The sequence below is a fragment of the Mytilus trossulus genome, chromosome 2 (genome assembly GCF_036588685.1).
Source record: "Mytilus trossulus isolate FHL-02 chromosome 2, PNRI_Mtr1.1.1.hap1, whole genome shotgun sequence".
In the NCBI taxonomy this organism is placed as follows: Eukaryota; Metazoa; Mollusca; class Bivalvia; order Mytilida; family Mytilidae; genus Mytilus; species Mytilus trossulus.
In genome coordinates, this window is record NC_086374.1 from 37,677,424 (window position 1) to 37,821,602 (window position 144,179).

Below are 144,179 nucleotides of genomic sequence, written 5' to 3' on the forward strand. Positions count from 1 at the left end.
GATTTATTACAAATTATTGTAATTGTCGATATGGAAGTGTTTGAGTTTTTTTACTATACGACCTATTATTGTATCCTCCTGAATCAGAATTTCTTGAGCATTTGATTTTATATTTAGGTTCTCTCTGTTAATGATTTATTCATTAATTTGTTTGTCCGAGAGAATTTAGGACAACATTATCTATATCTGAGATATTTTTAGAAATAGATATACGTATATATAAGTGTGGTTTGATATCCAATGAAATTAATCTTCAACATGTCAGCAACAATTTACTATGCATCTGAAAATGTATATGAAGTATACATAAGCCTTTTCGTTTTGTTTTCTCATAGGCAATTATACCACATATCTTTATTACTATAAACGTTACACTTGATTCGATAATATAAGTCTTATAACTCTCGCACATTCAGATATGACACAAAATACAAAATTACAAATGGTTGACAAGAGAACGTGACATCCTTTTCCTTTTGTTTTGATGCTTCTGCAATTTCATTGTCTCATCAAACAATCTGAACTAAAAAAATATGATGATGACAGGAAGGACTCCGCTACCACATATGTTTTAGCGCATTAACTTAAAAATAATTCTTATACAAACAATACTATTTAACATCAATTTGATCTTTCACCATGTCAAGTAAAGGTTGTGTCCTAAGTGAATATCAAGTTTCATAAAATGGGAGCCATTACTTTTTTGTATAATGGCAGCTATTTTTAAAATGATTGTCAAAGGATATAGTGTATGACACAAGGTATCAGTTTAGAAAAAGATATATTTTATTTTATATCAATTTTCATCGACATTTCAGAACAAAAAAATATTTCTAACTTATATTTTTTAAACACAAAGTATGCATAACAAATACAACAATATATTTAACCCCGCGCATTTTTGCGCCTGTCCCAAGTCCGGAGTTTAGTATGACTTCCATTTTCACTGAACTAGTATACATATTTGTTTATGGGCCAGCTGCAGGACGCCTCCTAGTGCGGGAGTTTCTCGCTGCATTGAAGACTCATTGGTTGCCTTCGGTTGTTGACTTTTCTATGGTCGGGTTGTTGGCTTTGCGACAAATTCACCATTTTCATTCTCAATTTTATTGTATTTGTAATGTGACCTGAGAAGGAGTCCTTAAGATTTATGTGACGAGCATTTATAATCTTGTGTGTTCAATAGTAGAAAGACATTTGCACGTTAAGTGGTAGTGATAGAATATGGATGAGATAAAAGTTGCGCAGTTTTGTTACCCATCAGAGGTACATGTTACACAACCAAGTTAAACTCATTTGTGTATGTTGCACAATAGTTTGTTATGTAATGTTGTTCTATCTCAGAGTAGAATAAAACAAACAAATCTGAATATGTATGATGAAAAAAAAATCAATTCGCTGCAATTGTAAGTAGGTCACTCTTTATAACATTTGTTTCTGACTACCCAGTATGTAAACTAGAGGCTCTAAAGAGCCTGTGTCGCTCACCTTGGTCTATGTTAATATTAAACAAAAGACGCAGATGGATTCATGACAAATTGTTAAAAATTGACTATAAAGGACAATAACTCCTGAGGGGTCAGTTGACCATTTTTGTCATGTTGACTTATTTTTAGGTCTTATTTTGATGAACATTATTGCTGTTTACAGTTTACCGCTATCTATAATAATATTCAAGATACTAACCAAAAACAGCAAAATTTCCTTAAAATTACCAATTCAGGGGCAGCAACCCAACAACAGGTTGTTGGATTCACCTGAAAATTTCAGGACAGATAGATCTTGACCTGATAAACAATTCAACTCCGTGACAGATTGCTCTAAATGCTTTGGTTTTTGAGTTATAAGCCAAAAACTGCATTTTACCCCTATGTTCTATTTAAAGCCATGGCGGCCATCTGGATTGGTTGGCCGGGTCACGCCACACATTTTTTAAACGAGATACCCCAGAGATAATTGTGGACAAATTTGGATTAATTTGGCCTAGTGGTTTCAGAGGAGAAGATTTTTGTAAAAGATTATTAAGATTTACGAAAAATGGTTAAAAATTTACTATAAAAGGCAATAACCCCTCAAGAGGTCAACTGACCATTTTGGTCATGCAAACTTATTTGTAAATCTTACTTTGCTGAACATTAAGGCAGCGTACAGTTTATCTCTATCTATAATAATATTCAAGATAATAACCAAAAACAGCAAAATTTTCCTAAAATTACCAATTCAGGGGGAGGAATCCAACAACAGGTTGTCGGATTCATCTGAAAATTTCAGGGCAGATAGATCTTGACCTGATAAACAATTTTACCCCCATGTCAGACGGACGACCGACGACCGACGACGAACGCCGAGTGATGAGAAAAACAAGTTTACACCCTGTCAGATTTGCTCTAAATGCTTTGGTTTTTGAGTTATAAGCCAAAAACTGCATTTTACCCCTTTGTTCTATTTTTAGCCATGGCGGCCATCTTGGTTGGATGGCCGGGTCACACCACACATTTTTATTAAGATACCCCAATGATGATTGTAGCCAAGTCTGGTTTAATTTGGCCCAGTAGTTTCAGAGGAGAAGATTTTTGTAAAAAAAACTAAGATTTACGAAAAATGGTTAAAAATTGACTATAAAGGGCAATAACTCATGAGGGGGGTCAACTGATCATTTTGGTCGTGTTGACTTATTTGTAAATCTTACTTTGCTGAACATTATTGCTGCTTACAGTTTATCTCTATCTATAATAATATTCAAGATAATAACCAAAAACAGCAAAATTTCCCTAAAATCACCAATTCAGGGGCAGCAACCCAACAACAGGTTGTCGGATTCATCTGAAAATTTCAGAGCAGATAGATCTTGACCTGATAAACAATTTAACCCCCATGTCAGACGGACGACCGACGACCGACGACGAAAGCCGAGTGATCAGAAAAGCTCATTTGACCTTGTAGGTCAGGTGAGCCAAAAAGAAGTCACATATTATAGCAATTAAAAAATACAGTCAAGTCAATCAGAACATTGAAATATGGAGTCAGGAATATGGCAGCTGTTATCAAACTGTCCGTTTCTTTTATGTTGGTGATTGATTTTTTAAGCAGTTTAGTTTTTCTGTTGTTCCAGTTTTATTTTTTCTTATAGTTGACGTGTTTCCCTTAGTTTTGTTTTTTTAACCGGATTCATTTCAGTTAAATCGATTTTTGACTATTGAACAGCAGGATACTTCTTTTGCCTTTATCCATCCAATGTTATATATTTAGAAAACAAAGTGTCCAAAGGGAGATCACTTAATCTAAATTTAAAAACTGATCTATGATAAACTATTATATAGAAAAGATCATATAACAACATTTACCCTGATCTATGATAAACTATTGTATAGGATAGATCATATAACAACATTTACCCTGATCATTTAATTTTCTTTAATATGACAATTACAAATATTACAATCAACATAAAGATTAAACATTTTGATTTAAAAAAAAATTGTTAATGCAACTTAATTTGATCACCATAAATATAATTTGAGTTACAGTGTTCACTTTATACTTCTATGTATGAAATGGAAATAGATATATATTGACATATTGTTAAGCAATTCTTAAAAATATATAGGAAAAGTAAACCAGCGATTAGAAATATACACTTGTATGAGACGAAAACACCGAAAAAGTCTTTTTTCTGAACATTCTAAAAACGAAATGGAGGTTGTTTTGGTCTTGACAGAAATGTATTAAGTCAGGAATATGACAACTGTTAAATATTCGTTTGATGTTTTTGAATTTTTAATTTTGCGATTTGATTTTGGACTTTATTCCTTGGAGTTCCGTAATTTGTTATTTTATATTATATGCACGTGCACAGAGTTTAAAATATTTATAAAACCGGGTTTACCACATCTTCTGCTTAGGAAAATGCCTGTACCTAGTCAATTGTAAAGTGGTCGACAGGGATCGGACAAACTCCAGCATTTTGCTTTTCAACAAGCTAACCACGGACTGCTCAAAGTCTTTGTTATAAGTATTCTTTATATTGGTGCGACTGTCCCAATCTCCCTTAACTAGAAATCTTATTTAACGTCCCCATTCCCAAACATACATGAAGATTATATTAGACAAAGATAACTTTCGTAGACAATGATGATCAACAAGTCCAGATCTGCCAACAGACAAACATGAAATATGAGTGTTCATCTATACTATTTTCATATTTTCTTTTTCTGTTACCTAATATCTTGAAATAAAATTATACAAAAAAAAGTAGACTACATTATATGACTAGCAAGTTTAAGGTTAAAAATGACAAACAATCATTGAAAATTTAACGTTGGCCATTGTTTTCTTGTTTGGATGTTATATTATAAACAACATAGTTTTAGTTTCAATTTTCCACCAACGTCCCAGGTGATCCATTTGGGTTTCTTGGACCTTCTTGTTAAAAGTTTCCTGATTCCTCTTTAAACCTGGAAAGAAACTAGCATATGTGTCACATAAATGAGATATGTTAACAAAATAAAGTTACACAAACGCTACTACACTACCAATAATTTACCTATACTTTTTTGGTACATTTCTACCCTCGTGCATATCAGTACTGTTAGGAAAGACTGAAAACTTATAATGTTATACTTTCAATGAAATCAGTACTGATTTTGTCAGTACTATTTCAGTACTGATTTTGACAGTACTGTTTTAGTACTGATTTTGACAGTACTGTTTTAGTACTGATTTTGTCAGTACTGTTTCAGTACTGATTTTGACAGTACTGTTTCAGTACTGATTTTGTCAGTACTGTTTCAGTACTGATTTTGACAGTACTGTTTTAGTACTGATTTTGACAGTACTGTTTCAGTAATGATTTTGTCAGTACTGTTTCAGTACTGATGTTGACAGTACTGTTTCAGTACTGATTTCGTAAGTAGTGTTTCGTTACTAATTTCTTCAGTACTGTTTCATTATAACACTTTTTAAATCAGACTGTATCTGTATAGTGATGCCTAGTTGTTTTGTATATTTGGGGTGGGTTAATTGTTCTCTTTGACACTTACCCCATTTCCATTTATTTTCTTTATCGTGACATGTTAATGTTTTCGTTATGTTTTTTTTTTATTTCTCTGATTTTTGTTGTCCTGAAGTGGTTCAGCTTTAGATCCAGCTCTTCGACAGTTACTTTAGCTTTTTTTTTTAAATATTCTGGCTTTATGTCATATTTATTGTCAGAATTGCATCTTGTGTGGTCTACAAGGTTTATGTTTTTAATACTTATTAATACTTCTATTTGACAATACCATATTACATGTATTTATATCTTGCTTCAGTCAAATCAGAACATATTGAACATTGGAACTCGATATATTACTTTTGAGAAGATGGGTGGATGGATTGATGTTATGTGATCCAGTGGCAAGTTAAGTGCAGGAAGAGGACATGCTACTCAGATATAAATACAATGTAATTAACATATTTTGTACAGAACTAGACCAATAATGCACTGAGCTCCTTTTTAACATGCTAGTTCACCACAAGGAGAGAATCTGCTATAAGACATGTCCCCCTACATGAACAGGTACCTTCAGACTGAACAGTGTATGTTTTTCTCCTTTTACTGTGAGCTGAGCGAATATTCAGAATACGACCACTTTTTTTAGTCTAACTTCTCATAAATAAATTTCCAATCATATGCTCAATGTAAGATTTTTAATGGTTAAACACATTTATTGACAGATTTCTTTTTTTTGTTGTATACATTAATCATGCTGCAATTCCATTCACTTGTAATGAGTGTATTGTGAATAGTAACTTAAATACATGTATGCATAACTCTTGTACTCTTTCCTATAAAACTGCAGAGCGTATTTTACGAAAAGAATATATGAAATTTAGTGCTTCAATATTTAGGCATCCCGTTAACGGGGAGTTGAAAGGGTGAGAACTACATTACTCAGTATAGCATGTTCACATGAGGACTGATGACTTTCAGAAACTCTTGGTTTGTAGTTCCTCAGAAATCTCTGATTGATTTGAATCTTACAGACATACAAACAAAAGTACATTTTGTAAAATAAGCATAAAAATTTAAAGAAAGATTTCCAACAGACTGATAAATGTCTGACGGAGGTCATTTGGTACATAATTAACCTTTTTGATTTTTGAACATATATGGTTTGCTTTTCAAAATTAATTTTTATTGACTGAATAAAACAAGCTGAAGAACTCAAATTTTTGTTCAATCTTCTTATCAACTGCAATAACTTCCATCGAAATACAATAAACAGTAATCTTAAGAATGAACAGCATTAAAAAGTAAAAAAATGTGTTTTTCTCTCTCTCAATTTAATGGGTTTTTTTAATAACTGTTTCATAATTCTGCGTCAATGTTATTTTCCATTGCTCTTCCTATGCATGTGATATATATCTTTGCCAACTTGTTTCTGGAAAGGAAAAAGTGGATTATAACATTTATCATTTTGTTAAAGTCCAATAACAAGATTAAACATAGGTCAACCATGACATAATGTGAATCAGTGTACATGCATTGCTAAAGATGGTATAACGTTAATTATACAAGGTTTATATTATACAGGGAGAAAAATGAAAGAAAAAAAATGGAACAATGTTTTATTTACCTACTTGAAAACTGGCCTTGAAGTCATTAAACTTTCGAGTCAGTTATTTACGCAAACTCCAAAATCAACAAATCAACCAATCAAAATGCTGGATTTCAATTTTCGACCACGATTTTTTTCTCTCTGGGCACTGAGAAAATTTTGTATGACTTCAGGGCCTGATCTTATACGATTTGGAGAAGAATTTTAGCGTCCCAAGTCTGGGTTCATGGCAAATATCCATGTTTTCAATACGGGCTGCACTTTTAACATTTTTAATTTGTTTTGTTATAAATTAGGTCGTTAATTTTTCTGAATTAAATTGTTTCATTTATTGTTTATGTCATGGTCTTTTGTAGCCGACAATACGGTATGGGTTTTCTCATTGTTGAAGTCTGCACAGTTGTATATTATTGTTCACATTCACATCGTCTCAAATTTGGTTGATAGTTGTCTTAGTGACAATCCTACAACTTTTTATCATTTTATACATATGCAATAGTTTAAAAATTAAATAAAAGTATTCTTTTTGTGATTTTTTTCATTATTAGTACCAGTGGAAATTCTCATTATAATAAAATACTATCTTTTAAATCTGTTATTCGGTTACAGAGAAGGAGATCTTTGTTTATATTTCCTTTAGGTTCCTAAGTTCAACTATGTCCTGCTGTAACACTCTGACATCTTTGGATCGGCAACAAAGCACATATGCATTAATATAATCTGATTATTCGAGCACAATATCAATGCAATCTGTGAAACAGTTAAATGAGAAGTTGTGTGTACGGATATGTACTTCCCGTAGACTTCTTTGTTAACTTTAATGATATATTTCAATTGTTGAAGAATTGTATTTCTACTCTTTATTTTTTTGAACTTGCTCGTTGTTGGTTTGTTGTCATATGAACACACTACAACATTTCATGATATTGAAATAAAATTATAGGAATAACTGCAAATACTTACTTTAAAAAAATCATAATTGAGTGTAAAACTATATATATACCTACCTTTCAAATTATTTCAATGTTCTTTTGTCACCTTTCATACCAGTTCTGTCTCTATCTCATATTTTATCTGTTCATGACAATTTTTAGTCGTTGATCTAAAACTTTATTTTCCTCATAGACTTAGTCTTTGTGTTCTGGTGGGATCCATTTTTAGATACCTATAACAATAGATCATACTGCATCAAATACTTTGCATGCATTTATGTTTTTCCCAACATGCATGTAATGGTATTAATTATGGACGTAACACTTTGTAAATTGTCCTTTGAAAAAATACATCATGAGATAAAGTTTGTATCGATGATTTACAAAATTCTGTAAAGTGGTTCAGGAGTTATTGATGACACTTACGTGGGACATAAGGACAAGATATGTTCCATATGTGAACACATTCTCACTAAGAAAATGTCACCAGAAGTGCAAGTCAGTCATCACAACGGATAATGTTTATGTGATACAGTAAAAACAGTAAAACCATTGGTAGTAAAATTGTGCGGGATGTTTAATTTTCAACAAATGTAAGATTGATCACCTTTAATCGGATGCCTCATATAGCATGTATAGAAAGAGAGTGCCATGATCTCTGCAGGTTAATAACTATTGCAACAACTCTTTGAGAGGCCGTCGGTGGCCTTTTGTCTGAATATGCAGCAGGGCAAATTCCTGTCCACCTTCAATATGCTTTCGTTGTCCAGTGGCAGTCCAAGTTTCATTGACCTTCTTTCACCCCAGATGACATCTTTTACAGGACTTGCCTATTGAACTTATTTAACAATTGTTTTGAACATGCATGTAATATTTGCCACTGGACATTAAGCAAATTTTTAATACATATACTCTAATATGTTATTATTTTGAGGAATCTCAGTAGGATCATTTTAAACTATGGGGATTATCCTCTTAAAATATAAATATTATTCAAAGTATTGCTCAATAATTATGTGTCGGATTACTAGTATTCGTGTGTTGGTCCAATGGGTCGTCGGACTAATAGGGCGTCAGGCTATTGGGGTGTCGGACCAATATGGTGTCCAATCAGAAAGATTTAAAAGGCAAAAAAAAATAAAAAAAATGTGCAACTTATAAAAGGGTCTGGTCTGGAAGTGGTTTCTTAATTTCTGTATTCTGTAATATTCTATATCATTTTTCACTTTTTATTATTAATTTTGCCTGTTATTCTCTTTTCTTCATATTCAAGCACCACACTATTATCGATTATTCATTGCTTCTTTCTACTTTATAACAACAATGGGAATAATATGAAAGCTAGCCAAATAGGACATTGGAAAATTGTCTGTTTTCTGTTTCTTGGTTTATTCTTGCTTGTCGTTGGAAACAAACTTTGTCTTTCTGTCTCTTTAGTTTGTGTGTATTATTATAAATTAAACGAATGTAACACAAATTTGCCATCTTTAAACAAATTTGTTGAACATTGCGTCTGTTATTTAATCTCTTTTTAACAGAAGGAAAAACTAAGATTAAATAATCAACAGAAGTATAAAAAAAACTATGAACTAAGTCTTTGAAGTTAGATGCATGATTTTTGTTATTAGTTGTTAGTGGCTTAGAACTAGCTGTCAGTAACTGCAAGTACTCTCAGATCTGTATTTAGTGACCTTTTTTGTTAAGTAACGGTAACGTCCATTATGTTTTTGTTACTGAGATGTATTTCTATTTGCATTCATCTGTTATTTAAAGTTAAATAAGCCTTTTTCAACTGAATTTTATAGTTTGTTGTTATGTAGTACTGTAACAACTCTGTTCCAGGTTTAGGGGGAAGACCCTAGCATGTTTAACCTCATCACATTCTGTATATAGATAAGATAAGATAAGATAAATTTTATTTTCCAAATTAGGTCCCCAGGGGGGCATATACACATAACATATATGATTGATACAACATACAGTATTTTACATAACATTGTAAAATAAACTATTGAAATAGTCATACAGGCATTATTTGTTAAATAAAAAAGTATTTGAGAGTTGCTACTCCAGAGATGTGGCAAACCCCACTTTTTTTTTTTTTTTTTTTCTCACTTGATTTTATAATATTTTGCTGAAAATGTATAAATATAAAATATAAAATAAATGATTGTTTAGCTGCAACAGACACCAAGGGACGATGCTCTAGGATTGTGATCTTAAAAGCTCTAACAATCCTCCTCGTATCTGATGCAGAAAAACAAACACAAATGAAAAAAGTTTATGTATATTCACAGCAAATAACATATACTGCAGTAAACAGGTATTGAGAATAGTGTAGGTTTCCCTACTGCAACAGACACCAAGGGGCGGTACTCAAGGAGCTGTGGTATTTACACAGTCCTCCTCGTGTCTGAAGCAGACAAGAAGGCCACATAATTAACAATTTTTCGAAATTTTACATGCAGCAGTGAGAATAGACTTATCTTCTGTGTTCATAAGCCATATCAGTTTATCTCTTGCGTTAAGAGTTAAAAAGTTGGGGCAACTTTTAGTTATCTCTTGAAATAGATGATTGCGGTCATCATTAAATTTAACACATTGGAATAAAAAATGATATTCATCCTCCACATCTCCGGAGTTACAACGAGTACAAGTTCTGTCATTTAGGAGAGTACCCTGATACCTTCCAGACTCAATTCTTAAGTATATATATGTTCCTGTCCGAAGTCAGGAGCCTGTAATTCAGTGGTTGTTGTTTGTTGGTGTGTTACATATTCATTGTTCGTTCATTTTTGTACATGAATAAGAACGTTAGTTTTCTTGTTTGAATTCGTTGACATTTGTCATTTTGTTGCCTTTTTTAGCTGACTATGCGATATGGCTTTGCTCATTATTGATGGCCGTATGGTGACCTATATTTGTTAATTTCTGGTCATCTGATCTGTTGTGGAGAGTTGTGATTATTCCGCTCATTTTGGGTGCCATGATTGGCAAATAAAATATATGTTGTTGCTGTTGTTGTGTCGTTGGCAATAATACGGCATCTTTTTTTATAAACATATGTAAATCGAATGTTCTGTTCCCTTATGAACCACATATATTTGAACTAAATTCTTGAAGGGAAAGACATTGTTTTTGTATAAATGTCAACAGAATATAGAATGTTGTGTCAACAGAATACAGAATCAACATTCTGTATTCTGTTGACACAGTATACAGAATGTTGATTCCGGCAAAATATATGATCTGACAGGATGCTCACGGAATAAAACTTGTGATGGAAGAAGACATAGCCTACATTTGACTTTTAAAACATACATGAACAATAGCAATCCGTAGATGATTCGAAAAGGATCCGCCATCTCTGACTTGTCGTAACAATCGTCTCTTTCTGTAACTTTAAGAATTTCTGCAAGTGGCTGGTAAACCGATATTTTCTCTGCTGTATTTCTGTATCCTATCCTTCCCGGCTGATCTACTGTTGTCTCAAATTTTGCCGTTGATGTTATTATCGTCATCACAAAAGCGCGTCAATATGGAACATACAATTGCCTATTGTAAAACGTTTATGTGATTGGATTTACACATGACGTCATTCATTGTTTACAAACGTTATTTTTGCACTCGCACTGACATTTCAACAGTTCAACAGTTCAAACTTCTTCTGGATTGAATACCACAATGGTCAAGGTATAGTAGTACATTGAATATTTTAAAACTGAGAAAAGTGTAGCATATAGCTAATTCAAAACATATTACGTTTAGTTAAAAAGCAGAATACGCGTTACACAGTGGCGGACCCCTGGGGTTCCGGGGGTGGGAACACCAAATTATTTTGGACGTTCAATGCATTATTTATTCTATATAATACTACTTAAAATATTTTATTTCCCCCATTCTTTCGCTATAATTATGAAATCTTTAGGGGGACTGAGTTGGAACCCCCTTTTTTCCTTTTATCCAGAGTGTTTGGAACCACAGGCACTTGTTTCTATCCTAGTCCTATGACCTCGGGGGCATTATTTACTATTTCTATTTGCTGTTCTGATATTTTCTTTTTACTATCAATGTGCCAAAAAATGGAAATATCAGTATAAAAACGTTAAAAATTGAATAAGAATGCGAAGTCATATGTTATAGGACTAGTTTCTATCCATACGAATAGTCGACCTTCGTATGGATAGAAACAAGTGCCTGTGTAGGTCGACTATGGATAGTCGACCTTCGTATGGATAGAAACAAGTGCCTGTGTTTGGAACCCTCTTTTAAAACAATGGGTGGATCCGCCTCTGGTTACAGAACTTTCTGTAAATGTCAAAATAGGTATAAAATCGCGGGTTGTTTTGGATACATATTATTACTTCTTTGCCAAAACTTATTAAATAGATTATAGTATTAATATTTGTCATATTGATATTTGTGATTAGCCTGACTTTCTAAACATATGATTGGATAAAGGGAGGTGCGGTACACCCCTCGGCGTAAGAAGGGGGAGGGGTCCGAAGGTTGGACCCCTTTTTAACGATAAATGCATAAATTTGAAAAGGGAAATCTATTTGGAAACCCTATCTCCAGATTTGGAACCCCCTTTTAAAAATGTGTTTCCTATTTTGACAGGATTTTTTTTTATAGGGCACATTGCTTCATTTAATTTGGGAAACATTTTAATATATAAGTCCTACATGTAGGTGCCTACAAAATTATTTCATCTCGCCACATTGACTGCTGTGTTTGTTGCTGTTCAGTTGTTGCTGCATATATGTATATTTTTATATATAAGTGATCTCGTTTGAAATGATTTAACAACAACATTTCTGTTACTTCTGGGTTTTTTTAAATATTTTTTTAGCATACTATGCGATCTGGGCAATGCGATATATGGGTTTGCTCATTGTGCATTTGATGTGGTAAAAATCAGGGGCGGATCCCGGATTTTTGAAAGGGGGGGCGAAGATATTAAATTTTGCCGAGCGGAGCGAGTCGGAATATTTTTGGGACCTTTTTTGGACTAAAAAAAAACATAAAATAAGTGTTATATGCACTATTTAAACGGTTTCTGGCTTGGGGCATGCATATTTTATAGTTGCTGTAAAGTGTAAGGGTTGGACTTTTTTTATGCTGTATTCTCCCTATTAATTGTCTATCATAAAATGATAGTATTGATCCAAAGCTATGTACTGATATATTTGATGTAGGACTTGTCAGTAAAGAATAGACATGGAAATTAGATGAAATTTACAATACGACCGACACGAGTTAAAAAAGACAAACAAGCAGTTTTTATCAAAATGTTTGATTGATATGTTTCAGCCAACATAACTTAGGGAACCTAAGTGAGGGGTTCCAAATCCAACAAAGACTACGAACGTGTCTGAAATGACAACGAAGTTATGAATGACGGTCAACAAATGGAGACATAAAAGTCACACCTAGTAGGCAGGTTGCATGCAGTCTGGTCTTGAAAAAAGTATTCAATATATATAAGTTCGGCAAAACAGACATTCCAGTCAGACATGCAAACCCCGGCCACAAAAAAATACGCCCGTTTTTATTCATCATGTTCATTTCATGCTAAATATTTTTGTTGGAAATTTGAGTTTTTAATAGCAAAAAAGTGGACAAGACTATTGTTTTCAATCCAGATATGGCCAAAATTTTTGTTTAAGGCAAGAATCAGAGAGTCATTTTTTTTCTCTCTCAAATACCTCAGACTGCCTCCTCAAATCAAATGGTTCGTACCTGAGACTTGAAATCTTTCTAGAGCTTATACTGACTGGGGATCATTATTCAATTTGTTAAACATGTTTTCGTAGGTAAATAATATTGTGGAACTTTTTTTTCATGAGAGTGTAATAGTCTATAGAGTATTTACCATTACTTTCTGTTTAGTGGAATAATGAAATAGAAGTCAATACGTTCTTGTTTAATCCTGTGTCGCTTTGAAGGTTTCCTGATTGTCATGACAACCTCAGCCTAAGCAATGTGTATTACTGTAATTTGAATTTCAAAATGACCGAGTGCCGTTTTTTCAACGCACTGGTCAACTCCACCATAGCAAATCACATGACTTTGACAATCAGTAAATACCGGCCAGTGAAAAATGTCTTTATAAGTAAAGAATTGTCGTATAAAAATTAAATACTCGGGAAATGGCAAAGTTCACGAAGTCTAGTCTGATTAATCATTTTACAAAAAAAAAAAAAAAGTCCGAGCAAAGGGAGGGCGGGGCGTACGCCCTCTACGCCCCCCTCTGAATCCGCCACTGAAAATCATTCAACAGTCTTCCTATTTTTATATTGCAAATAAAGATGTCTGAAATATTTGAATTTCTATTTTATTTTGGTACTGGCTATGGTTACATTGAAATGTAAAAGTCGTAAAAAAGTTATTGTTACAATGAAGTTTAGGCTATATCGCCGGAATGCAGACCTAGGGTTGACTAAGGAACTACATAGAATACTTACGAGTGTAACAATGATATTTATGTCTACGGTTACATTGTGTTATTGTTACGTAAATGCACTCAAATGAAAAATTATTTTTTACAATATTTTATACATTATTTTAATTTTAATTTGATTGTCAGTGTACACACAACCAGTATGTTGTTTCAGTCAGATGCATTTTTGGCCCGGTGTAACCACTCTCAGTGGCGGATCCAGAAATTTACATAAGTGGGGGGCCACTGACTGACCTAATAGGGGGCCGGCTCCAGTCACGCTTCAATGATTCCCCTATATAAGCAACCAATTTTTTTCCAAAAAGGGGGGGGCGGGTCTCCAGCCCCCCCTAAATCCACCTCTGACTCTAGGCAGCCCTCACAAACGAGTAATTGGGGTGGATGGGTTGGGTGGCTCAGTGTTGTATTAATATATAAGAAGATGTGGTATAACTGCCAATGAGAAAAGTCTCCTGTTCATATAAGTCGTAATTTGTAGAAGTAAACCATTATAGGTCAAAGTACGGTCTTCAACACCGTGCCGGCATGAGCTCTCACCGAACATCAAGGTGTAAAGGGCCCCAAAAGTGACTAGTGTAAAACCATTCAAACTTGAAAACCAGTTACAGAATACCAAACTCCTGACCTAAGACAATAACCTCTTTTGTATTGTTACAATCTAAAAGACGTGTCCGATAATTTAAGAATGTGTCCGTTTAAAAACGCCAGAATATTTCAAAACTCATATACCCCCAATGATACTCTGTAAAGTAAAAACGCAATTCAATATTATTTTTTTTTTTTTTTTTTAACTTTATTTGAAAAGCACTTTACGCCCATATGGACCAATGGCTTAAAACATTATACATAATATACAGTTTACATAAAACAATGAAAATAAACAATGGACACACTTTGAACTATAATTTGTCTTTTTTTTTTAAATCAATATATATATATATATATAAGAGATTCAAATTATATCAAGGACTCCCTGCCCTCAGTCTTAGTGACTTTTTTAAAAAGGAGCCTAATTTGCAAGTGTCCTGTTTTGTTTCAGGATTGAGAATATGTTTTAATTTATCTATATCATTTAAGTTATTATATTTATTTTCATTTAAAAATTCTTTTCTTAATTGTTCATTTATTTTACATTTAAAAAAGAAATGAAACTCATCATCTAGTACATCACAATGTGTACATAGTCTTAAATCTCTGGGAATTTTCCTGTATCTTCCAGTTTCTATTAATAAGCAGTGGTCACTTATTCGAAATTTAGAAATTAGTTGTCTATATTCAAAGTTTTGAGAAAGTAGGTATGGTTCAAAGTTATAGCTTTTCTTTATTTTTTTAAAAAGTTGGAGTTTGCTATTCTCTTGTAAATTTAATATTTTATCATTATATACATTTTCATAGGAGTTTTCTAGATTTTGTTTGTATATTAGCCTATGGTGTGGGATACGATAGAACCCGTATTGTTCGGTTGGATTATAAATGATTAGAAAAAAAAGTCGAAGCAGGTGCCAAAAAAAAATCTGGAGGAAAGGTTTAGTAATCCGTACAGACAAATGTCCAAGGTATGCTACACTGTGCACGCTTTCTTCTGCTTGCAGACACAGACTATAGGTCTGGTTTAAAAAAAAATTGCACAATAAAAAGTTATTTTTATTTGAAGCGCTTTAATTTATGATTTTCTTTATCAATATGATTATTATTGTTATAAAGTTCAGACAGAGGTACTTCACAATTTAGAAAACTAATACATCATGTACATTTTATATTGTATTTTATTCCCGGTGCTTGACCACGTTTACTGTATGTCATTGATAAACATTAGTTTGTTCAGCATAGGTAATTCATAACAAGCATAACTGCAGGCTAAGTTTACAACACATAATTAACTATTGATTACTTAATGTCCAGTGGCAAATATGTCATGCGTATTTAGAAAAAAAAACCATTAACATTGCATTTAATAAGTTTTGTAAAGTTTAAATCATCGTTTATAAATAGTAAGTAAATTCTATTGTTTTAATATTATCCGGTGATGCCTATAAATGTCTTTTTACAAAATGTATGTCTATGAGGGTACTGCTCGACCGGCGTCCCGCAGAAGTGGTTTCGCCAGTGCAATTTGACATGTTTATCAAATCATTGACGTCACATTGACGCGTTTTTGAGGAATCGGACACGTTTCTGTGTGCTACCATAGATAGATGTATAACATATCTGTACATATATGACTATGTACGATAAATTTTCAATTAAATTAAATTTCCACTTCAATCTATTAAACATTAATGTACTTTTGTATATATAGTAGTTAGTATATATTTTAATGTCTTTCGTCGTTGTTTCACGGATCTTATTATAAAGAACACATAAATAGACCGATGGTTAAAGCTACACGTGTATGAAATACTTGCCACTGGCAAACACCAATACTTTGATGATGATGAATTAAATTATCATATTTTCCTTCTTTTTTTTTTAATTTAGAAACAAATTTCAACTTTGATTGATTATAATATTATATATACATGTAGTATCAGAAGTCCAGTCCATTAGTGATTACTGGACTTATGGTAGTATATAAAGTAATAAGTAAATTTTGATGTCATACCATTCCCATCCATAATTGTGCATTCTTTTTATTTTTACATAACACAGAAATGAGGAAAGTTTTAACATAAGATAATTTATTGTAGCCTAGACCTGTTGGTGACCTTCTGCTGTTGTTTTTTTATTTGTTCGGGTTGTTGTCTCTTTGACACATTCCCCATATCCATTCTCAATTTTATTATTTATAAATTCATTACATTTTTATTCCTCAGAATGATTAACAGCAATGGAGACAGGAGCAGACATGGGAATGTTCGATGTGAAAATTGAAGACCTATAAACAAAATGATGTATCTAGACAATATGGCACTCATCAGAAAAAAAAACCCAACATTTAAGAATTGAATGCGTCTTTTTGTAAATTTATTGGGGTGTAAGAGCGTTGACCGAAGTACATTTTGTATGAAGCGCGGAAGCGCTTCATTCTAAAAATTCACGCCCGGTCAACGCTTTTACAACCCTATAAAGTTACAAAAAGAAGCATTCAATACTTATAATTAATTTTTTTAGCTAGGATTATAAAAACACGATTTTCATGAAGTTAAATGTTTAAATTCACCTGTGCACTTTATTGTGGGACCTCGTGCCATCATGAATGAAATGTTATTGTCTCATGCAACTGCTTAAGGAATAACATGTGATGTGCAATTAGCCAATCAGAATAACGTATTATAATGAAACATACATCTAATGTAATTATTTGATCATGAACCATTGAATCCTGAGTTTCGTACAAGTACCAAAACATTAAAGGTGGATGCTTATAATGAGCTCATATTAGAACTAAAGTGTCCTCTTGGATTACCACTGTACATGTAAAAAGACACATCATATCCGGGACTGAATTGAGGAAAAGAGCCAGGAAACTAACATTGAACAAAGCATTCCAAAGAAAAGATGGCATAGGGGGAGAGCAATGAAACATGATACATGCAAAATTAATTGTTTCTTTGATTGTTTTATTTATGAGCTTTAAAGGGTCATAAAATAACCAAGGGGCGTAAAAATGACAGATTTTTGCCACAAACTTCACTTGTTGGTATGACATTGAATGTTTTATTATATATTAAAAAATGGTTATGATAAATAAAAGAAATTCCAGTTATGATTAAAAATAAGGTAATCGAGAGATTGTTTTGTGTTGATTCTAATGCATTGCCTAACATAGTAACATATAACTGCATTAATTACAACATATTTTAAGCAATAGCAAAATACCAAAAAATGAACAGTATGGAAGATTCTAATCTTGTTTGATATATATATAAATTATGCGCTATTATACAATTGATACTGTAAAATATCAGCCTCGAACCACAGTGTGAATCTTCCTGATGTCGAGTGCGTATTTTTTTTATAAACACTGAAAGACAGTCACAATCAAAATCAAGAAGTAAGCAAAGAATCACAAAACGAAAGGGCATTTACAACAACACATTGAAAATTACATATATAAAAACAACACGAACTCCATTAAAAACCGGGAGTGAATTCAGGTGCTCCTAATGCGTATTATTTTTATAAACACTGAAAGACAGTCACAACCAAAATCAAGAAGTAAGCAAAGAATCACAAAACAAAAGGGCATTTACAACAACACTTTGAAAAATACATAAAAGACAACACGAACTCCATTAAAAACCGGGAGTGAATTCAGGTGCTCCTAATGGGTAAAATCCGATAAACTGCTTATCTTGCTTCATTTCTGTTGTTTTCTCCTTCGCTTCAATAGTATTTCGATAGACGAGAGTAAGCTTGATAATTTTCCTTGGTCATGTTCGCTAAAAAAAACCTGCGCAGCAGGGTGATATAGTCTAAGAGAAAAGCGTAACCAGCTAAAAAAGGATAATAATAATATTGTCACAGAATTATCTAACCTATATTTGGATACCAATTGTACTGAGATGCACATTGTAAAAATTCTCTAATGATAAACACTTAATCAGAGATATCTACAAAAGATACAAAATATGCCACAAATTATTATATAGCATACTATACTTATCAGTACAAAATCAGTACTGAAACAGTACTGTCAAAATCAGTACTGAAACAGTACTGTCAAAATCAGTACTGAAACAGTACTGTCAAAATCAGTACTAAAACAGTACTGTCAAAATCAGTACTAAAACAGTACTGTCAAAATCAGTACTGAAACAGTACTGTCAAAATCAGTACTGAAACAGTACTGTCAAAATCAGTACTGAAACAGTACTGACAAAATCAGTACTGATTTCATTGAAAGTATAACATTATAAGTTTTCAGTCTTTCCTAACAGTACTGATATGCACGAGGGTAGAAATGTACCAAAAAAGTATAGGTAAATTATTGGTAGTGTAGTAGCTTAACAGAGCATGGATCATTTCATTACAAGCCTGGTATTTCCTATGTGTGTTGGTTCATAAAAATTACACAAGTAGGTTAAACATGCATATAGTTGGGTTTTTTTTCATTGAAACTGTTTAGGTTAAATTATAATTAAGCAATGATCCTGTTCACAAGAGTCCAAATTGAGTCTACAAAGAAACCTATAAAACTACCACAAAATCGCATTAGCGTCCATAGAATTGCTACTCCTGGATTGGTATATGAATTTGGATGTATGTTGTCAACGAGAGAAAAACAAACTCCGCCAGGATTTCTATTGTTGTAAACTTTAACAGTGACTCCGCCATTCACTGAACTAAACTTTGTTTCATTCTGCACATCTACCCAATCCCACAGTTCTACTGCCACTCGCAGAAAGAAGTAGGGATGTTTGTTTTGGTATAGTTTCTGGTAATATCTATACACCCATAATCTTCTATTATCCAAAGAAAAGTACCTGTTTCCTCTACGTATTACTCTCATTTTTCTTATGTATTCTATTTTTGTATTTCCATTCACTAAATTGTCTAAGAGCTCTCCTATAAGTCCTCCTCCTTGAAATGTGTGACTTATATATTCCTGACTAAAATACATTTCGGATGGCTGCAGTTGAATTTCTGATCTTTCATATTCTTGTCTTCGATGACAAGCCATTGTATTTTCGCGATGTTGTCTTCGGCGATGAGCCATTTTATCAATATTTTACTTCCTTTTTCGTGTATGTGCATGACTTGTACATTTTGTACTTGTTCCTTCTTATTTATAGATGATATAAAGGATATTTAAATCTGCATTCAATAGTTGTCGGCCTTTAAATTTTAGTTATAATTTGATATTTCTAAAACCCTAACATTTACATGGAACGTTTCAATCATCGTTCAATCATTTTCTACAAATTAAATTATTATAGTATTCTTCAGGCAAAATATGACCTGATTTCAAAGTCCGCGTAAGAAGTGTGGTTTTGTCAATATAACGGAACTATAAACAACTGACATTCAAGTTATGGTTAAGCTAGCTAATTAAAAGTACGAGGTTTAAACTATCATTTTGTTCGAAAAATGCCTACACAATGTTATGAATATTGCAGTTGTTTTTCAATCCTTCTGTTGAATGATAACGTTTGTTTTGTCAGTTTTTTGTAGATGTCCTCCTTTTTTGTCGAGCCTTCGACTTTTGTCGGAAAAAGCGGGGCATAGCGATCCTACGTCATCTTTCACAAATATTCGCTCTGTGGTTAAAGTTTTTGAAATTTTAATAACTTTTTTCAACTATCATTGATTTCTTCCACGCTTGGAAAGACGGTCGTTTATGATCGTAAGAGAGTATCCAGAAATTTTGTAAAAAAACCTCAGAAGATGGAATCCAGAGGTGAATTTTGTAAACAAAAAATCCTTTTTTCCTATTCTATTTATAAATGAACATAGTTTTTTTCTGCCAGTTAACATAACATTCACACTGTGGTTAGAGTTTTAAGATTTTAATAACTTTCTCAAACTATCCTTGATTTCTACCAAACTTGGACAAAAGCTTGTTTATAACCAAAGCTAGCTAGTATCGACAAGGAAATTTTGTAAAAACATATTTCCTGTCTTTCTATACAGCGGTATACTACTGTTGCCTTTATTTTTCCGTATGTAACTTAATTATGTACGTAGTGTTCTGCCAGTTAACATTATATACAGTCTGCATTTAAAGTGCCTAAAACATTAATCAACATCACAAAGTAGGCGAGACACTGGAATCCGCGGAACCCTTACACATTTTAATGTACCTTTGAGTTCGGTATTATTGATCTACATTTTTGGTCAAAGTATAAGTTGTCATGTTTGCATTGCAAACCTATAGTTGAACATCGGAATATCGGAAAAGCTATATAAACAATTTGTAAGGGTTCCGCGGAACCCAGTGTCTCGCTTACTTTTGATATTAATCGCAGGCTGAACAAATATGAGGAACGAAATGAATAAAAATGTTCCTCTCGATACTACCTTTTGATTGCAAGAAGCTTCTGTTCAAGTTTGGTAAAAATCCAGTATAGTATATGAATCTAATAAATGTTTAAAATACATTAACTGCAGACTGTATGTAATGTTAACTAGAAGAAAAAATAGTCCATTTATAAGTAAAATAGAAAAAAACAGGTACAAAATTTTAACAAAGTTTCCTTCTAGATACTAGCTTTTGGCCATAAACAAGCTTCTGTCCAAGTTTGGTACAAATCCAGGATATTTTAAAAAAGTTATTAAAATTTCAAAAACTTACCACAGAGTGAATATTGGTGAATGCAGCCGCCGACGAAGATGGAATGTAGGATCACTATGCTCGCTTTTTTTTTACTAAAGTAGAAGGCTTGACAAAAATGCGAGTAAAAAAACATTTTATTTAGTTTATATTGTGAATTCATGAATTTCTGTTTAAGAATTTAATAAACATTTCCATTTGGATTATGTGAACATTATGATTAAGAACAGTGTAGAGATGACCTATTGTTTTAATATCTAAGTTGGCTTTGCCTTTGATGTCTTAATCATTTTAGTTTGAGAAGTGTATTAAACAAGAGTGCACACGCTGAAATGTCTCGGCTTCTTTACTTATCATTGATACTATGTTGATATGTAGTCCTAAGTATAAAGTTTTCTTACAACTGTCACATAAAACATTAACCAACATAACTAAACAAAGACCAACGAACCATGAAAATGAGGTCAAGGTCAGATGAACCATGCCAGGCAGACATGTACAGCTAACAATACTTCCATACAACAAATATAGTTGACCTATTACTTATAGTTTAAGAAAAATAGACCAAAACACAAAAAACTTAACACTGAGCAATGAACCATAAAAATGAGGTCGAGGTCAAATAAAACCTGTGCGACTGACATATAGATCATAAAATATTCCCATACAACAAATATAGTTGACTTTTATCATATGTAGTAAATACAGTATTTTTGAATATGTGATAAATAGCCTGCTGTTTAATCCATATCGCACAACTTTGATGTGCACCCTTTATCCCATACCCTTTATCACACCCCTACTTTTTTTTTCTTTTTTTTTACCTAAATTAAGTTTGTTTGTTTTTTTGCTTAAGGTGGTACCCAACACTTTAACTAAAATCAATTTGGCTCGTTTAATTTTGATAAAATTTTGACATAATATTTACTTTGATCTTTTGACAAAAATATACAAATTTCAAAAAATTTAATACTATATGCTTTGTAGAGAATAATACATGGCAAAATCCGTATCACATGCCGTATCACCCTCGACCAATATCATCCCTCGGGCCTTAAGGCCCTTGGGCTGATATTGATGTCTCGGGATGATATGACATATGATACAGATTTTTCCATGTATTATTCTCTACAAAGCATATAGTATTAGATAAAAAGACCAAAACTCAAAAACTTAACTTTGACCATACAACCATGAAAATGAGGTCAAGGTCAGATGACATCTGCCCGCTAGACATGTACACCTTACATTCATTCTATAGAACAAATATAATAGATCTATTGCATAAATTCTGAGAAAAACAGAGAAAACCACAAAAACTTAACTATAACAACTGAACCATGAAAATGAGGTCAAAGTCAGATTACATCTGCCAGTTGGACATGTACACCTTACAGTTCTTCCATACACCGAATATACTAGCCCTATTGCTTATAGTATCTGAGATATGGACTTGACCACCAAAACTTAACCTTGTTCACTGATCCATGAAATGAGGTCGAGGTCAAGTGAAAACTGTCTGACAGTCATTAGGACCTTGCAAGGTACGCACATACCAAATATAGTTATCCTATTACTTAAAATAAGAGAGAATTCAACATTACAGAAAATCTGAACTTTTTTTTCAAGTGGTCACTGAACCATGGAAATGAGGTCAAGGACATTTGACATGTGACTGACTGAAACTTCGTAACATGAGGCATCTGTATACAAAGTATGAAGCATCCAGGTCTTCCACATATAAAGCTTTTAAAAAGTTAGCTGGATCACTATCCCTATGTTGAGCTTTCTGCCCTTAAGATTATTGAAACAACAAAATAAGTTTTTAATCATATACAAAACTTTTAGTCATGGCAGCCATCTTGGTTGGTTTGGCAGGTCACCGGACACAATTTTCAAACTAGATACGCGAATGATGATTGTGGCCAAGTTTGGTTAAATTTGGCCCAGGAGTTTCAGAGGAGAAGATTTTTGTAAAAGTTAACGACGCCGTAGGATGCAGGATGCCAAGTGATAAGAAAAGCTCACTTGGACCTTTGGGCCAGGTGAGCTAAAAAGGGAATGGGATGCCCAAAAGAAATATTTTAACCTGCAAACTTGTTCCTTTGTTTGTCAGGAACCATGTCACTTATGTATGGGCCAGGTGATTTATAAAGGAAAACAGAACAAAAGATACAGATGGTCATCATTGACTGTTGAATTCGTACAGTGAATTATGTACACTACATTGTAAGTCATTTTAAAATATTAATTCACATCCACAAGTAAAAAACGATCTTTATCTAGATAAAACAATGTCGTACCATAACACATTAACATGATCAAAATTTCTAAAAAAAAATACATAAGGTGAAATAGTAAAATGTAGATTAAGAAACAATAAACAAGAATTAATAAAGACAATATAAATATTTGAGTTGTGTTTTCTTAGAGCACAGAGGTAATATTATAGTCATGAACGCTTGTATTACTCTGTATAATGTAAACAAATGAATAGATCAAAATGGTTGAGTTCATAACAGGTTGAGTCTTTGTTGGAATCAGTTGATGTCTATCTGAAAGTAAAAAATAATTATCAATAACTGTCTTCCACATTTAAATATTACATGTATAAGATATTTCACTTTACAAATATAATATATATTACAATCAATGGGGTTAAATGATAAATTATTATTCTCTAAGGAAATAATGAAAAACCATTTTGATTAGATTGGAGAGGAATCTTGTGTAACTTGCTGTGTCCAAATCTTCTAGTTATGAAAAACAATATATGGTCTATACCATGTAATATTTTGAATAGTTTTCCATATTTCAATAAATCAGAATGCTAATCAGGGCTAAATGTTTCTGCTGAAGGCGATTTGTTACAAAATATCAATGGACTTCACTAACCAAAATTGATGTGTTTGTATTCTAAATACAATATAAAGGTCAACTTTCACACCAGAATTTCCTACTTTAACATTCATCATATAGATACTCTAATATTTGCCACTAACTATCAAAATCAATGTTTTGAGCTATTTTCAGATTTTTCATGAAATAAATTAAAAGGAAATTTACCCTTTCCTTTCTACAAATAATAGTGCTTCTACTTTATACAAACTAGTACTACATAATTCATACTTACTTTGGTCATACAAATGTATATGTATTCTTTTACAAGCACATGACACATCTAATAAACTGTAAAAATATAAAGTTTCACTTTAGAACAAGACAATTTTTCTCAAATTTAAAAAAATCTTAAAAAAGGTAAATGACTTAAGTGAGATATATTATAATATAATTAAAAACATAAGTATTAAAGTTTCATAAGTATCTTTACTTTTGATTGGCTAAAAGCAATTGCTAGATATTCCCAAATCAATTGTATTTCTCAATAAAATTCAACATTCATGACTGAACGTGCAAAAAAAAGTGAACACACACTAAAACCCCAGTCTACTAAATAGCTGGCCAAATATGAAGTCATTGTGTTGAGCAGTTTCTGAGAAAAGTATGACACAAAGCCATGTTAGAATAAACAGGGATTATCCAATATCTGCCCTTAACACTAAATTCTCACAAAGACATTATGTTTAACAATGATCAAAATTGGTGTTTGTCAAACTGCTATATAACCAATGTAATTTTTCTGACAAAACGGTTGGTTCAAAATTGTTGAAATTTTTATAGTTTTGTTAAAGGGTCAAAGAAAATACTTTGACAAAATTTTATGAAAATTAAACGAGCAAAATTAATTTTAGTGAAAGTGTTGGGTACCACCTTAAATGAGCAAAATTAATTTTAGTGAAAGTGTTGGGTACCACCTTAAGAAATCAAAACATCAAGACCAAATTATTATCAATTTTTGTCATTACATTTCTTGTGAAAATGAGTTCTAGGTGTCCAAACCCCTCATGAACATTTACAGTGGGATATTTTTTGTAAATTTAGAATCGAGTTGTTGTAACCTAATTTTTGAATTTAGAATAAAATTTAGAATCAAGTTGTTGTAACCTAATTTGTATTCATATACCTGAACACAGAGCAAACTATTCTGTATCATTGTAACAATGACTTTCACACCTTTTAACATTTGAGTCAATGAAGGTATGAATTAGCTTAGTACTCACATCATCATATGCAAATGTACAAGTTCCAGAATCTCCACCATTTTGTAGCTGATCTCGCTTTCTGAAGGCATCTGGAAAAAACAAAACAAAATTCAAATGGTATTTTGCAAAGCTATCCAAAAAAATAGTCATAAGTACTTGTTTTGAAATGGCCAGTCAGTAAATAAGTCTTTAATTATTTCATCAATTTTGTTTTTGAAAATTTAATACATAACTGACAACGCTAACTATCCAGTTATTAACACTAATGTATCTTCATCAAGTCTATAATTATATTTTGACATTAAAAAAATGTCATGTCTCTTTAGACTCCTTATGATGTCTTAATCTTCAGTATTTTAACTTTTGTCACAAAACATGTTCAACCCATTGGTTCCCCTTGAACCAAGTCGTGACTATGACAGCCAATCACCAATTTTCATTTGACAATCAATTATTTGATTAGGATTTCAACTAAAGTTGTCAGTATAAACTGTTTTTTTTTTTTTTCAAAATAAACCTTTGAATCACTTACCTGTATAAGCCCTAAGTCGTACAGACACAGATACAAAATCATCGAATGCTATCAGACATTTTTCCTGTCCTCCCCACATGATCACTCTGGAGTATCTTTTCAATAATGTTTCTATGCTCTGTGGTGTTAAGTTGTATTCTGTAAACCGAACAAAACATAAATCAATAATTTTCTGTTGACTATTTTTTTTAATTTATATATCATAGTTACTTTAATTTAGTTTACAAGATATAGACAAAAATGAAAAATATTAGTTTAAAAATTGTGATTTAGGGGCAACAACTCCTGCAATTAATTTAATTTGGCTTGTTTTAGATCTTGTGTTGATAATTACTTTTGCTGCTCAAGTTCCAGTCTATTTATAATAGTTTTCGTGATATTAGGTAATAACACATCAAAAAACATAATGCATGTGGGCAATTAGGGTAAGGTGTACACTACATTTTCATATTCACTTATCTAGATTAGTCCTCATTTTGCTAATAATTTTTTTATGCATACAGTTTCTCTTTTTTTTCTTTAATTTCTGCTCAAAACACAAAAATATGAAAACAATTCTTATTCAGGGCTATAACTCATATGAGTTGACTATGTATGGGTTTACAAACAGAATAAATAACCCCTGATTTTCCACGTGTAAAATTCTTCTGTGAATATGAGTCATTTAAATTTCTGTTTTTCTTTTCTCTCTGTTTTTTACATGCATTAACCCATGCTATGTTATGGTCTCTAAAAGTAAGGGCACATGCTCAGCACAACCCAGCTTTAAACAAGAGGCTGTCACAATGACAGCAAACCGGATTTCTTAATATTTATTTGTGTCCTGGCAATATCACAAGAACCATTACTGATAAATGGTGAAAGTGAAATCGTCAATATCAAATTTGACCTCCATTTTGTCATCAGTATCAACATATTAAAATTTGAAAAGCTTAGATTGAATGGTTCATGAGTAAATGCAACAACATGCGTGGAAACGCCATTTTACAATCTTTCAAGAACCATAACTCCTGAACGGTAAAAGTCAAAATCGTCATTATTGAACTTGACCTCTATTTTGTCATTAGTAACAACTTATAAAAATTTCAAAAGCTTTGGTTGAATGGTTCATGAGAAAATGCACGGACACGACTGGAAACACCATTTTTCAATCTTTCAAGGACCATAACTCCTGAACGGTAAAAGTCAAAATCTTCATTATTGAACTTGACCTCTATTTTGTCATCAGTAACAACATATTTAAATTTGGGAAGCTTTGGTAGAACAGTTTATGCGTAAATGCACAGACACAACTGGAAACTCCATTTTTCAATCTTTCAAGAACCTTAACTCCTGAACGGTAAAAGTCAAAATCGTCATTATTCAACTTGATCTCCATTTTGTCATCAGTAACAACATATTAAAATTTGGGAAGCTTTGGTAGATCACTTCATGCGTAAATGCACGGACACGACTGGAAACACCATTTTTCAATCTTTCAAGAACCATAACTCCTGAACGGTAAAAGTCAAAATGGTCATTATTGGACTTGACCTCCATTTTGTCATCAGTAACAACATATTGAAATTTGGGAATCTTTGGTAGATCACTTCATGCGTAAATGCACGGACACGACTGGAAACACCATTTTTCAATCTTTCAAGAACCATAACTCCTGAACGGTAAAAGTCAAAATGGTCATTATTGGACTTGACCTCCATTTTGTCATCAGTAACAACATATTGAAATTTGGGAATCTTTGGTAGCACACTTTATGTGTAAATGCATGGACACAACTGGAAACTCCATTTTTCAATCTTTCAAGAACCATAACTCCTGAACGGTAAAAGTCAAAATCGCCATTATTGAACTTGACCTTCATTTAGTTGTCAGTAACAACATATTAAAATTTTAAAGGTTTGGTTGAACGGTTCATGAGTTAATACACGGACAACATTTGATTGCGGCCCGCCCGCCGCCCGGCAACCGCCAACCGCCCGGCCGACCGCCCGCCGTACATTCCCTATCCAATAACCCACATTTTTGTCACAAAAATCCGGTTAAAAATATGTCAGTTACAGGTTGTGAACATTTTGTTATATGCTTAATTAACAGTTGATTGAAAGTCATTCATACTCAAATATAATCCATTTAGGATATAATTGATAAAGAATAAATTACCAATACGAAAAACATGTCCCACATTTATACTAATACCTACTGAACTGAGTTCTGACAATGTTGACTAATTCATTAGCTTCAATGTACCCTGACCCATCATGATCAAAAAAGTAATACATGTATGACATTTATACTAATACCTACTGAACTGAGTTCTGACAATGTTAACTAATTCATTAGCTTCAATGTACCCTGACCCATCATGATCAAAAAAGTAATACATGTATGACATTTATACTAATACCTACTGAACTGAGTTCTGACGATGTTAACTAATTCATTAGCTTCAATGTACCCTGACCCATCATGATCAAACTGTTTGAACATCTGGTACCATTGGACAAGACACTGTTGTAGTTCCTGGAACTCATTCCATTGCATAAAACCATCTCCTGACCTCTGAGCTTTAGTTAAGGTTTGCAATTCAAATATTTTGTTTTTAAATACAGTTAAGTATCATTTGAATTTGAAAAATTATAATTTGTAAAGGTTACTACAATATGACACATGCACACTTAGATACAAAATAATGATACAATTTTTGCCACTTTTTTCCAAAAATTGAGTTTTAATAATCATCATGATCATCCATACCACAATTGAAATGTCATAACTAATGAGTCAGATGAAGTATTGAATTCCAAAATGTTCAAAACCTACAATATTGCACAAGTAATGAAAAACAGTTACCACCTTGGTTGTACTTTAAAAAGATTATTATCCAATCTATAATTATTATACAATTAAAAGACAATTTTTTCTTAAAATTATGTTTTATAAATAAATGTTTTGATGGTAAAATAAGCCCATTCTTGACCATGTTTACAATTGATGCATGCAGCAGTTATAATTATTCGTACAAACAAATCCCACGTATATGTTTAATGGTTACAAGCTTTAATATTGTATTTAACTTTTTTTGTCAGTAAATATATACAGAAAGGAACAAAAGCCTTTTTAACCTTGACAGTTTCAGGGGAGATAATCATTTACATGAAGATGGACATTTGTGTCATGTTGCTCTCAAGGTTTGAAACTGATAACATAAAAATAACAAAATGAAAACAGCCATCAGCACAAAATAATTCATTTTCTAATTAGTTATAAGAGAAATGTTTTGATGTTTGGTTATTTGGAAGTATTTGGTTAGAGATATCATTAAATATTTCCAAATGTCGTATAGATATTTGGCTACAAAGTATGAGACAACAATTAGGGAATCACAATTTTGCTACATTTAGTGAATTTCTTAAAATTAGCAAAGAAATAAAATTTGTATTGCCAAAATTACAATTTTTAAAGTTTTCAATGTTTTCAAACATTTTCATAACATTGCATGAATCTTCATTTTGAGCTCTTTTAAACACAAAACCAAGTTTGTGATTATTTTACAAAAACGACATCAAATTGTGACCTGTTTCCTTAAAACCATAATGGATCATTTATGTTGCAATTCCATCATATATGGTTCAACACTAACATTAATTTAAATTTCAAACAATTGTGAAATTTTCTAAATTTCTGCAAATATTCTTGAAGATGTAGTCATGTGTTAATGGTGGACTCTTACTTGATGTCAATTATTGGTAATGAACAGCATGTGTTGGAAGTAACAAGTATGGTCCTACCAAAACTATATATGTAGACACAGATACAATTATTATAAAGGGCACAAGAAGTGTTAGATAGATTTTGCTAGCAAGTAGATATATAGATAGTGTTGAACCTTTTTACACTATACTTATGAAAGTATATTAACTGTTTACTGTTAAAACTAATTGTTAATTACTATCACCAAGAAAATAGCACACAACTCAATACTCAACTGGATACATCTAACATAGAAATCATTATACTGAAAATATAAAACATGTCCTTGATGACAAAAATATTGCATTGCCATACACTGTAGCAAAGTCTGTAACTGTGCAATAGGTACATTATGTCATATATCATAGTTTTAATAGTGGACTTCAAAACAATGGCACTAGGTGTCAGTATGCTGCAATAAGTTAAAAATCCAAGCCCCAATAGCTTAACCAAATAAATTGTCAAACAAAAATTATTTTAATTTGATCAACAATAAACAAGGGCAAAAATCTGTTAAAGAATGGAAGAGTTTGGGTCAATAGTCTTTGAAGACTTTGTTGACCTAATCAGGGACAGCTCTGGATTTATGAAAGCGGTGTAATTCAATAAAACAGACGAAATCAATTATCATTCCTCTTTAACCCACCCCCCACCCTACATCAGCAATTAAAAATGAAATACTAAAAAAGGATAAACTTTTACTATATTATGTCCCTCATCTACAGGTAGTAGGTATCTTAAAACCTAGGCAAGTATTCAAAATCATACCATTTTTCTATAAAATGAAAGAAAAGAGAGAAGGTTTTGTGGTCAAATTGTTTTTTGAAATGAAATGTATTTCAATACTTTAGATAAAAATTAGTGAAGTTACTGCTCAATCTATGTAATAAATAAACCATTGCTTTATGTAAATAGTAATTTCCTTTTTATTTATAAATAATATACCAGTACTATAAAATGGCATCAGTAATAAATGGCAAAACTACACAAAAAGCCTCTACTATTGCTTTCTACCTGTATAGCACAGACACACAAGAGAGAAAAAAAGATAAAGCACTGCCCCATCCAAAAAAGATATTCACTTAGGGAATTTATTTTGTATATATCTACTTGCTAGCAAAAAAATGGAAATTAATCTGTTTGGGTTTTTGGGATAATTTAATCTTATAATATCTCAAGACCAATACATTGTTTGTGGGCCTCATTTTTAACCTTAGTATTGTCATTGAATATATATATATATATATGAAGGATACATCTAACATGGACAGCATTATACTGAAAGAATGTAAAAAAAAAACCAATTTATATCCAATTCTAATAATAAGAGATTCATCTAATTTCTCAATGAAGAATTTAATTTTTTTTTGTGTGACAAATGTGAGAGGAGATAAAACTATTAGTTACACGTACTATCAATGACTATATTTACTGGAGTCTTCCACACTTTTAGGAATTTTGGATATAAATGTTCTTCAACTTTGTACTTTATTTGGCTTTTTTTAAAACTTTTTTGGATTCGAGCGTCACTGATGAGTCTTTTGTAGACGAAATACGCGTCTGGCGTATATTTAAAATTTAGACCTGGTATCTAATGCATTGTATATAACTTATTTGCAATACAAGTATTTGAAAATGATCCAATCAATATTCATTCGCAATTCTACATTTTATCATAATTGGTAATATCTAAAGAATCAAAATTTTCAAACTCACACTACATATCTAAATTGTCTCATTAATGAATTTATTCTATGTCTCAAATTTCCCCATGAAAACTAGTACAGCAATTTTTTTAAATGATTTTCAACAGGTTATGACGTGAACGCATTAAAAATTGGTATAGACTTAATTCTAAATTGAAATTTTATCAATATAGCTAAATTAGATATATACCTGCAAAGTTCTCTGCTCCAGTTTACTGTAAATAAAAGAGTAAGTTTTCAATAATCATAAAATTCTTGACTTATTTATAAATAAATTATTTTCAAATTTAAATCTAAGAAGAACTTATTCATCAATTCAATGATAAAATTAGCTTCAATCATGCCTCCACAGTAATTGTGTGGTTGTCGTTGGATCATGTCTGTAATTTATTTTTCAAATATTGAATTGATATACAATTACCCCTTTATTTTTTGTTTGTTTGAATTGTTATTTGACAATACATCATGATTTGTTTTCTCAACATTAAAGGCCAAACAGAAGTTTGTGCTAAACTGTTTTAGAGTTAGTCTGAACGAAAGAGAAATTTGAACTTTTCTACTATACATTCAACCAAAAAATCTTAAAATTTCTGTCTGACGGAATGATTTTTTGTCTGATATTTTGTCGGTCAGAGTTCAGGATACACTGCATACAGTGACCTACATTTTGTATAATTGCTTATATCCACATCTTATAGTTGTCTCATTGGCAGTCATACCACATCTCTTTATTTTCATAATGATAATGCATTTAAATTTTGTTTTGAACACAGTTTTTTTTAAACTTAATTATGTCATGAACAAAATGTATCAACATTTTTCTTTGTCCAATTTCTTTCATGAATATTTGCAATCATCTCGCCAGACATGACACTATGGTGATACAGGTTCATATGACTGTACTAAGGTAATGAACTTACTATAACCCTCATGACATCTGAAAAAATTTCTAATGGTGTGACAGTTGTTCATTATATTGCACAAATCTTCTGCTTGAATGGCTTGTCTTCTCTAAAAAAGACAAGCAACGGACAATTATGAGAGAAAAATTAAATAAGTTATTATCATTTAGAAATAGGATAGCCTTCAAATACATAATGTACCTAATCATTTCTAAATATAAACTATAAAATATGCCCTAAAATCATTTATGTGACATTATATCACTGTAGGTGTTAAATGTTAACTATTTTGATATCAACATAACTTTTTAAGAATGTTAATTGAAATTCTTTACTTTTTTTTTGCAGTAACTTTTTTTCACAAAGGTACATTGTGGAGCATTGTTGTTTGGATATGTTGATCATTTTTATTTATAATGTATATTTGTTTAAATTCTAATATGGTTACATATAAAGTAAAAGGAAACACTGGAAAAAAATTGAATTAGATGATTGAAAAGACATCATTTGGAAAACATTTCCTTCAGCAAATTATACACCAAACTATATTCATTATAATGACATGCAATAACAAACTACTGTGTTAGCATTTAAGCATCTCAACAAAAGAGTCATAACTAAATTACAGAATTTAGAACTTTATAATGTAAGATCTTTAAAGCTTATCTGTTAAAATAATTCAAAACTTTCTAGATTTGAGGCAATTCAGAGCTTGATATATTTTTATCAGGACTTGATTTATATATTGTTAAAGACTATAATATCATGTTGACCTCTAAACCCAGTCTTATGCTTCTTGTTTCATGGGGTTGCTTTCTCATTATACTATACACATCTGACTTGATTCATTGTCACTCTATCTACAATATCTTAATTTTAGAACCAATAGTTTAATACCAAATGTTTAATTCCAGATGTCTTGGTTTTTTCCTTTTATTATGATAGGCTTGCCTTCTTAATGACCTATTGTAAGCTATATATATATTTAAAATATCCTTTAATTCATCTTGGTCGCTATCCATGATGTCTCATTTTGAGAAATTTTCTTTTTAAATTAAAGAGCTTAGGAGATAAATGGCCATAGTCAAGTGAGACTTCAGAAAGAAAACTACAAATGTAATCAATAAAATGATATAATATACTGTCAAACATAAGAATAAAGCTTACACCATTAGCAGGATTCTTTTGCAATTCCATTTGGAAAACTTGCTGAAGCTCATTTGGAGTCTGGAACTGAAATGCCTGAAAAAAAGACAAACAAAGGGAAGTTTAAGTACATGCCAACAGCCTTTCAGAACAGGGAAATAACCATTAGTTAGTACAGAGGCAGATTTAGGGGGGGCAGGGGGCCCAGGGCCCTGGGCCCCCCTTTTGGGGAAAAAATTTGGTTGCTTATATAGGGAATCACTGAAGCGTGACTGGAGCGGGCCCCTCTTAGGTCAGTCAGTGGGCCCCCACTTAAGAAAATTCCTGGATCCGCCACTGAGTTAGTACAAAAGTCAATATGTTTTCAAGTTTTTCCCACTATGCCTATATATTTAACATTTTCTATTTTTTTATTATAAGTTTAAAAGAAACTATTAAGTTCACTGGTCAGACATTGATCTAATCTGGCATCCAATAAATCTGATTCTGAATTCAACTTTAAAATTACTTCTGTCAGTTCTGTGCAACATGTGATACTGTCACTCACTCTGTAAAAACAACTGTTAAATCTATCAGAAATAAGCTTTCTGAAATATCTAACCAAATAACATGAATAATAGTGTTTTCCCCCCAACCTTTTGGCATCATGGTGATGTAATGCTATATTTCTGAATGTGATGCTATCTGAATTGATGTTCTTATAGATTGGATGTGATGCTATAGCTACATGTATAATATTTAGAAACATGTTGGTATTACAAATTTTCTTTTTTTACCAGGATGCTATATGAAATATCTGAGTAAGAAATAAGTGGGGTGCAGACCTGCAGCTGGCATTTCAAAAATATCTGCAATTCATATACAAATCAGAGTTTTCAAATTAAATACAAAAACATGTACAATTTACTGTTGCATGTATGCCCCCTTGCTTACCCTAGTGGTATCCAAAAATTATTCGGAGAATGGGGAAATGGTCAATTTCACCAAACATAAAATGTAACTTTGGTCCTTCTATTAGCTTTTGTATAAATGCTGTTTTATGGTTTAATATCAATGTTCATTTAAAGCACATTTGTCTATTCTTATGGCAGCTTACTGGTGAAGAAAGCAGTATTACTTGGAGAGAACTTCTAACCCATGACAGGAAAACCGACAATGTTAATTTAGTCCTTTATTACTCTGCAAATTGACATCAAAATATAGGGAGCATAGCTATAATCAGACAACCCTAAATTCCGACAGTCCAGTAGACTGACAGTCCGATGGTCCGATATTCCGACAGTCTGATGGTCCGACACGAAGCTCTTCTGCTGAGGGGAAAAGGGGGGCGGATCGATCTTTTGCTGCAAAGGGTATGGATATCGTCCTATATAAATTGAATACATTTTTGTAACTTCATTGGGGTGAAAAAGCTTTGACCAAAGTACATTTTGTATGAAGCGCGGAATCTTCGCTCTCACCCCATATATCTCGTATTAGGTCACCAACACACCATGTAACTAACAATATTGAAGAAAAGACACTAATGTTTGTCTCTGGCGGATGTTTTGACGATCTAGACTGCCTATACAACCCATGCATGGACGGTAAAATGCTTTCACTTATATTTGAAGTTCTAATCGGCCTTGGTTGGCTACACAGTCCATACACGGTCCGTTTCCAATGTTCAACAAGTACAAGTTTTTACCGACCTTGATTTCTATGTAGTATGATATTAGATTATAATAAAAAAAAATAATGTTATGTATTATAAAAGAAAAAAGTAATTTTCAAATATTTTTATTTGTTAATTGTTCTAAGGTAGAAAAATAGTGAAAGTATTATTATGCTCCATATATGGTTTTATGTTTTCTGGTCTGTGTGTATGTTCTTCTGTCTGTCCGTTTGTCCGTCCCACTTCAAGTTAAAGTTTTGGTTAAAAGTTAAGTCGAGGTAGTTTTTGATGAAGATGAAATCTAATCAACTTGAAACTAAGGAAACAAGTTCTTTATGATAGCCTATTAGGATATTTCTAAACTTAATGCCGAATTAGATATTTTATCCTATTTTCACGGTCCACTGAACATAGAAAATGATAGTGCAGATGGGGCATCCGTGTACTTGGGACACAGTCTTTTTCTGATATGTTTTTGCATTCAATTTTTTCTAGATTTAATCTTTTTAAAATAAAAAAAAACATAAGGTGAAGGAGTATATTGTGAAAGTTAAAATGAGTCAAATTATTATTTTAAAACAACTGTAAAAGACACAAAGATTAACGACATAAAGCATAGGTAATGACTGTTAATCAACAGTGCCTGTGTTAGACACCAAAGCTGTCAAGCGAAGCCATGCACTGAAATGGGTCAGATAATTTGAGTTTACACAGCTACATGTAGTTGAACTCCTTGTCCAAGGAGAATTACGAATTTATCAGCTTTTCAATCATTTATGAAATCAGTCTGAAGGCTTTGAATCTAGTGAAATCGGAATATTTTCAGAATCCCAGGTTATTTATTTTTCTCAGTTCACACCCGCAGGATACGGGTCAGTTTACAGGTATGAAGACGTCTTATTGATCGATGTGACACATGATTTTTTTGCGTAAAAAAAAATAAATTACAATCGTTCCATGTCTTTAAAGGCATGTTTATCAGAGACAAGTGACTGTGAGTCGAACTATCGGCTTGTCGGATTTAAGGACTGTCGGACTATCAGTCTGTCGGATTATAGGACTGTCGGACTACAGTACTGTCGGATTATGGGACTGTGGAATATGGGTCTGACCCCAAAATATATATGACAGTAACATGAGTAAACAGTGCCATTTTCAAGAATAAATAATTTATATCATTTTTACTCACTTGAGCAGAGTCACGACTCTGACGAGCTTTTATCATGTTTATTGTCTAATTCTAATACTTTATAGGCAGAGTATGCCAGTGCGAGACAGAGCTTTCACAAGGCGCCATTTTAAAGTAAAGAAGTAGTTTCAAAAGACATCATTTTGGGAGGATCAAAGGGTTTTAAAAGCGATAATTATTCATTTGGCAATAAAATTCTTGAACAGTTTATCATCCCAGCAATAATTAACCAACCTGCCATGCATTTGTACTAAATACACTTTGTTGAAAGTAGTTGCCATAATCCCCATACTGTTGGCTTGGCTGTTGATAATGTTGATATTGCTGTTGGTAGTACTGTCCATGTTGAGGTGGCTGACCTTGTTGATAGCCGGCCTGGTACTGTCCTCCTTGATTGTAATAAGCCATTTTATTCAAATATCGATATTTTTGTAAATAATTTATGAATATTTATCACTGAAAATGGTCACCAGAATAATTATTGAAATAACACGCCGTGAAAAATGTTCATTTGTTATGAGGCCAGGTCAGATATATTATTGCGAAACAGCATATGACGTCGAAAAATAGTTAATAATATTACTCTAGTATTTAAACTTAAATACAATGGTAAATTATCAGGTTTTGCATGTTGCCAAGGAAGCCTCGCACTTGTTTTCGTACAGAGTTATGTCCCTGTATTCGAGGTTGAAAGGGGAGGTAAGTAATTTTCCCGCGATTTTTACTGGAATGTCTAAAATTAAATCTCTGATCAGTCCTCATTTTTAATGCTTGGTCGCTGCCACGCAAATGAGCGAGTGAGAGATTTAATATTAATTAGATTGCTTAAATGTGTCTACTGGATCTTCAACCCAGCGAAAAAGTCTTGCAACGGGAAAGGGCATCAGATGGTCTCTAAACGTTGAAAACTGTTAACTAGTTCAGCGAAAAAAAGGACGACATGCTAAACTAATAACCTGTTTTACTCACAGGGACTCGGTTAGCAGATTAAAATTTTGTAAATCAACGTTTTTAATTTATTTTTTTATTATTTCCCGTCTATTTGCTTTACTGTGTTAACGTATTTAAAGTTGCCATCCCTATTTCTTTGTTTTCTGGCAATGTGCAGTTTACTATCCATATCCATATACTAAAAAAACCTAGGCAACTAGTTTTTTTAGTATATGGATATGGATAGTAAACTGCACATTGCCAGAAAACAAAGAAATAGTGATGGCAACTTTAAATACGTTAACATAGTAATGCAAATAGACAGGAAATAATAAAAAATAGATTAAAAACGTTGGTTTACAAAATTTTAATCTGCTAACCGAGTCCCTGTGGTAAACCAGCTCATTCGAGACGGAGGCAACTACCTATACGGTGTTCTAGTCTCCACATCCCCATTGGATTACAGCAGTTTATTTATCATGTATGCATGTCGACGATAGGATCATGGTTTTTCGAGTGTGACCACTTTTTTCGAGTTAATATGAACAAAAATGTAAACAAACAGACTCAAACAGATATTATCACTGTACTAGTATACATATTTTTTAAGGGACCAGCTGAAGACTGCCTCCGAGTGCGGTAATTTCTCACTACATTGAAGACCCATTGGTGGCCTTCGGTTGTTGTCTGATCTATGGTTGGTTTGTTGTCGCTTTGGCACATTCCCCATTTCCTTTCCCAATTTTATCCCTTTCTAAGTGTAACAAGACGTCAGAGTTTTGGGATATGATTGCTGTCAAGCAATCTGTAGACTTTTACCGTTGACCCTATTATACACTCCCTCACGTCATTCGTTTTATTCAAAACATTCAGCAACATCTCAGATTCTTATGATTGTCTTGCTTTAAAAGGTAAAAACAAGCAAAACAATTGAACATAAACAACTTTCCTGTAATGTTTTACTCATAATCTTCATGTGTGATATTTTCCTTGACTTATATGCGTGATTTTAACAATACGGAAAATCAGAATTAAACAGTATTTATATTTAGTGTTTTTATAAATTTAGAAACACGTCAGAGGGAATTCCCAAATTTTGATAACTTGCGAGAGTTCTCTGAAAGCCGATCGATAATTCTATTTCTGTCACAAGAACTGAAGTGGAGTTCTTCTATATTTTACCGTTATGAAACTGATATTTGATACTGTACTCTCATAAAGAAATGGAGAACCATTCATCATATCATTTAATAAACGTTCTTGTTCCTAATCGCAAGTCCCGGTTTGTTTATGTATTAATGCCCATGCGTGGTCTCACTAATTAGAGACAAAAAGAATTGTAGAGACAAAAAGCGTCAAGAAGCGACAAGAAGAATAATATTAGCAACAAGAAACTATTTAGCGACAAGAAAACATTTTTTTATTTATATTACTTATTCGAAATAAATATTAAAAAAATATGCAAAAGAAAACAATTTCAACGACAGGAAATTTAATTTTGATAGGGGAAAAAATGAAACTTGTAAATCTAATTCAGTTGCTACATTTATTTACATGATATTTTATAAGGTATCACAGGAAGTATTACCTTTACCCTGTCGTTTTATGGTATTACTTTTACTTGTGTTTTAGAACAATAATATATTTTGTCTTTTTATTTGTTTTTAAAACTATTTTCGTACAATATATAATTAACTTGCAAAATGCATTATTTGTGCAAAATTGTCCAGAAAATACATACACAAATAGTGAAATACAAATTAAGAACTGAAATCAAAAAAGAGGAAAACATAATTATAATGTGAATATTTTTCATCATTTTATTTAGTGTATTGTCTCATTTAACGATATTTATCATGTTTATGCATATAGATTTAAGATTAAAGGAAACTGATGACCATCTTGAGTTTTCAACAGGTGTTCACTATTCGGTACAATAATTGTATATTCTGGTGTGTGTAATTGATGAAGGTGTTAATGGATGTTATTGTAGCAATAAAACAAAGGACACGCACCTAGTTAATCTCATTTGTTGCTCTTAATTGTGTATTACCTTTAGAGTGAAGCCACAGCTAATGTTGGTCCTATCAGGAAAAATTAATTGTACAGTTAGGAAGGAAATAATATTTCATGTTTTTGTTTTATTAAATCCTTCAAAAGGAAGGTGACAAATCTTTGTTTTTATTTTCATTTTATAGCGTTTACATTTCCTTTGCTCTTTCACATGTTTAATTTCTTCATCTATCAATATGATAATAAAAAGTACACAATCTCTTCCTCGAAATTTTTGTATTTCTTCATCTTTCAATATAATCCTAAAAAATTATTTTGATGTATGTGATAACAAAATATATTCTTGTCGCTAAATAGCTTCTTGTTGCTTTTTTTCACTTATTATTTTTCTTCTTGTCGCTTCTTGACGCTTTTTGTCGCTAATTAGTGAGACCCCACATGCGTGTAGTTTTTCTGATTTCAAGGGGTATCAGATTGAGTGATTCCCCGCTTTATTGATTAATTTGGAACTCATGGGACTCTTTCTATGTCTGTCTGCATATGGAGGGCTATTGTTGTTGCATAATTTTAAATCATATGCATAATTTAAATTAAAATAAATGTTTCATCGTAAAAATTACCTATAACATCCCTTCAGCAGAAATGGAATCTTCCATGTTATCGTTTTGAGTTGTCTCCCTTTTCGAAGTATTCGTCATTAATGCCGATAAACGTCGTATTATATTAAGAACGATCTCAATGTAAACAGAGGAGTGTGTACGGAAAGGAGTCATGCCCTCTGACCCAAAGGAACTTCAATAATTAAAGAGTAAGAAATGGGGTTCCTCCTAAACTGGTCCGCCGTTCTATATATAGCTTCGCATCGAAGGTCAGTGTAGCGATAAGTTAACACAACAGGGGTCCAGTTTAGGGTTCCTCCTAGAATTACGGTGATAAGATACGGAAGCAAGTTAACTCGTACCACGGCATTGGAACCAAAAAAGTTAACTTGTACTACTGGGTAGTCGTACCATTCAGAAAAATATATTAAAAAATATGATGCTTTGTGGATTTCTGTTTGTAAACTTAATAGAAATAAAGTTGAATTACTTGAATTTTACACAGGAGTAAAATGAAAACTTAGACAAAAATAAAGAATGTTTTAAAGCATTAATGTTTTAACTGATCTTTTAAACTAGAACATAGGCGGATCCAGGCCCCCCTTTTTCGTGGAAAAAATGGTTAATTATAAAGGGAATCATTGAAGCATGACTGGAGCGGGCCCCCTCTTAGGTCAGTCAGCGGGCTCCCCCTTAGGAAAAGTTCTGGATCCGCCACTGTAGAACTTAATTCAGAGGAAAGTTAAAACATTGCTTTAACTGTACCTTATTAAAATTGAACATGTTGAATATATATATATCCAATTTAAGTTAATTAAAGCTGTAATCCATGATCACAAATTGAATGCTATGTTTACAATTGTTGAAAGCCATGTGCTTTTTTTGCGGGGAAAATGCGGACCCCCTTAACAGGAATCAGTTACATTTCATTGTTACATTTATTTATAGACAGTAAAAATAATTTTGGCAATCATTTTGACTAACTGCTAAGATTTAATTATTCATGAAAAATTTCTTCGGGTGAAACTGTTTATACTTTAATTATCTACATCTGCCACAGTATTTTCTATCCAATATACAAGGAACATTAGCTACAAATTGGTCATTGTACTTTCAAATTGTATACATTTTACAGACTTAAGAGGTCTTGGGTGAAAGTAACGTAAATCATGTATATTCATCATTTAACACCATTTGAATGCATTTAAATAAGTTGGTACGAGTTAGCAATGGTACAAGTTTGCATTGGTACAAGTTATTTTTAGTGGTATGAGTTTACAATGGTACAGGATAACTATAATTCGATAAAACACAATAAGTACATGGCTCACACACTTGTAACGGGGATTGGCTATTCTTTAAGTTGAGTGACTATTCAGATTGTTACATTTTGCATGTGCAGTTGAATTAGTTTAGAGAATAAATGAATTTTCCCGCGTTTCGACTAGTAATAGCGCGAAAATGTCTGTATTAACGGTTTGTAAATAAGGTATTGTCCAATCAGGATTTGTTTGTAATCAAAATTGATTACAGGTATAAGGTATACATGTAAATGTATCTCACTTTCTAGCCGTCCTTTGAAGTGTACACATCAAAATGGACGCCGAACTTCAAGAGCAGATCAGAATTCAAGTCTCGAATATTCTGACGGTAAACCAAAATGACATGATGAACCAAATGCGTTCGATTATATCCAGTGAAATGGGAAAGATACATGTGCAACAACAACAGCTTGCAGAAACACAGGTTTCCAAGATAGAAGCTACCTTGACGGATGGACCCAAATTCAAGAAACGAGGGAATGAAGAGCAATTTAAGCAAAACGTGAAGGTGCTCAGCAAAATGAAAGAAGCAGACAGTATATTGGACGGTAACAATCCAACGCCAGATACCGTATGCAAAGCCAAGGAGAAGTTAGCGGAAGGTATTTCTTTAATGAACTATAGACAAAAGTTAATACGTATTGCTGATTCATCCGAGCTGGGCTGGCGAGTTGTACATGAATATGAAACCAACCCGCTTGCAGATGATTCGGAGGATGAAAGGAAATTGTACAAGGCTGAAAACAGAGCGGAAAGAAAGGTGAAAGCTGATAAAACAAAGAAAGCTAGACGAGTGCATCCCTACGTACAACCAGCAGAACAAGCAGTTACTAGTATGACAAGAAAACCAGGCAGATGTTTTAATTGTGGTGTAAAAGGTCATTGGAAACAGGAATGTCCTGAGAAACAGCAAAGAAAAAATGATAAGATAAGTAATATTAATACTTTATATAGGAATAATATAGAAGTACACGTAGATAATTTACGTACAAAGGTTGATACAATTAAATCACCAGTTAATAGTTTGAGAATACACATAAACAAATGGAAAATCATTCAAGCAAGTGATTACATTTTAAATGTTATTGAAAAAGGGTATATGTTACCGTTAAAAACTTTACCTGAGAATGTTTTATTAGATAATAATAGATCAGCTAAAGAAAACAAATCATTTGTAACAGATGAAATCGAGAAATTATTATCTAAAGGGTGTATATCAGAAGTATTTGTAAAGCCTAAGGTTGTTAATCCATTAACGGTTGCAGGTAACAAGTCAAAACTTAGATTAGTGCTTGACTGTCGTCACATCAATCCACATTTATATCAGTTTAGATATAAATATGAAGATGCAACTGTGGCAAGAAAATTGTTTTCTAAGGGTGATTATCTGTTTTCTTTTGATTTGAAGTCAGCTTATCATCATATAATGGTACAGCAGGAAGACAGAACATATTTGGGTTTTCAGTGGGAGTCTAAATTTTACATATTTAATGTTTTGTGTTTCGGTTTGGCTACAGCAGGTTTTATATTTTCAAAAGTCTTAAGAGAGCTTATAAAGTATTGGAGATCTAACAGTATTAGGATCCTAATGTATCTTGATGATGGTTTAGGGGGTGCTGACAATTATGATGAATGCACCAAAGTTAGCCATAGAATAAGGGCAGACTTAATTGATTTTGGTTTCATTATTGCTGAGGAAAAGTGTAACTGGAACCCGGTTCAGGTGATAACTTTTCTGGGAATGGTATGGGACACTTCTGAAGGTAGAATTAGAATAACGGATGAGAGAATTAACAGGATATTAAAATGTATATCCTGCATTTGTAACAGGTTACCAGACAAACGTGTGATATCAGTAAAACTGTTAGCTTCAGTTGTTGGTCAGTTAATATCTACACAAGGTGTGTTGGGTACAACTGTAAGGTTAAGGACTCGGTACGCATATGATTGTGTTCAGGATAGAACATCATGGGAAGCACCGGTCTGGGTTACTCCAGAAGCAGAGGTAGAACTAGAGTTTTGGTTATCAAACATAGTAAGGTTAAATGCGGATGGTGCATTATTTAGTCAGTTGACAAACGAAGCATGTGATGTAAACATGTTTTCGGATGCCTCAGGTGAAGGCTATGGAGGATATATAGCCGAGGCAGGGAACAGCAAAATGGTAGAAATGTTTGCACATGAAACAAACATGAGTTCTACTTGGAGAGAACTTGAGGCTGTTCATAGGGTTTTGAAAACTAATTTGCCTACATTGAATGGGCAAAGTGTAAAAATATATACTGATAATAAGAATGTTGAAACTATTTTGAAGGTCGGTAGTAAAAAGACTCACTTGCAAGATATAAATATGGAATTTCAAAATGCATGTGAACAAAGCAATGTTTCGTTTTTTGCGCAATGGATACCAAGAGAAAATAATACATATGCAGACACTTTAAGTAGGTTGAACGATTGCGATGACTGGGGTGTACAAACATGGCTGTTTCGTATGCTAGATAGAGAGTGGGGTTCTCATACAGTAGATCGCTTTGCGGCTGCATATAACAAAAAATGTGATAAATTTAATTCAAAGTTTTGGTGTCAGGGAACGAGCGGTGTTGATGCTTTCAAACAGCACTGGGGTAAAGAAAATAACTGGTTAGTCCCACCTCCTTCGTTAGTTACAGAAACAGTTAAAAAGATGTTGAAAGACGGAGCAGTTGGTACGTTAGTTATACCCGAATGGAAGTCGGCTCCTTATTGGCCGGCCTTGTCAGAGGGTAACAGATTCAAATATTTTGTTAAAAATCATAAGATCTTTCCGGGTTCAGGGATAACTCATAGAGGAAGAGGGCGAAATGGGATATTTGGTATGATTAAACAAAATTTCAATTTCGTTGCTATGCGTATTGAAGTTTAGGTTGTAATATTATCATAGATTGATTTTCTGTTTTCCAGGAAAAGGTCTGAGAGACAAAATTAAGGATGATGGTAAAGAAGCCGGAGTAGACGAGGAATCTGAACTTTTCAAGTATGCAGAACATATGTCCAGTTATATTGTGAACAGTAGAAGTGATAATACAGCAAAATCGTACTTTTATGCATTTAAACGTTGGGAAACATTTATTAAAAAACATGGTTTTCAAGCTTTACCAGCACAGCCGGTTCATATAGCTTTATATATAACTTACTTGCTTGACACTGGTGCTACATGTAACACTATTAATTCTGCTATATATAGTATAAAATGGGTGCATGAAATGAGTAATTTTGCAGATCCAACTAAAAATTCATATATACATTCATTACAAGAATCTGCCAAGAGAGTGGCTACTGTTAAGAAACACAAGAAGGACCCCGTTTCATTAGATATGTTATTGAAATTGTGTAGCATGTTTTCAGATAGCCAAGATTTACTTGTGGTTCGTGATTTAACAATGATTTTACTGTCTTTTGCTGGGTTTTTGCGTTTCGATGAGATTAGCTCTCTTTTGTGTAAAAATGTTGAAGTTAAATCAGATTATTTAATTTTGTATATAGAGAAGAGTAAGACTGACCAGTATCGTAATGGTAATGAGGTTTTAATTTCCAAGGGGGATACCATTGCTTGCCCATATGAGATGTTTTTGAAATATGTAAATCTTTCAGGTGTCATTTTGGAATCACATTTTTTCCTGTTTAGACCTATTTTTCGTTCTAAAAGTATTTGTAAACTTATATATAAAAACAAAAAGCTTAGTTATACTACAGCCAGAGAAAGCATTATTTCTAGACTGAAACTAGTTTCAAAAGACCTGAAGCTTGGATTGCATTCAATGCGGTCAGGTGGTGCTACTGCTGCAGCAAATTCGGATGTCAATGATAGGGTATGGAAACGACACGGTCGTTGGAAAAGTGACAGTAGCAAGGATGGTTACGTTGTGGATTCAGTTGATAAAAGGCTGCAAGTGACCAAGCATTTGGGGTTGTAAACATTTTTTGTTTTTCATTACTTCCGGTTCCCCCTATATTTGTAAGTTTTCTAGCGTACTTGACGGGCTAGTCGGCAAAATTAATATTGTTCTTAATTTGTATATTAATTATGGTAAACGTACATAGTGTTTATGTACGATATGGTGTAGGCCGGTTAGTAGGTAATAGAGTAAATACTACTATCCAGCTGTACCAGGGTTACCGGCCAAAAATGCTTGAGACTCACGCATGATCATGCTTTTTTGCAGCAGTATTCTTGGATCTATTATTTTCCTCTTTGATCTTTTCAATTTTGACCAAATCTCTTGCATTTGTTTGATGAAAATTTGGCAGAACTGCTATACATGTGTCAATGAAAACTATGGAAATCGTATCCCTCAGAGCATTCTGCTCTTTGATTTTGTCATCTGCTTGACTAGTTTTTTTTCCATCAAATTTTGGATCAGAATTTTTTTTTTGGAAAAAACATTAACATCACCACCCTACCCCCATTTTGAAGTTAATTGGTCGTTCCCTTACCTCTGTCTGTTGGGTTATCGATAAAAACTGTCTCACTGTGTCGAGGATAGAACACAGAATTGTTGTTAATCGAAAGGATCTTCCCAGTCGCTGGGTCTTGGGCTGACCATGGATGTCCCTCATATGTCTTCATACTGTACGTTCCGTTTGGCCTGACATCATCGTATTTTACTTTTTGGCCTTCAAAATCATGCCAGTACATGCTCGCTACACAGGAAGATCTATTTTCAAACTCAACATTGCAAACTTTGCCGCCTCGTTGAGATTTGATACTTTGCTCCATTTTATAAAGTTATATTTTACCAATCATGGCGGAAACCTTCAATCTAATTTTATGGTATATTATACTTAAGTCTATTGATCGTTTTTTAAAGCCCAATCGACCTCGACCAAGTGCTAAAATTAAATATTCTTAAATTTAAAAATGTATTCACTACAGTCAATATTGTCTTACTAAAAAAATCATGTGTAATTTATAAACTATACATCAGTGAAAGTCTGTCCTCTTGGTTAAATTACATTTATTTATGCATATTTCACACACATGCAAAATTTGTTGTATTGTATGTATTTTCATCTCTGTAACTATGTAATTTAGTTATTGAAAATAAAGATCTATCTGTCTATCTAATAAGCAATTACAAATACATTTTTAATACCTTTATGATACCGTAGATTATAATAATTGTTGATATACACTACAAAGTCGGCCTCAAATTTGTAACTGGTTTTTAGATGCAATAAAATACCGGCTACAATTTCGCAAACGATTTTAGATCCTTCTGCACAAGTTTGATTAGATTTTATCGAGACAGGGGATTCGGGCTACTAGTCCATTCAATATAGCTGAAATTGGACCCTTACCTTAAAGTAATTGCAACAGAAGACTTTTGAAAAAAAAAATTAAGCATATATTCTACTTTTTGTGGTTTAAAGAAGATAACATAATTTACATGCATATTCTTTTTTAGTTTTCGTCAAGTTAGATTTTACGGGACTTTTTTCCTGTGTTTATTTGGGGCTTATTTGGCTGTAGATTAGAACAAAAAGGTTTTCTGTTTCAATTAGTTTGAGGTTAAACCTTAGTTTGACTGGACTATACCTCTTACGATCCTTAACTCTTGTGGTTTTGTACTCGAAATACAATTTTGTACGGGCAAAAATAAGTTTTGTTCAACACAAATTCATAACTTAAGGTTTCCGCAGAACCCTGTGTCTCGGCAACTTTTGCTGGAAATCACATTCTCAACAAAAATAAAGGGAAAAAATAAATAAAAACATTCCTCCTGATACTATCTTTTGTTAGAAGCTTCTGTCCAAGTTTGTTAAAAATCCAGGATAGTTTATGAATCTAATAAATGTTTTAAAAACTCTAACAGCAGACTATATGTAATGTTTACTGAAAGAAAAACTAAGTCCTTTTATAAGTAAAATACAGATACACAGGAACAAAATTTTAACAGAATTTCCTTCTAAATACTAGCTTTAGACCATAAGCAAGCTTCTGTCAAAGTTTCAAACAAATCCAAAAAAGTATAAGAAAGATATTAAAATTTTAAAAACTTAAACCACAGAGTGAATGTGTTATTTCCTGGCAGAACATTTAAAAGTAAAACACGGTAAAAAAAATAATTTCAAAATTACTTCTGAATACTATCTTATTATAATAAACAAGGTACTGTCCAAGTTTGGTACAAACCCAAGATAGTTAAAGAAAGTTATTAAAATTTCAAAAACTTTAACCACATAGTGAATGTATTGTTTTCCGGAAGAAAAATTAAATCCATTTATAAGAAAATTACGGGATAAATGGAGTTTTTTTTTTTTTTTACAGAATCTACTTCTGAATACTATCTTATGATCATAAACAAGCTTAATTCTGTCCAAGTTTGGTAGAAATCCAGTATATTTTAAGAAAGTTAATAAAATTTCAAAAATTAACCACAGAGTGAATATTTGTGGACACCGCCGCCGACGACGACGACGGAATGTAGGATCGCTATGTCTCGCTTTATCGGCTTAAGTCGAAGGCTCGACACAAATAAATTCAGTTTAACAAAATTTGTAGCATACTACAAATTTAAATTTTGTCATACAAAATTATCTTTCAGTGGACAAAACTAACTTTTGTCATGACCAAATTCATTTTTGTAACACAGACTTTACCTAATTTGAAATTTGGGCGTCAAAAGTCGATTTTGTATATGTAAATTAGTTTAGTTTGGATTCTGTGAACGAATTTGCATACAAAACTAAGATTGTGTCTCGAAATTCAATTTTGTGTTTATATTTGTTTAGACAAAATTGAGTTTTGTTAAACAGAAGTGAAAATTTACGTGCCACAATAGTCAATTTTGTGTCACAAAAGTCACTATTGACTTAAAAGTCAATTTTGTCTACACAAAAATAAACACGAAATTGAATTTTGTAATTACATAATTCCTTTTTACACAAAATTCATATTTGTCATGACAAAATTCAATTTTGAGTTTATTTTTGTGTAGACAAAATTAACCTTTGTGACACAAAATTGACTCCTGTCACAAAAGTCAATTTTGTCTACCCAAAAAAATATTTGAATTACAAAATCACAGGATGCTTGTTTACTCAACATGTTAATTGCGTACAAATTCAATTATGTCTCACAAAATTGACTTTTGTGTTTTAATTTCAATATCTGGTAACAAAAGTCAATTGTGTATGCAAATAAGTTTATATTTACGTACCTATTTGACAAAATTGAATTGTGTCATGACAAAAATGAAATTTATCTACAAAAATTAATTTTGTCATCACAAAACTGAAGTTCTCATAAAAACAAGTCTGTATCACATAGTTTTGTAAGACAAAAATGATTTTAATTTGTTGTGGCAAAAGTGAACTTTTAGTACTCAAAATTGATTAAGATTTTAAAAAGTTCAAGTCCCATTCGGCACCTCGTACGAGGTCGATTTTTCAAACTGAAGTTGAATTCATTTAAATTGTCGGTGAACATCAATCTATTTTTATTCACGCTGTACACTTATATAAGTTGGCCAAAATTCTAGAATTAGTATTCCAAGTTAAGATGATAAAAAAAAAAAATTTTAACTTTCAAAAATTATATTTAAGAAAAATAAGTGTAATGAATGTAATATCGGCACATGTTGACGACATTCAAAAGGGGGAGTTATGTATACGGGATATCAATTTTGATACAAATACAAAGTATAGTCGTTTGAAAATAGTATATAGCGATATCTTGTTTTTCACCTGACCAAAAAGTGGTAAAAATAAACACTGCAATCGATATTCACAGCAATAAATTTAAAAAAAAATCCGGGTGGCTGTCAAGACCATGGTGCATACATTGCAGTGGTGTGATATAGGATGGGTGGCTGTTAAGATCCTGGTGCTTACATTACAATGGTGTGATATAGGATATGTGGCTGTTAAGACCATGGTGCTTACATTACAATGGTGTGATATAGGATGGGTGGCTGTCAAGACCATGGTGCATACATTGCAGTGGTGTGATATAGGATATGTGGCTGTTAAGACCATGGTGCTGACATTACAATGGTGTGATATAGGATGGGTGGCTGTTAAGACCATGGTGCTGACATTACAATGGTGTGATATAGGATGGGTGGCTGTTAAGACCATGGTGCTGATATTACAATGGTGTGATATAGGATGGGTGGCTGTTAAGACCATGGTGCTGATATTACAATGGTGTGATATAGGATGGGTGGCTGTTAAGACCATGGTGCTGATATTACAATGGTGTGATATAGGATGGGTGGCTGTTAAGACCATGGTGCTGATATTACAATGGTGTGATATAGGATGGGTGGCTGTTAAGACCATGGTGCTGACATTACAATGGTGTGATATAGGATGGGTGGCTGTTTAGACCATGGTGCTGACATTACAATGGTGTGATATAGGATGGGTGGCTGTTAAGACCATGGTGCTGACATTACAATGGTGTGATATAGGATGGGTGGCTGTTTAGACCATGGTGCTGACATTACAATGGTGTGATATAGGATGGGTGGCTGTTAAGACCATGGTGCTGACATTACAATGGTGTGATATAGGATGGGTGGCTGTTAAGACCATGGTGCTGACATTACAATGGTGTGATATAGGATGGGTGGCTGTTAAGACCATGGTGCTGACATTACAATGGTGTGATATAGGATGGGTGGCTGTTAAGACCATGGTGCTGACATTACAATGGTGTGATATAGGATGGGTGGCTGTTAAGACCATGGTGCTGATATTACAATGGTGTGATATAGGATGGGTGGCTGTTAAGACCATGGTGCTGACATTACAATGGTGTGATATAGGATGGGTGGCTGTTAAGACCATGGTGCTGACATTACAATGGTGTGATATAGGATGGGTGGCTGTTAAGACCATGGTGCTGATATTACAATGGTGTGATATAGGATGGGTGGCTGTTAAGACCATGGTGCTGACATTACAATGGTGTGATATAGGATGGGTGGCTGTTAAGACCATGGTGCTGACATTACAATGGTGTGATATAGGATGGGTGGCTGTTAAGACCATGGTGCTGACATTACAATGGTGTGATATAGGATGGGTGGCTGTTAAGACCATGGTGCTGACATTACAATGGTGTGATATAGGATGGGTGGCTGTTAAGACCATGGTGCTGACATTACAATGGTGTGATATAGGATGGGTGGCTGTTAAGACCATGGTGCTGACATTACAATGGTGTGATATAGGATGGGTGGCTGTTAAGACCATGGTGCTGACATTACAATGGTGTGATATAGGATGGGTGGCTGTTAAGACCATGGTGCTTACATTACAATGGTGTGATATAGGATGGGTGGCTGTCAAGACCATGGTGCATACATTGCAGTGGTGTGATATAGGATGGGTGGCTGTTAAGATCCTGGTGCTTACATTACAATGGTGTGATATAGGATATGTGGCTGTTAAGACCATGGTGCTTACATTACAATGGTGTGATATAGGATGGGTGGCTGTCAAGACCATGGTGCATACATTGCAGTGGTGTGATATAGGATATGTGGCTGTTAAGACCATGGTGCTGACATTACAATGGTGTGATATAGGATGGGTGGCTGTTAAGACCATGGTGCTGATATTACAATGGTGTGATATAGGATGGGTGGCTGTTAAGACCATGGTGCTGATATTACAATGGTGTGATATAGGATGGGTGGCTGTTAAGACCATGGTGCTGATATTACAATGGTGTGATATAGGATGGGTGGCTGTTAAGACCATGGTGCTGATATTACAATGGTGTGATATAGGATGGGTGGCTGTTAAGACCATGGTGCTGATATTACAATGGTGTGATATAGGATGGGTGGCTGTTAAGACCATGGTGCTGACATTACAATGGTGTGATATAGGATGGGTGGCTGTTTAGACCATGGTGCTGACATTACAATGGTGTGATATAGGATGGGTGGCTGTTAAGACCATGGTGCTGACATTACAATGGTGTGATATAGGATGGGTGGCTGTTTAGACCATGGTGCTGACATTACAATGGTGTGATATAGGATGGGTGGCTGTTAAGACCATGGTGCTGATATTACAATGGTGTGATATAGGATGGGTGGCTGTTAAGACCATGGTGCTGACATTACAATGGTGTGATATAGGATGGGTGGCTGTTAAGACCATGGTGCTGATATTACAATGGTGTGATATAGGATGGGTGGCTGTTAAGACCATGGTGCTGACATTACAATGGTGTGATATAGGATGGGTGGCTGTTAAGACCATGGTGCTGACATTACAATGGTGTGATATAGGATGGGTGGCTGTTAAGACCATGGTGCTGACATTACAATGGTGTGATATAGGATGGGTGGCTGTTAAGACCATGGTGCTGACATTACAATGGTGTGATATAGGATGGGTGGCTGTTAAGACCATGGTGCTGACATTACAATGGTGTGATATAGGATGGGTGGCTGTTAAGACCATGGTGCTGATATTACAATGGTGTGATATAGGATGGGTGGCTGTTAAGACCATGGTGCTGACATTACAATGGTGTGATATAGGATGGGTGGCTGTTAAGACCATGGTGCTGACATTACAATGGTGTGATATAGGATGGGTGGCTGTTAAGACCATGGTGCTGACATTACAATGGTGTGATATAGGATGGGTGGCTGTTTAGACCATGGTGCTGACATTACAATGGTGTGATATAGGATGGGTGGCTGTTAAGACCATGGTGCTGACAATACAATGGTGTGATATAGGATGGGTGGCTGTTTAGACCATGGTGCTGACATTACAATGGTGTGATATAGGATGGGTGGCTGTTAAGACCATGGTGCTGACATTACAATGGTGTGATATAGGATGGGTGGCTGTTAAGACCATGGTGCTGACATTACAATGGTGTGATATAGGATGGGTGGCTGTTAAGACCATGGTGCTGACATTAAAATGGTGTGATATAGGATGGGTGGCTGTTAAGACCATGGTGCTGACATTACAATGGTGTGATATAGGATGGGTGGCTGTTTAGACCATGGTGCTGACATTACAATGGTGTGATATAGGATGGGTGGCTGTTAAGACCATGGTGCTGACAATACAATGGTGTGATATAGGATGGGTGGCTGTTTAGACCATGGTGCTGACATTACAATGGTGTGATATAGGATGGGTGGCTGTTTAGACCATGGTGCTGACATTACAATGGTGTGATATAGGATGGGTGGCTGTTAAGACCATGGTGCTGACAATACAATGGTGTGATATAGGATGGGTGGCTGTTTAGACCATGGTGCTGACATTACAATGGTGTGATATAGGATGGGTGGCTGTTTAGACCATGGTGCTGACAATACAATGGTGTGATATAGGATGGGTGGCTGTTTAGACCATGGTGCTGACATTACAATGGTGTGATATAGGATGGGTGGCTGTTAAGACCATGGTGCTGACATGACAATGGTGTGATATAGGATGGGTGGCTGTTAAGACCATGGTGCTGACATTACAATGGTGTGATATAGGATGGGTGGCTGTTAAGACCATGGTGCTGATATTACAATGGTGTGATATAGGATGGGTGGCTGTTAAGACCATGGTGCTGATATTACAATGGTGTGATATAGGATGGGTGGCTGTTAAGACCATGGTGCTGACATTACAATGGTGTGATATAGGATGGGTGGCTGTTTAGACCATGGTGCTGACATTACAATGGTGTGATATAGGATGGGTGGCTGTTAAGACCATGGTGCTGACATTACAATGGTGTGATATAGGATGGGTGGCTGTTAAGACCATGGTGCTGACATTACAATGGTGTGATATAGGATGGGTGGCTGTTAAGACCATGGTGCTGATATTACAATGGTGTGATATAGGATGGGTGGCTGTTAAGACCATGGTGCTGACATTACAATGGTGTGATATAGGATGGGTGGATGTTAAGACCATGGTGCTGACATTACCATGGTGTGATATAGGATGGGTGGCTGTTAAGATTCTGGTGCTTACATTACAATGCTGTGATATAGGATGGGTGGCTGTCAAGATCTGGTGCTTACATTACAATGGTGTGATATATGATGGGTGGCTGTTAAGATCCTGGTGATTACATTACAATGCTGTGATATAGAATGGGTGGCTGTTAAGATCCTGGTGCTTAAAACACAATGCTGTGATATAAGATGGGTGGCTGTTAAGATCCTGGTGCTTACAGTACAATGATATGATATCGGATGGGTGGCTTTTAAGATCTGGGTGCTTGCAACACAATGCTGTGATATAGGATGGGTGGCTGTTAAGATCCTGGTACTTACATTACAATGGTGTGATATAGAATGGGTGGCTGTTATGATCCTGATGCTTACATTACAATGGTGTGATATAAGATGGGTGGCTGTTTAGATCATGGGGCTTGCATTACAATGCAGTGATATAGGATGGGTGACTTTCAAGATCCTGGTGCTTACATTACAATGGTGTGATATAGGATGGGTGGCTGTTAAGGGTGCTTACATTACAATGGTGTGATATAGGATGGGTGGCTGTCAAAATCATGGTGCTTACATTAGTGTTGTGTTATAAAATCGGTGGCTGTCAAGATCCTGGTGCTTACATCCCAATGCTGTGGAATAAGATTGGAGGCTGTAAAGATCCTGATGCTTGCATTACAATGTTGTGTTATAAGATAGGTGGCTGGCAAGATCCTGTACTTACATAACAATGCTGTAATATAGGATGGGTGGCTGTTAAGATCCTGGTGCTTATAACACAATGCTGTGATATAGGATGTGTGGCTGTTAAGATCCTGATTGGTGCTTACATTACAATGGTGTGATATAGAATGGGTGGCTGTTACAATCCTGATGCTTACATTACAATGGTGTGATATAAGATGGGTGGCTGTTAAGATCATGGGGCTTACATTACACCGCTGTGATATAGGATGGGTGGCTGTCAAGATCCTGGTGCTTACATAACAATGGTGTGATATAGGATGGGTGGCTGTTAAGATCCTGGTGCTTACATTACTATGGTGTGATATAGGATGGGTGATTGTCAAGATCCTGGTGATTACATTACAATGGTGTAATATAGGATGGGTGGCTGTTAAAATCCTGGTGCTTACAGTACAATGATATGATATCGGATGGGTGGCTTTTAAGATCTGGGTGCTTGCAACACAATGCTGTGATATAGAATGGGTGGCTGTTATGATCCTGATGCTTACATTACAATGGTGTGATATAAGATGGGTGGCTGTTTAGATCATGGGGCTTGCATTACAATGCAGTGATATAGGATGGGTGACTTTCAAGATCCTGGTGCTTACATTACAATGGTGTGATATAGGATGGGTGGCTGTTAAGGGTGCTTACATTACAATGGTGTGATATAGGATGGGTGGCTGTCAAAATCATGGTGCTTACATTAGTGTTGTGTTATAAAATCGGTGGCTGTCAAGATCCTGGTGCTTACATCCCAATGCTGTGGAATAAGATTGGAGGCTGTAAAGATCCTGATGCTTGCATTACAATGTTGTGTTATAAGATAGGTGGCTGTCAAGATCCTGTACTTACATAACAATGCTGTAATATAGGATGGGTGGCTGTTAAGATCCTGGTGCTTATAACACAATGCTGTGATATAGGATGTGTGGCTGTTAAGATCCTGATTGGTGCTTGCATTACAATGGTGTGATATAGAATGGGTGGCTGTTACAATCCTGATGCTTACATTACAATGGTGTGATATAAGATGGGTGGCTGTTAAGATCATGGGGCTTACATTACACCGCTGTGATATAGGATGGGTGGCTGTCAAGATCCTGGTGCTTACATAACAATGGTGTGATATAGGATGGGTGGCTGTTAAGATCCTGGTGCTTACATTACTATGGTGTGATATAGGATGGGTGGCTGTTAAGATCATGGTGCTTACATTACAATGCTGTTATATAGGATGGGTGACTGTTAAGATCCTAAAGCTTACATTACAATGGTGTGATATAGGATTGGTGGCTGTTAAGATCCTGGTGCTTACATCACAATGCTGTGATAAAGGATAGATGGCTGTCAAAATCATGGTGCTTACATTACAATGTTGTGTTATAAGATCGGTGGCTGTCCAGATCCTGATGCTTACATCCCAATGCTGTGGTATAAGATGGGTGGCTGTAAAGATCCTGGTGCTTAGATTACGATGTTGTGGTATGAGATGGGTGGCTGTCAAGATCATGTTGCTTGCATTACAATGTTGTGTTATAAGATCGGTGGCTGTCAAGATCCTGGTGCTTACATCACAATGCTGTGGTATAGGATGGGTGGATATTAAGATCCTGGTGCTTAGATAACGATGTTGAGGTATAATATAGGTGGCTGTTAAGATCCTGGTGCTTACATTACAATGTTGTGATATAGGATGGGTGGATATTAAGATCCTGGTGCTTAGATAACGATGTTGTGGTATAAGATAGGTGGCTGTTAAGATCCTGTTGCTTACATCACAATGCTGTGGTATAAGATGGGTGGCTGTTAAGATCCTGGTGCTTAGATAACGATGTTGTGGTATAAGATAGGTGGCTGTCAAGATCCTGGTGCTTACATTACAATGTTGTGATATAGGGTGGGTGGATATTAAGATTCCGGAGCTTACGTGACAGTATTGTGGTTAAGATTAGTGACTTAATCACTAGATCAAAGATTTTGACATTCGTTTTTTCTTTTGACTTTTAACATGTCTGATATATACATGTTTTTTTGTTATATTTTAGCTTCTAAAAAATTATTATGATATAATTATATTTTTCAGCAAAAAAGACATTGCTATTTGTAAGAACACAGCTGAGAGATTTTTGACCAGAGAGAATATTACACTAACACATGTTGATACCGACAAAATATCTGAAAAAAATCGTTTAATTCTGACATACTGAAAATGTATAAAATATATATTTAAGTTGGGATATCATAGTTTATGTAACAAAGAGTTATTTAATAAATATATTTCTTTTATTTGATTTTTAGACTTGAATATATGACACTGAGTAATGGTAACACATAGAAACTTATTCAAAGATATAGGAAGGTTTTGAACATTGAGTATTGAGTGGTCACATACTGTTATCATTGTTAGTATTGGTGGTGTGGTATTTTTAAGATATTATATACCAGATGTATTTGTCAATCCGATGGAAGAGGAACACCATAAAGTAGAATAACAGAAGAAATAAAACATAATAGTACAAAACGAATAGAAACACACACAAAGTAAAATGGTAGAACAAAAAATACAACACAAATTAAAATATCAGTCTAACATTCGTGTCTATTCACAGTAATCATGTTGACTAACCAGCAAGGTCACTTTCGACCATTTCAATAAGTCATATGGACTTTATTCAGTTGTCAAGCTGACACATCTATATAGTCAATTGAACAATCCAATTCGTGATATACGAGTCTAACATATAGTCATTTTGACTTCCTAACATAGTCATAAATTAATTACCACCCTTCTTAGTCAAATGTGACTAACCATCTAGTATGTCTGCATAGACTAATTAGTTCATATGCGAATGCAGGGGCCCGTAGGCTCATTTGTGGGGAAAATTTGCTTGATAATACAGGGAATCAATGAATCATGACGACCCCCTTTAAGGTCAGTCAACGCCCCTCCCCTCCCTTTTATAAAAAGTTCTGGACCCGCCACTGCTAAATTCCCTGTGACAATAGTACCATATCAGGTCTAAGAAAAATTAATTGCTATTTCTACCGGGAAACTCATACGTTGCTTAATATCGGAAGTAAATTGCCAGTCTGTTGTTGCAAGGATCCCAATGCCTTCAGGTGTATTGTTCTTGCTCTCTCCAGCCTTCACAAAGTTTACGAATGTGATGTTTTTCTTGACCTTTTTCTTCTTCCTCCAGATTATCATTCATATGTCCAACCTCTTCCTCCTGATTATATCCAACTTAGCTGCTAGTGTTTCAGGACCCTACCAAGTCACAATGTGTATATGCGACCTTTCAGTGCCACTTGACATGATGACAACACGTGTTGTAGAGATGTTGATTTGTCTTTGCAAAAGGTGCAAATTGGTCTGTATAGAGATTTGATGAACTGGGTAGTACATCGTACACTGATCTTAGTAGAAAGCAGTATCCTCCACCCCCCTCCCACACCCACTTAAAATTTCATTCCAGGACCTGCTTCTAGTCAATTTAACAAGCTAAATGCTACTTCATGACTACCGTTTTGATGTTCCTGCTCTCAACTTCTATCTGTCGTACCTCCTACTGTACCAAATCTCATTTTCCCCTTCTCATCTGCTGTATCCCATCTTGGTTTAGTTATCATACCAAATCCTTGTCTCCTTACTGCTGTGCAACCGACAATGACACTGTGTCTAAGTCTCGTCTCTACTTCCTCTGCTTTCCCATTTCTTCCTTTCCTAATTTTCACTTAAGCTCCTCTAACTTGGCATCTTTGCTGTCTCTCAACATCATTACCTGTCGTTTTTATAAATTCTTCATTCAACACATTGAGTGGTGATTCTAATTTAGTCCCTGTATTTTACAAGGCACGCACTGATCTTTCTTTCTAAAACCTCAACTTCGGACACTGGGAACATATGTATATCAATTCATCAGAATCTAGATACACACATATCAATTGTCTAGGTCTACCTCTTGAAATACAAAACATTTTAAGCAAGTAATATTTCTATTTGTACTGCAACCCGTATATATTTAGAACATCCTTAAGTCACATTTTTTGGAGGACAAAAGTCATAGATATTCTAAAATACAAGTACAGTTGAAACTATAGGATTAAACACCTTTTTAAAGTAAGTTATTGGTGCATAAACTCGACCAATTCACTCACAAACAAATCTTATAAATTCCTTTAATAAGGCATTATTAAAAAGTTGTATATTTGTGTCATTGAATTAGCCAGAAAATATGTACTGAAACTACATGAAATTTGCTATCTGATAAAAGATAACTACAAAAACATCTAATTATCATTCAAATGAATGTTTTGTGTTTGTTATTTAATCTAACAATTATGCATACCGGTAGTGAAAATAAATATTTTCAACATCAAGCAGAGTTGTGTTTTTTTTTCACCATAATCTAGTTTACATTGGTTACAAAAGTAGTTTGGTCAACGCTGTCTATCGAAATAAACAACATGAAGAGCCACTACAGGTAGTGCTCTCGACAATTCATGTACACATGCAATATAATATGCAAATCATACAAGAATTATATATATATTAACTTCATTTAGATTATATTTTATTGGAATGGCTTCAAACTTATCAACATAAATAAAACATAATATATTAAATGTATATATATATATATATAACAATTTCGCATTGCTTTCAAATGTTTTAGTTTATAATAACTTCATTCACAGGAAAATTCTGCTTTTGAGCACCATTTGAAATTCCACAAAAGATTAAAAGTCTACAGAAAATCTAAAAACCCTAAAATCTTCCTTTGCAGGTGAGATAAAAGCTTTGCTTTTAGTTCACACAATTACATTAATTAAAACTGACGTTATGTGTATTAACTGATTTCAAAAAGTACTTTAATTTTTATACTTATTTTTGTTATCTTTTAAATACAAAAATAGCAAAATTATCCCAAAATCCTTTTTTTGGTTTGCACATGGTGATATATGTCATACCTTGTAGACTTTTTTTTCAACAGCACTCTCTTATGGAAAGGATGCTTTTAACAATTTTAATAATAAAAAAAAATACATATTTAATGAAATAGCAAGATAACGTAAAAAAATTTAGAAAAAGTCCCCACTGAAAAAGTGGCTGGTACTAAAAGCCTTGGAAATCAATCTCAATTCAAAAGAGGTAATGAATATATGACATTAAAATGTTAAGGAGGATTAATGATTTCAAGCTTGGCCACCTAGTATATATATTTTATCATACTTATCCCTAATAATATTGTATCAAATGAGGAAATAAAAGTTTCCTTATTTGATTAAACAGTTTAAACAATTGCAAGAGAATTATAGGTGCTTGTACTGCAGCTATTCAATATTTGTCATATTTATTAAAATACAATGGAATGACTTGTTCCACAGTTCCAACATTGTTGTAGTCTGGCATCCTTCAGAGTAAATCAATTATATACATGTATGGATGTCTGTTTTTTTCAATCTTTTCTTTATGATAATATTTCCTTTATAAAATCTTTGTTACTTTCTTCAAACTATTTCTTTCTGTCACCGTCCATCTATCTGGATTCTCAACTGAAAAACAATAAAACAGATTTAGTATAAATTTGTATGCAATTCCATTGTTTCCTATATCATGTTTACTAATTCATATTAAGGGGGCTCGCGGGTCTAAATCATTTTTTTTATTTAAGGTGGTACCTAACACTACAGGGAGATAACTCTGTAAAACCAGCAGAACGTTTTAATGACATTGTGTTGTTAAGGGAATATTAAGCTTCTCCATGATCAAAATGAGTGTTTGTCAAACTGCTATATGACCAGTGTAATTTTTTTGATAAAACGCTTGGTTAAAATTTTTTGATTTTTTTATATTTTTGTTAAAGGGTCAAAGTAAATACTTTGTAAAAAAAAATATGAAAATTAAACAAGCTACCATCTTAATATAGGATTTTGCTATATTTTTCTATAAATTATCTTTATCTTATACTTAATAGAAAAATGAAATAAAAAAATGGGGTCACCGTTCATTTACACTCACAATCTGCCATCGAAAGAAGCATACAATTTTGTGAATGTCCTTTTTTTTCTGTGGAACTAATAGGAGAAATAGAGGTAATATCAAAATAAAAAAAGAACTAAATTACAGAAATTGCTTAAACTTTACAATTATCTAGTTTATGAACAGCTTATTCGAAAACAACAATAAAAAATATAGGTCACCTATGCTTAAACAAGGTACTTCAATTTTAATGCCAAAAAAATGCATCAATGGTATCAACATTTAAAAAGTCAACTGGGGCCAACATGAATAGATTTTTTGGAAAGACTTTTGTACCAGATGATAAAGTAACAAATACTAAAGGTAATACATAAAATTTGTAATGAAAAATAAATGTTTATTTTTTTTCTGAAAATTTTATACCCGTGAGCCTCCTTAAGTAGGACTATGAAAAACTGTAATAATCACCAAGTGTGACTTTTCTCAACTATGACACTGTTTTCGGGCACTCTTTTAAAAACCAATTTGCATTTTATATCCACTAATACTAGTAATAGTAAACAAATATATTTTCCAATTTAACAGTAATGTATACAAGACACACTTCTTTGTTATCACATTCACTTTATTTTGTGTGAAGTCACTACCTGATTTAGATCCTTTTTTTGATAGGACTTAAGATTGACACTTGCTGTGTATTGCACATTTTGTATACCCTTACATAAGCATTCATGCAGTCAGTTTCAGACTCGTCATTATAGGACCAAGTTCTTTATTAGGTAGGGAAATGACATCACAAAGGCAACAACTATGTTTTGCAACATTTATCACATAAGAAACAAACAAGAATGTGTCCACAGTACACGGATGCCCCACTCGCACTATCATTTTCTATGTTTACTAGACCGTGAAATTGGAATAAATTCTCTAATTTGGCATTAAAATTAGAATGATCTTATCAAAGGGAACATGTATACTAAGTTTCAAGTTGATTGGACTTCAACTTCATCAAAAACTACCTTGACAAAAAATCTTGACAGACGGATGAACGAACGGACGAACGAACAGACACACAGACCAGAAAACATAATGCTTCTCTACTATCGTAGGTGGGCATAAAAAGTATTCTGCAAATAATAAGTATGGTATATATATATTATGACTACAGATAAACTCACTTTCTCCATTTCTATTTCTATAGATGACAGAGTGTCCTGCACCATATTTAATTTGTTTTTATCTTTTGTTCTCTCCAATTCTATATCATCAATTTCTCTATCATAACCTTTTTTATGACTTTCTAGTTCTACTAATTTTTCTTTTAAGCTCTGAATTTTGTCTCTCACTTTTTTCTCCTCTCTTTCAATGTTTTGCTGTTGCTGTCTCTGCTGTTCAATTTTATTTGCTAATTTACTCATATGACCTTGAATTTCCCTTGATTCAATGCGAAGAACTTCTTGTCTGGTCTGAAGATTTTCGTACTCATCAAGATGCTGTTGTTTTGTTTTGGCTGCAAGAAGATAATTTCATATAATTCACAATTAAATTGTAAAAATTAGTTACATGTAAATAACTGACTAACAGCACTCCCCTCATATAATTTAAAAAGAGGTTACGCTTTTCAATGATCCATTGGCACAGTTTTGTTCCTTTTTAATTTGAGATATGATACTATTTCAGTAATGATTATAGACAGAAATATTTGTAATATACTTTGTGTTTCGTAATTATGATCTTGAAAGTAGATACAGTGTCCTCAAAATAAACAAGGATCTTACTCTCATTAAAATGTGGGTTGAAAACAGTTAGCAGTATATATATATATATTATATAATAATATGGGTGTCTTTATCTAGGAATAATAATGACATTTACATGATTTCCTAGGAAAATTAGTCTGGGGACATAACTTAAAGAAATAGTAATACATAACTCTAAAACAATATTAAAACCATTTATGTAAATAAACCTTTGAAATTCAATGATATGGATGTTTTTATCTAGGAATAATTATAGCATGGACATGATTTCCTAGGAATATATTTCTTTCACATATTATTACTTAACTCTTTAACAAAATCAAAATACATGAAAGGTACTTGAAAAAGTTAGTTTGGTTTAAAATAACCTTAAATTTAAATTATAAAAAAACATGGACGTTTTGCCCTATTAATATTAATACCATGGACATGATTTCCTAGGAAAGTTAGTCTGGTTACTTACATTTTATCAAAAATATAAAAACACAGCTCTTAAAAAAATGTTTATTTAGGGAAATGAATTATATGTTTCAGATTAAAAAAAAAGAAGGACACGGACATTTTTACCTAGGATTATTATGACACGGACTTAAATTCCTAGGTAAATGAGTCTGGGGACAAAAATTACTAACATCAGACTATATTTACTAGTAAAATTTGTAACCATGGACATTTTATACTAGGAATATGGGTCCGCCCGGACATATTTTACAAGGACAAATTTATCGCTTACACATGCTGTTAAATAACCCGCTACACGCGTTATTCAGTGTGCACCAATTTTTTTATGTTATTTCTTCATAGACAGAAACAATATTACAGTCATTCCTTAAATATATATGTTTAAAAAAAAAAACAGTTAACAATATATACGATATTTATCTAAAAAAAACAGTGGACAAAACCTTGAAAAAGCCAAAAATAGTTTAACAGAAAAAAGATATCCCCCTTATCTTATTTCATTTTCAGTATTCTACCTTTTTCTCTATAGTTATCAGGAGAATATGTCTGTCTCTGTTGATTTTCTGCAGTTTTCTCCCTTGATTTATGGTGATTCTGTATAATTTGTAATAACATTATATTACATGTCTTTGATAAGATTGTACAAGCACACTGTGGACAGAGTGATCTCCCCTGACAGCATGACTGACACATGCTATGAGCACATGGTGTTAAGATCATTGGCACATGTTCTGATGACATCTAGAAAAAAGAATATACAAAAAACTTAAAAACATGTACTAACATGTATGAAATTTTTTAATAAAATACCATCATATTGCCAAAAATACAAAACAGATACAATTTTTAAAGATTAAAAAACAATCAAAGTTGATAGTCAAATATATACTTTGGAAGAATACAAAAAATAGGATAAGCAAATATCAAAAACACAATGCACAGAAAAGTAAAAACTTAAGCAACAACCCTATCATTACAAAGCCTAATTTTAAGTGCTTGGGAGTGGAAAGTAGATCCTGCTCTATTCATAACCATTTAATCTACAGGCTGGTAAATGTGATGTTACCCTGTTTATAATGAAACCTACCATTAATGTCTTACATTCTACACAGAAGTGACTGGCTATCAAATCATTCTGTTCCTGATCTCGTTTAGTTCTGTCACAACTCTCTCTGGATTTTTTGTATTCTGAAAAATTATCTGACACTTTACTGTGAGATTTGTAAGGAATGTCTAGTTCATTTTTTACACGAGCAACAATTTTGTTAGCCATATCATCAAAATCTTGATGTGACATGATACTCTTTGCTGCATCTATTCCATGGTTGCTTTGTCCATGAATCCTGCCATGACTACTATAATGGGCTAAAGGATCCCAATCTGGATCTGGAGTAGCATATCCAGGTGCCCTGGTACTGGATATTTTTAAAACATCAGGTTCATCAGATGCGTTATTTTTAGTTTCCATTAACTTTTCAGCATTTTCTCTGGTCTCCATCCATGATTGAAATTTATCTTTTGATTGAATAGTTGTTGTCTTTTCCACACTGTATTCAGTATTATATTTGTTCCTTTTACTACTTTCTGACAATGTTGAATTTGTAGTTTTATCTGGACAAGATGCTGTAGATGTTTTTGTATCTGGATTGACTGTAAAAAAATAAAGTAAAGTTCTAGACTTTAAAATTAGAAAGCAGATAACTAAAAAAGTTTTTCTCCAATTAAAATAATCTCAAATAAACTGAACTTTGAAATTATTCCGAAGAAACTGAACTTTAAAACTATCCCAAATAAATTGAACTTTTAAACCATGTAAGACAGGATTTTGCATAAAATATAAAATTTAGCAGTAAATAATGGTCAGTGTAATATAATTATCATTGTACAATCAATTGGAAAAATTTGAAGTGTAAACTCCTTTAAGATACAGTCAACACTAAACTTAAGTTATAAACATGCAAAAGATTTATAACAAAATCTAAATACAAAGACACAGTAGAAAAATGCATAAAAAACCTGAAGTATGCTTCTTTTTGTGATCATTTCTTTGTTTTAACCAGTTTTGTTGTCTTTTCTGTATTTCTTGTACCTGTTGAAATATATTTTTAATATCAATAATTTTCAAGCAAAAATTTAGTCCAGATTACTCACGACCCCAGCCTGTCTGGCAAAACAGCCATTGGACATCAGAGTAATGTCGGACTAGCAAAAATTAAACCATGTAGACAGTAAACCTCATCATTACTAGCGCCAGATTATCTTACAAGTAAATTTACTGCATGCAGTGATCTATATAGTTATTCTCTTAGTTCAACAAGATCTGGACATCTTCATGTACCAAGGTCAAAGTCTGAATACTTCAAAAAGACTTTTCTATATTCTGGTCTAATCACTTGGAATAATTTGCCAAATGATATAAAGGACATAAGACATAAAGAAAGCTTTAAGATGAAATGTGCTAATCTCTTTATCATAAAACAAAATGAGTAGACAAACTTTTTTAGGACATACTTGCCATGCTAGTTCTACAGTCTGTTTTCATGCTTGTGTATATATAAATATATATATAAACGAGTCTTAATTGAAAACTACGTTCAAACCTATGATTGCGTTGGATAAAAACCGCAATTTTCATACGAGCCCATGTCAAACAAATTTCGTTGTAGGAGGGTCTAAAAACAGCACAAACAACATTTTCCAAAAGACCAAAAAATTGAAAAAGTATATTTAAACAAAACGCATTTGACTAACAGGTCGAACAACTGATGTTCTTTAACCCTGCTGACTGCCATTGGCGATTGCCAAATAAAATTGATCACGAGATGTAACAAAATGGATCTTAATATAAATTTAATACGTCACAGAAAGAAAAAAAATTGTTAACTTGTGGCCACGATGTTGTGCCACAAACTTTCGGTGTCAATATTTCTTTAGTACACCATATCCAGATTTCAACAATAAATGTCTCATCAGTGATGTTAGGGATTGAAACGGTATTATATACAACTCGTCTAAACATCAACCCAACAATGTTAGACCTGTAAATTTGCTTTTGCAGTATATATATTTGTAATTGTGTACATATTTATTTGTTATTGTTCTATATGCATTGATTGTTATATGAATTATTCATTTGAATGTGTGAAGGCCTTGTGTGAGATTAACAATTGTATAATGAGTTACCTTTGTTAAATAAACTTAAAAATACAGAATACAGAATTAAATAAAGAATTTATTATTATTATTATTATCATGCTTATGTCTCATGGAAACATGCCTTTTTTTATTTACGACTAATAATATTGAAAGGGGAAATATGGTTGGAAGCCCCACTTTATCCTGGTTTGGAAACCCTTTTTATAAATGACTGGATCGGGTTTGGACCCCGTAAATTAAAACTAAAAGACCGATAAACGGACTATTGTGTACTAAATATAGATTTGAAGTTCGAATATGAAACGATACCTTTTCTGAAAGCTCTTGTTTCTTGGAGACTTTACTTGTTTTTGCTGACATCTTTACTGATCAGTTCATACAGGGGAAATCATATGGTTCATACAATTTTTTTCTGTTACTCGGTGGCCATTTTTTGTAAACATTCCTTTAAACTGTTACCGTCCAATTCGACATATATGTTGAGCTACGACGCACACTGAATTTTAAAGGAAGGGAACCAGATTCCAACACCGAATGAAAAAGTCCGAGTTGTCCGCCGGTAGAAATCTGATTGATTACCGATTTTAAACAAAAATAGTAACATACAAGAATCGACCCAAAAAACTTTTTGCTGTACATTTCAATGACGATCTCAGTAATTAAACGAAATTATGATCATTTATTGAAAAAAAAACTTTACTGTAATAAGGACTTTTGTCATCATATCTTGTATTACTAATGTTTGCTGTACACAGTTTTTTAAGTTACAACTAGGACAGTATAAAACTAACAATATATATTATATCTTAGGTTATAATTTTCAATATTATAGATGATCATAGATCATAATAGACATAATTTTGTAACAGTTGTTTTTATTTGACATTTAAGGACAATAACTCCTGTAAGAGATTGTGACAGTTTTAATGTAAATGATATGTAGATCTCAACATTACTGTCCCTGTAAGATTTTCCCTGTCTATAGTGGTTTTAATGATAACAGACAAAAATTTCATTTAACCCTATCCCTACATGATAGTTGACATCAGACATATTTTAAACTAGATAGAACAAAGGATGAGTTAGGCCAAGTTTAGTGATAATAGTTGTCAGAGGTAAAGATTTTTGAAAAAGTTAACAAACAAGAATGAGGACAACAGGCACCACATGATGAGAATAGAACTCCTGGCCAACTTATAAACCATTGAAATGACCTACAAAGAATGCTGATGGTCTATACCCCTATACAAAAGTAAATGAAGGTATAGAGACAAGTCCTTGCAATCATATAACACGGATTTTTCCATGTCTGTTTGATTTCATGTTGTTAGAAGGATATGTATTGAATCAGTAATCTGTAAAGGAATGATTTTTTTGTTCTTGTAACATAATACGGAATTTTTCCTTTGAAGTTTTTACATGATAATCTGCTTAATAGATCGGTTTTTAAAAAAACATGGTTTTATATAAAAATTGATATGTTATTCCATTAAAAAGAATCATATCATACTTTGATCTTGCAACTTCATGTAGATAGGCGGAGCTTGGACTATGATTTAATCTAATATTTTTCATTTTTAGCCATGATTTAAACTCCACCTCTTTGTTACGCCTGATTGACAGTATAGTGAATGCAGGAGGACAAGGATTTTGTTTGCTTTACAAATAAGATTTCTACTTACTGGGAATTCCATCACTGACTGTGTAAATTTCAAGGAAATGTTTAGACACACCTCTAATGACTCGGCCAGTGCTTCATGAAAAACAGAGAAGGCATCTGGTCCATGCTTTTAGTTTAAGGAACAAATGATTTATTTTTTTGGGGGGAAGGGGGGGAGGGCTGTTTATACCTGAGCCAAATTATTTTTGCCAATGCACTTAATAAATGCAATACAATTTTTGTTGGGGGGGAATTTTTTTTTTAAAGATTTTTTTTTATGAAAAAAAGAGTATTTAGTTCTAAAATTTCCCAGGCCCCCAAAAAATCAAATGGTATGTAACTTGGAGGAGCCCGAGTCACAAAATTTAGAAAAATAACTTTTGTCATGTCTGATGTGCCGTATTCCAAACTGGGTGGATTTTTTCGTGCATGAGCTAAGCAGCTAAGCAGCTGGCTAAAACGACCCTCCCACTGTTTTTTTATTAGATAAATTTTGAATGATGTTACAAATATACTATTCCTGCGTATTCGTCATTAAATATGTTAAATTGTAAAAAGCGTGGTATAATATAATACTTGTAAGTCACCTAAATGGTTCTTCCCAGTGGTTTCCTTGTTTCACTTTTGAAAGACATTAATTGAACATGCTTAGCACAAACAAGGGATCAACTGATGGTAAAACATATGATCACCAATACAGATTAAAATCGGAAATGAATTTAAGGTTTCCATTGAAAAGTTTTGTTAACATTTTCAGGAACAAGCTACTATTTAAAAGTTCCTTCTATGACAGAATGCTGTTTGGAAATTTAGGGAACAATGATGAAAACAAAAGCTGTCATGTTAGTTGGTCATCAGATTCAACTTTAAATGTATCCATTACATTCCATTCTTGTAAAGCTTCATACTGGGTTAGACATAATCTAAAATTTCCTTGCTTCCCTTTTGGTAATTGACAAAGAAAAGACACAAGTCATAAAATATATTAAAGAAGTTTCAATGGTTTATTTGTAGATTTGCAAAGATAATTAAATAATAATGAATACACAACTTGATAACAAGAGAAGACAAATTGATAACAAGACAAGACAAATTGATAACAAGACAAGACAAACATAAATATGTCCACATAACATCAGTTTATATTGCACACATTTTGATTAAACAATCAATATACATTTATCTTTACAGCAGATTCCATTGAGTGGGTAGCAAATGGTAATATCTTTGGTTAGCTTGCTTGTTAGCTGTACCGTGAAGTCATTGTTAGGTCAGGTATACTACCCTCCTTTCAAAGTAGCAGTCCAGACAGATAGATTCGTCTTTTGTCAGACTAGTCTATTCTTAAAAAAGGGTAGTTTACCTTACCTAACAATGACTTCACGGTACAGCTAACAAGCAAGCTAACCAAATATATTACCTTTGGATACACACTCAATGGAATCTGCTGAAAGAAGTTCCACATTATTACACACTTCTTTCAATTCTTTCTAGATTACAATATATACCAAACCCAATAATTACAGGTATAACATTTCAACTATTAAATTTAATTATGTAAAGTGTTCCAATATGACACATAATTTGAAAAGGTACTGTTTCACATTTTTGTAGGGCATCATAGACTTTGTATTGTTATTTACTTACGGTGGTACCTAACACTACAAGGAGATAACTCTGTAAACTCAGCTAAATGTTTTAGTTACGTTGTGATGTTAAGGGAATATTATGCTTCTCAATGATCAAAATCAGTGTTTGTCAAACTGCTATATAATTAGTGTTATTTTTTTGATAAAATGGTTGGTTCAAAGGTTTTGAAATTTTTATATTTTTGTCAAATGGTCAAAGTAAATACTTTGTCAAAATTTTATGAAAATTTAACGAGCCAAATTAATTTTAGTCAAAGTGTTGGGTACCACCTTAATATTTCTTTTTTCCATTACATTTTTCTTCTATCTGGATAGAAGAAAGTATCTGAACAGCATCAAATTAGGATTAACAAAAATATTATGCAAGTTCAAATATTTTCTGATATGTTAAAAGACATTTTCCTGTACTATTAGTATAAAGTGCAAATACAATATTAATTATTTTTCAGCAACATTTTCACACAGCAGTTTTTAACTCCTAAACAACTCTCTCTTTATGTATAAAAAGAATAAGAACTATTTGACATGGCCTTACAGCTGTTTCCTAAATACTAAACAGCCGAATAACATGAAAAAGTACCATAAATTTAGGTCATTTCAATCAAAGAGACATTATTTTTTAGCATTAAAAACAAAACAAATAAAAGTTATAAGGTGGACAACAACCAATCTGGCTCATATTCTATTTGTGAAGGGCATTTCTTCATAATTAAAAAAGCTTGAAACAATGATATCATTTATTTTTATCTACCTGTAAAACTACAATTATTTTTTTTACATAAATAGTGTATGTAAGTCCTACAGGGATATGAATGCAATGAAAGAGTTTTTAAAATAAATTCTAAACAGTGATTTAGTCCAGATTTATTTGTAAGAGTACCATTTAATTTATGTGTTATCACAGTAACATATTTCCATTGATAGACCTCAAAAGTGGCTAAATAAATAGAACTACAATTTCAGGAGTCAAATCTTTTCAAATCCGAAAAATAACAAATCATTACAACTATTGACTACAATAATTCTAAATTTTGTTAAAAAAATTATAACATATGGTTTCAAATTTCTGGCAGTTTCAAACGTCCAACATGTGTTGCATTTATTTTCATATTCACAAAGCAATTGTTTATAAAAATAAATAAAATACAAAACTTATTTCATAGACTAATGTTAAGTATATATAACTGAACAGTGCATATTTTTATACATAAGCTCCCACAAGTCCATACAATAAACTGTTCTGTTTCTCAAACTCTATTCCATCACATAAATCATTGTCTTGTAAAGTCATAGTCATTTTTAGTTTCAGTTTTGGCTGTTCTTTTCATCGAATCATTTCATTGTTTAATAGTTTGAGTTTTCTTTTCATTTGTACATGACCATGTCATGCCTAAGTGCCACACTCTTTATTCCAAAATTGCTCCTGGAAGTTTAGCAAAAACTAAGTAACCTACTAATAAGCTGTAATTGGCTCCTTTATAAGTTTTTATACACAATATAACTAATCCATGCTTCACTGATTTCAGGGCATATCTACCCTAAATTGGAACTTTGAACTTTGAATTTTGCCTATTGATATTTAATGTTTATGAAGAACCGTCAGTTCATTACAATAAGGATATAGCATACTTTTTTTTTATTATTTTTTAACAGTTGAACCTTACATTTGTTTAATTGTCACTATAACATGATTAAATTTTAAACTTTATATAATTTGGTTCATGCTTTCTTGTCCTCATATTTTGTTAATTAATTAATAGTGCTCTAAATTAATATGCATACTGTGCCTTTTGTTGATAATTTACAATTCATGGTGATCATAGATTCAAGATTTCCAAAAGCAAATACAATTGAAGTTTCATATCAACTGTAATTTTTAAGCCAAAAAGCATTCTTTACATTGTGCTAAAACCCATTTATAATAGAGAGAAACATGTCATACCATGGACTATTTGCATTTTAGAAATGAAACAAATACAAAAGTAAAAAAAAATCAAATATAGTTTAAATGTCAAACTTTACAAGTGTTTAACAGTCTCTATGAGCATGATAAGCATTTTGAAACTTCAAATGGTTTGGTTTTGGCTACTTTAAATTTATTATCCATGACAAAAAAGGATAGAAAGACAAACAGACAGAAAGAAAGACAAGATCTGTAATAACACTTTACATACTAGGAGCATATTATTATATACTGAGACAGATAAAATGACAAATAAAGCCAAAGCAGATGGAAACAATGTTGAGCAAAAAACCCAAAAATTGGTTACAAAATAATCAAACAATTGAGGTTCACTGTAAGGAAAGTGGCATAGGGGTGAACTGAAAATTAGGGTGGGGGTTTCTTTTGTGTGTAACTGTAAGCCCTTCAATACTTTTTTGTCACATTTTAAAGTGGGGGATGGTCCCCTTGCAACCGTGGCTCCTACACAAGTGAAGTATGTTTATGCAGCTAAACTTCCAATAAAACATGAGGTATTGTGTAATATTGAGGTTTCATATGAATGACGTCCAACACAATACTTTTTGAAAATAACAAATATGGAAAAGAAATATGAAAATAAATGTACCTTTATAAACTTTGTGATATGTAAGTCTGAGAAACAGAAAAATTGTTTGAATGACTTCAACTAAGATACCACTATAAACATGATAAATATAAATTAGCCTGTAATGGAATGTACAATGATATTTATACAAAGACAGTTTGTCACCACAGTAATTTCTAATAAATTGAATTCAGTTCAATTATGCATAAATCTAACTTTTTCTAAATTTAATATCACATTTTGTCTCAATTATAAATGTTGAGATATTCGTGTAAGCCATGTTGGGGGTTTAACAATAATAGCATACAAGCTATGATTCTGGTTGTGATTTTTCTTCCTTCTTCCAATCTGTAGTAAAGTTACTGAACCATGAACTCACAGCTGATTTAGCTGTCGTTATCGCACCACCTGTCAAAATAAAGTAAAGATATATTACACTTTCTATGTTAAAAACAGATGATTTGTTCAAATAATTGCACAATGGTCAAAATAAGGTTCCTACAAGTATATTGGTATTTCTATATTAACACTTTCCTTACTGAATTGTTTTTTTTCGCGACGTTGTATGACCTGATCAAATTTCGGCGCGCAGTTTGCCTGGCCTGAATTAATTTGAAGTGTGAATGTGGAAAAAATGATGTTTTAATAAAAACGTGTGTATCTTTGTTGTTTCTCATCAAATCGGTTTCAAACTCGATATTGTTACACTTAAGTATGAAAGGAGTGTTGCAATATAAATAAATTTACATGACAATACCTACTTTTGATTTTTTTTAACCTTTTGTGGAAAGAAAATGACGTTTGAATTGAGAAATCTCTTTTTTTTTGTGACCAGTTTATATTTTTGCCTCCGATCTTCTAAATTAACAATACAAATGGTAATTAACAATTTCCAGTGTTCCTTTATCATAGTTTTATAGAAAAAATAAATCCAGAGTCAAAATTCTAGCTTATTAGTCAGAATAAATACGAATAAAAATGGTTTGACAAATTCCGCGGCGGCCATTTTTTTACCTGTACAATGCAATCACCAGATAGGAAGTTGTGTCCCTGGATAAGTTGGAGTTGTCTTTCTTAGTCCGATGTTTTCTTTGAATTTTTGCATGACTATTGATCTAAATTGACTATTGGGATCTTTTGTGGAATTTTTAATATTTTAATGGAGATATCTAATGATTTATTTTTCTGGTAAAATCAAAACTTTTGAGATTAATATGTGCTTTTTTTTTAATGTGCAAATATTTTTTTCTGTTTTTTTTGTATCAAACCACTGACTGCATGGAAATATTAATTAAATGTAAGATGACCTGACAAACTTATCCATGTACATTTAACACTTTAATAATGTGTTGATAAATTAAGTGAGACATAATTAAATGTTGAAAGACAATCATGAACTTTTAAAAATAAAATTACTTTGAAAAAGTCAATGATTTATTTTTAAAATTATTTATTATAAGTGTCCTGACTCCATGGGATGCTAGAATTTCCACTGTCTTTGGTTTTGTATTGATCAATGATGAAGATAATTTAATGTTCCTTATTAAAAAAAAAATTAAATGAAAATGTCAACTGTAACAGCAAATATAAATTATGAATATCCTTTAAACAACTTATCTGTGAAAACAAATTATGTATATATAATATCCTTTCAACTTAAAAATTGTAACAAAGTAACTGTTAATTTAAGAAGTTTAATTTTTGACTGAGTGGGAGACAGTGAAGCAATGGGGTAGGCAAAGGGGTTTTCTACATTCAACACAACCATATTTTCAAACCTTTTTTCCTGTGTACCTTTAATAGCTACCCTAGCCCAGCATATGTGACACCTTATCTTGTTTCCAAAAGTCTACTGGCAAACAGAGTTAACCTACATGTGTTTGATCTGTCTTGACATGGTAGATTTCACAATATGACATACACCGTGTCTGACACTACCAAAACCCAAAGTTTGATGGCCCATTTCTTTGTTTTAGAAGGCATGAATTGCTTGAATGCATCCCTCCCTTTGTAAGGTATCATGAATCGTCACCTATCGTTTGGGGACATGTTGGTCTCTCATTTTTGTCTGTTAAGGGGGTCTTTAATTTCTGAGTTTGTAAGATACATCATTATTAGCCTCCCATCTTTGCTCACCTCACTGGTGTGTATCAGTGAAGTGAAGATACCTTATTATCTGCATAATTTCATCCATTTCTTTGAAAAATTAGAGACCATGACTTATATTTTTAATAACTATAAACATGATAAAATTAAAGCCTTCAAGTGTTGGGATTAATAAATTTTAGGATAAAAACAATATATGTACATTGTCAGAAAATATAACATTTTTGTCCTAAATTCTATTTAGCTCATACAATTATATTTTATTTTCCGTCAATGTACATATATATTGAATATGAGAATAATTGCCTGTTAAAATAAAAACATAATTGTTATGGCTTTTTTACTCTAATATATGTGTGTGGCTCTGGTCTGGCTGCGGTTTAACATCTTAAAATTGAGATGATTATATTCATATTTATATATGATTTATAAAAACATTACTGGTTTTATGTTAATTATCAAATCATTGCAATATTACTTTGCTCTCCATGGGCCCTTTAATTAGAATAAAAATATCTTATCTCTGGAATCAAAATATCCTATCTTTGGAATAAAATGTCTTATCTTATCTAATTATAACTATTAATTATTTGGTTGTCAGATAGAAACATCTGAAAAAAATATCCTTCTTTGGGTCTCATATGTTTTGTGGACCAGTTACTTCTGGGATAAATGTGGAAGACCTCTTTCAAATTTCAATATATAAAATTCTTGGTGCCATCAGTCATTGTTGGGGGACATCAGTGGCACAATTTACATCTGTCAGCTGTCATTATTTTCGTCTGAAAGTTCGCTGACCCTTCTCTTTCAACATCACTTCAGGAGTGATCATGAAATCATCACCGATGTCATTTTGAGGTCAATGCATTTCATACCGTTGACCAAGAAGATCTACTTCTCCCACCAAAAATCCGTCAAACTCGTTCTCAAAACTATCGGACATTTTTATGTCTCAGAATGTTACAGACATGATACAGACCATGAAACGACATTTTACTAATATTTACTATAATTTTGCGTCCTTGACATCGGCAAGTGAGAGAGGAATGTGATTGGATTGTTTTATTTAGAACTTCCATAAAAGGAGTGCAACCTTTTGCACTCGTGGGAAAAATCCAATTACCGCGCAGACGGAAGTCGGATTATTAATTGATTTTATTCTCCGTGCAATTGTTAAAATCATTTCTCGTAATTTGTATCATAATGTTAATCAAAATATTCATGAAATTAAATTTAACTTTCCTTCCAAATAACCTTTTCTCGACGAAAAAAGTCACATGTTCGCATCACATGTTTTTGTACAAAATGGCGGCGGCTTATTTTGTTTGTTGACGCTACCGATCTTTCATTGTATTGAAGTATATATAAGGTATCAAATTCAGTCAGAATTGGTATTCTTTAACTGTGATATACAAGCTTCCTGAAAACCTATATATGTATAGGTTAAACATAGCTTTACGGGGTGAAATGAGTTAAAAGACAAAAAAAAATATGATTATCACGTGATTGTCTATGCCTGAAAGCATTGTTCGGCCTGGCTACGGAGATGCCTCAACACATTGTTCGGCCTGGCTACGGGGATGCCTCAACGCATTGTTCGCCTTGAAAGGGTTAATAACAATTGATGTAGCTTAAGCTATTGTGTCCCCTGCTGCAATAAATTATTATTATCGCTTATTGACTGATAAGTTTCGTTCTTTGCACAGTAGAGTGAAAAATTATTGCTAGAAATTAAGAGAGCATACATGTGCTGATGTCAATCATAGTTTAAATAGCTATAAACAGATTATCATTGGTCAACTCAACTTGATCATCAGTGGTATAAAAATATAGCATATACCAATACACATAATTAACAGCGCCTGGTGATGTTTGATAGCCTAACCGGTTTCGGTCCATAAAGGACCTTCATCAGAGGCAGAATGGTGGATTAATGTTTGCACCCTATTTATATAGATATGGTAACCGGCGGTTGAGTTAACAGGCGGTTGGGTTAACCGGCGGTTGAGTTAACCGGCGGTTGGATAAAGGGTGTTTTAATAATTTAAGAAGTACATAGTAATCATTTAGTCTTGATCTTTGGCTTATGATCCACCTAAATATCAAGTCTTGAAACAGTATTTCATGGTAGTTATGTGATCTTAATATTTGGCTTATGATACACCTAAATATCAAGTCTTGAAATAGTACTTCCTAGTAGTCATGCAGTCTTGACCTCAGGCTTATGATACACCTGTATATCAAGTCTTGAAATAGTAATTCATGGTAGTCATGCAGTCTTGATCTTTGGTATATGATACACCTAAATATCAAGTCTAATAATAGTATTTCATGGTAGTCATGCAGTCTTGACGTTTTAGCTTGTGATACACCAAAACATCAAGTCAAAACTATTACCCCCCCCTAACCAAACAAAATTTGGTTTAAGGGGGGGGGTTCTTATTGAGAATGCTTCATTTAAGCCTTTAGTACTCCTTTCAAGATCAAAGGTAGATGAATATTAATCCTCAGTGTTAAAAAGTTTTTAACACCTTAAGTTTGTAATGTAGGTATTACATATATACATCAATTTCAGGTAATCGCTAGGCTTACGCTTAGAGCTCCTATGCTATGATCATCAGTGGTATTCTATAAATACATGAATATGTGTACATTAAATTATTTCCTTGGTAGACATGAATCTGTGCCTACACATTTACAACCTGATAAATAACAGCATATAAGGTTTTTTGTTCCAGGTTTCATATATTCATGAAAAGATTATTCAAAATGGAATACTGCTTCAATGATATGATCACATGAGTTTACATTAATTCATAATTTACAGTCTTCATTGACATGTGGTTTGGTTCAACATCATAAAAAGATAACTGCAACCTATCAATGTTATTGAACTAAGTTATTTTTTCTTTATAATAAAGATGGCAATGTGCACATGATCTACTAGTATATGCTTGACTTTGTCAGTTAATCATTAAAGATAAAGAGGATTTATTTAATCAATTCAGTGTCCTTGCATAATTTAATCCTCGTGACTTTAAACAAACAGAAATATATCATGCCTATTTCATTAATCAACTTACCTACAAATTTTCCTGTCTGTGTTACAGCAGCATTAATTTTCTTACCCCTCTCTGTACTTTGCATGGAACTAGCAAAAAAAAAGACCAATTATCAATAAGAAATTGGTGACTAGAACATATAAAAAATCTCCATTCAGGCCATAAGTGTCAAAATCTGTGGTATGTGCTCTTTGGTCGGGTTGTTATCTCTTTCACTTATTCCCCATTTACACTCACAATTTTAATCTTGGGTGCATGGACATCAGATTGTTCACTGCTCCTTAAAACAAATTTTCAATAAGCTCTGTTTAAAACTCTGGAGCTATCCTCTATTGTACCTATATATGTCTCATGGAAGAAGTTTAATAAGCATGATGTACTTAAAGCATCAAATACATGTGAGAAAATGTGTTGAATATATATTGTAGAACGGTAGAACCTCTTAATCTCAAAACATATCTGACAGTTTTTTGTAAGACATTATCATGTTTACCAAGGTTTATAATTAGGTTTTAACAATCATATAACATGTATAAAGCTATGAAATGTTATTCTTCAAATTTTTTAACTAACCCAATGATGGTCAAATTTGGCATTACTAGCTCATTTTATGGCTATTTTTTTTTAAAGCATGAGTAAGTGACGAAAAACAATTCACATATCATATATTCAAAAGTTCAAGGTCAAACAAACTATAAATAAAGTTTGTGTTGGACCTGTTATCTGCACAAACATCAGGGGAATTTGAATAGTTCTGTATTTTATATATGTAAAACATTTTTAGTTTTGTATAACTTACTGTGCCAGTCTGACTTTGATATCACTGACTCCTAGGTTACCATGACAAGGATGTCTAAAATATAAATTACATTTTCTCCTTACAATCAGAAGCAATGCACATTTATATAACAAGTATTATGCATAAAACTAGTGTCGTTAAAATTAATAGGGAGCTTGTCTCATCTTGTGTGGGAATTATCAAATGAACCTGTAAATATCTGTTTTTGGTCAACAATCCTAGGGTTTACAATTTCATTCTTTTTTATTGACAGTCAAGTGGTTTTTTGGTGAAATATATTATAATGATGTTTATTTTCTCACTTTTTCTTACCCTGGACACTACATAAATGCATGAATGAAAGGGAAAAGGGTCACAAATGAGTTCAAGCTTGGTATAATATCTTTTGGTTTAACAAATATCCTGAAATCAGTAATATTCCTTTATACTTTTTAGATTATTTTAAAACTTACCCTAATGGAACCTCACTCATTCCTGGATGAGTGTCACCAGACCAAACTCTGTAGCACTGAGTTGTCTTAAAGGATTGAAGAAATGGCAGTCCAAAATCCTCATGTAATTTCACATCTGAAATGATACAGCTACTGTTAACTATTTATAAGATGCAAAATAAAATTAACCCTTTTCATTTCTCAATATCAGGTTCCAATTTGAGAAAATCATTTATAGTCTTAAATCTTTTCTAGTTTATCTAGTAACGGTAAACATATAAAATTTAAATCAATAGCTGTTTCCTATTTGTATAAAGAATTATAGGTATTTTTCCCTGGGAAGTTACAGAATTTCGTTGCAGACAATGTTATAACCTGGTTTCCCAATTTATATATATATTTATATTCAATATTAGGTCAATGTCAGAAAATATCAACTTTTTTGTATGAGGTTTAGAAACTTGGGAAGGGAGGGGTCTCCTGAGCCCTTCCCAAGTTTTGCGCCAAGTACAAAAAAACTTAAATAAATAAATTGATAGCTATATAAATTGTAACACAGATTTCAAACTTATTTTCCTCCCTTAATGAACCCCTGATTGTGGAAAAAGTGTTCCATGATGAAATTGACATTGTACAAAATATAGCTGTGTTACTATATTTAGAAAAATAAACACAACTAGTTGCAATATAAATATATATATTATGTAACCATCAAATAAAGAGGAATATGGCAACATAAGACTGACCATCCTGTTTACAGGTAACCAATAAAGATTGTAGATAGACTTTAAACTGTGCTCTTAACCATTCATCTCCACCTTCCCAGCCTGAAAATAAAATAGGGTCAACAAGTATTAAATACTCTGTCTTTTTCAACTGTACAATAAAATATTAACAACGTTGTGTCATTATATACTAACTACAAAAATGTCATTATAACCACTATTTTTTGCACCAATATGAATGAAACGGAGAAATTATAATTTATGACAGTAAGCCATGATTTTCTACTATAATTGTAAATCATCTATACTATTAAACAAGAAGACCTAATTTTTGGCTTCTCTTCTTTCCACAATTAATTGATCAACACGCCTCTGTGTCCTAAAGGTACAGTACATAGTGCCATTTGTCATCCATTCATATGATTATTCAGATTGAGTTATTTTTGGAGAAAAACGAGAAAAAAAGGCATCCGGATATTGTCCCGACATTGGACGAAATTTTAAGTCAGATTAGACTTCCAGTTTGCGTTTTTCTGTAAACTTTGAACATACATATGAGGTATATAACTCATGTTATTATTCTTGAACCATTGGTTATAATTTTATATTTAATTACAGGGTCTTTTTACTACAAACTTTTTCGTATCATAATAAAAGAGAATCCAAAACCTGAGGAGTGTTTATTTGTGTTTTAAATAATCCAATGAAAACCACTCGACTACATATAAAAGAATAAAGTGTTTTTTCAGAATTCTTTCTGCTATCATTGTTTCACAGAGTTTATTAAATAGAGAGGGTCTGTATACTATATCAATGATCACTATGGATCGATTAGTAAACTTAGAATTGAAAGTAAATACACTATATTTATATAGTAATGAATGTTCATAATATACAGATGAGCACTAAAAAAATTCATGTGAACTTTTGATACCTTTTCAGAAATTCTCCAGTCATTAAATCTTTTACAAAATTCATTGATTACAAAAAAAAGAAGATGTGGTATGATTGCATTGTTGAGACAACTCTCCACAAGACACCAATATGACAGAGATCATATTTACAGGTTATAGGTTATCATACAACCTTCAACAACGAGCAAAGCCCATACCGCATACTCAGCTTTAAAAGGCCCCAAACTGACAATGTAAAACAATTCAAACCAGAAAACTAGCTGCCTTATTTTATGTACAAAAAAATGAAAAAAAAATAAATATGTAACACATAAACAAACAACAACCACTGAATGACAGGCTTCTTACTTGAATGTCATATTGGAAATAAAGGAGGAGGGATAAAAAAAAAAGAAGGATTTTCCTGTCTCCAATAACCTATGTATGACTTATGATACTTTTGCTGAAATTCTCCAGTCATTCAATATTTTACAAAATTCTTCCAACAACACTTTACATACTTTAAACTACGCTCTGAATGCCCGCCATTTCGCGGGTGTGTTCTAGTTACTTTAAAAATTGCAAACTTAAAAGCTAGATATCTAAGCAAATTTTTGAATTGACTTATTTCCCTTATCTGTAACTGAAAAAAAAGTAAATAGATTAAGTCCAAATAAACAATTACCTGTTGTTTCAAACAGAGAATCTTCACTGTCCCCAACCACAGCCTTAACAAGTATATCAGCAAATCTTAGATCAGCAGTCGTCAGGTTTAACAGTTTCTGTAACTCTTTGTCATGGAACTCTATTTTCTCTTCAGATACCTGAATCAATAAATAAAGATTACAAACGAAAGTGAACCAACGCCTGGTGCAGGGTCATTATGATAAAAAAAAACATAAAATGTAGAGAGTCTTATAACAACAACACTTTAGGGACTGCTGCAGAAATTTATTGATCAAAGTTCGCATAAAGATAATACCTTATATATAATCATGATAATTTTGAGGTGTACAAGAAGCCTGAAAATACTGTTTACATTTTACACCAGAAACTATAACTATACTATGTTTAGTTGCTAAAAGCATCAGTTGAAAATAATTTTTTTACAAAAAAAATCACCAAAATAATCACAGATTTGTTTATTTTGCATTAAATAGAATAGAGAAAACCGTCATGACTGTATTGTTTTTGAATCTTGGAGTAACTATAACTTTATATAGATATAGGAAGATGTGGTGTGAGTGCCAATGAGACAACTCTCCATCCAAATAACAATTTAAAAATTAAACCATTATAGGTTAAAGTACGGCCTTCAACACGGAGCCTTGGCTCACACCGAACAACAAGCTATAAAGGGCCCCAAAATTACTAGTGTAAAACCATTCAAACAGGAAAACCAACGGTCTAATCTATATAAACAAAACGAGAAACGAGAAACACGTATATATTACATTAACAAACGACAACTACTGTACATCAGATTCCTGACTTAGGACAGGTGCAAACATTTGCAGCGGGATTAAACGTTTTAATGGATCCAAACCTTCTCCCTTTTTCTGAAACAATAGCATAACATCACTACATAGAAAATCATACGATAAAATATCAATTGGCAGACTTAACTCAATCAAAAAACGTATGATTACACAATGAACGAATAAATTTGATCTGCGATATGTGAATACGTTTACTGTTGAAAATATCAGTTTACCAGCTATGCTTTTAGCCTTTGTATCACTAGGTTTGCTCAATTTGCAACAGCAAAACACTTAGACATGTTAGACTAAGTTTCAAACACAATACAGTTATTTCTTAAATCAGGACCAAAATGGTAGCTTATTTAAAAGTTAAATATTTCATATCATAAGGAACATGAGTACGAAGTATTCAAGTTCATATGAACAAGGTGAACTAACAAACCAAAAACTTAAGCCTAAGAATGTACTTGTTTTACACTCAGATCTCTAATATCTGTGATTGTAATATCCTAGTCAAAAAACTGTAATCTGGCATATAACTTAAAAACTTCATATGTATTTGTTTACTCTGAAGTTGATATGCCCTTAATTTTCTGGTAAAGTGTCTAAATCAAAACAATTCAACCGGGTATAGTAAGGAGGGAAAGAATCGACAGAATAAAAATACAAGATGTAGGGAGATTAAGACAGCTGCACAGCCAGAAATATAACCCTCCCTTATAGGAGGCATATAAAAATAACTAGTCTAGACACCTTACCTCCACCACAGCATCCGTTAGGTGGCGCTTCTGTCTAAACAGGATGTTGGTAGCACCAATCACAAATCCTCTTATATTCACATCATTAAGTAGGTCATAATACTGCAGAGACAAATATGGATGGCATATATAACCCTGAAAGCAGAAGAAACATGTACAGTGTAATGTCAAGACATTTAGATAGCAAATCAGATATCTTTTCAATTTCTTTATACATAGTGAATGCCACATATAATTAATTGACTTATAAATTAGTCATTGGGTATAACCTGTATAATGAACTATAATAAAATTAATGTCATTTTAACTTTGCTGGATTGTTGTCTCATTTGCAATCACACCTTATGTCCATGTTTATAAGATCCCTCAAAGATCTAAAGAAATTAACATTGCTTATAAATTTAAAACACATAGCCCTGACATTTAGTGCTGAAGTCCCCTAACAGTGATATTAACACAGTAAAATTGAAAAAAAGACAAAAAAACATTTAAGTTCATGAAATGGGTAAACACTTATCTTATTTTACATAAAATACCAATTGACAATTTATATCCATCCTATGTGTACATACATGTACTTCCATACTCTCATATAGCTTTTTTTAATATTGAAAGGAACACAACAAAACTCACCTTGGTAAATATAATTAACGGAAATCCACAATCATCCTGCTGCAGTTTGGGAATAGTTGGTACTTTGACTTTCAAATCCTGCATTGGTATCATTTTATTATTATTAGCCTTTCTGTTCCGGATTTTCTCCTTAACATTAAAGCCACCAAATGCAGTACTTAACTTATTTTTAAGTGCAGCTGCTTTTTTGCCAGGACTGTCTTTTTCTTCAGCTTTAGAATTATTTTCAGTGAGAGGTATATCTGTAAATGTAACATCTTCCTTTTTCTCAACCTCTCCATCTTGTAATTGACTAGTTTTTGTAAATGGGTTTTCTATTGGTTGACTAAGGCGTTCATCAGCTTCTAACTTTTTTTCAGCCAGTGAATTAGCTGCTTTTAATTGTTCTGAATGATCTCCACTAGAGTCTAAGTTAGGATCTATTGTTAGGAGAAGTGAGTCTTCCTCCCAAGAGAAACAATCCTCCCTGTCTATTTTCAGTATACTCTCTGGTGAGTCAATATCCTCTATACTATTACTTCTCTTTAAGTCCTCTAAATTCAATGATAATTCTAAATTAGATGCTTTTTCATTTTCATCAAAGTCTTCACATTTTTCAGCATATTCCTCAATATTTACCACAGAACTGTTATTTTTAATTATCTCCCCTGTTTGCACAGCCTCGATGTGAGTAATAGACTTCATATTCATAAATGGGTCAGACTGAACAGAATCTGCACTTGTTGGAGTTTTTGGCTGTTTTTCTTTATCAACATTTGTAGATTTTTGTGGTGTTTCTGTTTTAGATGCTGTCAATTTTGTCTCACCAAAATTATGTTCACCAATTAATATACCATTGCAAAATCCCTTAGGACTTGATCCACTTATATCTGGTTTAGCTATACCAGCATTGTCTATATTATCACAATTATTTAAATCACAAGATTGAGTAGCTGATTTCACAGCCTCAGTATCACAGCCTTCTTTGACCTCTGCCTCAACTCTGACATAATCACTACCTACAGTAGAACCTTCTGAATCTTTGTCTACTTCACACTCTCTATCAATAGTCAAAGGTTGAGGTTCCACACTTAAACTTCTGTTTAGTTCAGCTTTATCACTGGTCTGTTTGTTTAAACTGCTGTCAGAACTTGTTTTGAGAACAGGTTTTTCATCATGGTAGTGAACCTCTAGATATTCATCACTTTCAGTACTGCCATACATTGCTGGGTGTAATGTCGGTGAAAGTAACCTCTCACCTCCACATGTAGCAGCCTCTTCTAAACCGTACTCAATCATACCTAAAACCAACATGTAAAATGATTTATAGACAAGTGGCAAGTCTTTTCACACATATTACTTATTTTTTTGTATGTTCCCATGCCTCACTTAGACTATCATTTTTTTAGAAGTGAACCATGAAAAATTCAAGTTGGCATATAATTCCAAAAGTTCACATCATAATGAACATGTATACTAAGTTAAAAAAGGTTATCTGACCACAACTTCATTCACAGTATACAAATTCAAGGGGGCTCAAGGGTATAATTTTTTCTTCTAAATATAGGATTTCGCTATTTTTTCTATGAATGAACTTAATCATATTCTTATTAGAATTTTTTATTTAAAAATGGGGTCACCTATTATTTGAGCTCACAATCTGCCTTCAAAAGAAGCATGCCTTTTTGTTAATGTCCTTTTTTTCTATTGAACTAATAGGAGAAATACAGGGATTATCAAAATAAAAAAAGAACTAAATTACAGAAATCGCCTAAATTTTACAATTATTTAGTTTAAGTACAGCTTATTTGAAAAAAAAAGAATTAAAAAATTATAGTTCACTGATTAGTTAAATTAGACATTTTTTTTCAAAGGGAGATAATTTTGAGCGTTTTCAATGATTTAAACATTTTTTAAATGTCATCTGGGGTCAAAACGCATTGATTTTTGTACCAACTACAGTTATAGTGTAACAAATAAAACTTGTAATGAAAATACAAATTTTGAAAATTTTGCTAAAATGTTTGTACCCTCTAGCCTCTTTAACCAAAAACTTTCACCTGAGAATGTATTGATTTCATACTATCATATTTCCAAGTTCAGCAACCGTGAATGGGGATGTAAATGTAATTTGGCATCAAATCTACAAATTTCACATCATAATGTACCATCAGCTATAAGTTTAACACTAATTAAATTCTCCAATATTTTATTTATCGATGTAAAAATTTATTTTGTTATCAATAAATTAAATCCACAACTGAATATTATTGCTATAGACCAATTAACATTCACTGTCCTACATTTTGTTGATATCTATATTTGAATCTGACTGGTTATGATGTCTTTACAATAAATCTATTGAATGTGATCTGATTCAAATGCTTAGATACATGATTTTTTTATTATTTGTTATTGGCTTTGAACTAGCTTCCAGTTACAATGAGTACTCATAAGGTACTTTGTGTCTTAGTGTTTTTGTGTTTTGAATCAATCTTATCGACTAAGTAGGTTTAAGGTGGATCCCTACAGTAATAATAAATATTTTATCACAGTTGAATTCTTCTGCCACAGTCTTTATTTGCCTGATTCATGTATTTTCATGTCAGTACAAATGTAGCTGTTGTTCATTTATTCTTTCGTACATCAATAAGGTCATTAGTTTTTTTGTTTGCATTGTTTAACATTGATAATGTCAGCTTGCTATGTGGTTTTTAAGTTTTGCTCATTGTTTAAGGATGTGTAGTGACCTATAATTGCCAAGGTTTTTGTCATTTGGTCACTGTTAAACAGACAGATGCAGAGACCAGACACATAATGCCCATCTTCTATTGTAGCAAGTAACATATAAGGAAATTAACCACAAAGTTAAAGTTTTCCTTCCTTTAAGTCAAAGGTAAGGTACATACAATTATGGAAAAAAGGTTTAAAAGTATGATTTTATATAATATAGTTCCCTTTTTACTAGGATTGAGGTATATAATTCTTCCTATTGTTTTTACTTATTTTATTGATAATCTTACCTGGAAATAATGATAAAACTGATAACAACGAATTACACAACCTTTCAACAGGTGTACCAGAAAATAATACCTGTAAAAATAGCAATAAATGTTAACAGGTAACAAAATCATAACACAACTATTGAACAGCTACCAAAATATAATACTTGTAAATGTAACAGCAGGTAATAAACCGTTACAAAACTTCAACAGGTGTACATGAAAATATTATCTGTTAAAAAAGGAATAAATATTTTAACATACAGAACTTGTGTATGGGAGTACCTGATAACAACACATCTTTCTATATAACAAACATGATTGTTTCATTAACAAAACTGAAACCACCTGACTTCGTTTTACCTAAGTCATTGTTACTTGGGAATTGTAAAATGTTTCTTTTTTTGTGTTTTTTAGAGATTTTTTTTGATTCAACAGTTGAAAGACATCAAAAGATGATTAAAATCAGCTGATTAAAACATTCCCTTGTTTTCCTCTACATATTTCAATTTAAACACAAGTATACTAAGCAGTTACTGTTTTTCTGACACCATCATACATATAAAAGAATAGAGATTTTTCTATTCTTTATTGTGCAATTTAATCCTGCCATGTGTCTTTCCTTGTACTTGTGAGTAATTCTTACTGTTTTTGTATAATATTCTGCTAAAACAGGACTATGAAATAATCAAATTAAGGTTATCACTCAAGAAATTTTACGGTCACAATCATAAGCTGATTGGCCATTATGACAAAAGTGTGTCAGAAATCATATCTGATATTCTTCCTCAGTCATAATAACTTTCCATCATTGCCAAACTGAAAAAGAAATAACACGATGGGTGCCGTATACGGTGCATGAAATGTTAACCCTTCTGGAGCACCTGATTTCACTCCCGGTTTTTAGTGGAGTTCATGTGTTGTTTCTTATTTATTATTTATAACTGTTGATGTAAATGTCCTTTGTCTTTTGAGTCTTTGTTTACTCCATGGTTTTGACTGTAATTGTCTTTTGATTCTTTAAATCTAGCTACCTATGTGGTCAGCAGTATTACTAAATATAGAAGTTTGAACCTTGACAATCCAAGAATTCTAGTGGCTAAATTGGATCTAAGTTTAAAGGTATAAAAGTGGTTTCTGATATGTTATAAAACACAACATACCCGTCTTTCCAATAGTATTAGTTTAAACAGTACTACAATCTTGTGTTTACATACCCGTCTTTCCAATAGTATTAGTTTAAACAGTACTACAATCTTGTGTTTACATACCCGTCTTTCCAATAGTATTAGTTTAAACAGTACTACAATCTTGTGTTTACATACCCGTCTTTCCAATAGTATTAGTTTAAACAGTACTACAATCTTGTGTTTACATACCCGTCTTTCCAATAGTATTAGTTTAAACAGTACTACAATCTTGTGTTTACATACCCGTCTTTCCAATAGTATTAGTTTAAACAGTACTACAATCTTGTGTTTACATACCCGTCTTTCCAATAGTATTAGTTTAAACAGTACTACAAGCTGTGTTTACATACCCGTCTTTCCAATAGTATTAGTTTAAACAGTACTACAATCTTGTGTTTACATACCCGTCTTTCCAATAGTATTAGTTTAAACAGTACTACAATCTTGTGTTTACTTACCCGTCTTTCCAATAGTATTAGTTTAAACAGTACTACAATCTTGTGTTTACATACCCGTCTTTCCAATAGTATTAGTTTAAACAGTACTACAAGCTGTGTTTACATACCCGTCTTTCCAATAGTATTAGTTTAAACAGAACTACAATCTTGTGTTTGAATTCAACAACAACATCTCTCACAGACATTCCTATAAAATAATATTGGTAATTATGTTTTGTTTTTATTCTGTTTTCTTATTCTGAGTCCACATATTCTTATATCTATCACACAGTAAACACAGGAAATAGATACATTGTATATAATGTCAACTAGAATTATGAGCACAAATCCTGAAATGTGTGGCTTACCTTACTGATCATGGTTGATTTTATATTGAAACAAAGCCTTTAAGATCACATCAAAATCAAATATGGATCTTCTCCTCATAGTATGTGACCATATAATGTATGTATCAATATAAGGTTGCTGTACATTTATATTTGATTTAACATCTGGAAATAAAGATTGCTTATGGTTTGACTGATAGAGGAGGATTGAACTGTATACTCACACTACCTCATACAATGTAGTGTGAGATATAAGTATGGGTTCATAGTAGTTGGTTGTTTTAGATGATGTTGTTTGTTGTACTGTGCAATATTCTTGATAGTTCTATCTTTATGTTTTTACCATATCTTTAATTCAGTTGCCTTCCCTGTTTTATTACACATGGACTAGCACTTCTGAATGAATATTATCATATTCTAGATTTGCAATAAAATTTCCAAAATGAAAATATATTTCCTGCTTTCATATTTTCTTAAATGTAGAGTAGGGTTTTCAATTTTTTCTGATTGAAGAAATCTCCTGTAAAGCTGTCAGTAATGAATTTGTGTCTCTTACCTAAACACATATGTGATCCTTCTTTCAAGCTGTCACTTAATGAGGTAGTAAGATTTTTGTAGGTTTCCTCTAACAACTGCACTTTACTGAAATCTTTTTCGTCAAAGTATGCATGTGTAATTAGCTCTAATTTGGTTTGTATCAATCCAAAAAGAGGCTAAAATAAATATAATTAATTACAAAATAAGCAAAACATTTCAGAATAATTTTATTTTAGATGTAACACGTTTTCTGATTGGCTGTCGTTATTTTGTTATGAGCCCATAGATATAATTTAGTAATGTGACCGTGACATCATCAAAGTTGATTCATGGTATTCTACGGTTTAAAATGGAATTTAGAATTAAATTATAAGAAATGAATGTAATATTTTTTATGTCTATTCGAAATAACATAAAAAATGTGGTGCACACTGTTTAATAAACAGCTAGGTGTGTTATTCAGTGTGCACCAAATTTTTTTTGTTATTTCTTCATAGACAGAATTTTTTTTACAGTATTTCCTTAAATGGCAATCTGTTACATCACCTAATGATCCTTACATATCTTATCACAAGTAGAAGCACACTATTGAAATCTAAATCCTTTCTGAAAACAAAATTCCTAATCTGATGAGGCTGTTACTCGTTAGTTTTCTCGTTTGAATTGTTTTCCATTGTCAATTCAGGGTCTTTTATAGCTGACTATTTGGTATGGGCTTTGCACATTGTTGAAGGCTGTACGGTGACCTATAGTTGTTAATTTCTGTGTCATTTGGTCTCTTGTGGACAGTTGTCTCATTGGCAATCATTCCACATCTTTTTTATATTTAAAATAAATTTGACTCATGTGCATGTCTCACCATGGCTGTTTCCTTTGAGTATTATTTATCCTTTTTAAAATTCAAAGACAAGAGATGTTTGTTTCAGTAAAGCTCATGTTGTTGGTTTTATTTACTTTTACTTACAAACAGAATCTTGAACTTGGTTTTTACAATTGGACTTTTTAATAAAGCACTTACATTTATATAATGTTAAGGAAGGAAATGATTGAATACTACACTTTATTTAGAATGATAATTTATATTTAGGAAAAGGTTTACAGAATCTTAATATATAATTCACACAATTAGCAGGAAACCAGTCTGTCCAACCAGAGAATTTATTTCTTCACTTCAAAGAGTAGTTCCTTGGACAAAGAGTATTTACAACATTTTAATTAAACTATATGTAAACAGGAAGAAGTAGCTTCACAGGAGAGGTAAGATTTGCTTACACATTTAAATTGAACAATATCATGCCACAGGCCAAATATATAATATTCCTATTCATAAATACTGATATAAGCAAGGTAATTCAGACTGAGTTATGTATTTACTACCCCAGCTGTGACTGCAAGCTTCTTACACACTTATGTGTAATGCACACTTACCAGTTTACTGAGAACACACACACTCTTCTGGACTGAACTTCTTGTCACATCAGATGATTTATTAACAAGATCCTGGAAATAAATTAGTGAGACTATGCATGTTGATGATTCATTGAACTTTTTTTATTTATCATCAAACATTTTTGAATGTTTACAAAAAGGAGAGAAAGTACTTAAACCTGCTGCATTTGTTTGCACCAATCATAAGTCAGGAACTAGTTGTTCAGTTGTTGTAGTTTGTTGATGTGGTTCATAAGTGTTCTTTGTTTTTATTTAGATTAGACCGTCGGTTTTCCTCTTCGAACGGTTTTACATTAGTAGTAATTTTTTGGGGACCTTTATAGCATGCTGTATGGATGTTAGCCAAGATTCAGTGTTAAATGCCCTACTTTGACCTATAATGGTTTACTTTAAAAAAAAAAAAATTGTGACTTGGATGGAAAGTTGTCTCATTGGCACTCATACCACATCTTGTTTTTATCTACTTATGACCTATTTTCACCAAAAATTATTATCAATAAATTGAGAATGGAAATGGGGAACGTGTCAAAGAGACAACAACCCGACCATGCATGGAACAGAAAACAGCATAAGGTCACCAACAGGTCTTCAATGCAGTGAGAAACTCCCGCACCTGGAGGCGTCCTTCAGCTTCAAGTTTAAATGTCGTTCTCTATAAACTGATCTTTGAAAGTTGAATCTGTCTCATTCATAATTTTTTTACCGCCTTCTATAGAGACATTGTATTGTTAGCATACAATAACTGTACCAAACAGTCTATTATTTGAACTTGGAATTATTTTTAATTATGGAATTTGCATAGTTTCTTATGTTTAATTTTTTTTTAATAAATTCCATGTTTATTTGGTATTATAATCTTTTGAGTGGTTAATAACACTTTCCATACAATGTAATTTGGTAAGTTAGTGTTGTGCGCGGCACAGTGCATTCTATTGAAAATATACTATTTTCTTTGTAATAGAAAGTGTTCTGCGCAGCACAGAACATTTTGGTACAGAATAAACATGGAATTTATTAAAAAATTCAATAACAAGAAATCAAGCAAATTCCATAATTAAAAATAATTCCAAGTTCAAATAATAGACTGTTACCAATAGAATACCTTAGTATCAATCTGTCTGTAACATGCCACCCCATAAACTGTTTTATGCTTTTCCTGTCTTGAAGGCAGATGAAAGAATATAGTATCTAAAATACAAATTAAAATAGCTAATTGTGATTATTTAAAAATTATCTAGCCTCTATGATAATATTGATAAAGTGTTTATGTGAACATTTTTCCTTACATTGCCTTATCTTGTTATTTTTACTTTTAATTTTGAATTTCTTTTCAAATCACAACGCTTTAGTATCTTCTAGCATATATAGACTGAAGGCCACTTTTATGCAGGCAAGGTTCAAAATAGGTTTTAACTTATAGTATTTCACCATATTGATTTGTATTAATGCAAATTACTAGTAAAAGCTAACCCAATTTTGAATGCTTTATATTCATGATTTAATCCTCTAATACAAGTGACATTTAATATTTTAACCGAATAGTTAAAATGTACATGTATAATATGCAGACTCATTCTTAAAAGTCATAACTACAATGTATACTATCTCATTGACTTTTCCTGCATTATAAGTCAGCCTATAAGTATTTGTCAGTGTATGAACAATACATTGACTTTATTCTCAGGGTTTCTACCAGTTTTAATTTTAAGATAAAATATAAATAAACATGTATGAACAGTTTTAATTAATCACACTTCAATTTAGTGAACATCTGATAATTTTACTTGTTGACCTCCCTAGTATTAACACAAGAGTGAACAAACCTTTAGTGTAATTGTGGGCTCCATCTGGTACCCCAAGGGAAGGTAAATGTTTCCATTCTTCTGGTACCTGATTACTGTCAACTGGGTTCCCTTCTATCAGAGGAGGATACGAAAACTCTACCTACAGTATAAAAAGTAATTACAGGTGTCAGATTTAGTTTCATCTCATTGGACTTGAATGAATGAATGATCTTATTCTCACAAACTAGTACATATATGTAGCTACAGAGAAAATAACAGTTCATAATAAAATGATAATATATAAATACATATATTTTGTTTCGCATGTGTGAGAATAAATAACATTATAATATTATTACAGTTTCTCTAACAAGGAGGACAGACTTTTAATGATATACATGTACATATATCATATAAATCTACATAATTTTTCTAGTTCTTCATCATTTTCAGATGAAAATACATTTTTAAATTTAATTATGTTAGTATTTTTTTTACAATAATGTCATGAATGTGGTAAATATTTTTCTCTTTCAATGTAAATAAAAAAAACATTATTGTATACTCTAACCAATATATCTCTTTTTTTTTAAAGGGGTACTAGTTGTCAAACTCATATCCACCAATTTGACTCAAATTCACATACATGTATTTGAGTTATAACATAATAAAACACATATCCAAATTATCACATGATTATAATAAGTCTAAAATAAACAGTTAACAGTGCATACATGTATAAAAAATAAACATATTAGGATTTCTTGTGTATTTTAGTCTAGACACCATCTAATTAACTAGAGCTATCGAAAAAAAACAAGGATAGAGAAGAAACGACAACAGTCATGACAGTCATTAATGGTAATAATTCTTCCTTTTAAAAACTTTAGAATGATATCGGTCAAATCCATTACAACTAGCCCAACTACTAAATCACCTCAACTTTCTTCCAAATTGACCCACAGAGTTCGCAAAAAGTGTCAGTCCTCAAGATTACACCATCAAAATTTTGCATAGGAATGACACAATTTTAGTATTTTTCAATAGATTAATAGTCAGGAACAGCAGATTTTCTTCAAGGACCACCAGGGGAAAAAAGTTTTGCGAACTCTGGACCCACTTAAGGAAAGGTTTTAATTCACGCTGAATTAAGGCCTGTTAATTCGACCTACTATTGAAAAGAAGTTTTATCCAGCTAAATTTAGGCCTAAAAAACAGCCCCACTCTGTTATGAAATTTAGATTAATCCCATGATATTTGGTTAACCAACACACACCAATAAAAGTAGTTTTATCTCATTGAGTAGAGGTCTTCCAAATCACCCCACCTACATGTATGAAAAAATAAAATAAATTCCACTGAATTCCAGTCTGCTAACTTTACCCACTTTTGAATAGTACAGTTTAGTTTAATCCTGATTATAAATGTCTGCCATTTTAGTTTGTATTGCTGATTTTAATTCTATGCAGAATCAAATATGTTGTAAATTATGATTCTTTTTATTTAAAATGAGGTGACTTTACAGGACATTCTTCATTAGAATTAAATTTCTTTACATACAATGTGTGTGACTTAACGAATCTGGATTTGTCTCTTTTTCATGTTCTCAGTTTTCATATAAACATTGATACGTTTGGCGAGTTGGCAGGATATGACCTTTCTATGTTAAAAATTTGTAAGGGTTCCACGGAACCCAGTGTCTCGCCTACTTTTGCTGTAACTCCCAGGCTCAACAAAAATGAGGAAAACAATCAATAAAAATATTCCTCTTGATACTATCTTTTGCTTGTAAGAAGCTTATGTCCAAGTTTGGTAAAAAATTCAGGATAGTTTATGAATCGAATAAATGTTTTAAAAACTTTAACTGCAGACTGTATGTAATGTTAACTGGAAGAAAAACTAAGTACATTTATAAGTAAAATACAGATACACAGGTACCAAATATTAAAAAAATTTCCTTTCTAGATACTAGCTTTTGATCATAAACAAGCTTCTGTCCAAGCTTGGTACAAATTTAAAATAGTATAAAAAAGGTATTAAATTTAAAATTTAACCACAGAGTGAATGTCATGAATGTGTTGTTTCCTTGCAGAAAACCTAAGTCCATTTAAAAGTAAAATACGGAAAAAATGAATTAATTTTTTTACAAAATTTACTTCTGGATACTATTTTATGATCATAAACAAGCTTCTGTCCAAGTTTTGTACAAACCCAGGATAGTTAAAGAAAGTTTTAAAAAAATTTAAAACTTTAACCACAGAGTGAATGTAATGTTTCCCCGTATAAAAACTAAGTCCATTTATAAGTGAAAAACAGAAAAAATGGAATTTTGTTTTTGCAAACTTTACTTCTGGATACTATCTTATGATCATAAACAAGCTTCTGTCCAAGTTTTGTAGAAATCCAGTATAGTTTAAGAAAGATAGTCAAACTTTAAAAACTTTAACCACAGAGTGAATGTAATGTTTCCCCGCAGAAAAACTAAGTCCATTTATAAATAAAATACAGAAAAATGGAATTTTATTTTACAAAATTTACTTCTGGATACTATCTTATGATCATAAACAAGCTTCTGTCCAAGTTTGGTAGAAATCCAGTAAAGTTTAAGAAAGTTATTAAATTTTCAAAACCTTTAACCACAATGTGAATATTTGTGGACGCCGCCGACAGAATGTAGGATCGCTTAGTCTCGCTTTTTCGACTAAAGTTGAAGGCTCGACAAAAAGGTGAATTTGCAGTCCAAAATTGTATCTATGCAGAGAGTGTTTTACCATGTTAATAAACCTTATCACTATTTGACCGCCATTACTGGATAACACACAGGTTCCCGTAAAATTTTGACGTCATGAAACAAAATATCTGACGCCACAATGGAAAACTGTGCTCTAGCTAGAAATCGAAAGGGGCAGGGTGCCAGTGGAGGGCAGGGCACTTTTTATGATAAGAAAAGGCACTGCTCATTTTTTTGTCTTCGTTTCTGTGTGTTTCACGAGTTAACAAATTTCTTTTTTTTTTACTGTAAATGTTGTTGGTTTTTTTTTAAATAAAGATGCATTTCAACTACTAGTATAATCTTTATTTCATTGTTTGTGTAGTTATAAATGATATAGTAAATCTTCATCAACATATAATTTTTATTATGTTTTAATAGTTTAACTTCACTCTACCCATTATTAAGGAATATGGTTCGTAAATATTACAATTACCACCTACATGTACTACAGTTGTGAGCATTACTAATTTAAAAATGTTTAGAACATGGATTGCCAAAGGTATAATTATCAAGTAGAAATTGCAATATTTTTTTTTAATATGTTCAAAGACAGTTAATATCTTAAGGTAACATTATTATGTTATTATATATTCAATTGGTAATTTATTCCTTTTTTTGATACTACATGTAGATAATATTTTTAGAGGACAAATTTGTAATAAGCTAAAACAGGGGAAGTACATGTAACTTCAAAATCAATTTCCACCACTTTTGCGTTAATTAAAAACTGTGTTTGTCGTTAACAAGTTGAGATGGAAGGCATTTCTGTAAAGGCATAGTTTTATTTTGATGACTTAAATTCAATTCTAAAGTCATGAAAGTCTTCATTTATACACTCCTCCATTGTGACTTGGAGAACGAAAATGTCAACCCAAGTTAAACACACTGGCTGACATCAAAAGTATGACAAAAAGATACATTGTCCTAATTAAATTACCTAGTTATTAACACCTTTGAAGTCTTTAGCATTGTAATTGATTGTAATGACATGATTAACCTGGGGGCAGTCACACAGTATCATTTATGTAATTAACTTGGAGATCGGAAATCGATAAAACAAAATTTTAATAAAACGGCACAAGAGAATTTGGAAAAAGACATCAGGACAGAAGGGCACGGATGAAGGCACCCAGGGCGCGGCACCCTTCTATTTTGGACTAGCGAGACCACAGGAAAAGTGATTGTTGTATGCGACAAAAGTTCAAACGACCTGGTCAGCCGTGATTAGCGATAAGGTGTATAGCAGGGGGTCTCATTGGGGGGTTCCTATCCTGGATCACGCTTACTGTTTTGTCAGATTCCCGTATCCCTCTTACACTATGTATGTAAGCAATTCTCATTTTTTTTGTCATTTCCCACGTCCCGCAAGACCTCATTTCCCGTTTTCATGCCACAATAGTTTGACTTTCACGTGTCACGTTTACAAAAAATCTGCAATCCCCCATCACGTTTAGACCCCAATGAGACCCACTAAAGCAAAGAGAAGACTTTCTGCAGTGTCTGACACTGCGTATAGTTTTCACGGGACCTCATACATTCAACTATTGAATTATGTTCCTTACCTGAAAGTAGAAGAACTTTTCAGGAATTTACAGTTTTTCATAAGAGGGGCTAGTTGTCTTGCTTCAATTTGTGTCTTCAAAAAACATAAACAACAACGCCTTCCATTCTCACGGTTAAAATTAGCCGAACAAATAGTAGAAATACCTGACAACCCTTTTTGTGGTGAAATCCAATAACCACGACATGTAAGACAGGCGATTCGGTCGTGAATGTATGGTCACCCATTTGAAATATGTAATTTTTCTGCCTAATGCATTTCTAAGCTGAATTTGGACAGTGTCCACTAACCCACTTCCGGTTGTTAATCCAACCGACATTCTTTTGTTAGAACAGTTTTCATTGGTTTAGAACGCTCATCATTAAATTTATCTAAAAACCATAAAAATATAAATAATCGAATAATTCCACAATGGCTACAAAGGAAAAAAATTACCCACAATCTGAATATATTCAAAAGTAAGAGGACAAACAGTTTCAAAGTAGTCTAACCGCATATAGTTTTTTACTCCATGTGATATTTTCTTTACCAAATAAAACGGAAAAAAGTCAGGAACTGGCTAAAGTGTAGAGCAGCAAATCACTAAGTTCATACATGTATAAATGCACCACATGCAATCTTTAACACATACTGGTATCGTTCCTTCTTAAATGATTAAGAATTGAAGTAAACATTATTAAAAACAAATGTGAAAATGACCACTAACACAGGGAGGAGATAATCAGTACAAAGAGGGATAACTCAATTTCTTAACTCACACTGGAAAATTTTATTTAGCGTAATATTTACTTACTTAGGTTCTTTTACTGATACAGGAACTAATGTTCCTCCTCATCAGTCTCTATATCTAAATCTTCTCTACTTCCGGTGAATGTTGATTTATTGTATTGAAATCTTAATCTTCTTTTTTATACAGATATATAATGAATATAGATGACAGGTTATTTGCCCTATACTATATATAAAAATATTAATTTTCGCGAACCATTTAGACGGTCACGGAAATTCCAAAATATGGCATCAGTGAGGAGAGTTGTGCAAATAATATGAATACACAGAACCCCCCATCCAAATTATCTTTAGCTAAAAGTATTCATCATTTTCTATTTTATATGTACTAACAACATTTCATTTTTCTATAATTTCGATTAAAATATTCCAAAATATGAGTTAAAATAGGTCGAATGGCCCAAATAAACATTGTCTGATTGATTGAAGTACTGTGGCGTCGATGATAAGCATAGCAAGCCTCGCTCGTATCAAGATATTTATTTTTTTTCAAGTTTAGAAATTTTCAATGCCAAAAGGTATACTAGTATGCATGAGTACCATGATTTTTTTTGGCTTTCAATGCCGATTGCCAAAAGGCCAAGTGTGCACTTACAGGAGAAAATAGGGGGAAACGTGTCATAGAAAATACCAAAAAGAATAATCACTACTTGTGGATGCAATATTGACTATATCGTCTTTTGGTAATATCTCAGGGGTATCCCACATGTCAGTGTGCTCCATGATATCCTTACATCCGACATCCTGAATCATGCATTCAGTTGATACTTATATTTTGACATTGCGCAAGGTCGTATATTTCTTAGACAGTTTATGATGTCTTTAAATGAAATCCATGTAAAAAGATCAAAGCGTACTGATTGATACTTTAGTTTAAGAGAACATGATTTATTCGTTATTTGCAATTTGATTTGAAATAAGTTTTAGTTTGTTTTGTGAGCTTCTTATCGATCTGTTAATTATGCCATTTGTAACTGATTTTTACCCTTTGTTTTCTTCTGGTTTTCTGTTACAACACCGTCCGGCAAGGTATGGGGAAATGGTTAAGCGTCACGTCACGTTCTTTAAGTATCTACTTGTACTTTTTGCCATATTCATCACAAGTACATATTTTTAAGCTTTTTCATACATTAAGAATTCGTTTTCAAGTTTGAAATACGCCTTGATATTTTCCCGCCTCAATGTTAAAATGTGGTCCAGTTAACGCGCCCACTCTCACTGTTTCCCTCTTTAATTCCCCCTATTTATGAATGCGGTCATGTTGGTGAAACCCAGAATTCTATAATTGACTGCGATCAATATACTTTGTTTGCAGTGCTTTCCTTAAACATAAAATTGACTGTCAAACCTATAAACTTAAAATATACACCTTGAAGAACTAATCTGAAAAACTCTTGTAGTGCCGACATTTTTCTCATTCCATAATAGGAGACTTAATTACATTTGTGTAATAAAAGCACATGACAACATAAACCCATTTATTTTCTGGAATCCTGGAAAAGTCTGATTAACTGTCGTACTGCTGATAAAATATAAATAAACCTGTATAATGATAATTAGAAATTGGGTTTAATTGTTGCTGAACATGCCAGATCGGTAATGAGTCAGACCTGTTGATTCATTAAGAACCAGATTGATTTCTGGACGACATATGAAGCATATAAACCTGTTATCTACAGTAACAAAACCAACTTTATCCGTAAATTATTGCCCACGGTACATATTATTCTGTTCGAATAATTAGTTTTGTATTGAAAATATTATACAACAATGTACATACGTAAGACCTGCTATCGTTGTAATAAATGAGTGCACAAGAGTCGAATTTGAAGACCCAATATACGACAGGGTTTTCAAATGCAACTTAGTTAATTTATTCATGTGTAGGAAGGAAATCCTTAGTAATTCGAAAAAAATCAAGTTCTGTAAACAGTTTATTTAAAACTATGACCAGATCAATGAAAATTCATGTTGACTACTGGGCTGGTGAAACCCTCGGGTAGGAAACCTCCACCAGCCATGCCATGTACCATGTGATTGTAAACAAAGTCATCATATATATATTTTTTATACAATCCTGGTTCAAGATTAAAGTTTTGTAAATGAAACGCTCGTTTCGTCTTCACAATACTCATCAGTGACACTCGAACTAAAAGTTATAAAAGAAGACAAATTAAAGTTCGAAGTTGAAGAGCATTGGAAAAAAATCGAAAGATTTTGCAGCTACCGGGTGTAGACATTCTTAGAATTAAGGAATTACAAGATCTATATTGCATACCGTCAAACCGCCTTGTACAAGGCAACCTTTTACTTATGTATTATTTGTTGACTTGGCAACATCGACTGTTTCAACTTCTAAACTTCAAACTGGTTTGTATTAGTAAGTTTAAAGATAATGTTCGGCCAACCTATTACATTCTTATATCTAAATTAAAATCGGATTCATTTTCCTTAATCAGCTAGTCGTATAAGCATCACTATTAATCTATATATGTCCTCCAACTAATTGTTTATGGTAAACCAGACGTACCACGTCGTTACACGACGGATGCCCAAAGTGGAGCAGAAACTTCTTATCCTTCCAGGGCACCTTGTTGCTGTTTTAGTGTTTCATTATTGTTGTTTGTCGTTTTGTCGTTTTTTCTATTTGGTCATGGTGTTGTCTACTTATATTGGGAATATATTTTTTTATTGTTACCCTAGCTTGATATGTCCTCTTTTTTCATTTCTTTTAATTAAGCTGTCTGCTCTCAGTAAAAATAGGAAACATGAACTATTAAGCGTAAGTTAGTCTCTAAATTTTTTTAGATATATAGTCTTAGTACAAGGTTTATGTGACCAGTGAGGATCGGTTATGTATAAACAGCTCTATCAAAAAACATAAATGGACTACACTTTTACTGATTTCTTTTTAAATAAAAAATATCACTATTTATATCTATATTGAAAGGAACAATTTACATGTAACAAAAGCGACGTCTGTATCGTTAATTGACGATTGATTCAAAAATAACTCTTGCAAACTGCTCAGTCGCCTTTGAGACTGCAATGCTGCTATAATGATATCTGTAAATATCCTGTTCATTGAATCGTCGTCAGATTTATTGATACCCCTGACGATAAAGAACTATTATATCTCAACTGATGAGGTTATTATCTGTATAACAAGACACTTGCATGTAACGCAAGGAACGGCCACGTCTTTGATGTTAAGCCAATGTTGTACTTTACTACAAAAACTAAAGCCTGATATAAATAACAAAGGGTGCGTTTACGTAACACACTATATATAAATATAACGTGGTAACTTGTAGAAAGTGCATTTATAAGATCAGATCTTAGATCCAATACGTGGACATCAATCTTTTACTTCGTGTTTAACCTTTTTGAATTCGAGCCTCACTGATGTCCTTTGTAGTAGAAACGCGCGTCTGGCGTATATACAAAATGTAGTCCTGATATCTATGATGAGTTTATTATGAAATGATACCATGGCATCATTAATTCAGAATATAGTCTACTTGCAGGTCAAATCACAAGGATTCATACAGAACAAAAGATACTTCCCCTGAAAGCCGTATTTTAAATATACACATTAGGGTCACAGATTAGATTGACTCGTCGATGGAACACACATACTCTTAACTAGCCAGTAAAAGAACAATATTGCAGCATATGCAGCTTACTACTATAATACTAGATTTTATATACTCAACCTATAATGATCAACTTATTTCTTTTAATGACTCTTTTAAAGAAATACTGGCTATATAGTGTTATGTATTGATGTTTGTATATGTGTATCTATTGTTATCATTAAAGACATTCCGAACAATACATAAATGGTAGCTATAGACTATTTTCCTATAACCAGCATCACATCTAGCAAATTTGTTGGTAATAAGGGAATTAAGACTGATACATTTTCTCTGGCACCTAGAAGCCAAGCCAAGGTCTTATCTTGTTATGACGATTTCCCGCCAATATCTGATAGATGCCAATCTGTATTATGTGTAGTCTACTTTATCCAATGACAACTTGTTTGGTTGTTCAGAAGGAAAATTTCAAGGAAAGGTTTAATCAACCATTTTATACATAAGAATATGGCATTTGTTTTCCATTCGTTTTATGTGTTTGACCTTAAGATTTGGCCATTTGATAATCGACTTTCATTTTTGAATTTTACATTGAGTTATGTATTTTCGTTATTTCCCTGACGGGGAGAGGAACATATTTCTGAGTCCAATTAAGATACTTTTCTTGGCAAAAAGGAATTCTAATCAGTTTGCTCGTCAAGTCCATAGACTGATACTAGGTATGTGACATTTTCAAAACGTAAAAAAGCAAACATTGAAAGGGAACAATCTAGTTAATGCAAGTTTACCCTCTTTAGCAGTAATGCCCACGTAAATGAACTTCGAAATCCTAGTAGTAGCAGATTAATTTGCTCAGAAGTACTGAAAATAATGACTTCATATTTGGCCAGCAGTTTTACATTGGTGGGTTGTAACGTGATGTCTGTCATCTATAAACCTACTTATTGTTTGAAGATTCTTCAAATTTTTCAGTCTGTAAAATTAATTAAAAAATGTTCGTCACATTTTCTGAAACTGTTTAAAAGAATGACTCCATATTTGGTCGGCAGCTCATATGTAGTGAATCTACCTCAGGCATAGATTACATTAGCTGTATTTGGCAAAACTTTTAGAAATTTTGGTCCTCAATGCTCTTCAACTTCGTACTTTATTTGGCCCTTTTAAATTTTTTTGGATTCGAGCGTCACTGATGAGTCTATTGTAGACGAAACGCGCGTCTGACGTATATACTAAATTTAGTCGTGGTATCTATGATAAGTTTAATTAATGTATGTGCTTTAGTCTATTCTTATATGTCGTACATATTCTTTCCAACTCTTTGAATAACGAGTGGGGTTATGCTTTGTACGATAACTTTGTTTTTTTGTGTTTGAAGTATATATATAATTTCGAATGTCAATATAGTTTGCTTTGAACGTATTGTATCGGATATTTTATTTTACTACCAAGCTATTTGGAAGTCCTCAAATATATTAAGACACTGTATGTCCATGTTTTACTTGCATTGCTGAACTGTCACGGAATAGAAGTTCCTTCATAATATAAGTTCCAAAAGGAAAATATATTCTAGAATATTATTTCCACAGGAATAAATATTACAGTATATATTCCTAACGGAATAAATTGTATAGAATATTAGTTCCAACAGGAATAGATATTATGACATTGTTTATAACAAAGTTTCCATTGGAACTTCTGTTAGGTAGAACAAATATACGTTGACAGAACTACCAAATAAAAAACGTTCATAGCAACTGATATGAGCGAAAGTAAGATTTAAAGACAAGAATAATCATGAGACCAAAATTGGGAGTCCTTATAAATAAGGAACCAATTATGCCACTACTATGCAGACCTTGATGAGCGTCATCTGTGTCATAGTTAAAGATTGACGAGCGAGGGTTTTATCGAAGAACGATTCTTCCTTTTTTCTCGAAACGTTTATCGAAATGTACCAAGACATTATAATACAGGATGGTTTGAGTTATAAATTCTAGGTGCTGAAATTGTTTATCTTTTTATTTACTTTCTTTTTTCCTTTGTTTGTCATATTATGTTTCGTTTAGTTTAGTTATGACTCTTGACATGCTCCGACATTTATGAATCTAGCTATTAGGTTGTGGCTGTGTGCGTTTTTGTTTTAGGTAGATCCAGAGGTATTTTTATTTCTAATTTACATAATTTGTACTTTATCGAGAAAGTGTATACTATCTACTTTTTGTACTATCAAGTACGCCACCTTTTTGTTGGCTTCTTAGTCAACTTTGATATCAACAACAAACGCTTGCCGTCTTTGAAAGATTTATTTGTATGTTTGTTTGAATTTCTTAGCCAGTTGTGTTGTATGTCTTGTTACGGCCAGAAATCGCCTTTAAATTGTAGCCAACAAAAGACACAAATCAATAGTAAAATTTAACAATATTTATTATACAAAAGTTTACAAGAAGTATTTTACAAATATAAATGTTAACTTAACTGTCAAAATATGAGTCCACTCTTTTATCTGTATCAGTATCCGGAAATCTTTCGGAATCCAATCTGAATATTATGTTCACTACTAAGGTCACAATCCAGTATGATGTTGTTTGTAGAATAAAAGTGTCAATCCAAATGCTGTGAATACTAATGTCTATCAATGTCTATGTCCAAGTTTAATTATGAGAGTTTAACTTTAGTGTCTGTATATATAGTGTTGTCATGGAAAGTTCTAGAACACTCTATAATGGAACATTGTGGAAAATCCTGGAAAGTTACAACGGAAGTTTCTGGAATAACGTAGAAGTTTAAATTACGCATCTTTTATAAGGATCATTCCAGAAAGTTCCAATCATTCTGTGATTGTTCCAGTGATTCCTAAACTGCACAGTTATATAATTATTTGGTAAACAACTATCAGGCCATTCAACACAAATTAGGCCAACATAAATAAACATAAGCATTACAATATCATAACACCTCCCCCCTTAAAAGAAGTTTTAGTGTAACAAAAACTTATCATGAATAATATGAACAAAAATACATAATATATACAAAGTGATTTAATAAGCTCTAGATAAAGCATCAGCTATTACATTATCTTTACCCTTAATATGTTTTACAATTACATCATATTCCTGTAACAATAAACTCCACCTAGTCAACCTCTGATTTTTGTTTCTCATTTTATGCATGAAGGTGAGAGGATTATGATCAGTATAAACAAGAATAGGATATACAGTGGGATTCAAATATACATCAAAATGTTGTAGTGCTGACAACATTGCAAAACACTCTTTTTCAATAGTTGAATAATTTTTCTGATGTTTATCTAATTTCTTAGAAAAATATGATATAGGTTTTTCAACATTACCATCTGTCTCTTGATATAAAACAGCTCCTATTCCTACATCGCTTGCATCAACGGCAAGTTTAAATTGTTTGTCAAAGTCTGGAGTAATCAGAACTGGACTATTAATTAAAAGTGATTTGCTATTTTCAAAAGCGTTTTGACAATTTTCACTCCAGATAAATTTAGAATCTTTCCGTAAAAGATGAGTCAATGGTTGAACAACAGTAGCAAAATTTGAACAAAATTTTCTGTAAAATCCAATCATGCCTAAATATCTCATAAGTTGTTTTCTATTTGTAGGAGGAGGAAATTTGGAAATAGCTTCCACTTTAGCCATTATAGGTTTTACTTGACCTTGGCCAACTGTATGCCCTAAATAATCAACAGTGGCCTGACAAAATTCACTTTTACCAAGATTGACAGTCAAATTTGATTTTGACAATCTATCAAAAGTATCATACAAATGTGTTAAATGCTGTTCCCAGCTATCACTACATACAATTAGATCATCAATATAAGCATAACAACAGTCTAAATCTTTTATAACATTATTGATCATTCTTTGAAATGTAGCTGGAGCACTTTTCATGCCAAATGGCATTACAGTATATTGAAATAAGCCATCTGGTGTAACAAAAGCTGATATTTCACGAGCTCTCTGTGTCAATGGAACTTGCCAATAACCTTTCAATAAATCAAATTTGCTCACAAATTTTGCTTGACCAATATTGTCAATACAATCGTCTATCCTTGGAATCGGATAGGAATCAGATTTTGAGACTGAATTTACTTTTCTGAAATCAGTCACGAAACGAAAAGTTTTATCTGGTTTTGGCACAAGTAGACAAGGAGAGCTCCATTCACTGTTACTCGGCTCAATAATATCATTGTCAAGCATATATTTAATTTCTTTTCTCATAACTTCAAGTTTGAGTGGATTGAGCCTGTAAGGATGTTGCTTAATTGGAGAAGCATCTCCTACATCAACATCATGACAAACAGCAGTGGTTTTGTTTGGCACATCTGGAAAAAGATTTTTAAAAGAAAATACCAAAGTTTTTATTTCTTCTCTTCGATCAAAAGACAGATGTGCAAGTTTTGAATCTAAATTTGACAAAATTTCTGAATTTTTCAATCTAACTGTCTCTTCCATAGTTTTACAGCTAAAAGTTGGTTCAATTACATCTGTTTTGTCATGATTGTTCTCAAATTTAACCATGCCTAAAGTGGCAACTGGTTTACTATCACATAGTACATTAGTACGCTCAAAATATGGTTTTAACATATTAATATGACACACTCTATTTTGTTTGCGCCGACCTGGAGTTTTTACAATATAATTCAAATCATTAATTTTACTCTCTATTGTATAAGGACCACAATATTTAGCCTGTAAAGGATGTCCAGGGACTGGCAAAAATACAAGTACCTTATCACCAGGCTCAAAAACTCTGTCCCTGGCATCTTTATCATACCATATTTTCATCTTGTTCTGTACATTTTTTAAGTTTTTCTGAGCAATTTGACAAGCAGTAAACAATTTTTCTTTAAATCTAGATACATAGTCTAAAAGATTCAAGTCAGTATGTTCAGTAAGCCACTTTTCCTTAATCAATTTTAACGGTCCCCTTACAGTATGACCAAATACCAACTCAAAGGGACTAAATCCAAGGGATTCTTGAACAGCCTCTCGAACTGCAAAAAGAAGAAAGTGAACTCCATCATCCCAGTCTCTGTCAAATTGAAGACAAAAAGTTCTAATCATGTTCTTCAATGTTTGATGAAAACGTTCTAAGGCACCTTGAGATTCTGGATGATAAGCACTTGATCTGTACTGAGCAATCCCTAACTGGTACACGACTTGCTGAAATAAACCTGACATGAAATTTGATCCCTGGTCGGACTGTATAGACTTAGGAAGTCCTACTAATGTGAAAAATTTGATCAAAGCTTTGACGATAGTAGGTGTCTTGATATTTCTGAGCGGAATAGCTTCAGGAAAGCGAGTAGATGTACACATGATAGTCAATAAATACGCATTTCCAGTCTTGGTCTTTGGTAAAGGTCCAACGCAGTCAATCAGAACTCTGCTGAAAGGTTCGTCAAAGGCTGGAATAGGCAGAAGTGGTGCTGGTGGTATTTTCTGGTTAGGCTTACCAACAACCTGGCATATATGGCATGATTTGCAGTATTCTGCAACATCGTTTCTAAGTCTGGGCCAGTAGAAATGTTGCAATATTTTTAGGCAAGTCTTCCTTATACCTAAGTGTCCAGCCAAGGGGGTGTCATGGGCAAGACCAATAATTTCTTGCCTATAAACTTTAGGCACCACCACTTGGTACACCACTCTCCATTCCTCCTCTGGGGTAGCATCAGGAGGCCTCCACTTTCTCATTAAAATGCCGTCCTGATGGTAATAGCATTCGGCCACTTTGTCTGCTTCCTCCTGTGGTTGAGCTCTCTGGCTGAGCTGAAGAACCTCAGGGTCTTTATGTTGTTCTTCAGATAAATTTTCTCGGTCTAATGAATGGCTGTTAACGTCTGGCCATGGCATAATAACATTCTTGTTAACACTAGGTGGTTTTGTAATGGCCTTTTCTGAGCTACCAGGACCTTCAATGTCAGCTATAAAAGTGTCAGAAAGGTCCATGTAATCAAATTTGTCTTCTTGCAAATTCTCATTTTGTTGTTTTCTAGCCATCGCCCTAGTAACAACACAAGCTGGATACAATTCAGCATCATCTTCAGGTGATTTAACATCCACCACCGGTTCACTGGTAACAATTGGTTCAGCAACCACTTTGTTCCTAGCTAGATCATTTCCTAGCAATAATGTAACACCCTCAACAGGGAGATTAGGACGAACACCTACAACAACTGGTCCAGTTATCAAATCTGACTTCAGATAAATACGATGGAGAGGAACATCTATACAACCCAACTCTACACCTTGTAACAAAATGGAGGCACCAACAGAAGTCTTCTCGGACAAAGGCAACACACCTTCTAACAATAAAGACTGAGAAGCTCCAGTGTCCCGTAAAATCTTAATCGGCTGAAGAGTGGTATCATCAACAATAGAAACAAACCCATCAGACATAAAGGGTTTATATTCCTCCATGTAATCACAAAAACTGGACTTAAAAGCCTGACGCGCAGGACATTCCAATGTACTGGTAATATAAGGTGTCGTACAAGCACTGGTCTTTGGCTTAATATCACGTTCATTCTTCTTCTGGAGTCTAAAACAATCAGCCATCAGGTGACCAATCTTCTTACAATAAGCACAAGTCAGTGACTTCTTCTCAAAAGTATCAAATTTTGAACTAGACATATTATAACTGGACTGACTCTTATTCTGTGGAACAGGCTTACTATCAGTATGCTCAGTGCTTTGATTTTTGTAATTTCCACTGGAAGTATTATAATTTTGACCCTTGAAACTTTTTTTATGTGAAAGAGTATAATTATCTGATATAACAGCTGCATCATGTATTGACTCAACAGTTTTGTCGTCTAAATGTGTTTTTAATTCTGAATGAACACATTGTTTGAACTCTTCTAATAACATCAATTGTCTTAGGTGATCAAAATTGTTATTTGTTTTCTTTGAAGTAAGCCATTTATCAAATAGATCTTCTTTTTCCCGAGCAAATTCCACATAGGTTTGCGAATCAAACTTTTTATAAGATCTAAATTTCTGTCTATATGCTTCTGGTACTAGCTCATAGGCTTTCAAAACTTCCTGTTTCACAGTGTCATAATCAGAACTTTTTTCTGATGGAAGTGCAGCGTATATTTCAGCGGCCTTACCCTCAAAAACACTTTGCAGCATGGTAGTCCAATACGGCATTGGCCATTTCAAATTATTAGCAATTTTCTCAAACTGTGGAAAATATTTATCGACTGTTTTTTCACAAAATTTTGGAACCAAACGTATATTTTTTGCTGCATCAAAATAATCTGATTTTGACTGGACTTTAGTGTTGCTTTCTTCTTTGACCATTTCAATTTTCAGTTTTTCCATCTCTAGCCTTTCCCTCATTTCAAGTTCTGCCTGTTTTAATTTGAATTCATCTTCTTTTTCTTTTTCTTGTTTATCCATTTCCAATCTTTCCTTCATTTCCAGTTCTTTTAATCTAAGTTCATGTTCTAATTCAAGCTGTTTTAATTTAAAGGCGTCAACATTTTCAAGCTTAAGATCAAGAGCCTCTTCACCTAAAATTTCTTCGTCAACTAATTTGTCTATAACCAAATTTTTTATAATTTGTTTTCTCATAGATATTTTAAAAACTAATTTCAGATGTTTAGCAAGCAACACTAATTCCTCTTTCTTTAAATTATCAAAACTCTCCAGGTCTGGCGTTTTCAAAAATTTACCAGCATCAAATGCCATTTTGTAGAATTTTGTTGGCTAGTTATAATAAAAATACTAAACAAATTTTGAATAAAATATTTTTAAGATATCTCCCGGACGAGCCCCCAATTTCTGTTACGGCCAGAAATCGCCTTTAAATTGTAGCCAACAAAAGACACAAATCAATAGTAAAATTTAACAATATTTATTATACAAAAGTTTACAAGAAGTATTTTACAAATATAAATGTTAACTTAACTGTCAAAATATGAGTCCACTCTTTTATCTGTATCAGTATCCGGAAATCTTTCGGAATCCAATCTGAATATTATGTTCACTACTAAGGTCACAATCCAGTATGATGTTGTTTGTAGAATAAAAGTGTCAATCCAAATGCTGTGAATACTAATGTCTATCAATGTCTATGTCCAAGTTTAATTATGAGAGTTTAACTTTAGTGTCTGTATATATAGTGTTGTCATGGAAAGTTCTAGAACACTCTATAATGGAACATTGTGGAAAATCCTGGAAAGTTACAACGGAAGTTTCTGGAATAACGTAGAAGTTTAAATTACGCATCTTTTATAAGGATCATTCCAGAAAGTTCCAATCATTCTGTGATTGTTCCAGTGATTCCTAAACTGCACAGTTATATAATTATTTGGTAAACAACTATCAGGCCATTCAACACAAATTAGGCCAACATAAATAAACATAAGCATTACAATATCATAACAGTCTGTGATGTAGGTTTACACAGTTTTGGCTGCTGGATTCAATTTATGGTCACACTCCATGTCTGTTTTTGGTTGCTCACCTACTTTTGTCAAAATATAGCGGAACTGTATACACAACTGTCATTTAAGTAGGAGGTTTAGCTAGCAATAAAAGCAGGTTTAACCTCACCTTAACTTCGTAAAATGCATTTTCCAAGACGAGAATATAACAGTTGTTTTTCATTCGTTCTATTGGTTGATAAAGTTAAACGTTAAATATTTTATCAGTTCTTACCCTTTTTTTAAATTTACCTTGGAGTTCTTTATTTTTTTTTATACTTTTTTGCATAACTTTCGTGTTGTCGTACGTTTGAAATACAGAAAAATATATACAATGGATGTGCACAAAATGCGTGTAAATATTGATTTAATAATTATTATACAATGTTTGGAGGAACATCATAAGCGGATCCAAGGTGCCCTAGCTCCCCCCTTTCGTGGGAAAAATTCGTTTGATTTATTATATAGGGAATCACTGATGCGTGACTGGAGCGTCCCCCTTTTGATCAGTGCCCCCTTACAAAAATGATCCGCCTATGAATATGCTTCATTCAAAAATGCATATTACTTATCATGTTGGTATGTTTATATGCATAAACATTAGAAAATTGTCATCGTTGCATCCTTGCATTATGTTCCGGTCATTTTGTTTGAATTCTGTGATATTGTCCTTTGGTTTTGTGAGTCTTTGTTTACTCCTTGGTTTTGATTGTTATTGTCTTATTAACACATCGTCAGCTGTCAAATATGCGGTTTTAAGATACAAAATAAGTTGTCTGATCTGTGAAGTATATACCTAACGTATGGAAAATAAAAAAATACATTACGCTCTTATATAAAGTAAAATAACAAAAATACCGAACTCCAAGGAATTCAAAACCCTAGTTAAAATTAACAAATCAAACGCACAACCATATCAAACACATTAAAACGAATGAATAAAAACTGAAAATGGTGAATAAAACACGGTTGTATAGCTAGGTAAACCTCTCACTTGTATGAAAATCGCATAAAATTTCAATATATTAACAAAAAATAGGTGAAGAAAACGAAGTGTCAAAATTGGCATACAGCAGTCAACATGGTGTTATAATCTTTATCATTTTTAAAACAAACAAAACTGTCACCAAAAAAACAGCACATTAGCAAAAACGAAAGACAATAATACAAACTTTATCACAACCCGATAACACACTGACGGGATGCATAATTTTCGAGCGACTAAAAATGGATATAAAACAAATACTTAACAGTCAGATTAGTAATTTACAAATACAAATAAAAGAATACTATAACAAGTATCTAGAAGTTATAATTCAAGACCATCGTGTATTATTTGTGAAGTTGATTTGGAATATTTGTCAACAAGGTATTGGTATCTTTGTTTTTAGAAAAAGAAAAAAGGACGCGCCGTTTTTTTGACGCCCCTGGTTCATCAACCTTATGCTCAAACACTGGTGATGTTTTACAAAGACTGAGTAGCAGCGGTATGCTCTAAAATACCGAACGTATGTCTAATATGCAGGTGGAGTTGGACTATTGCTGCTAAGATGGGGGTAATTGATAATTTCAAAATTAAAATCGTCTGTTTGTCATAGATTCTGGTACTGAGATGTCTGCTTATGTCTAGTTCAAGGTATTAGTCTAAAAATGAGGCAGATGAAGCTCTTTCTAATGTTTTTTTAATTTCTAGTATAGAGGATATATTAATGTAACCCAATCAGCAAAAAATGGTTTAGGAGTGGAGAGAACATCATTAATATATCTAAATGTGAAATTAAATGATGTGGCTTCTTTAATCGTTTTGTGTTTGACAACTCCGACTCATGCAAATAAAGCCAGGCGCACAGTTTGTTCGCATAGGACTGCCAAAATTTCAGAAAAACTGTTCGAACAGAGTTATGAGGAAACATGACTGATTTCTAGACTACATACGTTCTACGGTCACAATCACAAATTGGTTGACTTTTACGATGTGTTTGTGTTTTAACTCAACAGCAACAGGTTTTACGGCCTTATATCTATTCGTCTGATCTGTGTCGTTCTTGTCCCTTCTGGAGTTCATGATATTATTTCAGTTTCTATTTGACTTGTATTCGAAATATAAACTACCCAATTCTTTTTAATGTTTCGTCTGAAATCAATCCTAGATATGAAACTACTTATGTTATTTTTCAATTTTGTTTAGGGTTATTGCCTCATTCTTTCAGGATGTTGAAATTTTAAATCTGATATATGATACAGCTAAGAATTGTGTTCATTATCTATATTAAAATAATATTCACATCAACCCACATATAGTTGAACTATTTATCAAAATTTCGAAAAACACTTTTTTAATATGTATGGGTCAGTGTAGTTTTACAGATTAGTACAAAAAAAAGTAAAAATACATTTTGTACTCATAATGAATACAAATATTTGACTAATTTGAATTTAATATGAATTTACATTCCTCAATTAATGGCCAATCCTTATTGAAACCATAAGCTTCAAAGCAATATGATACTGGACTCTATTCAGTGTTATTAATGAGGCCTCTTACTTTAAATTAGTCTTTAAAATACCGCACATTTTTACAAACCATCTCTATGCTTTAAATCATTCATGGGGGTTTGATTCTTACAATTCATTTAGTTTCTCAAAAAGAATTATAATTAATAGACCTATTTTTCTCCTCGTAAAATTGCTCGCGTGTTATTTCAGATGACAAGAAATTCATTCATAAAAATAAATTTTCCCATCCACAGCCATTCTTTTAAGTTTTTGTAAGTCCGTGTTAGAGGGGCGTAAACAATGTAAGAAAAATATGATTCGATTTAGAAACGTCCATTGTGTATATTTGTCAAACGATAAATACAGAACTATTTATAAATACATGTTTATTGAGAAGTTCTACGTATTGGATTAAGTCAGGTTTTATCGCTTTACTTTGAAAATGACGCAATATGGACAGGAACGTTGTTCATATCTTTATATTTTGTTAAAGTCTCAAAATCAGGATTTTCTGCAGTTTGTGCGGAACCCGTTTTAAATTATTAAAATACCTAAAGCAAATATGTACGGCAAATGTTTATATTAAAACAAAATCATTATGTACTTCTGATACATGTTGTTTGACAGATTTATGATATATGAAAAATACATAGATTATTATTCTATAAGTTTTCCCCCCTAAATGTCAACTCAGTTAGTGCACTTTTCTTACAAATGGTCAATCCATGGCCATGAATTATACCGAGGCGGAAAACCCTAACAAAATAAAATATAAGTTTTTACAGGAACAGCCATAATTCAAATCCAAAGTTTTTGAAACAATTGTAATCAAGGGGAAAACATATTTAAGATTTTAGTAATTTATGATAACAGGATCCCTGAATAAATAATTTATCAATTTAACACATTTGTGATAAAGTCGCTACTGACAAAGGCACAGTAAATGACACAAACACACCGTAATAATACATAATCTAACTTAGTGTAGTGAGACCTTATACAGATTTGATTAAAAAAACGAATCATTCACATATAGCTCCTCAATTTTTAACTACAAATGAAATGAAACATCTCTCTAACTTCATCATGGTTTTTTTAATGTTTGAATATAAAAGATAAGATAACGAAAAATCAAACTCCTAGGAATTTCATCAACGGAAAGTCTCTTGTCGAAAGGTAATAACAAAAAAAATTCACCGAAATCCGACAAAAATTCAAAACGCAATGTCCATAATCAAATAGCAAAATTAAAAGCTCATACACATCACATGCACTAATGGATAACAAATGTCATATTCCTGACTTGGTATAGGCCTTTTCTTATGTAGAAAATGATGCGTTTAACCGTTAAACCTGGTTTTATAGCTAGCTTTACTTACTTTAATGACAGTCTGCAAAATAAAGACAACTTCTGTTTGGTAAAATTGTGTTGAAGTGTAGTTTAGAGAGTCGAAAATTCATAATTTTCAACAGACTTATTTATATTAAAGTCCATCATATAGAAACAAAATGACAGTTCAATAACAAAATATTAACATGCATTTAAATACTAAAACGTTTTGATATTTTGTCTGCTTTTAAATGTCTCAGTCACTCACTGTACGTTAATCGTGTATATTTAAAATGTGACAACAACATGTTCATCAAGGATGGTCACTTGTCACATTTACTTTAATTTTATCTGCATGTATGTTTGAAAACTATCGCCGACACTAGACAGTGCTTTACACGATTCCACCATTCCAGGCTCAGAATTGTTACTAGTCTAAACAAGTTCAAACAAACAAAAACAACCAAAGAACTGTTGCTTAAGACAGACAGATCATTTTTCTAGAACAAAATGTTCGTCAGTACAACACCTCCTATTGATTATCATTGATAAAAATGTACGACTATATTTTGCCAAGAAATTTTTTTTTTTTAAATGATAACTACTTAATTCAATTTATGACTATTTGCTTTAATACAATGTAGATGGCAAAACAAAATTTATTGGGGTTTAAAGTTTAAAAATCAGAAGAAAAAAAATCAATGATCATGCGGTCTTCTATTCTATATTTTTTTCTTTACGATTTATCCTATTCGTATTTACTAATTGTAAACCGTTTTTTCCAGGTGGGCCATAACTTGACTATCTTCCCGATCACTGAAGGTTAGAGATATAGGCCTGAAATGTTAGTTATAAGGATTATATCTTTAGATAAGACCGCTATCTCTTCAAAAGTCTACACAATCTTTTATATCTGATAAATTATTCATTGTATCGGTAGTCAAATCTAAATCTATTTTAAATATGCAAGTTATGTATTCGATTTATGAATGAAAACTGTTATATGTTAATTTCGTTTTGTCCTATCTATCTAGATGTTGGCGATTGTATTGTAAATTTATCATATCTATGTAAATTTTATCACGACTAGCTCAATGAAATCGAAAATATTTTGCGTGAAAAACAATAATTAAGGTCTTTTGATACAATTATTTTGTATATAAATTAATAACAATAATTTTTCTTTTTTTATTTGAAATCTCTGTTTCGTCAAGCTCGAAAATGAACTGAAACATGAACAATCTAGAATACAGCAATTACCACAGAGCACCGTGTGACCCTAACAAACCAGTCGTTTTTTTGTGTTCGGTTAATTAAGAAAAATAAATGTAATCTTTACAAAGGTTAAAGTGAATGGTTTATACGTTATTAAAGACACCTTGGTACTTGCTAGTACCTGGTATTTTAGCATTATATTAGACTTTTTCACCTTGCATTTATCATTCCAGGTGTTATAATGGTTTGTAAATGGTAAATTGCAATAGTACCAATTACTGTAATAGAATATTCATCTATTAACGCAACGTGTTTCATAATAAAAAATCATAGTTTTGAATAGCAACTATTTTATGTAATAACTGAAGGTTGAACATTTGGCAATTATGTTAATCATTGGTCCAGTTGTTGACCACTAATACCACGAACGCACATGATTTGGCACTTGCATGACAGTTATAAGAAATTAAAATCTTTTAACTTTATAATCATGAATTAAATAAGTTCCATATTGTTTCGCAGTCCGTCGGTCGACTTTCTCATTCTTTCTTAACGTTCTGATATAAAAGATCTATCAACAGTGTTAATCAAGAACTTCCTTTTTTATCTATGCTTATTCATTATACACTTGAAAGTATCAAAATGACAATCTGGTATTCACGTAATCATCTATAGACAAAGTACAGTTCTGATTGATGGACAAAGGTTAACATATATTTTAATTTTTTGTCTTGTCTATACCAATGACTTTGTTCTTGAAATAAATAGAAATAAATCATTACCAATTTATTTTCCCTACGAGTTAAAGAGTACAATTTAAATGATGTATTGTGTGTTGTTTTATATCAACACCGAATATTACTTACACATACCTACGAATTAAAAGACAGTTTGCCAATAAAACATCACAAACAATCTTGACTAATTATCTCTCTGAAATATTCGTAATACGATTGATACATGGTATGACAGTTTACATCACTTATCCTTTCGTAAAAGAAATATACAACTGTAGGTATGCTTTTGTGTTCGTTAATATAGGTGAAGATAAATTAATCTAAGTATGCTTTCAAAGCATACCTATCGATTTTTTGCCAAATTATTTAAGTAAAATATGTTTTTGCAGAAAAAATCAACAGCAAAGGATGAAGATAAACTGACAAAAAAATGCTTTTTTAGATTTGACTTTTCAATCAGTCAATAGATAATTACAGAAAAAAACCATCCATGATTCGAAATGATCATAATTAGATTTTTTTGAGTTACTTACCATATGATTTTGAAAACTAACATCAAAACAGATCGGTTGAGGTCCCATTGATAGTATTGGGCTGGTTTCTACTCTTTTGGTCGTGTTGTTGGCTCTTTGTTATATTCCTGTTGTGTTGTTTTCAATACTGTTGTCAAATATTTACTACTCCGTCTAGGAAGCTGTTATAGAACTATATCCTTTACATGTTCATGTGCTGTATTTTATATTTTAACGTTACATTAAAGTACCTGCCTCGAATTGGGAAATATATGGGATTGTTTCTCTTTCAAATTCATAGAATCAAGATATGCGAAGTCAATATAAACTTTTCTTGGATCCTAAATAAAGTAAATTATCAATTGATGTCAAACAGTTTGAAATACAAAATTTGCATATAATCAGAACTGGTGATGATAAAACAATTATGATTTATGATAGATGAAACACGTTTATCAAAGATAACAGGCTTATAGTTTGTATACAAATAACCGTATTGTAATTTAACAAAAAGAAATTGTCATGTCATCGTCTTTACAAATTAAGCTATCAATTGTTGTTTGTATATCAATATTTTTCTTGTAATTCATGTTTCCATTCAAAAGACATACCGATAATGATACTGAAGAATAACTGATGAAATCTTTATTTACAATAATTTTTTCATGTTTCAAAAAAACAAAAAAAAACAAAAAAACTCATCATAAATAAAAGGTTCAAATATCAAAACAAAATCAATTCTTTTGAAGTAATTAGATATAAAATTTAATCTTCTCCTATTCAAAACGATGTTATCTGCTTATCTTATTTCAAAGAAAACCCATGTGACTTTTCAACAGAACTTATAAGTGGAACATTTTAAAGAAGTACTAGTTGTTGAAAACATTTTTTTTTTTTTCTTTTTGACCACCCAAACTAGTAAAACTTGAAAAAGAAGTATTCATGGATATTTGAAAATAGAAAAATCAAATAAATAAAAAGAGACGTGAAGTATAAGGGCAAAGACAACAACTCGACAAAGCAATAACCGGCAGTGATAGTTTACTACGTGTATCTTTCCATAAAAGAAATACACAACTAGGATTTTGTATTTGTTTATATAGTCGGATGCATTTATCTAGATATGTTCAATATTGCTCTTAGACAATAAAAACAGTATCGTATATATCAAACTTTTCAGAAAGGATAGAGACGAGACGATTTTCACAAGCTCAGAAGGAGTTCCTAAAATCAAACATTACTGAATATTTTTTTCTTTTAAATCTCAATCAAGGGAATAATAGAGGCATACCGACCGTACAAGGGCCTTATAGCCAGTCATGGTCGTTAAAACTTACATTTGTATAGAGGCATAGAGAGTACACTAATATCATGTTTGTTGGTATATCATATAAAAACACGGCTATACGTAAACATATAATATAAAACAATAACACGTACACATTGTTAACACATACTAAATCAAGCTGTTCAATATAAAAAAAAAGATGTGTTATGATTGCCAATGAGACAACTATCCACAAAAGACCAAAATGACACAGACATTAACACCTATAGGTCACCGTACGGCCTTCAACAATGAGCAAAGCCCATACCGCATAGTCAGCTAGATAAGACAATGTAAAACAAATAAAACGAGAAAACTAACGGCCTTATTTATATAAACGACAACCACTGAATTACAGGCTCCTGACTTAGGACAGACAAATACATAAATAATGTGGGACAGTGGTATAACAGTACAACATAGGAACGAACTATATAAATCAGTTAAAACGGCTTAACTCATCAGATGGACAAAAATACAAGTGTACTATTCTATTGTTGGTTCAAACAGATAAGTCCATGCTAATGTTTATTTTTTTTATAACTTCATAGGAAAAAAACATGAAAAGAAACAGACCAGTAAGAAGTAAAAAAAAATATTGAACTCCGGGGGAAATTATAAACGGAAAGTCCCTAGGTAAATGAAAAAAAAAGCTTAAAAACATCAAACGAATGGATAACTACTGACACATTACTGACTTGGTACAGGCATTTGCTTTCGTAGAAAATGATTAATTTAACGTGGCTTTATAGCTAGCTTAACCTCTCACTTGTATGACAATCACATAAAATTCCATAATTTTGTTGGTAGATTTGTAAATAAAAAAGGGGGGACTTTTAATCTAATGGGATATGCCAATCTTCAATGGACGACACAAAGTCTTTCGATATCAAAATGCAACAGTGTATATATATTATTGTAATGGGAATATCTAGGATATTAGACTAGCAATTATACCAGAAATAGTATTCATTTACTATACTTCCTATCAATTGCTATTTTCCTATATAAGTATATACATAGTCCACTGATCTGTAAACTATCAATTGATAATACATAGTAAACAAATGTTCTTTCTGGTATATTTATGTCAATCTAACACAGAAAAACACGAAAATAAGAGACAAAAATACAGATGTTTTGAAAATAAGTCGAGGTCAAACAAAGACTTTCCTGTCCGCAAGTACTTTTGGGTGACATAAGTGTATTGTGATGTTCGTATGAAAACTGTAAGACGGTTTCATCTAACGCACATTTAAAGCCATCAAGTACATTTAGGGTTTGAATGAACGTTTATAGTTACTTATTTCAGTCATACACAGTAGATATTACTACTAAAGTTTGTAGAGAACATGAATATATTCTAATGTTATTGAAATTAATATTTGAACAAGACGGGAGTTGATAACGTAAAACTAGAAAGGCGTGTCGTTTTGTTTGATTTTTCAGACGATTTGTTCATATCATTGTTACAAATTTATTTAATCAACTTGTATTATGTTTCAATATATATTTTTTTTATGATGTAATAATAATTGTACTCATTATCCCATTGAAATTATATATGGGTTTAATTCTACTTTGAATTATGATTATGGTGTTTTAAGTGCGATCTTTATAATGTAGAATGTTAAAACCATCAGGTTATAAAACATTTGGAAATACAGAAATAACCAAAATATTCGCCCAATACATACCCGTAGAACAATTAAAGTATGAGCATACTATTTTAGTTTACTTCCCTTATTGATTTAGTTTTCATAGATTGTCTATATCTCAAGATACTATTCCTTTGATTCCTTAGAAATGAGTTCGTTTTGGAAATTATTCAACTAATGCGGGCATTTTCTTTTTTATATATATATAGATACTAAACTCATTCGTTTACATTTTTTCGTTTTACATATATTTCAAATCTATAACCAATCAAAAGAATCAAGGAGCACATAAACATTGGTGAATTGATAAATCTATGTTATTTTTTTGTTTTTAATATTTTTCATGCATTCTCATTTACTTAATAAACTGTTCCATAACATTCAAATTAATAATAAAAAAAAAAATTGGAGTATCATATGACTTTTAATAATAGTTTATGTGAAAAAAATATATCCCTGTATTTTAACAAACTCACTTTGTTAACATGAACTGCATTAATTTTTTACACAATACTTGTAGCTATCAACATGTGTTCGTTGCTGTTTATTACTAAAACAAATAACACCAACATAATATCTATCTAAGATTTATTTATTAGAAGAAGTTATATTGGAGGATTTATTTTAGGAAAAACGAGTACTCATATATTGGTTCCTCGGAGATTTAGTAAGTTGTTTGTTTTGTGTTAAGTGCCTTGATGAGTCAAATCATTTAAAACTTATTTTCACAGTTTTTATTATTGTGTGACTGACCCTCTGGTATTTTTCGACCCCCTTTTACAAGACCGTAGCAGTTTAGAGTGAGGGTTGAGCTAACATATTTTACCTTTTTACTCTCTTTATAATGTATGTGCCTGGAACCACTCAAGAGCCTGTAATTCAGCAGCTGTCGTATTATATATAAAAAAAAATCGATCACAAATTATCATAAACTAAGCAGCAGTTTTTCTTCTTTGAATTGGTTTCAATTTTGCCATTTCGATGCTTATATAACTAACTATACGTTATCAGTTTTGCCAACGTTGAAGATCGCACATTATCATCATTTGAACCGGTGTTGCCTACTTTTGCAAATATATCTGTTGGTTGTAATGCGAATTGTTTGAAATCAAATATGTGGGGAATGAATAATCAAAGAGTTCAATAACAAACAAATCGTATTAGAACATCAAAAATAATTTAATAAAGTTTTGCAATGAAAATGAGTCTTATATACTTTAATTTTGAAAACTTAGATCCATTAAAATATTGCATAAACGTGTCGATCAACGGAAGAATTTTAAATGCAGACAGAATAACATTTGCAGCTTCTGCAACGTAAATCCCAAATAAAATGAGCGAAAAGCAGAAAATGAAAAAGTAAATTGAACCTCTGTATTCATTATGAAATGTTATTTCATCATTAGATCATCGTAACCATAAGCAAAATCAATTTATGAGTAAGGTTTAATTATCTAGAACACTTATACAAACCTGGTGCTACATCAAAAGCTTGATACAAAAACACGAATAACCGGATACCTGTAACACAGGTTAATTAATTGTCACTTCTAACACATTCATCCTCATTAAAACGTACAAACAGTGACGGAATCTTCAATTATCGAAATCTGATCAATGAATCATGGGGTGATCCAGTATAATAACATCCTTAAAATTGATAGCTACTACAATTTAGACAAAATATACCTTTGCCTTTGATAAAACAAATTGACAGGAAACCTACCCTTTGAAATTAATTATTCTATATTCCCATTACTATTTATTTTTTGTCTCATACTTTTTATGTAGAAGATAAAAGGATAGGTCGTTACATATTGTGCACAACAAATGTCATGCATGGTTGTGTGAAATACAATAAACAGCACCCAAACCTACTCGTTTTTTTATGATCTCTTAGAATAAAGGAGAATAACAAAACTACAGAACTCCAAGAAAATATCAAAACGGAAATTCCCTTTATATAAATGACAAAATCAAAACCCCAAACATATCAAACGAGTGGTAAACAACTGTCATAATCCTGACACGGATCAGGCATTTCCTAGTGTAGAAAATGATGGATCAGGCTTGCTTAACAGTTACAAAAAATCAAATATATTGACGAACACATAAGTAAAATGTATACATTAGGGTAAGGTAACTAACATTGTGTTATAATCTTAATCACTTTCAAAACAAAACAAAAACAATGTCAATAAAGAAACACAAATTGGCTTATCGACATTTTACAGACAAAGCCGATAGGTAAAAATGAAGGCCAAGAATAAAAAGGGTGACCATATCACATTCACCGGATGTATGAATACCGAGCAAAAATGAAACAAAGACAGTGTGAATTCCTTTTTTTAACCCTAATCATCAAAGTTTGGAATAAACTTCCAAAATTATTTTTACTTTTTGGCATCTTGAAGTGTGTACGTTCATCCACACGCACACGAAAATCTCCTTGAAACTTTTTCACGCCTTAACTTTAGTTTGCTCCTTTTTGGTATCTTTTGTATATTTCTTTAACTTAATGTGCCTACTGTTTTTATAGTAAGATAAAAACGATCAATACAAACTGTTAAAACAAGACTTTCATCAAAATAGTAAAATAGAAAGTATTAACACAAATAATAAGGAAATATACATTTTAAGAAACATGACAAGTGCATGTGTAAAATTCTACTGGAGAAAAGGTTCTGCAACAAAAGTAGAGGTCTTCTATAAAACTGAAGAGCTGATGACCAAAGTAATATCAATATTTTGACAAGGAATAAGAGCTTTGCATGCGCAAGGCAAAGGATGTATATGATTAGTGTTATTGTCAACTGGTAATTAGTTATCAAAGGTACCAGGATTATAATTTAGAACGCCATACACGCGTTTCGTCTACATAAGACTCATCAGTGACACTAATATCAACATATTTATAAAGCCAAACAAGTACTAAGTTGGAGAGCATTGAGGATTCAAAATTCCAAAAAGTTGTGCCAAATACGGCTGAGGAAACCTATGCCTGGGATATGAAAATCCTTAGTTTTTCGAAAAATTGAAATTAAAAAATGACCACATTATTGATATTCGTGTCAACACCGAAGTGTTGACTACTGGGCTGGCGATAACCTCGGGGACGAAACGTCCACCAGCAGTGGCATCGACCCAGTGGTGTAAAAAATCAAACGTATTGAACTGTTAGCCCTTTGAAAGTTATGTTCGTTCCATTGATAAATAAATTAGATAACAAGGTCTTATATAAATAAAAGCAACAGTGGTATAACACTGTTCGAAATTCATAAATCGATTGAGAACAAATCCGGGTTACAAACGAAAACTGAGGGAAACCCATCAATTATAAAAGGAGAACTACGAAACAACAGAAACACACCACTAAAATGTAATACACACAGAAACGAACTATAATACAACAATGGCCATTTTCCTGACTTGGTACTGGATATTTTAAGAAAGAAATTTGTGGGTTGAACCTGGTTTTGTGGTTTGTAATTGAAATTGTACTGTACAAAGGATTCCAAAAGGTCGTTAAATCTAAAAGTAGATAGTTAGCGAAGCATGGTTACAGGATCTGTATTTTTATCAGATTGGTTTCGAATTCGATTTCTCAGTCAAGATGTGCGGTTTAACTTGACACCAAACTAAAAAAAAACAAATGAAGTTAGGGAAGTTCGCTGATCAGTTTCAAAATAAATAGCTTTTCATAAAACAATTATATATTGATAGCTGATTAATCAAGGATGCCAAAAAACTAAAAAATATATAGAGGTCAATGTGCATGTTTCGGCAATATTAGCCATTGAAATCTTGGCGGAAAAATTGACTATAAAGAACAATAACTCCTTAAAGGGGCAATTGACCATTTCGGTCAGGTTGACTTATTTGTAAATCTTACTTTGCTGAACATTATTGTTGTTTATAGTTTATCTCTATCTATAATGATATTCAAGATAATAACCAAAAACAGCAAAATATCCTAAAAATTACCAATTCAGGTGCAGCAACCCAAGAATGGGCTGTACTATTTATCTGAAAATTTCAGGGCAGAAAGATCTTCACCTGATCAACAATTTTTCTTCTTTCAGATTTGCTCTAAATGCTTTGGTTTCTGAGTTATAAGCCCAAAACTGCATTTTACCCCCTATGTTCTATTTTTAGCCGTGGCAGCCATATTGGTTGAATGGCTGGATCAACGAACACATTTTTTAAACAGGAAACCCCAAAGATGATTTTGGCGAAGTTTGGAATAATTTGGCCCAGTAGTTTCAGAGGAGATGATTTTTGTAAAGATTACTAAGATTTACGAAAAATGGTTAAAAAATTACTATAAAGGAATATTACTCCTAAAGGGATCAATTGACCATTTCAATCATTTTACTTATTTGTAAATCTTATTTTGCTGAACATTTTTGCTGTTTACAGATTATCTCTATCTATAATAATATTCAAGATAATAATCAAAAACAACAAAATTTCCTTAAAATTATCAATTCAGGGGCAGCACCCCAACACCAGGTTGTCCGATTCATCTGAAAATTTCAGGGCAGATAGATCTTGACCTGATAAACAATTTAACTTCGTCAAATTTGCTCTAAATGCTTTGATTTTTAAGTTATAAGCCAAAAACTGCATTTTACCCGTTTGTTCTGTTTTTAGCCGTGGCGGCCATCTTGGTTAGATGGCCAGGTCACTGAACACAAATTTTAAACTGAACACCCCAAAGAGATTGTGGCCAAGTTTGGATAAATTTGGCCCAGTAGTTTCAGAGGAGAAGATTTTTGTAAAAGATTACTAAGATTAACGAAAAATGGTTAAAAATTGACTATAAAGGGCTATAAGTCCGAAAGGGGTAAACTTACCATTTTGGTCACGTTGACTTATTTGTAAATCTTACTTTGGTGAACATTATTGCTGTTAACAGTTTATCTCCATCTATAATAATATTCAAGATAATAACCAAAAACAGCAAAGTTTCCTTAAAATTACAGGGGCAACAACCCAACAACAGGTTGTCCAATTCATCTGAAAATTACCGGGCAGATAGATCTTGGCCTGATCAACAGTTTAACCCCCTGTCAGATTTACTCTAAATGCTTTGGTTTTTGAGTTATATCCCAAAAACTGCATTTTACCCCTATGTTCTATTTTTAGCCGTGGCGGCCATCTTGGTTGGATGGCCAGGTCACCGAACACAATTTTAAAACTAGATACCCTGATAATGATTTTTGCCATGTTTGGTTAAATTTGGCTCAGGTAGCAATACACAGTTAGAAGTTTAGTTTCGCATTATGGCCCCTGTGAATTTTTTAAATATGAAAGTTTTTGTACAATAAAATTGATTTTTAGGTAATTGAAGAATAATATAGCCTTCTTAGTGGGTTTATATGAACATTTAGATTGATTTTAACATGTTTTATAGGCCATTTCAATGATTGACAGTCCGTATTTTCCTATCCGTACCGTTCATAGGTCCATAAATTATTGTAGTGTTTATCAACAAAGATTTTGCGCTCGATCTTTTCAATTCAATTTTATGGAAAAACGAGCAGGAAGACATATGATTTTTTTTGGACCACTTGATAGATATAAACCTATGGATTCAGGAAAGGTATCACTGTAATTCATTGAAATTTTCCTTTAGACCAAATTTTGGAGACTTTTGTGACATGTTCACCCCCCTTTTTTGCTATATTTTGTATCTAAGAAATGCAGATTGTTGCCATGGTTACACCCAAAAGGGATTATATTTCACCCTTATGACCATTAGAAATCAAATCTATGGAAGATTCTCTTTCTACAAGTATATACATGCATAACACACATATAAAGCCTTCTTTGTTAGACAGGAGGGGAAAGGGGGTGTTTAAAAATTATGAGTGTCAATTTTAAGTTTTTTCCCTAACTGTGTATTGCTACCTCAGTAGTTTCAAAGGAGAAGATTTTTGTAAAAGCTAACGACGGACGACGACGACGACGACGACGGACTCCGGAGGCCAAGTGATGAGAAAAGCTCACTTGGCCCTTTGGGCCAGGTGAGCTAAAAATAGGGGTCAATGGGCAAATTTTTCAAGGCATTCAAATGGATAAAACTAGAGGATTCCGAAAATCTGACAAAAATTCTAAAACATGACAAGCGAACATCCTTAAAAAAGATTTAGAGTGCATGATCCCATCCAATCAATTAAAATTATACCCATTATTTTGATAAAATAGTTACGATTTTTGTTTTTCTGTTTACTGTTAGCTAGTTTTAAACCAGGTTTAATCCACCATTTTCTACATAAGAAAATGTTGTACCACGTCAGGCGTATAACAGTTGTTATCCATTCGTTTTATGTGTTTGAGCTTTTGATTTTGCCATTTTGTTATGGGCTTTCCTTTTTGAATTTTGTTATTTTACTTTTTACAGCAAAACAAATAAAGAATTTCTGAAATAGCAGTAGAATTCGGTATCATTCTGATCTGTAGTTTCATAAATTTGAATTTATCTTGGAGTTCCGCATTATTTAGTATGCTTTAAACCCATCATAGATACCAGACTTAAATTTTTGCAATATACGTGCGTTTAGTCTGCAAAAGACTCATCATTAGAGCTCAAATAAAGTGCATAGAGCACACAAAATTCCGAAAGATGTTCCAAGAGTAGCCTTCCTTTAACTAAGCATAAAGTACAAGTATCAACAAAAGACTATTTTACTAAGGAGTTGAATCAGACGCAAGCAAATAATGTAATGTTTGAGATATTGCAAGAACTCGTGGAATACAAAATCCACACCGAACATAATTTGATAATAAGTTGAATGTGGAATAAATGATATGGGGGAAACAAGAATTGAATGAAAGCGAGATCACAGCACTCAGCTATTGGAAATTCATAGAAAAAAGAAAATAAATACAACAATATACTAGAATGGAAAGAATTGTTGAATGATGCAATTTGAAAATGATAACTGATTGAACAGTCCACTACATTTTCAACAGCAAAAGAGATATTTATCTAATTATCGGTCAGAGCCTGTTCCAAGAATAAACGGAATAGCCGTACTACCAATGTTTGCACATTTATTATATTAATTACTTCAGTCGCGATAACTTCAGATTTACTGTTGATTTTTAAATCATCTACAGACTCTAAAATATTCAAAATAATAATTCATTTTTATCTTTTTGGGGAAAAATTAAGTCTCTTTGTTGTCATCAGATCAGTTGGTCGTCGACTTTTGAAATCACTATTTCTTAACAATTATTTACACAATTTTTCCTAATGATTAAAATCGTAGAGTTGGTACAAATCTCACTTAAAATTGTGAATGAAAACAAAACAAGGGGGAAATATGAATGAAATGAAAATTCTTTTAAAAGTGTTTGTAGTATTTTATCTAATCAGTGTGCTACAAAAGACTCAACGTGTATTAAATTACCTAACTACTTTTAGGTATAAATATATATTTATAGTTTATTATTTCTTTTTTATTATAAAGCAGGTTCAAAATCGTCAATGAAAATTTCATCTACCCAGGGGTTTCTTTATGTGACTAAACCAAGTTGCACTGTCATAGATATATATGATCCTTTTTTTTTCATTGAGTAAATTATAATGATATTTGCAGATAGTTATCAAAGGTACCAGGATTATAATTTGATACGCCATACGCGCGTTTCGTCTACATAAGACTCATCAGTGACGCTCAGATCAAAAAAGTTAAAATGCCAAACAATGGCAAAGTTGAAGAGAATTGAGGACCCAAAATTCCAAAAAGTTGTGGCAAATACGGCTTAGGTAATCGACTCCTGGGGTAAGAAAATCCTTAGTTTTTCGAAACAAATCAAAGTTTTGTAAACAAAAAAAATATAAAAATGACCATTTAATTGATATTCATGTCAACACTGTCAGTGCTGACTACTGGACTGGTGATACCCTCGGGGACGAAATGTCAGAGATTGATAGTTATGAAGTTTTATCGTGTTAGTTAGTTTTTCGCTTTTTGTTTAAATATCTGTTAATACATTTGGTATTTTCATGTTAAATACAATGTATTCCTATGATTCAGATTTTGTAACACAATTTGTTTTTAAATTTTTGACATCAGAGCACTATTTTTTTTACATATGCGTTTAACAATGTTTGTTTGCTTTCATTTTATTTAGGATTGAGCGTTTCAGATTTAGTAGATCCAGAAAAGACCACAGAACACATTGTTTCATTTTATTTTTTCTAACAAAAAACGTTATTATTGTGAAAAGGAGAAAGTGACATCTTATACCATATATATTCCTGTTTATCATCATTATATGTTACTACATGGAGGATTTCAACAAACAAATTCGTGAATACATCTATTAATTTCCAGTCGTAGTTATAAAATGAAAATGTCTTTACAGCTAAAATGCCCTTTACATTAATGTGATTCGGCTACTAACAATTATAACTTCAAAGACTTTTTATTTATTTTTTCTGTCCTAAAGATCAAATATACGTAAACTAACATGAATCTAGCCTTATTTGTTTCATTAATTGAAACTTTGTTAAATTTCCTCATATTGCTTTAGTCAGTAAAGCGATCGGATGATCAAAAAAAAATTCCCTTTGATGTTTATATAAATAAAGGAATTTCCAATCAGACCATTATGATAAAGTTGACAAAAATTTTGTTTCAAAGCAACGACAATAAATACATTTCTTAGTTCATAGTTTTTTCTATGTATATATATCACTGATATATAGGGGTAACCTTACACTGAAATCTGATAAACAAAAGTATATTTTGTTTAAGTTATCGTTTGGTTTTTTTACTTGTTTTTGTCATTTTTCAAAATATGTCCCAATCCAAGGATAAAACAATTATACCACAACTAAGAATTATAAAGCTGCATTGACTATACAGGGGGGAAATGAAATAATATATTTTGATAGACTAGTGATATTATAGGTGTTCGGAATTAACAAAAATATCTTGATAACGTTAATCGTAAGGTTCATCGAAAATTACACGTTACGATATACGTTCTTATCATGCAAGGTACAATTGACAAAACCTTGTTTTTGCTACAAAAAAATCACTCTTAAATTAGATGGGTTGAATATAGGCTGATTTGAAAGCTGTTGGTAACACCCCTAAGTTTTGGCTGCCCAATTACTATAGGAACTTTATTAATACCGTAAAGTCAGGCTTCAACATGACAACTTGTGAACTAGAAAACCAACGGCTTGATTTAAGCTCATTCCAGCAGTTTTAAATTATATACTATGAAGAAACCATACGTTTTTTTTAACTGTATAAGACAAGTTATGTAAAAAAAGAGGGAACAGTAATTTGTTGATGTTCAAAACTCGAAAATTTATTTGGAATATACAAACTGTCAGAGAGAAAAAAGTGACAAAATCGCATAAACCCTTCAAGTAAGGTCGACAAGAAAACTCCGTCTCTTGAAATGCGTAGCACCACCCTCCACGCTAATAAATCCTGAATGGTGAAATGATATGGTTTCATGGTAATATTAATCTTCTACCTTCTACCTTCTTTTCAAAAATGTGTCAACGCGTTTGATATATGACGAAGATTTTTAAGCATGGATGTTTTAGTGCAACAATGCATTTCCACTTTTGATTTAAGCTGATATCACAAATATTTCAGAATGAACATATATAACACCACTTTGTCAACGTTTTTCCTACACGAATCAACTGTGCATCTCTCATTGCCGACCTTTTTTCATATTTTCATATGCGTCGGAGTTCCTTAGGTAACTTTTCGAAAACAAAAATATCAAATACGCCAGATTATTATTTGATGTTTGAAATAGGTCAAAGTCTGTTAAATTCAATGTTTCTAATTTTGATTTTGACATCTCAATTACTGAAAAACACTCTTTGAATATTGTGAAATTTTACCAAATTTGTGAAAACGAAAGCAGTGTGTATATTTTCATAGGTAAACACCGAAATTAACGTTGATTCTTAATATCTAAATATAATTCGTATTTGAAATTGTTAGATCTCCAGTGTTTCGGCTTTTTACTTCTTTATTGAAATCTTCATTGCCATGAAAACATCTTTGTTAACAATGCACTACTTTCAATGTTATGCTTGAATTTCTACAAATTAGTAGCAAATTCAAGATATATCAAGAACTACTATACATGTTAAGATGTGGTGCGTTATTTTGAGTTGTTAAGTATATATGAATAACTTATTATGCAAAAAGCACAAAAATGCATGGCAATAAATGTCTACGTATACCTGTTAGGAATAGTTCGATTGATATAAATCTTTTCAGAAGTCATTTACAACACTCATATCTTTGTAGAAATATCTTTTTAATTTGTTTAATTTGTTTTATTCATTTGTTTTCAACATTCTTCTATGTATTAAACCAAGTATGCTTAGTAATTGTTCAAAATCTTATTGGTGATACATATTTAGAATGACTTATAAATGGTGTTGATATATACATGTCTCAAGATACTTGGCTAAATGATAATAAATAACCTATATACTTGAATATGATAAACATTGTGTAATTAACACTGTAAATAAGTAATTGTTCGTTTGTGCTCACAAGGAGCATACATCAATCCACTAAAACTAAACCTGTATCTGTAGAGGTACGTGTAGAATCCTGTTTAGGCTTTTATACAGAGAAATATGGAGAAGAGCGCCGTAGAAATGGGCGGTGTTCTTGTAGAGCGGTTTAAATGCCTCTACAGAACCTGCATGCACAACTTTAACTGGTAGTTGGTTCCAGTGGATAGTTGTTTCCATAGCGAGGTGTAAAATGTGGTCAAATATAATGCCTTCCCATGTTAAAATTATCAAAGAGCGTGACAGAAGGAATTAGTTCGATTCTAAAAGGACAAATACAGTATCTTTATAGGTCGAAGCGAATGAAAATACCGTAAAAATGTGTAACTGTTCCCGTTTACTCACCGACGAGTCTGTACATTACTTTTCATATTTGATAAGTTAAAAAATTTGAGCAGGGTAAATATATGTTGTTTGATATGACATATATTATAAAAGTTTATGCAAACTACTTGAATGTATATTTTAAAACGGAAACGGGAACCGCTAAATATTTTTACGGTATTTTCATACGCTTCGACCTATAAAAATACTGTATTTGTCCTATTAGAATCGAAATATTTCCTTCATGTCATGCTCTTTGATAATTTTAACATGGGTAGGCATTATATTTCACCACAAGTATCGACAAATATTATGCCTACCCATGATAAAATGAGCATAGCGCATGACATGAAGGAATTATTTCTTAATTCATTTACCTTTCTAGTACTCATATGATGGCTTCTATGTTGTGATGAATAAAGTACAAATTAGAGCTTAATTAAATAAAAGCATTATGTTTGAATTTGTATCACAAAGCAATGCAAATACAAATAGTGATAGAAAAAAAAGAATATATTTCTAGGTTCCGATTTTTTTCCAGCTGTTATCATAACTACTACAGTTAACATATATTATTTTTTGTATGTTATTTACTTAAAAAATTACAAACCCATAATTCTCCCAGAATAAAGTACATTATACAAAAATAGTCGATGTCTAACTGTTACTTAGTGCTTGTAAAAGTTCATTATATTTGTTTGACTCATTTATCAATATACTTTTTTTTTTGTAAATATATGTTTAAGATGTTCGATTGCTAAGGCATGGAAGGGTAGCAAAAAAGTAAACTCTTATTCACAATAAATTTGTAAAATATTTTAATTCTTTTATTTAAGTTACCTGTTGGAACGCCTTAATAACAGGTTTAAGGTAGAAATCGACATGCACTTTGCCATCGCTATTTATCAAACTAATGGTAGAAGTCGTTAATGAGATGCTTAAAGTAACTTCAAAGGATCAGAACGTTTGTTATCAAATATACATTCTTTTCTATGATTGTTTTGTACTGTTTATGTTTCATTTAGCGGAAATTTGCTAGTTTGTAATCTTTATGAAAATATGGCCTTATAGTTTACAAATTGGGTTTCAAAATGGAAGTAATTTATCAGTATGATAAATGTGTAGTGATTGTTCAGTGGTAATTGTTTTCTTCTTTAAACATCAAAAGTGAAAAATGAAGCACCTGAAACTCTCTGAAATGTCAATATTGAGCCAAGTCGTTGCTCATTTGATAAATGGACCTATCCGAATGGCAACACTTTCTTATACGGACGTCTCTATTCTTTCTTTTGAATATTAAAATGCTCTTTTGTACTAGTGTCTTAAAAAACAAAGTAAATTCTATAAATCACAGTAAACAAAAGAGATTTTAAATAATGCGTTTACATAGCTTATGACCATAGTTTTTGTCAACAATGCAGACATCAGAGTGTGTATGGTCTTTCGAAATTACTGATGATGTCTTATAAATCTAAACAAAGTTTTTAGGAATGTACGAAATCTTTTTGAGAGAATGAAAATGTATTCGAATCTGTTTTCAATGGTACCTTTTTACATGTCTGTAATCATTGTAAATTTAGTGTTAGATACAATGATGTATAGTGGAATTATCCAAATAAGAATCAGGTCATTGTTTATAGAAATATTGATTATTGTCCTACATCTACCAGAAGCACTTTTACAAAAATGGCACCACGAAACCGTCTGACCAACGGTGGTGCGTTCATATTTGGTTTAAATAATTCATGCAAATTGTTTGAAATATACATGCTTATTAAATAATTATCAAGTGAATTTAACACTTCAAAATTTTGTAAAACATGTTATATGAATGCTCATGCATAGTATACAGTATTCGATAGATTCTAAATATATCTTGGAAGGCATATCTTTACTGTTTCCCCGTTACTTCATTTATGAAATATTCATAATATCTGATGAAAGTTTGTTCCTTATATTGAATATTTATCTTTTGTTTGTGATAAATCAAGAAAAAAACAGGTTTAGGTTATACTATTGTTTCAGAAAAAGGGAGAAAGTTTGGTACCATTAAAACGTTTAATCCCACTGAGAATGTTTGCATCTGTCATCAATGAGGAATCTGATGTACAGTAGTTTTGTAATTTATATGTGTTTCACGTTTCTCGTGTTTTTTTATTTAGATTAGACCGTTGGTTTTCCCGTTTGAATGGTTTTACATTAGTAATTTATTGGGGCCCTTGATAGTTTGTTGTTCGGTGTGAGCCAAGGCTCCGTGTTGAAGGCCGCACCTTTACCTATAATGGTTTACTTTTATCATATTGTTATTTGGATGGAGAGTTGTCTGGCATATATATAAAATTTAGTCCTGGTATCTATGATGAGTTTATTTACAACCACTGGGTCGATGCCACTGCTGGTGGAGATTTATTTCCCCGAGGGTATCACAAGCCCAGTAGTTAGCACTTTTTTGTACTGACATGAATTATCATTGATATTGTTATATTTATAAATTAACTGTTTACAAAATTTTAGAATTTTTTGAAATACTCAGGCTTTTCTACCTCAGGCATAGATTACCTTAGCTGTATTTGGTAACACTTTTATGAATTTTGGATCTCAATGCTCTTCAACTTTGTACTTTATTTGGCTTTTTAAACTCTTTTGGATTTGGGCATCACTGATGAGTCTTTTGTAGACGAAACGCACGTCTGGCGTATATGTAGAATTTAGTCCTGGTATCTATCATAAGTTTATTTATACCCTACTTCCTATATCTATGTATAACTGGATACGCCAGACGCGAGTTTCGTCAACATATTAAGACTGATCAGTGGCACTCGACTTGCAAACCAGAATAAATATAACAATACTGAAGAGCATTGATAATCGAAAGTTCCAAAAACTTCGTGCTAAATACAGCTTTAACAAATATAAGGATAGAAAATCATTAGCTTTTTAACAATTTCAACATAATATGCAACACATTTAAAGAAAATCAAGCTTTCAATGCATTCCATGGCAGCACACACGTTTTGGTTTTACCATGCAGCAGACGAATCAACCAAGTGGTTGTAGAATCTTATAAAAGATCCAAACTCATTATTTGGAAAGCCAGCACAGGTTTTATATACTAATCAATGGCGCCCAAATCATGTTTGATACGCCACAACTAGTATTGCGATGTTGAAGAGCATTAATCATTGAAAGTTGTGTCAAATACCACTACTAAAATGTATACATTAGGGTTGAAAACTTTAGAGTTTTGAATATGCTATATAATTCTGGGTTTTTACTAACATGACGGTTGCCACATGTGAAACAGGATCTGCTTGCACTTCCGGAGCAAGTTAGATAACCCAAAACTTGTGGCGGATTCATGTTGATCAGTCTTTAATTTTCTAAGTTGTGTGTTATGTACAGAGGGTTGTCTTTTGGTCTTTTTATTGTTTATCCATGGCGTCGGCAGTTTATTTACGACTTATAAGCTTTAATGACTCTTTGATATAAATTAGTATAACATTCAATGACAACTAGATATATATACTGTTCATAATGCAAACATTGTTATCATGGCATGCGCTCAACTTCAGAACATTTGTGGTTTTAGTACCTCATAAATTGGTAATGAGAATTCTTATATTTATTACCTCATTATTTGTTAGTATAAGACTTCAAAGGGAAATATGTAATATCTAATCATATACTAATTGAGCAATCACATAAATATACAAAAACTATGATATTAATAATTTCATCTATCATCTGCTAGGTGCAACCAATACATTTCAAATTGTTTTCTCATTTTGCTATCAGATACAACAGTAAATGTATATATGTACGGTCATTTTTTTTTATATACCTCTTTACGTGTCATTTGCTTACTATATAATAGGAATACACCCCATTTAATCAAGATTATTAATTTAAAAACTGTTAAACTGTGGAAGAATTCGTCGATTGTTTATTAAAAATAAAAATCAGGACTGGAGTTCAATTTAGTCCCAGAAAAGGAAATCATTTTAAAGGGCAAATTTTGCTTAGTTTCAAGTTGGGATTTTCTTTTCAGAAAGTCCCTGCGTGTAAAGCATGAGAAGAAAATATGAACTCAAGTTACTATGTTGAAAAAGGGTTGCATAGTATGCATGGGTGCGTTTTAAACATACCAAAATACGGCAATCATTCGGTCAATTAATGGTATTCACGAGAAAAATATAAGTGTTTAAAAGCGTCAAGTTGTTCAAACTGCAACAAGTTTGACAAATAGAGAAACAAGAACCCCAAAATAAAGGACGTAATACCTTTAATAAAAAAAATCAAGCCCACAGATTCTTCCAGGTAAACATACTAAACTTAAGAAGACGATTTTAACACTGCGTTAAAAAGATAGTTATTCATTACTTTACATGGGCATACATTTATATATGTCTCTTAGAGATCCGTTTCTGCTTTTTATATTACAAATATTATCCAAATCATATCTGTTCTGTCAAATAAAATGAGTCAACTATTACGGATGACGTCAAAGGCAAAACGCCTAACGTATGATAATCTAAATCTAAACAGTGGAGTCTGTATTGTACATCTGCAGTGAGTTTACAGGCTTCCGTTCCCCCGCGAACGTACCAAGACAGATGCACCAAGAAAAGTTATTCTAGAAATTTGTTAATTAAGTATACTGCAAATAAACACGTAAAATAAATCAAATTAAATATGTTTTATGAAATATGATAAACTTAAAGTCAATGTTGACACCTGTTATTATTTATAACAAACTCCTTTTATATGATTCATGTTCTTATATACCCAGAATACGATATCTGGTGGAGGCGAGACAAGGTTGTCATTTTACAAAGACGATATTGACAATGCATTTAGATTATTTCCTGTACGAGTCTAACACCTCACTGACGATTAAAACGCGCAATTCATTAATTTTCTCAAAGTTTTATATTTCACAGTAGTATTTGGTTTACGATGGTATAGCAATGTTATCGCTACCTTTCATTGAGGATCATACCAGGTTAATAGACATTTATATTTTCCAATATTGTGTTTATTCTAAAAATTGTTTCTTATTCGTTAATGCACTGTAGAATTAAAATCATTGTTTCATTAAAAGCATATTATAGCTTTTCATTTCCATTACGGCGAAGAAATTAATAAACTTCTTTTGCATAACCATACTGATCCTCGAAGTATAAGGTGCATAAGATATAATATTTCATACAGTCATTTCAAAATTATAAATCATAATAGTACGATTTATCTTATTTCTATTATCTACATAAAACTTCAAAGATATTTAATGTCATATTATATATCTGTAAAATTCTTTTGATCTATTAAAATGTTATGAAATTTTGTATTGTTACATGCAAACATCAAAGATAAAAACTTCAAAAATGTGATTTAGAAAACAGGTATAAAAAATAATGATTTTTAACACGTAATTTTGTAATAAATTAGTATGATAATAAGAACATGTATCTTTATGTCTTTTAGTGAAGAAGCGCAATAGATAATACTTTTTGATAAAACGAAATAAACAAATAAACAAAACAAAACTTTTAAAAAACTTTAAAAAACACAGAACTAATTTATCGATATTTGTGTTATGTTATTTCAATTAGTTTGGTCTTTCTTTAATTAATAACTGAATTTAAAAAAGAAACGGATGTTTACAGTTTTTTCCCCTGGTGTAAGATATTCCACTGGAAAAAATGCAGTAATTTGAAGTGTCTTAAAAAAACTATGTCGCAAAAACATAAATGATTCAGGTTATTGTTTTTGAATTAATATGACATTATCGCAAATAAGAATGTCTACACTCAACTATCTTGAAATCTAGTCCACCGTTCAATACACAGAAACCATCTTATTACTTCAAACATTGATAAATGTATAATCAAATTAGAAAGTCAATTCAAATTATATAAAACGTCCAAAAATCTATCACCAATTAAATCCTAAGTCAACAAAATTAATACTTTAATTTATTTGTATATATGAATGTTTGTATAAAGTTTTGCAAGGGAACTTTGATGTTAATAATCTTCCAAAGACGGAAAGTCAAGTGATTTAAGATCAATGGTGTATTAGCATGTTATCAGACTACACCACGCGGTGCGGATTGACATTGGAGTTTACAATAATATCTTTCGACCCATTACGGCTATTTGAAAACATTCCGAGACCTCCTCAAAGTCGACAAAAGAAATTATACTCAATGATCTATAATCATATTCACATTTTTGTTGCTAAGCTGTAATTTTGTATGAATGGAATATCATTCTGGAAGCTGAAGAATTTAATAATCTGCATATTGGGTCTAAATATTGATAAACGACAAATTACATACTACATTTTTTCAGCTGATTTTTCACACGATTTATAAAGGGCAAGATGATAATGGATAACGAACGTTTTAGCTTGTTTAACCGTATGGGGTATTATTTCAAATCAAGTAGTTGCTGTGTCGGTTCAAGATAGTATTTTAACATTGACTACAAGGAATGTCAGAGAAAAGATTTAATTTTCTCGTCGACAAAATTCTAACAGTTAATTTTCTCTTTTACATTTTTTTTACTTTCATTCGTCTCTTCGTCAAATGAAATATTTTTTGTTGATTTACACAAGATTTGACAGTTTTCTACTAATGGTTATCAAATTTAAAATCAAATACCAGTATCGGAAAAGTATTGGCATTTGTTTAATATATATAAATATTCGGTGTAACCAGAATATTTTCTGTTCAGATCACTTGTCTTTATATCTGACTTTGAAGTAGCAGGATGCATTTTAAATCTTGAAATATTTTGGTTATGAGCATGCTGAAATTTTAAACCATTTTCAAATATGATGTATCCACCTGCCAACATATACATAATGCACAATTTTAATAATGTTTGTCCGTAAACATAGACAAAAATACCGAATTAATAATATATGGACCATGTTTATGGACCAAATTACTATTAGGAGTATTTTAGCTTAATACTGTTAATCCTTATATCCTTCCCTTGCATTGTGCACACATTATAATGCATAGAAGGTGAGGCGTGTAACCAAAAGCTGCTGCATAAAAACAAATCTGGTAAAAGAAATCCCTACAATGATGAAATGATGTAATAAGTGTATGGCCCACAATGTCATTTCAACAAACAATGATAAGTTGTTGCGTCATATATAATGATAAAGATCAATGTGTGCTCTCTTTTTGAAAAGAATAAGATTGAAGGAGTATTTATTAGTTACCAATAACAAATTTAAAAAAACGGTTTTGATAACTAGAACTAATACGGACACAACAGCTAGAGAGGTGATACATAATAGTAATCATGCGTGAACATCGGGTTAACATTGGTCTGGTTTTGTTCATTGTTTTTCGATAAAATATGGTACTCTGTGGCGTTTTTTATTTCTTATATTATGGATTTGCACATGGCTCGTTCAAGTATCCTCTCATGAGTATATGTAAAAATTGAGGTGTCACTGGTCATATATGTTTTTATCAAAGGGAATGAGCATCGTCATTTATTGTCCTAAATTGTCCTATTTTTTCTATCAAAGATAGGAGTACATTGGACTTGTATGGAAGTTTACGAAGCCAACCAAACATACTCTGAAATGGTAATTAGTTATCAAAGGTACCAGGTTTATACCTTAATACGCCAGACGTGCGTTTAGTCTACGTCAGACTCATCAGTGACGCTCAGATCAAAATAGTTAGAAAGCCTAATAAGTACAAAGTTGAAGACCATTTATGACACAAAATTCCAAAAAAAGTTGTGCCAAATACGGTCATGGTGATCTATGCCTGGGAGAAGAAAATCCGTAGTATATCGAATAATTCATACTTTTGCAAACAGTCAATTTATAAAAATGACCATATAATTGATATTCGTGGCAACACTGAAGAGCTGACTACTGGGCTGGTGATACGTTCGGGGACGAAACGTCCACCAGCAGTGGCATCGACCCAGCGGTGTGAATAGTTATGAAACGGAATTTTAGCGTTACGTTTGGTTAACGTTCAAACGTACGCTAACGATCGTTTTATGAAACGGCAGCCTGGCAGGCTTATAATTTAATACGCTAGACGCGCGTAAGCTGTTCTTCTGCTGTACTAACGGCACTTGTCATGATGCTTGTTTCACTAACAAACCCAGCGATGGGTTGCACTTTATGAGGAAAGAGGACGGGATTTTTGCTCGTTCATCAGTCTTTTTAAGTGACGCAGATATACAATAACAGTTAACCAAATAATGATAGCGAATTCTTTAGTGGATTACTTCATCTTCGCCTTTCATGACCTTGGTTTGATGCCTTCCTTGTAAGAAGCAACCATCTATCAAATGAATGATAAAGACACACGAATTATGGTATCTTCTAGTAGATATGCACTTCATTTACAGATGCTGTTGGAATGTTGCTGTTATGGTTGATATTTCAAAAAGAATACTAGTAGTAAACAATTCTATGATTGTTCATGATAATGTTGTAGAAATCATTTATGATAACCAGCTTATCATGTGGTACACCGATATACGTTTCGTGTACATAAGACTCATAAGTGTTGCTCAATTCAAACAGTGGGAGGACCATTTTTATTAAATTAAATACAAATTTAAGGAACATAGAAAACGAAAAATTTCAAGGGGTGTTAGTCTTGTGGAATAATAAATTGAGTTTGCAAAAAGGAAAGTCACTATTCAAATGGCAAAATTAAAAGCGCAAACGAATGGATAAAAACTGTCATATTCTGGAATTCTCTTATGTGGACAATGGTGGATTAAACTACGTTTTTTAGCTAGCTAAACCTCTCACTTGTATGAATTCTGTAATATATAAATTCTTCGTGATTCTGTAGGGATAACTTTGTGTGTCACGAGCACAATCTTATAAATTAAGTCTGTATAGTCTAAGAATGCACGAGCGTAACGTATTAATTGAGATATATATTCGCCATACGGAGAGTCAAAGGGAATGTTACTGTTATAAAATGGTAGCATACACTATAAATGTATTGCTTTGGGATACCATACAGCATATTTTGTTAAAAGTGAACAAAAAGGTAAAACATTTAACATAGCGGAATAATTCATCAGTATGACGCTTGAGTTTCTTTTTTTTATATACATATATTTGTTGAATTTGGAGGTAGTGAGCAGCAGGTCTTCAATATCGTTAGCAGTAAAAAAAAAAATACTTCCATTGATCGTAAAAACAAATGCCAACAATAACAACTTGTTAGCTTTAAAAATATATATGTTTTGTGAATTTGATTAAATCTTCCATCATGATTTTTTCTCATCTCTGTATTGTTTTTATAAAGGGACATAACTACACTGTCTACTTATCGTGTATCGAAATAGGCCCTGCCTACTAACCTTATATGGAATATACACGGTCTCCACGCGGTTGCTTGTAACCAATCATATTCCTAGAAATGTATAGAAGGTAGGATAAATTGATGATATTCCTTCTATCAACATTCCATTGTTATTGGGTTCCGTTTATATAGCCTCCATATATGTATTTCAAACATAAAAATTAAACGTATACCCAAAATTTGACACAAGTTGTCAACTCTGTATCAAAATCTATTACACAAGGACGATTTTAATTTCATTATGACAAATCCCCCCAAAAAAACCTTAGCAACAATATACCCCTTTTACCCTCATATTGGATATACATTTCCAAACTCATTCGGTATTCAAGAGCTTAAAGCTGCTACTCATATTTTATAAAACTTCACCAGTGTATGAGCAGAAAGCTGTTTGACAAGGGTTATAAGTGTTTCTCGTTTTTCGTTTTTATGTTGGTTTTCCGGTTTTAATGGTTGTACACTAGTAATGTGTGTGGCCCTTTTGTAGCTTGCTGTTCGGTGTTAGTCAAGACCTCATGTCGAAGGCTGTACGTACGTTGACCTATGATAGTTTACTTTTACAAATTGTGACTTGAATGGAGAGAATACGGTTGTCTCATTTTGGCACTCATACTACATCTTCTTATATCTTTTATGTCAAAGAACTCTCGTCCTTTTTCTAAAACAAAGTTTATCAGAAAAAAAACAAAGACCATGTCGATAAAAAATCTGTATAAACTTCACAAAAATTCAGTAAATTATAAACTGTATTGATTTTAGGACAACATAAACAGTATTGCTTTCAGAACAATTAAAACTGTATTGCTTCTTTGTTGAGTCCTGTGTTTTCTTGAACAGTCAAAACATTCCAAATTCTGATTAAAACGTGTTACACCTAATTTATACTGCTATTTTTAAAAGATTTTGCTTTACCTGATTTCAACAAGATTTAAGAAAAATACAGGTAGAAGTTACAAAAATTAAATCGAAATTGAACATAGGCATAAAATAATGTAATAATGACGTTTTTCATACAATAGTATTCAGATATAAATCAAAAGAACAGATTAAAGTTAATACGAGTTTTGTACACAGTTTAGGAATTGTCCGTTAAATCGTAAGTCTATCTGAAGTAGACGTATTAATAAACTTTAAGGTTAAAGTTATTTGTGATGTTTATTCTCAACCATGGACTGTATTTGAATGTTCTCTGTGTTGATGCATATTGCACGTTGGTTGGAGACTAGTTTGTACTGCAATCGTTTTATTTAAGAAGTCAAAATGCGATGACTGAATAAACTCATTAAGATACCAGGATTAAAATTTTGTACGTCAGACGCGCGTTTTGCCTACAAAAGACTCATCCAATCAAAACATTTAAAAAAATCAGTTTGAAGTTAAAGAGCATTGTATGAATATGTTATTATCATATATCGCGAAGTAGGCACCGATGACGTCATCTTTCCTACAAAAAAAACAAATGACGTAGAAGTTACGAATTCAGCTACAAACAGATATCGGAGATAAAATCTTCATTTCAATGTCATTGATACTGCATGCTGATAAGGATGTTTATGTTATTCGGCAATGAACATGCGGAAATATCGTCACAAAAAACACATTAGACACAACCACAACAATTAGTCAATTACTTAAACTGTCTCTTTTATGTATACAACCTTTTTGATAAAACTGGCTATTAAAGATCAAAGTGTGACCTCAATGTTGACTGTTCGCAAGAATATTGCATTCTCAGAAGTAACATGACATGCCACATCATGCGGCGTTAACACATCTCAATATATATGTTACGCTTGTACATGTTCTCTGTCTTTATATAATTCATTAAAAGGGATGTGCTCCATTACAAAAACTGATCCAAAAGAATTTTGAGGAAGACCAAATAAAATTGACGCGACGCCCGTTTTGTTGTCCCTATAACGAATTGGCTGAGTAATACGATGTTTCCTATTGTCTCAACTCACTACAGGGATATGTTATCGCGATATCAACTCACTATAGCGGTATGTGTTCGCGATCTCAACCCACTATAGCGGTATGTGTTCGCGATTTCAACTCACTATAGCGATATGTGTTCGCGATCTCAACTCACTATATAGCGTCGCTGCGATATGTGTTCGCGATCTCAACTCACTAAAGCGAAATGTGTTCGCGATTTCAACTCACTATAGCGATATGTGTTCGCGATCTCAACTCACTATAGCGATATGTTCTCGCGATCTCAGATTTTCAGATACACCAGAATAGACGTCTAATCTGACCTACCGATTTTGACCTAATGCTAATAGTGAAATTCTGACTGATTGTGGGTTTGCGTGGTGATCGATGCATTCATAGAAGATTACTCCCACCCTATTAACAAACTCGATCTCGATACCTTTTAGCTCATAGTTTGTCTTACAATGATTGGTAACCTTTTTGATGAATTTATGAGATTGTGCGCTTTGCATTCATAATAGAAGCCTCCAAATTAAGAAATTGGTTTGCAATCTAAGCATACTATATCCCAAACAATGGCCAATAGGAAATAGCAAACTATATTTGCTGACAAAAATTGCCAGTAACCAATATTTCGATAATTTTATTGCTTGATTTATTTAATGAATTATGTAATCAAATGTATATACCACCTGGTTTGATCAATGACTTTAGTGTTTATATTAGTTAGTATGATTATAGTTTTGAATGTTAATGCTGCTGTCATTAATTTAATTTTTGTCATCGTTCTCGAACTAATGATGTTACTATTCAAATATGTCTCAATATCATCTATGCATGACATATTTGCCATTAGGCGTTAAGCAACTAAAAATCAGTCCGCTTCTGGTTGATAGATTTAGATTAGCAGAACAGGTTACACAACAGCCTGTTGTAAGGCGGTGTTCCTTTAATTGCATTGCTGAGTAGTGCTTGTTTAACAGATGCATGCATTGCATTTCATTACAGATCCAGTATGACAAACTTGCAGTACATGTCTACAACTGACAAACAAATGTAGTTCCGTGTTAGATTAGGGTAAATGACTCACTAATCTTAGGTTTGATCATATTAACACTGAATTGCCAATATGTAGGAAGAACAAAAGAAATTGTTTTGTCGGCTCCTTTGAAGTAAGATAATACTGAAGAGACGATTAATCCAATACACATTCAGGTAATGGCTTTCAATATCCGGCGGTTACTTCAAAGAGAACCAAAGAAGTGTCGGTCTGAAGTATCTGTATTTACCCAATCACTTAATCCTATTGTGTTCTTATTGTTCATAACTAAGCACATAATAGAATATAGAGAAAAACCGAAAGCAGATCCAATTTCCTCCTTGTTCATTTTACATTGTAATTAATTATAAAGGCAAAATTATTGAAATCCAATCAGACTACAGAAATATTATACTGACAAATGAATTATGTATTTTTAACATGTATCGGTCAACAAAGGGTTCAAATTTCGCACTTGCAAAATTCCACAAATACTTGATTTTTCTGTCTATAAATCATTTAATTTTTGACAGTTGAACTATGAACTGAACGTTAGATTTTCACTGTGACGAATGAAATTATGAAACTATAATAACGATCAACATCTGTTATATAAATCTAACTACTGGCAATAAATTCATTATTATATTCATCAAATATTAATAAAATTTCTTCAACTTTGTAATAAGTATCTATAAATGACAAATATGTTAATTCATCATATAATAAAGTTAGTTTAACCCAATGACAGACCTTCTTATGTAAAGAAATCGCTGTATCTGTTTAATAACAATGTTGATTACAGTAATAGTTTTACCTATGTTTTCCGTATAGATATACTTAGGTAAGTATTACCTGAGCATAGGTAATACTTGCTACTTTATTAATGATTTCGTGTTGTAGTTCTTCAATTTTCCGCACTTTGCTTTAACATATAAACACACTGGCAGTTTACCAATAGTGATTAATGGATTGAAAACCCATCCAATTAGATCTACTAGATTTATAAAGGTCGTATTCTATTGGACAGAGATGTTGACCTGAAAGGTCACTTCTCTATTCGATTATTTTTTCTATTGTCGAAAACTTTGATTTTTAAGCTCCGAGACACGAGATCATTATTCAAAGATTGTTACCCGCACAGATATCTGTATCGGATAATATATATTATCACACCTATTGGAATACGTTATATTATCATTCATGAAACTGCTATGAAAGGAGACTTGACAATTATCTTGAATATTAACTTTTACAGGTCAATATAGAATTTCACATGGAAATTAAATCGGATAACCATATCTTCAGATTCAAAGGGTAAACAAATGCGCGAAAAATACGACTTATCTCTTTTTAATTTTTATTCGCTATTTGAAATAATTAATAAATAAAATGAAAGAAGTGAAAAACCTGTATTCAATTTTAATTGGAATTTTCAATGTATATTCCGTAGTTTGTGTTGTTCCTTACATTACAGATAATAGTTCCGAAAATCTAAGACTTGATGATGGAAACTGGTCTGGACCAAGAGACTCGAGAGAAAGCGAATGGGTTAAAGGTGCTTTCAATTATGTTCAAAATTTAAAATGTGAAGATGTATTTTTTACAACAGAAAAAGAATGTCTGGCTTTATTGACAGTTACTAAGTCATCTTATGTTGTACATGTAGCACCATTTAGTGGTCATCGGACTTACGAAACAGTGTTACCAGAAGAAGTATTAACAAGAAAAGACAATAACCATCAGGGGGTTTTAGTACTAGACCCGTATCCAACAGCTAATTTTGGACATCTTGTGATAGTGTTTTTCATTGATTACAAAGATAAACGTACATGTGATTCTGAAAACGGAATATTTCTAGGTAAGTCTAGTATATAATATATTACTGTTGTCAGCAATGACAAGATTAGATTAATGCATTACTATTTTTTACCCTTTTGTGTTCTTGCGTTTCTTGTATGCTCCTTTCTCCAAGGGCATCTGATTTTCAAATATGTTATTGAAATGTCACTAGATTACAGAATGGAAAAGATACCACTTAAATTTTGACTGTTTTCTCCCAAATGATATGAATTTAAGATTGTCAAGAAATAGGTTGTACTTTGATTTTATTTCACATCATTGACATTTTCAAAAAGTCTTTCAATGTTTCCCCTTAATTCTTTAATTATGTACGTTTGTGTTTTCAAACATACGGTATTTTTGAACATGAACTTGAAGACTGTTAATTGTAAAACATTTACAAAACAAAAAAAATCAAGAAAATTTAGAAGGGTGTTGAAACAAACAAAAAATTAGACGCTCCTTTCGGGCTATTACAGTTACATTTTTAACAAAATCTAATTCATAACCGGAAGTAACGCTTTGTATTATCTATACTGCATGTAGGTAAACATTTTCACAGCATTGTGTATAGAATTTGCAATGTTATTTTTGTATGTCAAATTGTTGTATAGTAGAATCAAGTAGTTACATCACAACTGTTATTGTTGACTAATCAATTTATAAACAGACACAGGTTAAAAAGCGCATACCTTTTTGGCTTAAAAATAGACTAGGTTGTATAAATATTTCAGGTAGAAAAGTTAACGTCATATCTTTTTTAAACGAACTTTTTTTATAGAACATTGTGATTCAAAATCAACTAATTATTGGAGTAAAATAAAAATATAATTTTAATCGCCAAATACAGAAAATCGCTGAAGAAAATGAAAAATCAATTGTTGACTTTCTTGCACTCGTGAGATACTCATCTTATTGCATAAGTTACTTTAACATATTATCAGTACAGAGCTATCCTTATTCATACTCAAATTATTTGGTGAATGAAAACTCATCTGTATCGTAATCCAAAGATACATTGCCCTCGACCTCAGTATATTACATGCATCATCAGAGCATGCATCAGCACATCAAAAATAGAAAATCGTAAATATTTTGAATGTTGACTTTATATGTATGATGAAAACATGGTATTAAAAGTATGAACATCTGTGCTTTACAAAATGTATTTTTGAAAACATTGAACTTAAAAAACGACCTCTCTAAAACTTTGAATTATAAAATATGCCAATTTTCAGGTAGACCTATCACTATAGCTTTATCTGCAAGTGTTCAAGGTAAACCACACATACAGTACTACTTTTGGGAAACATTGATAGCTATTAAATAAACACAGCATTGAAGCAGAGAAGAATCAAATGGAATGTTTTTAATTTTAGCTGCACTTCAATACAATTAGCTCTGAATAAATTTTACCACGCATCTTCCCATTTAACCATAACATGTCGATATTAAACTGATTCCGTACTATCAATAATTTAATAACAATGACATACAATTTATTCTTTATTTCAGTAAGATAAATAAAAGTGGACCAAATGTTAGAGAGCTTAACTGATGTTTCAAACTGCGTATTGAGAGTTAAATCCTCTCTGCTTTTTTATAAAATTTTGATTAGAGCTTTTTGCAATACAGAATCTAATTTAATAGCAAACTACTATATATTTGACTACTGAAAAGTAACGATAAACAATAGTATCAGGTGTCCCTCAAATAAAAATAGGATCCCGCTTCTAGAATACCTTAACGGGATTTATACGTAAGCCGGTATAAAATCAAAAGGTTTAACAAGCTTGTGTATGTAATGAGATTGTAACTTAGGAATGTATACAGGTGTTAAAGGTAAAACTCTTTTCACTAAACGTTTGATGTTCTTTAAACCGCCGATCATCAGTTTTACATAGCTATAAATATCACACTGTAAAAATCCTTGTTTTCTAAAACCGATATGTTCATCTATTTTTGTATATTGTGAGCTTTGATTATTTTATTAAAAGCAATAATAATGATTGTTTGATTTTTTTA

At 32.3% G+C, this 144,179-nt stretch overlaps 6 protein-coding genes and 1 long non-coding RNA gene across 9 annotated transcripts in view; 2 read left to right on the top strand and 5 right to left on the bottom strand.

Moving 5' to 3' along the window:
- Positions 1 to 3,502: 3,502 nt before the first annotated feature.
- LOC134705110 (uncharacterized) lies at positions 3,503 to 19,742 on the bottom strand. 2 transcript variants are annotated; one of them, XM_063563870.1, is made up of 2 exons: positions 19,137 to 19,742; positions 3,503 to 4,454 (listed from the first exon to the last, which is right to left on the bottom strand). In XM_063563870.1, exons 1-2 carry the CDS (start codon positions 19,651 to 19,653, stop codon positions 4,345 to 4,347), a joined length of 627 nt encoding a protein of 208 aa, XP_063419940.1. In that variant the 5' UTR covers positions 19,654 to 19,742; the 3' UTR covers positions 3,503 to 4,344. The 2 variants fall into 2 exon arrangements, with proteins under 2 accessions (XP_063419940.1, XP_063419941.1); XM_063563871.1 differs by having other exon boundaries at positions 19,421 to 19,733.
- On the bottom strand, positions 5,734 to 11,200 carry LOC134707136 (uncharacterized). The gene is made up of 3 exons (XR_010105686.1): positions 10,853 to 11,200; positions 7,607 to 7,764; positions 5,734 to 6,422 (listed from the first exon to the last, which is right to left on the bottom strand). It is a non-coding gene; the product is annotated as an uncharacterized LOC134707136 (long non-coding RNA).
- A 3,638-nt stretch (positions 19,743 to 23,380) lies between the features above and the next one.
- On the bottom strand, positions 23,381 to 45,861 carry LOC134707137 (calpain-3-like). Of its 2 annotated transcripts, none has more exons than XM_063566673.1 (11): positions 45,527 to 45,861; positions 36,424 to 36,578; positions 33,368 to 33,442; positions 32,219 to 32,309; positions 31,489 to 31,513; positions 29,836 to 29,857; positions 28,251 to 28,401; positions 25,843 to 25,980; positions 25,329 to 25,399; positions 24,341 to 24,396; positions 23,381 to 23,762 (listed from the first exon to the last, which is right to left on the bottom strand). In XM_063566673.1, exons 1-10 carry the CDS (start codon positions 45,807 to 45,809, stop codon positions 24,370 to 24,372), a joined length of 1,038 nt encoding a protein of 345 aa, XP_063422743.1. In that variant the 5' UTR covers positions 45,810 to 45,861; the 3' UTR covers positions 23,381 to 23,762; positions 24,341 to 24,369. The 2 variants fall into 2 exon arrangements, with proteins under 2 accessions (XP_063422743.1, XP_063422742.1); XM_063566672.1 differs by lacking the exon at positions 29,836 to 29,857 and adding an exon at positions 30,849 to 30,870 and having other exon boundaries at positions 45,527 to 45,858.
- On the top strand, positions 43,486 to 45,006 carry LOC134708615 (integrase/recombinase xerD homolog). The gene has a single exon (XM_063569263.1). It carries the CDS (start codon positions 44,080 to 44,082, stop codon positions 45,004 to 45,006), a length of 927 nt encoding a protein of 308 aa, XP_063425333.1. The 5' UTR covers positions 43,486 to 44,079.
- Positions 45,862 to 59,248: 13,387 nt separating the features above from the next.
- LOC134707138 (E3 ubiquitin-protein ligase CHFR-like) lies at positions 59,249 to 65,558 on the bottom strand. Its single transcript, XM_063566675.1, has 6 exons — positions 65,443 to 65,558; positions 63,994 to 64,066; positions 63,065 to 63,627; positions 62,493 to 62,718; positions 60,934 to 61,265; positions 59,249 to 59,328 (listed from the first exon to the last, which is right to left on the bottom strand). The coding sequence occupies exons 1-6, from the start codon at positions 65,491 to 65,493 to the stop codon at positions 59,302 to 59,304; spliced, it is 1,272 nt and encodes a 423-aa protein (XP_063422745.1). The 5' UTR covers positions 65,494 to 65,558; the 3' UTR covers positions 59,249 to 59,301.
- A 4,643-nt stretch (positions 65,559 to 70,201) lies between these two features.
- LOC134707139 (late secretory pathway protein AVL9 homolog) lies at positions 70,202 to 95,247 on the bottom strand. The gene is made up of 15 exons (XM_063566676.1): positions 95,085 to 95,247; positions 90,644 to 90,764; positions 89,923 to 90,008; positions 88,800 to 88,871; positions 87,391 to 87,547; positions 86,616 to 86,695; positions 84,882 to 84,951; positions 81,880 to 83,159; positions 81,247 to 81,381; positions 79,693 to 79,831; positions 78,136 to 78,216; positions 77,411 to 77,525; positions 76,959 to 77,012; positions 76,181 to 76,248; positions 70,202 to 71,399 (listed from the first exon to the last, which is right to left on the bottom strand). The coding sequence occupies exons 1-15, from the start codon at positions 95,163 to 95,165 to the stop codon at positions 71,302 to 71,304; spliced, it is 2,637 nt and encodes an 878-aa protein (XP_063422746.1). The 5' UTR covers positions 95,166 to 95,247; the 3' UTR covers positions 70,202 to 71,301.
- Positions 95,248 to 141,582: 46,335 nt separating this feature from the next.
- Positions 141,583 to 144,179, top strand: part of LOC134707140 (uncharacterized) — a 17,046-nt gene continuing 14,449 nt past the window's right edge. The window contains exon 1 of the mRNA XM_063566677.1: positions 141,583 to 142,173. Within this exon, the coding sequence (XP_063422747.1) occupies positions 141,705 to 142,173 (469 nt within the window). The 5' untranslated portion in view covers positions 141,583 to 141,704. The remainder of the gene's footprint in view (positions 142,174 to 144,179) is intronic.

What these genes read in the sequence shown, in the direction of transcription:
- LOC134705110 (XM_063563870.1), bottom strand. Translation starts at nt 19,653, where the DNA reads ATGGCTCATCGCCGAAGACAACATCGCGAAAATACAATGGCTTGTCAT. An exon ending in GACGCTAATGCGATTTTGTG is followed by an intron (nt 4,455 to 19,136) that starts GTAGTTTTATAG and finishes GTTTCTTTCCAG; the next exon opens with GTTTAAAGAGGAATCAGGAA.
- LOC134708615 (XM_063569263.1), top strand. Translation starts at nt 44,080, where the DNA reads ATGTCCAGTTATATTGTGAACAGTAGAAGTGATAATACAGCAAAATCG.
- LOC134707137 (XM_063566673.1), bottom strand. Translation starts at nt 45,809, where the DNA reads ATGGAGCAAAGTATCAAATCTCAACGAGGCGGCAAAGTTTGCAATGTT. An exon ending in CAGATGTCATGAGGGTTATA is followed by an intron (nt 31,514 to 32,218) that starts GTAAGTTCATTA and finishes TTTTATTTACAG; the next exon opens with TAAACTGGAGCAGAGAACTT. An exon ending in TAATGATTTCTATGTTAGAT is followed by an intron (nt 28,402 to 29,835) that starts GTATCCAGTTGA and finishes ACTAAAGCTCAG; the next exon opens with AGGTCAGGAGATGGTTTTAT.
- LOC134707138 (XM_063566675.1), bottom strand. Translation starts at nt 65,493, where the DNA reads ATGTCAGCAAAAACAAGTAAAGTCTCCAAGAAACAAGAGCTTTCAGAA. An exon ending in AACAAGAGCTTTCAGAAAAG is followed by an intron (nt 64,067 to 65,442) that starts GTATCGTTTCAT and finishes ATATTTCAACAG; the next exon opens with GTACAAGAAATACAGAAAAG. An exon ending in CAAAAAGAAGCATACTTCAG is followed by an intron (nt 63,628 to 63,993) that starts GTTTTTTATGCA and finishes ATTTTTTTACAG; the next exon opens with TCAATCCAGATACAAAAACA.
- LOC134707139 (XM_063566676.1), bottom strand. Translation starts at nt 95,165, where the DNA reads ATGGGTGACCATACATTCACGACCGAATCGCCTGTCTTACATGTCGTG. An exon ending in ACAGACAGATTGATACTAAG is followed by an intron (nt 88,872 to 89,922) that starts GTATTCTATTGG and finishes ATTTATTTCCAG; the next exon opens with GATCTTGTTAATAAATCATC. An exon ending in CGTTAATTATATTTACCAAG is followed by an intron (nt 81,382 to 81,879) that starts GTGAGTTTTGTT and finishes TTCTGCTTTCAG; the next exon opens with GGTTATATATGCCATCCATA.